The sequence below is a fragment of the Orbicella franksi genome, chromosome 7 (assembly GCF_964199315.1).
Source record: "Orbicella franksi chromosome 7, jaOrbFran1.1, whole genome shotgun sequence".
Taxonomy (NCBI): domain Eukaryota; kingdom Metazoa; phylum Cnidaria; class Anthozoa; order Scleractinia; family Merulinidae; genus Orbicella; species Orbicella franksi.
In genome coordinates this window covers 27,340,186-27,483,923 of record NC_138151.1, presented here as the reverse complement: position 1 = coordinate 27,483,923, position 143,738 = coordinate 27,340,186, and the positions used below count along the sequence as shown (strand labels likewise).

General features: G+C 38.7%; 9 protein-coding genes, 1 long non-coding RNA gene and 2 pseudogenes across 12 annotated transcripts in view; 10 read left to right on the top strand and 2 right to left on the bottom strand.

Annotated features, from left to right (window-relative positions):
* Positions 1–1,461, top strand: part of LOC145492709 (uncharacterized) — a 5,961-nt gene extending 4,500 nt beyond the window's left edge. Inside the window, exons 6-7 of the mRNA XM_081472110.1 lie at positions 536–707; positions 1,328–1,461. Coding sequence (XP_081328236.1) covers positions 536–707; positions 1,328–1,461 — 306 coding nt within the window. The remainder of the gene's footprint in view (positions 1–535; positions 708–1,327) is intronic.
* A 22,285-nt stretch (positions 1,462–23,746) lies between these two features.
* On the top strand, positions 23,747–28,485 carry LOC145492879 (uncharacterized; annotated as a pseudogene).
* Positions 28,486–35,646: 7,161 nt separating this feature from the next.
* On the top strand, positions 35,647–43,034 carry LOC145492043 (uncharacterized). The gene is made up of 7 exons (XM_081471354.1): positions 35,647–36,485; positions 36,696–36,790; positions 37,372–37,531; positions 39,316–39,379; positions 39,674–39,927; positions 41,546–41,717; positions 42,752–43,034. Exons 1-7 carry the CDS (start codon positions 35,910–35,912, stop codon positions 42,907–42,909), a joined length of 1,479 nt encoding a protein of 492 aa, XP_081327480.1. The 5' UTR covers positions 35,647–35,909; the 3' UTR covers positions 42,910–43,034.
* Positions 43,035–62,195: 19,161 nt separating this feature from the next.
* On the top strand, positions 62,196–67,110 carry LOC145493881 (uncharacterized). The gene is made up of 7 exons (XM_081473360.1): positions 62,196–62,817; positions 63,271–63,365; positions 63,922–64,081; positions 64,834–64,897; positions 65,610–65,866; positions 66,478–66,649; positions 66,780–67,110. The coding sequence occupies exons 1-7, from the start codon at positions 62,245–62,247 to the stop codon at positions 66,917–66,919; spliced, it is 1,461 nt and encodes a 486-aa protein (XP_081329486.1). The 5' UTR covers positions 62,196–62,244; the 3' UTR covers positions 66,920–67,110.
* Positions 64,739–89,084, top strand: LOC145493888 (uncharacterized). The gene is made up of 2 exons (XM_081473368.1): positions 64,739–64,753; positions 87,686–89,084. Exon 2 carries the CDS (start codon positions 88,312–88,314, stop codon positions 88,798–88,800), a length of 489 nt encoding a protein of 162 aa, XP_081329494.1. The 5' UTR covers positions 64,739–64,753; positions 87,686–88,311; the 3' UTR covers positions 88,801–89,084.
* LOC145493890 (uncharacterized) lies at positions 81,787–86,096 on the top strand. Its single transcript, XR_014050197.1, has 2 exons — positions 81,787–82,544; positions 86,065–86,096. It is a non-coding gene; the product is annotated as an uncharacterized LOC145493890 (long non-coding RNA).
* On the top strand, positions 83,458–94,965 carry LOC145493880 (uncharacterized). Its single transcript, XM_081473359.1, has 7 exons — positions 83,458–84,626; positions 85,447–85,541; positions 89,969–90,128; positions 92,934–92,997; positions 93,258–93,514; positions 93,895–94,063; positions 94,576–94,965. The coding sequence occupies exons 1-7, from the start codon at positions 84,018–84,020 to the stop codon at positions 94,737–94,739; spliced, it is 1,518 nt and encodes a 505-aa protein (XP_081329485.1). The 5' UTR covers positions 83,458–84,017; the 3' UTR covers positions 94,740–94,965.
* Positions 94,966–99,797: 4,832 nt separating this feature from the next.
* LOC145492137 (uncharacterized) lies at positions 99,798–115,195 on the top strand. 3 transcript variants are annotated; one of them, XM_081471470.1, is made up of 9 exons: positions 99,798–99,900; positions 99,982–100,035; positions 108,792–109,350; positions 110,532–110,626; positions 111,109–111,268; positions 111,862–111,925; positions 112,218–112,474; positions 113,254–113,425; positions 113,559–115,195. In XM_081471470.1, exons 3-9 carry the CDS (start codon positions 108,796–108,798, stop codon positions 113,696–113,698), a joined length of 1,443 nt encoding a protein of 480 aa, XP_081327596.1. In that variant the 5' UTR covers positions 99,798–99,900; positions 99,982–100,035; positions 108,792–108,795; the 3' UTR covers positions 113,699–115,195. The 3 variants fall into 3 exon arrangements, with proteins under 3 accessions (XP_081327596.1, XP_081327598.1, XP_081327597.1); XM_081471472.1 differs by having other exon boundaries at positions 113,254–113,637; XM_081471471.1 differs by lacking the exons at positions 99,798–99,900; positions 99,982–100,035 and having other exon boundaries at positions 104,281–109,350.
* Positions 115,196–120,904: 5,709 nt separating this feature from the next.
* LOC145492168 (uncharacterized) lies at positions 120,905–122,333 on the top strand. The gene has a single exon (XM_081471508.1). The coding sequence runs from the start codon at positions 121,165–121,167 to the stop codon at positions 121,750–121,752; it is 588 nt and encodes a 195-aa protein (XP_081327634.1). The 5' UTR covers positions 120,905–121,164; the 3' UTR covers positions 121,753–122,333.
* A 65-nt stretch (positions 122,334–122,398) lies between these two features.
* On the top strand, positions 122,399–125,993 carry LOC145492169 (uncharacterized; annotated as a pseudogene).
* Positions 125,994–128,176: 2,183 nt separating this feature from the next.
* LOC145492708 (uncharacterized) lies at positions 128,177–133,533 on the bottom strand. The gene is made up of 7 exons (XM_081472109.1): positions 132,614–133,533; positions 131,610–131,704; positions 130,323–130,482; positions 130,087–130,150; positions 129,528–129,781; positions 128,965–129,136; positions 128,177–128,313 (listed from the first exon to the last, which is right to left on the bottom strand). The coding sequence occupies exons 1-7, from the start codon at positions 133,163–133,165 to the stop codon at positions 128,177–128,179; spliced, it is 1,434 nt and encodes a 477-aa protein (XP_081328235.1). The 5' UTR covers positions 133,166–133,533.
* Positions 133,534–139,481: 5,948 nt separating this feature from the next.
* Positions 139,482–143,345, bottom strand: LOC145492222 (uncharacterized). Its single transcript, XM_081471574.1, has 7 exons — positions 142,708–143,345; positions 142,138–142,232; positions 141,631–141,790; positions 141,380–141,443; positions 140,846–141,102; positions 140,273–140,444; positions 139,482–139,631 (listed from the first exon to the last, which is right to left on the bottom strand). The coding sequence occupies exons 1-7, from the start codon at positions 143,311–143,313 to the stop codon at positions 139,495–139,497; spliced, it is 1,491 nt and encodes a 496-aa protein (XP_081327700.1). The 5' UTR covers positions 143,314–143,345; the 3' UTR covers positions 139,482–139,494.
* Positions 143,346–143,738: the final 393 nt, after the last annotated feature.

The following is a 143,738-nucleotide window of genomic DNA, read 5'->3' as shown; positions in this document are numbered from 1 at the left end:
GCGTCTGGAATTTAAAAACCTGATTGTCAACTTATCGCACAGTTTTCTTGGATCATTGCAAATAATTAAGCACACTCGTATTGACAAGTCCGTGGATAATTTTGTAGATCATCACTAGTCGGCCTAACTACCTCGTTTCCAGAGGCTCTAGTCCAAGACTATCTAGCATACCGTAGAATTCCGAAAGTAACGGCCCCTGTTACTTTTGGATTTAGCAGACAAAAGGTGCCGCTACTTTCAGGTAGCCGTTACTTACGGATAGCCCTTACTTTCGGACGGTTAAAAAACGTTTGTACGGTAACAGTCGTTTGAGACGAAGCAGAAACGTAACCCATGAAATTAAAAGTTCCGTTTATGTGTGTGGCTAACTAAGAAAGAAACGAACCTGCAAAAATAATAAATCTTATTACATACAATGCAATACATCACTGCAATATTCAGTGACAGTTCAAAGAGGAACTTAACAACTCTCCAGGAACAGGCAATTTTTATATGCATAGGTGATTTAAATGGCGGTGCTCTTCTTTGCCTTAAGCTAACAGAGCAGAAGCCTCCAAGAAACGTCAACCTGTTTGATGTGTCATCCCCCTTCATTAAGGAATTCATGTACGTATCATTTGGCATCTTAGCCGGATTGCTCCTGATTGGAACCCTTTGGGACATCCTTATTAGAAAGAAGGGAAGGATTAAACAGAATATCGTATCAGGTTAGGATAAACCTTTTAATGTTACATTAAAAAGAAGACTCGCATCCTGTTAATGAGCTTTCGAGTTTAGCTAGCTATGTTCAAATGTTTCGCTACTATATCTTATAGTTGTTAACATCCCTCAGAGAGACGTAATTGAGCAGCCTTTAGAATCTGGATAACTGTCATTTATGGGGCTAGTTAACAAAGTTTATTCGATCCAGATAAAATATTTCGACACCTTTTTTCCTGATGAATCGTGAAGCTTTCTCTTAGACCGTCCGCAGTTTTTTGATGACCAATTAGCTAATTTTATTTAGTCCAAAATTGCTCAAAATAATTGCAGAACGGTAAAATGAACTAGAACTGTAGGCTGCTTGAGAACGGAAAGGAAATAATCAACACAGTAAAAAATTAAACAAAAATGATGCGAAACATGGTTGCGCTGTAGATAAAGGACGGTTACTTCAACATATTCACGAACAAGTTGCTGTGAGCATCCCTGGAGTTCTAACCCACTCGCATGTGAAGAATGTCAAAACCACCACTACCACCACCACCACATTCCACTGTTTACCTCCATAGATAAGGTGTTGGGCGAAGGTTTTAAAGAACTTTATTTTCATCTTATATATTGTCAGGAGCAGCAGTCAACGAAGGAATGACACCAGGCACAATCCGAAACGACCTCGAAGTTGCAAGACGGCTTCTTCGACAAACGCAAGAACAGCTTGACAAACTAGAATTCAAAGTATCAAAATCAAACGACTGGTAGATTTGCTTGATTTTTGAGTTCTGTAGGTTTCGTTGATCAAAATTTTAAAATGTCATAAGACTTACTTGAAAAGATGACTTTTGATCAAGTTAGCTTGCACGGGTTTATTTGTAGCTCAGTTTCGAGAGCATGCGTCGGGTGGGACTCAAGATTTTCACTTTTATACAAGAATCTGCATGTAAATATGTGGAATCTGGCGACAGTAACGAAAATTCGAATTTCCTTTCCTTTTTGGTCTAAAAGATTAATTTTTTGGGTTTGAGTCATGGTCTATCAAATCCGTACGTAAATTAAATTGCGATAGGTTATAAGGTAGACAGAACGTATTAAGGCATAAATTACAAACTTTGTAACTTTCTAAGATGTCGCACATATTCTTGAAAATAGTCCACTAAAAGGGTTTTTTGACGAAATAGTGAACAGAAAACTCAAATTTTTGATCCTGTCGCCGTATTCTCAATATTAACAAACAGACGCTCTTAACTTGGTTGAAATTTCCCGAAACAGCACAAAATACTAATCATCCTATAGTTTACATTCAACTTGAGCTTTTCAGCCAATCAGCAGAAATCGATGTTACCTCTTAGAATGTGAAAAAATTTCAGTAAAGTTGAATATGGCTGGAAATTTTTTTTTTAAATAGGAACGCAAATCACGCGTAATCGAAGGGTCATAATCCATAATAAGCTAAACTTGACAGTTGTCAAAAGCTTTAAGAGAAACTAAGGTTTGGTTGATACAAATTATGCTCATCTTAGATAGCTGACATGTGATCTGATAGCTGTATAAAATTTGTATCGTTTTACATTGATGTTAATAAAAGTTAACCGCTGTCAAAACGTAAAAGCTCTAGCAAAGTGTCTCCAAAAATAACGTTATTCTACAACTAATAATATACATGAAAAAACTACTCGATTCTGATTGGCTGAGAGCAGTGCACTTCAGGTGCAACACCAGTGCAAAAAGTGTAACACTAGTACAAAAAGTGTAACACCAGTGCAAATTACACATCGATATTCTGGATTATGATTGGCTGAAAGACAATAGGAAATTTTCTAAGCCAATGATATCACGTAAAATGATGACGAAAATTTTCTGCGGAAACTGAAAAAAGTTTTCTCGAGTGAGAAAAAATGGCAGCATTAAATCAAGAACGGTTTACTCTGGCCACTGACGATACAATGGAAGAACTACGAAATGGTACAAAAAATATCAAAACCAGCAAAAGTACGTCGTTTTGGTTAAGCGTTTGGAAGACGTGGTGCGAAGGAAAGAGCATAGCTTTGGAAATCAACGAACACGAACCGGCTGAACTGAACAGATTACTGGAGAAATTCTACGCCGAAGTGAAGAACAAAAACGGCCAAGATTATGAGCGAGACAGCCTTAGAGTCAGGATTGCTGCCCTCGACAGACATTTGAAAGATAAACAGTGTCTATTGTCAATCGTAAAAGACCGGGAATTCCACTCGTCGACGCAGGTATTGGAGGGAAAAGCGAAATTACTACGACAGGCCGGTCGAGGTAAGCGCCCCAACAAAGCAAGAAATTTGACGAAAGAAGAAGATGAAGTGCTATGGAAGGAGAGCAAGTTCGGAAGTACTGACAACCCCAGAGGCATTAGTAAACACAATGTGGTGGTTACTTACCCAGCATTTTGGCCTCCGCGGATGGCAAGAACATCACGACATGAAAGTGGATGACTTCCACCTTTGCAAAGACGACAATGGCGTGGAGTTCGTACAGTTCACTGAAGGGCAGACCAAAACCCGACAAGGAGGCTTGCACACAAAGCACCGCGATTTTCAGCCACGAATGTTTGCCGTTGGTGGAGAAAGATGCCCAGTAGTTCGTTTTAAGCAGTTTGTGAGTCGCCGACCTCAAAACCTGAAGACAAATAGGAGGCCAGATAAAAACGTGTGGTTTAAAGTACAACCAGTGGGAAAAAACAAAATAAATGATATGATGAAGAGCATTGTAGCAGATACTATTCTTGAGAGCAGCGACAAAAAGTTCACCAACCACAGTGCACGCAAAACGGTTCTGAGCAAATTGAAGAAAGCGAACGTCGAGCGGTCGGGGATTGTAAAGGTCACAGGACACAAGAACATCCAGTCATTAAACGACTACGACGAGGCAAATGAAGACGAACAGCGACAGCTTTCGTATACCATTTCAGGGAGGAATAACTTCAATCCACAACCGACAGACCAACAAGAGCCGCTTGCGTCTTCAGCTCAATTTCTTCAACCGCCGAGAGCGGGAATGCCATTGCAACCGATTTCGATGCCCAATTCTTCAGCGTTTGGATTAAACCAAAGTTCCACATCGTTCAATCCGACAATGATGAGAGCTCAAGAACAAAGTCTGTTGAACACTTTCAACTATTGCCAGGTTTCATTCAACTTCAAGAGCTGCCATGACGGGACGCAGGGAACTTCTACTTTCAGTACCGCAGAGAAATGATAGGAAATTTTCCTAGCATTCCTTACATACTCTCATTAGGGTTCTTCGTCTTGCGGCCAGGGAAGGCGTCATAATCTGTTTCAGTGACATGTCGATGATATTAAATAAAAAATAAACCAGAAAGGGCCGATGGAATATGAGACAAGCTTTAAAATGAAGTCACGATATAGCCTGCAGTGCAGGCGTCTTATTGGAGCGAGTTAGCGTTACAACCTTGCGACCGCCATGTTAGACCGCCATCCCCCTCCCCTATCTTTCCTCTTGCCTATCATTCACCCCTTTGGTAAAACTTTCTTTCTCTCTCCAGTCTTCCACTGCATGAAAAATTCAAGATGGCGGCTAAACGTTTTACGATGTGAGCGCTCGCTCGAAAAACTCTCGCTTGCTCTGCAGGCTAGTCACGATATTACTAGTGCTTTAAAAGTAAATAGTGCGTTCGAGTCATTCCCGATGCTTTCAAATGATGGCGGACTCCACCGACGCCAAAAATCTGGAACAAAGCAAGGTCATTATATATCGGATCACGTCTAAACACACGTAAAGAAAAACTTGGGCAGGAAAAAAAACGTGAGCGGACGAAACCGGGGGATGCCGATAAATCAAGTAATCCCGCAATGATGAACGAATTACACAACATGAACCTTCCTCTGCTTCCCCCCCTGAACCAAGTTCAGATCTACGAACTAAACTTAAAGACACCAAACTGCCTACGAATGGATGTTGAGCGCGGCGAGCAGACGTAAATGTCTTGTTTACCCAATGAAAGCCATCACAATAAACTCTGAGCTTGCATCGTGAGCGTTTGATTAATCAATATAACACAGATCTTAAGGAATAAAAACCCAGATGATCTGGAATACTTGTCTGAGTATGTCGTTGGCAGCGGGAGCCACGTGCAGTATTATCATGCTCAGCAATTGAAGTTATTGTGTAGAAAATATCGCACAATTACACAGCCGAGGGCAAAAAAAAAAACAAACGCGAGGAGAAACTTAGTACATGGAGCTAAGATAGATTGTCAGTTCTTTAGTAGACCATGCACGGCTACCAATGGCTTGGCCAATGGTTTGGCCAATGGCTCCTACACGCAACGAATCGTAAAAGTCCGTAAGTAACGACCTCCGAAAGAAGTGAGCTCACTCCTCATCCCCTGAAAATAGAGGAACTATAAGGTTCAAAATTATAATTATTTTTCCAATCACTAACCTGAATAACGTACGATAAACTGATGACGATTCAACTAGGTAATGTATAGCTTATTCCAGGAGGCGTCATGAAGCGCTCTGGTAAAACAACCCCCGCAAAGTTTTCATCAAGTAACAAGAAGGTACTAACAGGACCTTGTCTTCAAATTAAAATCACTAAAATTGACAACTTTGCATCATTCTTAACAGGAACGCATAAAAAGAACGTTTAATCATATTGAAATTAAAAACTCGACCAGAGCAGTTAAATATTTATAAAGCAGACTAACGTAGCAGTGCATCACAGTAAAAATACTTTAAGGTATCTTACATGACGGTCTACATATAAAGTGCCCACCCATGTGCCAGCAACATAAATTTGAACTGGATTGAAGAATTTCTAAACGATTTATATGCACTCAGTATTTTTTGCGAATTACACCCACAGCCTTAGAGGAATACAGCCCTGTTCTTATAGAATTTAAAACAAAGAAAAAAAACACCAGAAAGAGATAATTACAGTAGAAGTCATTTGCGTCCCCCCATGGGGTGAGAGATTCTCGCCCATATCAACTTGCTTTTCTCTCGTAAGTTCTCGCGCGCATAGAGATGCTTCACACTCGCGTTTTAGGTGCAGGGATCCCAACCAATGCTTACATAACTTTTGAAAGAAGCTACTTTAGCCTTCCTCCAAATCTACACATGTATATTTCAGTTGTAACAGTCTGTCTATTTGGACAGTTCTTAGGTTGAATATTCTCGCCCATGTTAACTTTCTTTTCTCTCGTAACTTTTTGCGCGTTTAGAGATGTCCCACACTCGCGTTTTAGGTACAGGGATCCCAACCAATGCTTACCTAACTTTTTAAAGATGCTACTTTTAGCTCTTTCCCAAATCTACCCACGCGTATTTCACTTGTGGAAGTCTATGGATTTGCAGAGTGCTTGGGTGAGAGATATTAACTTTCTTTTCTCTCGTAAGTTCTCGCCCGCTTAGAGATGCGCCACACTCGCGTTTTAGGTGCAGGGATCCCAACTAATGCTCATCTAACTTTTTAAAGATGCTACTTTTAGCCCTCCCTCAAATCTACACACGTGGACACCGCGGATATACGTTTTTTGGGGCGCGATACAGTATTTTGCTGGTTAGCGGTACACCCTAACAAAACTACAAAATGAAAGTGAAGTGTGATCATCGCAGTAAATTTTCCAATTTAAGCAACTGGAAAGAAGAAGCCTAAAAAAAAAAAAATCAGGGCTTCAACGGGATTCGAACCCGTGACCTCCGCGATACCGGTGCGATGCTCTACCAACTGAGCTATGAAGCTACACATTGGGAGCGAGGTCAATTAATTGAGTTCATATCTTCTCGTGAGTGAAATGATGTGAAGTATATATGAAATAATTCATATTTGAACTGCGGTAGTAGATGAAAGTGAAGTGTGATCATCGCAGTAAATTTTCCAATTTAAGCAACTGGAAAGAAGAAGCCTGAAAAAAAAAAAAAAAAACAGGGCTTCAACGGGATTCGAACCCGTGACCTCCGCGATACCGGTGCGATGCTCTACCAATCCCGTTGAAGCCCTGATTTTTTTTTTTTTTTCAGGCTTCTTCTATTTAACTTTTTAAAGATGCTACTTTTAGCCCTCCCCCAAATCTACACACGTGTATTTCACTTCCGGAAGTCTCCCGTTTTAGGTGTGGGGATCCCAACCAATGCTCACCTAACTTTTTAGAGATGCTACTTTTAGCCCTCCCTCAAAATACACACGTGTATTTCACTTGTGGAAGTCTATCGATTTGGACAGTGCTTGGGTTTGAGATTCTCACCCATATAAACTTTCTTTTCTCTAGTAAGTTTTTGTGCGTTTAGAGATGCGCCCCACTCGCAGTTTTGCTTTCGGAATCTCAAACTATGCTTACTGGACTTTTTAAAGATGCTAGATTTAGCCGTTTTTCAAATCTACACACGTGTATTTTACTTGTGGTAGTCTGTCGCTTTGGACAATGCTTGGGTTGGAGACTCTTGCTCATTTAGTTTTTTTTTTTCTCGCGCGTTTTCGCGCCTTTAGAGACGCAACACTTTCGCGGTTTTCCTGTCGGCATCTTTAACTATCCTTACTAAACTTTTTAAGATGCTTGATTTGTCCCTTTTCTGAAATCTACACGCGTGCATTTCAGTTGTGGAAGTCTATCGATTTGGACAGTGTTTTGGTTGGAGATTTTCGCCCATATCAGTTTTTTTTTCTCTCGTAAGTTCTCGCGCGGTTAGAGATGCGTCACACTCGCGTTTTAGGTGCGGGCATCTTAACCAATGCTTACCTAACGTTTTCGCCCCGGGCGAAAATCTCCAACCAAAACACTGTGCAAATCCATAGACTTCCACAAGTGAAATGCACGCGTGTAGATTTCAGAAAGGGACAAATCAAGCATCTTAAAAAGTTTAGTAAGGATAGTTAAAGATGCCGACAGGAAAACCGCGAAAGTGTTGCGTCTCTAAAGGCGCGAAAACGCGCGAGAAAAAAAAAAACTAAATGAGCAAGAGTCTCCAACCATATGGCATATGAGTTTTTTTTTCTCTCGTAAGTTCTCGCGCGGTTAGAGATGCGCCACACTCGCGTTTTAGGTGTGGAAATCCCAACCAATGCTTACCTAACGTTTTAAAGATGCTACTTTTACGCCTCCCCCAAATCTACACACGTGTAGTTCACTTGTGAAAGTCTATTGATTTGGACAGTGCTTGGGTAAGAGATTCTCACCTATATCAACTTTCTTTTCGCTATTAAGTTCTCGCGCGTTGAGAGATGCGCCACACTCGCGGTTTTGGTGTCGGGATCTTCAACTATAATTATTGGACTTTTTAAAGATAATAGATTTCGCCCTTTCTCAAATCTACACACGTGCATTTTACTTCTGGCAGTCTGTCGCTTTGGACAATGCCTGGGTTAAAGATTCTCGCCCACTTATATCTTTTCTTTACTCGCGTGTTTTCTCGAATTAGTTTAGAGTCCCTGGGACTCAGAAATATCGTCCAAGTTTCTGGAAAACCACCCAAAGTTGGTCAAAATCACGCCTCGCGTAGCCTGGTCTCGGCGACTTTCTAGTCACTAAGTGACTATATTTCGGCTAGACTTCTCATAACCAAGCGGTTAAAATTTTTTACTTTGTTAATTTTACTAAAAATCAAAGTCTTCTCAAATTAGTTTAGAGTCCCTGGGACTCGGAAATATCGTCCAAGTTCCTAGAAATCGACTTAGAGCTGGTCAAAATCACGTTGAGCGTAGCCCAGTCTCGGCGACTTTCTAGTCACCAAGTAGCTATATTTCGGCCACACTGCTCATAACCAAGCGTTCAAAAATTTAATATTCCTCTGTCCATTTCACTAAAAACCAAAGTCTTCTCGAATTAGTTTGGAATCCCTGGGACTCGGAAATATCGCCCACGTTTCTGGACATCGGCCTAAAGTTGGTAAAAATCACGCTGCGCATAGCCCAGTCTCACCGAGTTTCTAGTCACTAAGTGATTTAAGGAGCGGATATATTTCGGCCAGATTGCTCATAACCAAGCGTTTAATTTAAAGATTTTTCTTCTCTCCCTTTTACTGAAAACCAAAGTCTTTTCGAATTAGTTTATAGTCCCTAGGACTCGGAAATATCGCCCAAGTTCCTGGAAATCGACCCAAATTAGGTTAAAATCACGCTTCGCGTAGCCCGGTCTCGGCGACATTCTAGTCACTAAGTGGCTATATTTCGGCCAAACTTCTCATAACCAAGCGTTCAAAACTTTTTCCTTTATCCATTTCACTAAAAATCAAAGTCTTCTCGAATTAGTTTAGAGTCCCTGGGACTCGGAAAAATTGCCCAAGTTCCTGAAAATCGACCCAAAGTTGGTCAAAATCAGGCTGCGCGTAGCCCTGTCTCGGCGACTTTAAGCACTGTCCAAATCGATAGACTTCCACAAGTGAAATACACGTGTGTAGATTTGGGGGAGGGATAAAAGTAGCATCTTTATAAAGTTAGGCAAGCATTGGTTGGGATCCCCGCACCTAAAACGCGAGTGTGGCGCATCTCTAAACGCGCGAGAACTTACGAGAGAAAAGAAAGTTGATTTGGGCGAGAATCTCCAACCTAAGCACTGTCCAAAACGATAGACTACCAATAATGAAATAAGTTTGTGTACATTTGAAGGAGGGCCAAACCTAGCATTTTTAAAGAACCCCGTAAGCATAGTTTGGGATCCCCACACCAAAAACGCGAGCTTGCCGCATTCCTAAACGCGCGGAAACACGCGAGTGAAAAAAAGGTATAAATGGGCGAAAACCTTTAACCCAGGCATTGTCCAAAAAGACATTCTTCCACAAGCAAAATACACGTGTGTAGATTTCAGAAAGGGCCGAATCTAGCATCTTTAAAACGTCCAGTAAACACAGTTTAAGATCCCGATACCGAAACCGCGAGTGTGGTGCATCTCTAAACGCGCGAGAACTTACTAGAATGTTGATATAAGCGAGAATCTCTTACCAAAGTACTCTCCGAATCAATAGACTTCCACAACAGAAACACACATGTGTAGATTTGGGAGACAGCTAAAAGTAGATTCTTTAAAAAGTTGGGTAAGCATTGGCTGGGATCCCCGCACCTAAAACGCGAGTGTGGCACATCTCTAAACGCGCGAGAACTTACGACAGAATAAAAAGTTGATATGGGCGAGAATCTGTAACCTAAACACTGTCCAAATCGATAGACTTCCATAAGTGAAATACACGTGTGTAGATTTGAGAAAGGGCCAAATCTAGCATCTTTAAAAATTCCAGTAAGGATAGTTTAAGTTGCCGAAACCTAAATGCGTGAGTGTGGCGCATCTCTAAACGTGCGAAAACACGCGAGAGAAAAAATATGAATGGGCGAGAATCTCCAACCCAAGCATTGTCCAAAGCGACAGACTACCACACGTAAAATACACGAGTGTAGATTTGAGAAAGGGCCAAATCTGGCATCTTTAAAAAGTGCATTAAGCATAGAGGGTCCACAATAGGGTTCTCAGATCCCGCTTTCCCGTCCATTTTTTCCTGTTAATCCCGCCATCCCGCCCTTTTTTGCCTAGAAATTCCGATCCCGCCACTTTTCAAAGACGTTTCTGTGTAAACTATTAATTTGTTACTTCAATAATTAATTTGATTATTAACACAGAAACTTTTTAAAAATACACATCGCCTAAACGGTCACGAAAGAATTCAATGGCTAATAGATAAGTAAGCACAAATGATTATAATGTAAACGGTTTACTGTTTTGTTTTCTTTTGTTGACGTAGCAGTGAAAGAAAAAGATTGTTCACTCTCATATTCAAGAGCTTGCCGGGCCCGTAAATAAACTGAACAATCTCTTTCAAAGCTTTCAGCGTCTTCACTTTCCTTGAAATCTGGCCTCAGAACTTTTTTTTCCGAATGAAGGCATTCCTTTTCATAATATATGGTTACGCAATTCGTAACGTTCAGTAAATCACTATCGCCGCCATTTGGTGTAGCCATCTTGGCCAAAACAATTCAAGCACTCTGGAAAACGTCGAAAGACCAGAAAAACTAGAAAGGATCGGGGGCGCTGATCAATAACAATTTATGAGATCACGTAAGAATTGAAATCCCGTATCCCGCGTTGTTCCGCTTGCAAATCCCGCATTCTTACCCTATAAAAACACGAAATCCCGCTCCCGCTCGTAATTGCAATTCCACCTTCCCGCCCCCGTTTTCAGCTCAAATCCCAAATATCGCGGCGACAAAAAGCCAAATCCCGCATCCCGCCAGACCCTCAGCATAGTTTAAGATCCCAACACCAAAAGCGCGAGTGGGGCGCATCTCGAAACACGCGAGAACTTACTAGAAAAAAGAAAGTTGATATGGGCGAGAATCTCTCACCCAAGCACTGTCCAAATCGATAGACTTCCACAAGTGAAATACACGTGTGTAGATTTGGGGCAGGGCTAAAAGTAGCATCTTTAAAAAGTTTCGTAAGAATTGATTGGGATCCCCGCACCTAAAACGCGAGTGTGGCACATCTCTAAACGCGCGAGAACTTAGAATAGAAAAAAATTGGTATGGGCGAGAATCTCCAGCCACAACAGTGTCCAAATTGATAGACTTCCACAAGTGAAATACACGTGTCTAGATTTGAGAAAGGGCCAAATCTAGCATCTTTAAAAATTCAAATAAGGATAGTTTAAGTTGCCGACACCTAAACGCGTGAGTGTGGCGCATCTCTAAACGCACGAATACATGCCAAAAGTATATATATAAATGGGTGACAATCTCCAACCCAACCATTGTCCAAAGCGACTACCACAAGTGAAATACGCGTGTTAAGATTTGAAAAACGGTTAAATATAGCATCTTTAAAAATTCCAGTAAGCATACTTTGAGATCCCGACACCAAAACTGCGAGTGTGGTGCTTCTCTAACCGTGCGAGAACTTACTAGAGCAAAGAAAAACTAATAGGGGCGAGAATCTCCCACCCAAGCACTGTCCAAATCGATAGACTTTAACAAGTGCAATACACGTCTGTAGATTTGGGGGAGGGCTTAAAGTAACTCTTCAAAAATTCAGGTACGCATTGGTTGGGATTCCCGCACCTAAAACGCGAGTGTGGCGCATCTCTAAACGCGCGAGAACTTACAAGAGAAAAGAAAGTTGATATGAGTGGGAATTTCCAACCCAAACACTGTCCAAATCGATAGACTTAAACAAGTGAAATACACGTGTGTAGATTTGGGGGAGGGCTAAAAGTAGCATCTTTAAAAAGTTTGATAAGCATTGGTTGAGATCCCCGCACCTAAAACGCGAGTGTGGCGCATCTCTAAACGCGCGAGAACGTACGAGAAATAGAAAAGTTGATATGGGCAAGAATGTCCAACCCAAACACTGTGCAAATCGATAGTTTTCCGCAAGTGAAATACACATGTCTAGATTTTGGGGAGGGCTAAAAGAAGCATCTTTAAAATGTTAGGTAAGCATTGGTTGGGATCCCCGCACCTAAAACGCGAGTGTGGCGCATCTCTAAGCGCGCGAGAACTTACGGGAGAAAAGAAAGTTGATATGGGCAAGAATGTTCAACCCAAACACTGTGCAAATCGATAGTTTTCCACAAGTGAAATACACGTGTGTAGATTTGGGGGAGGGCTAAAAGCAGAATCTTTAAATAGTTAGGTAAGAATTGGTTGGGATCCCCGCACCTAAAACGCGAGTGTGGCGCATCTCTAAATGCACGAGAACTTACGAATGAAAAGAAATTTCTTGCAATTTCAGCTTTTTGAAAAACTCACTCGTGGAAATTAATTCCAAATTGAACTCGAAACCGTATGATTACCTACACTAATTAGAGCGTTTTTTTCGCCTTCATGCTATACCTCGTTATTGGCCGATTTACTTGTAAATGCCCCATTTTAATACCTTCACCTGTTTGGTTGGTGCTTTTTCATTTTTTTCTTTTCGTCTATTTATTATCTTTTTAAACTCTATTTAACAGTTGATTTTATGGAGTACCATGTGGAGTACGATGAAGTACCGTTCAAACACATTGCAGGGTAAAACATAAATGGCGAAATAAATAAATGTGCCACTGAGAAATGCTAAAACAGTTTTCTCAAACTCATCGATAATTCATCAGGTTCAAACAAAGGAAATCATGACCGTGACGGTGTTTGGATATCTGATGTAAATATAAATTTGCTCAAGGCAAAGACAAAAGACTTCTGTTGGCTAATTATTCATCGGAAATACAATGATCAGCATGCAGAAAAGTATGCAAGGAAAACAAGTTAAGAGAATTCCACTTCAAATTCATTCACAGAGCTGTCACAAAGAAGGAACTGCTCCGATTGAACATCAAACCAGACTCAGACTCCGCCATAGATCACACCTGAGTGCCAGTTTACAAAATCCTTTACACAAGAAGTATTACAATGGCTTCATGTAAATAATAGTTCTAATTTCATTCTAAATGCTGAAGATGTTCTCTTTGGCTTTTTCTCTGTATCAAACATACTAACAAAGAAATTGAATTATACTCTTTTCTTCTTGCGCTATCATATTTATAAATGTAAGCTCCAAAATAGCTCGCCACCACTACAGATCATTGACTTTATCAACAAAATAAAATACAAGTATAAAATCGAAACAACGCAAAGTTCCTCATCTTCTCCTTATTTCTCTTCCTCTATGCAGATTGTAAATAGCAATAAGGAAATGCTGTAAATTAAAACAATTAGAATACATGTTTAGATTTGTCAAAAAAAAATGTAACAAGTGCTAGTGTTATTGTATAACAGTAACTACTTGTTATCGTTGGTATCTTTGTATTAATATAAGTTACTTGCATGTAAAGTATTAGCATTCGCTGTAATTACTCACGCTTATGTTAGTAAGACAGTTTTAATGAAAGCTATGTTTGTAAAGTTTTTTTTGTGTGTGTGCAAAAGCAATATTAATAAATATGTGAAAAAATTATATCTGATCTTAATTAGCATAGATTTTTACGATTTTAATTCTCCGTTTTCTCCTTAGTTTTAGTTTCGATAGAGAAGATAGATCGAACACTCACGACAGTGTTTGACCACATTTCCAAACACCTTGAATTTCGTAAAAAATTCTCCACTACGCGTAGCATTTTCAACTCTCTTCTCGGTGTTTGGAAATGTGGTCAAACACTGTCTTGAGTGTCTTGAGCGTGTACTATTGAGTTATGGATGCACGCGGGAGGTCGCTAAGCACGAAAGAAGCGTAAGAGTCGCACGAAGCGATAGCCGAGTGCGACTCTAGCTTCTTGAGTGCTTAGCAAACCTCCCAAAAGCATCCATAACTCAATAGTACACGCTATGACGTTTACCATTTGTTTTATAACATAACATTGAGACATTGAACAACAGAAGTCCTTTTATTGAGCTACATCACAAAAAAATGTTCGTGTAGTCTTACACGACAAGAAAAAACAAGCGCGCGAAAATTCATTCATGACAACCGACTGCACACCAGTAACTCGATAAAGTTTCATCTTCACACAACTGTGAAGACAGTTTCGCATTTCTGGCAGAAGAACGTCGGCCATTACTTTGGAAACAATGTCTGTCAAAAGATTTGCTTTCTAAACATTAGCACACACGTCAGCAGCGTACAACCATGGGCAAATAGTAGACGCTAAATTAACCAATCAGAGCGCGCGCTTTGCTTTAGTTATGTTATAAATATTCCATCAAGTTTTTCAACCAAAACGAATGGGAGCGTACTATGTTGGCTCTAAAAAAACCAGCTAAAGCGAATAATAAACCGCGTGAGATTCTAGTAGTTCAAAAGTGTCATTCATTGCAATTAAGATTTTTACTTCAGCATTATCGTAGCAGTGATAATATTTGCTTGTGTATTTTATTGCAGTACTCCATTTAACAAATGGTAAACGCCATAGCGTGTACTATTGAGTTACGGATGCACGCGGGAGGCTGCTAAGCACGAAAGAAGCGTAAGAGTCGCACGAAGCGATAGCCGAGTGCGACTCTAGCTTCTTGAGTGCTTAGCAAACCTCCCAAGTGCATCCATAACTCAATAGTACACGCTATGGCGTTTACCATTTGTTTTATAACATAACATTGAGACATTGGAACAACAGAAGTCCTTTTATTGAGCTACATCACAAAAAAATGTTCGTGTAGTCTTACATGACAAGAAAAAACAAGCGCGCGAAAATTCATTCATGACAACCGACTGCACACCAGTAACTCGATAAAGTTTCATCTTCAGACAACTGTGAAGACAGTTTCGCATTTCTGGCAGAAGAACGTCGGCCATTACTTTGGAAACAATGTCTGTCAAAAGATTTGCTTTCTAAACATTAGCACACACGTCAGCAGCGTACACCCATGGGCAAATAGTAGACGCTAAATTAACCAATCAGAGCGCGCGTTTTGCTTTAGTTATGTTATAATTAACCTTAAGTATTGCCCTGCTAATTATAATTGTTATCCTGTTGTAAAATGCATGATTTTGATGGTTCCATAAAAAATCCCCATATAGAGCTACCCAACGGAAATTAAAAAGGACGACTGAACTTTTTATTGACAGTTCTGATTCGCTTTTTATGGGTCATGCCAATGGCGGATATCCATGGCCAGTACGTAATTGCAGACATTTGGACAGGGTAATTTCGAGCGTCCCTTTTACTGGGAAATATCGTTGTGATTAGCGTTAAAAGTCGGGCTTAGGATTCAGGAGACAAGTGGAGGTGTAGAACATAGGGACCATTTCTAAAATTATAACTGCTGACCAAACGTCAGTTTCGAACCGAAAGGGACGAAAGAAAAGCTGCAAAATAAGACTATTTTCTCTACGTTTGACAGAGTTTTCTGTAGCTGAGGTGTCCTTTTATGTTTCATTTTCACTGGCTTGCTGTGCTAAGTAAACGTCATCACATTTTACGTAAATATGTTATCGATAATTTGGCAATGTTATATCATTCTCTGACTATTCTTCCATCTCAAGTCTAATTTTTCGGTGCATTCCTATGAATAAAAGAGACGAAAATACAAAAAAGAAAAACAAACATTTACTGAAGCATTATTCCTTTGTTTATAACTTGATTATTATTCAAACCCGCATTTTGTTTTAGTTTGTTTTATTTAATTCTATCAACATAACTTTTAGTCATTTGAAACTATTCCTCTTGCATTGTTTTACTTAAAACAAGCGTTTTTCGTTTTTCTGAGATATTGCCTCTGTCTTTTCGTTTTTGTTGCCCTAATGGACGAAAGTAATTTCAGGTAATGAAATCGCCAGTCTTCTTTATTCGCAGAGTATGCCTTGCCTAAAGTTTAGTTTAATGCACTTTCAGTTTCATTATTTTTGCGAATTTTAGATGAAAAATTAATGAACCGCACGCTATGTTGTCCCGATAACACTTTGATTATATATGTCTGCTGTTATCAACATTTACTAAAATCATCAAAAGTCCTTGCGTAAATTCAAGAAATTGTTAAACAATGTCGTCTTAATTGCTATCAGTCATTCAGTTCCCTTCTGATTGAACCATATTCAGCAACTGGAATATTGAAATATAAATATAACCGAAATATAATCGTATAACTTCTGTCAAAATTCATCAGTAGTTAACAACCTCAGTAGCGCTGTTAATGAGTGTATTTGATAAAACAGTTTTATGGACTGTATTCGACAACGAAGTCAGTAACAGGACGTTTTTCACGGTAAGGAAAATTATAAACTTATCAGTCTAACGTATCCTCTCCAGAATGAAAATTATGCGCTTTTGCCCCCTATAGCTTTAAATGTTGAAATATGCTTCATGCTTATCAAACCCAGCTGCTTTTGTTTTAATTGTCAGTGGACGATGCTCTTAGCTGTAAAGGCCATATCTTAGAACGAGTTTGAGATTAGGTGGTCGAACGTTGTAGCCCGCAGAACACTTTGCAAACAAGCCTTTCTCATTCCGCATCGGAGCGTGTATATAGCTACAAGCGAAAACTCTATACCTGCGGGTCCATAAATGGACTCGCAAGTATATCGTTGAGAGAGCATGGATCATTTTCAAAAAACGAGGGACCTAAGAGCCTCTGAGTTATATCTCATACAATCATGATTGTCCTGATTGACCACGCGCAACAGCGGCCAGCAAGCTTGGAAAAAATTAGTTAGGAAACTCATATGCTATGCAAAAGATTTTCGTGAGAAGTAGCACTTCCTAACATACGGTGGCTTACGCCCGCAGTGCGAACGACAGCCAAAATCGCGCTGTCCGGCTTCCCGAAACAACACGACAATCGTCTTTTTCTTCGCAGCTAACAAAAAGTAAACACAATACTAAACCTGCTCTGGCCTCTTCGTCCGGTTAACTCGAAAATTCTGGGTTTAATTAAATGAGGAAAAACACATTTTGTTGAAAATGACACAAAATATATCATGAACTTGGCGATAGTTATCGAAGAGCCCAAATTAAAAGTTTGGAGACACAAAACTTTATGCTTTTTGACACTCATCTCAAGTCAAATTCTTCCTTATAGAGAGAATTATGTGCTTTTCGAGCTTTGTTGAGCGACATTGCAGAATGAGTACCTTTTTCCAAACTTAAAATGCAGAGGGTTTTTCGGACTTTATTAGTTTTTTTTTTTTTTTTTTTCGTTTATACCTGTTTGTTTTGCATCTTCCTGGGAGGGTGATGCTTAACACATCTTTAAGTGCTACAATCAATCTTGAGCCATTGCAGGAAAGCAATGCATCCGAAGCATTTTCTGTAATACGAAAATTAAGGATCTCCCGAGTGTAATTTAATTCTATCTTTGCGATCTCAAGGCCAAACCCATTTAGCCTTTGCATGGAGTTTTCTTGTAAATTGGCGAAGGCGGCGGGTATTTACGTGTTTGATCTACATGGTTATTTAGTTGCGATTGCTACGTTGAATGCGAAATGATACGTTCAAGCGGAGGTTGTCTGCCAAGGAAAGATTAACTTGCTACGATGTTCGACTTCGTTCCGCGCTCGACGTCAGTAGAGCTAGACATTTGATTTAGCTGTGGTAATGGCAGCTGAAGTAATAGACCAGCGAAATAACTGGCAGCTGATCTCAACAATATCACTGCACGACGACCAGAGAAGAACCTGGTCACATTGAACACTGGTCGAAGCTGGTTCTTTAAAGTGCCATCGCCTACACAGATCTACACATGCATTTTCATGCCAATTATTATGTCATGTTATGGGCAGCCGCAGTAGTGAGACAAACATAAAGTTGGCAGATGTTTATTATAGCCGCGACACCCGTTAAGAGTGAATGTCGGTAAAAATCGAAGAAAATTCAAAGCATGTGGCCAAAAGGACCAAAACAACCGATAGTGTCTCAAGTCTCTTGAGAATTTGAAAAAAAAAGAAGACTTCGAACACAGCCTTCCAGAGTTACGCTTTCATTTTTGCAGGATCTTGTGGACCTTTTTCATTAACGTCAAAGAAACTTGCACAAAAGTTTAACATCCGCACATTTGAAATATACACCATTCTTGCCGGAGATGACATCAAATACAATTTCTATTCTGTAAAGAAATGCTTTTTGGAGTATTTTTATTCCTACAGCAAATTAATGAAGAGTCCTCTCATTTAAACACAACGACTTTGAACGTTATCCGCTGAAAATATAGTAGGACATCATTCGAATCAACCGATTTAAGGACCCATTAACCGATTCATGCGCGTGCTCGCGCGCGTTGCTAAGGAGGTGAAATTTCACTTAAGGTGGCTGAACACAGTTTTCGCGCGCGCTTTTGCTGATGCAATTCAGCGCGCGCTCAAGAATTGCAAAAAAAGCAAACATGCCGTCAATAGAGAGATCATTTTATTTACTCAACACCCGCAGTATCTGTGCTATTTTTCTCTATAATTGAACGCAGTGTATTGATGGCTTTATTCTTCTATTACAAAGATATGTTAGAAAAAGTAACGATGCAAAGAACGCAGCAATTCTCAGCTTTTTCTTTCCTACCGAAAGAACCCAGTTAAATGCAGCGCATGCGTAGTAAGTCAAAAAATTGCGATTGAATGAAAAATTGCACTCTCGGAAATACGCCTATTTCTCGAGAACCACTCATTAGAATTTCACGAAATTTGGCACGAAAACACTTTAGGAAATAAGTAACTGGAGTATTGAAAATAATTGAACTTTAACAAAGGAAATTCTAGATATTCCAGTGAACCTTCAACAAGGGATAATTAAAGATCTCTCTGTTAAATTATTAGCAAATTGGTGTTAACTTGTGAGAATCGTTACAAGTTTGTTGCGTGCAAATTATAAAGAAAATCTAATTACTAGATTTTCTGCAAATAAACAAAACCGATTTCAAAGGTCTGTTTATATTTATTCATGTTGCCATGGCAATGGCACATATGTCAGCATAATCATCAAAAAACCAAAATTTGTGTTGTTAACTTGCTTGCTGCCATTTTTGACGACCGAGGGATTAAGGGTTTTAGAGAAAAAGGTGAATGAAACACAGGTATCAAAAACTGTGTTCAGCCACCTTAAGGTTACTTACGTCAGCCTGAGCGCGGAAAATAATAACAACTCAAAAGCTTGCAAATTCGCTTACATTTTAGATGTTTTTCTTTGTGTTTGACAAAATGCAAAGTAAAAAAAAAGTACAAGCAAAGACAAAATAAGAGAAAGACAGAAAAACAAGATGTACCTAATACGTTTTCCCTCTTAGAAAGGAAATTCTCTTTGTTATCAGCGTCACTATGTTTTGTTTTCGTCTCGTAATCATAGAATACGAGTATTTGATACTTAAGATGGCTCCCTATAGTTTTACGATTGCCCGCGCGCACAGGACGAAAGTTCAAGTAATCTGCGCGCGCTCAAAGGAAAACTTCAGTATATTTCGATTTTTATGACGTCAACATGAGCACAAAAAGCAAAACTGACAGTGAATTTTCTCGCGTTTCCTTCGGTGAATTTTTTCAGTAAAATCTGGCTCAGTTGTAACCAGATACAATTCCTATAAAATACCATATTTTTGTTAAAATCTGTCAGAGCTAATCTAATATATTTAGAAGAATGACAAATTACAGAATATTGGCAAAACCGTCTGAACAACCTTGACTTTGACTTGAAGTTTCCTTTTCTAACTCGCGCTCTATAGAGAGTGTGTTCATAAATACTCTAGTGAGCCACCTTAATGGACGTAACGCATAAAGAATCGTTAATACTAACTCTGCCGAAAAAGCAATATATTAACTCACTCGTGCTGATAATTAGCAACATTCATCGACTGGCATCCGAAATGACTGCAATCGATAAAAGCTTAGTTAGTGATCAGGAATATACAAAAGCGGTAAAGAAGATCAGAAGGACAGAAAGCAAGGCAATGAAACTTTTTAATATAACATTAAGCACAACAACAAGCCTGCAAGCCTGATGTCTTAGATCATTTCATTTATATATCAGCCGCTATTCATCGGAAATAAATAGGTTTCTTTTGCCGATAATGATTACTGATTAAAATGCAGAAGTATAATATGTTAATGCATCTTTCAAGAGTTGTTATGACGCTGCCAAATTGGTTTTACCACACCTCATACTCACAGTTTAATTTTAGGTGTTCATAAAACACAAGTACGAACCAGTGACTGCTGTCAGCTCCAACAATTAAGGTATGGATATTTTAAGTTCACAATTTTAATTCTTATTCGACTCATTCTATAACGTATTTCATATTTTAATTCGTTTGAAACAAGAGAGTACCATAGTCAAGTTCTCTGTGAGATAGACAATTTAGGTACCTCGGTTTCGTCAGCTCCAAGTTATCAGTAGATCAAATTTGACTGCATAAAACTTAAGTTACTTCTTATTAGCATGCGACGATTTAACGACTCTGAGTATTAACTTGCGAAAAAATATACTTTTAATGGAGTTGAAAGAGTTTTGCATTATTATCTTCTAATAATAGCCACCTTAATCTAGGTATATCTGGTGAGTTTAGCCATTTTGTCCCTAGAAAAAAAAAATAAAACAGTTTTGGAAAACGGAAACATTAAATCGTAAGCCATGCTTAGAAAATGTTTAGCTACAGAGGGGCTGAGTAAAGCTGGTACTCTTTCTTCCAATGATTTTTGTTGTTACTTTATTCGCCTGACATCAGAGCCTGTAATATCTGTTTGTTTGAAAATCCCATGGTGATCGGCTTATCAATTTCTTACGAAGAAGATGTAATTTGATAGCGCTTACGGGGAATTTCATACCGGTTTAACATTCTTTTTTTGCAATTGCGGCATTTCATGAACGGACTGTGCCGTAACGAACAAGCTATTTCTATCTAGCTTTTGTTTGACGTATCATAGCGTGAAAGCATAGTTAATAGAACTATAGCCAGTCATCTGGCGCTGTAAACAGGTGTTACTCGGATATTTTCCATTTGTATTAAGTTTCTGCAATTGATGCGGGTTCCCACTTTCCGCTATGTCATTAGCACATTAAGTGTCATTCTTGTCATTATTTAGACCTGAATGTTTGGTCCATCGCTGGACCACAGAGCTGAAATAAAACAAAGTCATCAGAGTCGTCAATAGATCTATCTCAATGTGAAAATCTCCCGTCGATTCACATTAAAAATTTGATAGGTTGGAACTCCATGAGAGCAGAAACGTCAATGAAATTGAACATGTATCAGCGATTAAACGAGTATGAATTTTCGTCATTCTTTGAAAATCCCGTTTTTGTTTTATCCTTTACACCTTTATTTGAAAGAGCATAATTCAAGCAATTATCACAATAAATAAATAAATAAATATACATTTATATAGCGCCATTTTCCACTAATTGTCCATGGCGCTTTACAATACTTTAAAATTAAAATCCTAATTCTTTAAAAACCTAAAATCCTAAATCCTAAAAGTTAAAATCCTAAGAATTAAATACGCTATATAATACAATTAGGCTACAAATAAAATGTAAAAACTACAAATCAAATGCACGCTTAAAAAGATAAGTCTTAAGATTAGCCTTAAAAACTGCCTCTGATGATGAAAGTCTGATCTGGAGGGGTAGTTTATTCCAGAGCCTTGGTGCCGCCACGGAAAAAGCCCTTTCACCATACGTTTTAAGATTTGCTCTAGGCTCATCAAGCAACCTGTTGTTTGAAGATCGTAGTGTCCGACCAGAAATGTTAAATCGCAGTAGGTCTCTAATGTAATCAGGGGCCAGTCCATTCAGAGCTTTGTAAGTTAACAACAATATTTTGAAAATAATCCTAAAATGAACTGGCAACCAATGTAAGCTCCTTAGTATTGGTGTGATGTGTTCCTGCCTTCTAGTCAAGGTAACAAGGCGAGCTGCTGAGTTCTGTACAAGCTGAAGTCTATTAATCAGATACTTTGGGAGACCGTACAGTAGGGCGTTACAATAGTCCAAACGCGATGTTATGTAAGCGTGAACAATGGTCTCAGTAGTACTCTGGGATAGGTATCGCCTAATTTTAGCTATACTACGAATGCGGAAAAATGCGCTCTTGCAGGTTATTTTAACGTGTTCTTTGAAATCCAAACATTGATCGAATGCAACTCCTAAATTCCTGGCCTGTTTACTAGACTTGATTACTTCATCACCAACTCGTATATAGTCGAGGGGTGGTCGTGGACGATATTTAGAACTAATAACCAAAAGTTCAGTCTTATCCCGATTTAACTTAAGTTTGTTGCGCAGCATCCAGTCCCCAATGTCCTTAACACATAATTCTACTGCCATCTTTGAGCTTGATAGATGATTAGGGCAATTGGACGTAAACGACAAGTACAACTGTGTGTCATCTGCATAGAGATGAAACGGTATGCTATGCTTTCTGGCTATGTCACCCAGCGGACTTGTATAAAGGGAATACAACAAGGGTCCCAGTACAGAACCCTGTGGTACCCCGTAGGGTAAATTCTTCTTTGACGATTCAATTCCATTGACAGAAACAAACTGTTCGCGTGAGTGAAGATACGAATGAAACCAATTAAGAGCAGTGTTCCTAATACCAAAGCGATTCTGTAGTCTAGATAACAAAATCGAATGATCGACAGTATCAAACGCAGCCGATAAATCGAGCAATAGTAATATAACCGATCTGTTATTGTCAATAGCCTTCAAAATATCATTTTGAACTCTCACAAGCGCAGTCTCTGTACTGTGATGAGATTTATATGCCGACTGAAATTCTTCTAATAAGCCTTCATTATCATTAAGGTGGTCCATTAATTGTGCTGCAACTGCTTTCTCCGTAACTTTGGATAGAAAATATAAATTCGAGACAGGACGAAAGTTCGAAAATAGTTCATGATCAGCTCCACTCTTTTTCAACAACGGCTTCAACATGGCAACCTTGAATCTATCAGGTACTTGGCCACTTGTAAGAGACAAGTTAACTATACGAGTGATCATTGGAAGCAGATAATGACGGCACCCTTTGAACACTGAGGATGGAATTGGATCAAGTGTACAGGACTTTGAACACAGGTGATTCACAAAACCAGATACGACCTCCTCAGTGACCAGTTTAAATTCACTTAGCAGCTGACCAGCTAGACAGCTTTCAGACTCAGCATTGCATGAAGTAACTTGACCGTCATTCAGAGTTCCATCAACTTTGTCAAGATCATTGCGGATTTTAACAATTTTGTCACTAAAATATTCAACGAATGATTCGGACAGAGAACAGTTATTAGGCCCAGATGGATAACGCTGGACTGGATTGGAGTGCAGAAGCTTCTCTATTGTCTTAAAAAGAAGTCCAGAGTTCCCTGAGTTTTCCTGGATCACTGATGAATAAAATGTGTGCTTCGCGGAGGCAATCATGGCATTAACAACACTGTTCTGAAACACATACCGTTCTCTATCTGCAGGTAATCTTGTACATCGCCAGGGCAATATCAACGACAGGTGTATGGTTACCAAGGTAACATAACTAAGATACTATTTTTGTTGCTGAATGATTCTTTTCGCAAGTACGTTAATTCCACCAATTAGGATGCTACAATATTCTTTAACATTAGGTAGGTATATCTCAACGATTTCTGGTCCGAGGCAGGACAGCTGCACATAAAAATACGTACCCTAACATTATAGTTTTTATTTCGACTCTTCCTGAAACGAACTAAATATTCGCTGTTAATTAAAACCTTAAACATGTTTTGTCCTTTAGAATGATGATGGGTAAATGGTTTACAGTGTCGTCGGTTGTTCTCATTACACTTGCTGCTGTTCAGTCCCAAGTTATTTTGGCGAATGATGACTCATCCACATCTGGCGATGGAGAAGAAGGCGAGGAGGAAAAAAAGTACCGCTATTTAAATTTGTTTACTGCCTGGCTCGAGAGACCTCCATACGCAACATTACCTCCCAATGGATCATTAGACAACAGTGTCCATTGAATGATTCGAGAGGCACTCTTTCGGTACATATCTTATGACTGCGGCAGTGCTATCCATAAAATATACATCCCAAAAACAAATCGTGCTGACAGCGAATTTGGCATGATCGAGATGCTGAGGCAAAACAAAGTCCATCTTGCTATTCCTGTATTCGAGCCGATAAACCGACGGTACATTGAATTCCCCTTTCTAAAACTCGTTGATTACCCTGGGACTGATTTTATCACAACAGAGGACGAGACGAAAGGGCTCAACATTGTTTTGAACGCCGTTCTGAAATCTTGGCCACTGCTCGCAGTTACTCTGATCCTCACCGCGATTGCTGGAGTCATTATGTGGGCACTGGTAAGGTTTGTTTGAAATACTTCATTGCGCCAAGAAGATGCATTATATGTTTTGATATTTGCAAGTGGTGCTTAGGTAGGATTGCACGTTCCCTTCCAAAGTAGCCGTCAGACTCTATTTCGTTGCATGTAAAACATGACTAAACGTCTGTGTGGAAAGTCTGTGCTGTCCAGGAGGACTGTTATTCTAGTTGGGAAAGAAGAACAAGATTTTACGCCTGCAACATTGTATGCGACCCTTTTTTTATTACTATTATTTTTGTTGGGGGGGGGGGGGTATACACAGTGCAGTTTAGCCATCACGGGTAATATTGCGCGCAATGTTACACCGTGTGTCCGGTCTTTAACCAATCCACCACGCTTCCACCTGTGTTACCACCCTTTATCAGTGGTCAGTGTTAAAACTTCATCTGTGCAAGAACACATGACAGTAAATTGCTTTAATTGACACAAACAGGACACGTATTGGAATAGTGAAGAGTTTCCTCGTTCATTTATCAGAGGCTCTTGGGATGGATTCTGGTGGTCCTTCATTTCTATGACAACAGTAGGGTAGGAAAACCTTTTGCTCACCGTATTGCTATCTTTTAATGAAGTCAGCATTATCTTAGTAACTGTACGTCATAGATCAGCTCATTGAGGGGTGGTTTCTTAACATCATTGAGATGGTTAAACTTAAAGGCTTGGGATCCGCCACTTTAAAAGATGGACCATTACAAACTATGAACAACAGTACTTTTAATCTTTTGATTGACACAGAATTTGGTTGCTTGAGTTCTTTGGTCGGTCCTGTATTCGTTCAAATCCTGCCACTTCGAGCGCTGTGTAGCATATCATCATTGAATCAATCAAGCCGAGTGGCTGGACATCCAGCGACCTATTCACTGCTTATAGCTCAGTTTACACAGCGTTCATTTCGACAAAAGCTCTCTGCTTTATTTTATTCCCCGCTAAGTATAGGGAAAATAGACCTAGATCATTAACTATTACTAACAAAATAAATGTCTGCACTTGTACAAGTAATTTTAAAATACTATTTGTGCTTTCGTCATGGTTTCGCTAACTTGTACTGTATAAATTATTCACTGATTGCTTACTGATGCATCAGGTATGGCGACAAATCTCCAAAGTCTGTCGTAGCTCGAGTTTTTTCCATCATCTGGATCCTGTTAGGCCTCATTATCATGGCGATTTTTACAGCGAACATTACCTCCGCTCTGACCGCTCTCTCTTTGCAACTGGAACCAAGTAGCCTCGTTGGTTTAAAGGTGGGTCTATCCAATTGTGCCAACTTGCAATTTGATTTCAGTTTTGTCCTTTTTTTGTGTGTACAGAAATGTAGCTCGAGAGCCAATTGTGCACGAACTATCGGCCAGATTTCGAACATCTCAGATCTCTATTGTTTAAATTAAGGAAATGTTGGCCTTGGACGTTTGTACCTCATGAATGCTTTCAATTATGACCCGGTACATTGGCCGTTTTCACACTAGAGACGGATAATCCGTCTATTTATATCCTTTCGATTATCCCGATCTACATAGACGGATAATCGGACGGATAAAAATAGACGGATTATCCGTCTAAAATGAGCACCGTTCCGTTTTCACACTAAGACGAATTATCTGTAATGAACGGATAACCCGTCGTAGACGGATTATCCGTCTCTAGTGTGAAAACGGGCCATTCAAGAATGGAATTGTGTTCACAAGGAATAGCGAGTTCTGATCATCAAGGTAGAGAAAAATCAATTGTACTTTAACCACGTTAAATATCGCTCACAAAATGTTGGTTTTATGTGTGAATGGAATAACTTTGACCAGGATGCTAGAGGGCGAACGTTTGTGTGTGTCTTCTTGTTCTGCTTTTTGTAGGCGATTTATGTAATCTATTAACAATTTTAATCGTTTAAAATGACAATGTTGTAAGTATCCTATATATGTCTGCATTAAACTTATTGCATTTTTTAGTATTTATTCTCATAGAAATATTCCTGTGGGAATTCCCATTAGGTTGCAGTGTTAGGCAATGGAACAGAGTACCAACATGCACTTGAAGAAGATGCTAGTCCCACAGGTTAAGTATGAGTACAAGGACTTGCAAAAGAAGATAAAAAAAATAGGATCAAAAATAGAAGTTCTTATACACTCTTTTTTGTTATTGTTTTTCTATAGGAATATATTTTATAGAATGTCAAGGCTCAGATTTGCAAAATTTTTAGAATAATTATTTTAAGAAAAAACCTGAGACTGAAATTTTGAAAAGAAAAAAAAAAAACTTTGTGTGTTGATAGGAACCCATGAACATGGTGTTGAAAATTTGCAAATGCAATACTATACGGTTATATGTTTTTAACTATGCCGTAAAAAATATTTTTTTCCCTAACAGCAAAACTACCCAAAATAAAACAAAAAACAGCACTAGCCGTAAGTTCGACTCTAATATAACTATTCTCCAAGAAGATATGTGTGTCATCGATAAGGCTTTATTGCGTGCAGTCTGGCTCCAAAATTACGCCAAAGTCAATAAAACGGACCGGAAATATCATACGCTATAATCTAAGAATATGCTCAAGAATATCTTCAGCCTCAAATCGTCAGAAAATAAGAATATTCGGCCTGGACCGGAAAAACAATCTTCTTATTTTAAAAAGAGTATATGTAGCACCCCGGTGTTTGTTTTGTAAATGTCAGTCGAAGGAGCCAACATATTTCTCTTTTTTTGAATTTCAGACACATTTCAGCTCGGTGTTTTAAACACTGTCCATATATCTTCCTCTTTATTTAGTGTACCACAGAATCGACGACATGATTCAGGCTGTCAAATCAAAACAGGTCGATGGGATGTTATTGGATCATTATGCAGCTTCCTATTACCAGTCAAGAAACCAACTGCAATCGCTTCACACAGTCAAAAAGTTAGAGCTTCAAAGAGACGTTGGAATTCTCTTTAACAGAAATAGAGAGGATCTTGCAGAGTGTTTATTGAATTGTCACCGTGCAAGTATTTGGAGTTCGGTTCAAACCATAACTGCTACGTATAAGGTAACGTTTCAAGTTATAAAATTGAACATTAATTAAGGTCTTAGGTGACCTATAATATGGTTCTCCTTCTCAGATTTCCCCTGATTTACACAACGCAATCGCACAGTGCAGTTAACCTGCACTGCAACGAACCATATATCGATCTTTACTAGAACTGGAAAAAACCAACAGCTCTCTAAGAGGACATGTGTTTACTGGATAGTGAATAACCACAATGGTGCAAACAGAAGAGTTGCGGAATTTTATAGTCCTATGCGAAGTATTGCTTATAAAATTTGAGTGCCCTTTGCAGTAATTGATAGCGAGTCAGTAAGCAAAATTATTATATGGCTTGTGTTTGTAGCCGATATAACGCGCTCTCTGATTGACTAATTCTAGGGCATTACTCTTCCGTAATGCCCCCGGGCCAATTACCGACCTGCAAAAACAAAGCAAATAGCCATATAATAAACAACTTATTTTAACCTTGAGCGTTCGTTCGTTAAGACCTGACTCAGTTAATAAGTACTAAGTATTGATGACTTTCCTAAATCTCCTTTCAAAGCGATATTTATCTCTAGGCGGCTCTGTTATTTATGCGGTGGTTTTCTTGTTTTCCTTTTCTCCTTTAGCTTACTAAGCTGAAGCCTTCCAAAAACGTCAACCTGTTTGACGAGTCCTCTCCCTTTATAAAAACGTTCTTGTACATTTCGCTTGGGGTATTGGCTGGATTGCTGCTGATTGGAACATTATCGAACATCCTATTTAGACAGAAGAGAAGGGCCCAACGAACGAAAGTATTAGGTGAGCATCATAATTATAATGTGGTGTGCAGCTCAAATCAAGGGAAAATGACTTCCGTTCTCTCCCTACTCACATGTGCGACTGAGAGTCCAGTCTAATAAAAAACAACTTTTTTCAATCTTTCTCGTTAGGAGTTGCGGCAGTTAATGAAGGAATGACATTAGATACAATCAATGACGACATTAAAGTGGCAAGACAGCTCCTTCGACAAACCCAAGAACAGTTCGACAAACTGGAACTCCAAGTTTCAAGATTAAAATACCATCAATAATTTATGGTAGTGAGATGTAAGAATTCAAACTTGGTGACTTGAAAGTTTCATTTTATCATTTCGATGCTTCAATTGTTTGTCGTCTTCCAAATGTTACCACTTTACTGTTTAATGGATTGTAAATGTGTGATCTTTCGGAACTAACCGTTTTCAACAGCAAACGGTTTCTTAGTATACACCTTATTCCAAAATGGCCGCAATTTTAGTATTCTTTTGTTTACTTGCAAATTAGCCCTTGTTGCCTCATTTAAGGGAAAATATTCTTTTGAATTTCGAGTTTAACAACGAGGTAACAAGGGCTAATTTGCAAGTAAACAAAAGAATTCTAAAATGGCGGCCATTTTGGAATAAGGTGTATTTGTTACAAAAGGCTGTTTAGATTTAGCTACAAGCAAAGGCTTAACTTTTTGTAATTATAACCCCGTTCCTGCAGAGCTTCGTTTTCATTTAAGATCTTTTCAGTAAGTTCTGAGACTTAGCAGAACGTTTTCTGTGCTTCATGTCGTTGTAAGAACAGGGTTTTACCGTAAAGTATTGTCGCAAGTTGCTAGAATTACTGGTGCACAGCATTTCTCAGAAACAGAAACAAAACATTTTCAAAGCACAATTTTTTTCGAATAATAACCTTCCCCAACACTTAGCACCATCCCTCCGAAAAAGCATTCTACCAATAAATACATGCTTCAGTAGCATGCTTAATTCTTTTTAGGAAGTCTCTTGCCCAGGGTTAACCTGGAGACTTCCTCTTAAAACACATTTTATCTTATCGTTCCCTTTTGTAAATAAGTAAGTGCCGTTAATAGGTATGTATTTATTGCATTATCGGATTTATAGAAGTGTTCACCTACTTTTTGTCTAGAAAACCCACACAAATCAGCCTTTCCTTCCATTAATTTGGGATAAGCCCTGTTTAAAACCATTGATAGATAATAACCGCCAGAGTGTTTAAATGTCTGATCTTACTTAGTCTAGATTTTTAATTTCTCCGTTTTCTTCTTCCAGCTTAGTCTTAAATGAAAAGATATATCAAACAATCCCTTGTGCTAATTTTTATTTATTTCTAAATGTTTCTCTAACTTGAATAGGAAATCTCGTAGATTAATTCGGCAAGTAGTTCAGTGTGTTGCTCCTGTGCCATAACCACATCAATTCTGATAATTATTACAACTGTAGTTCAGCGGTGCCACCGCATAGCTCTGGCTTCTGTAGCATATTGCGAATGACTTAGAGCATTGGTATTATCTAGACTTGGATGGGGTGCTAGCAAGTCATAGGTTACACTTAGGTATTTTAAAAAGGTTGCCTAAACACTTGCTGCTGGGTGGCGAAAGTCATTGTGAGTGTAAATTGTGTTGCCACCCACCCACCCCTTAAGACAAAAAAACGACCGGCCACACCTACCATTAAGTTTCCTTTGCACTAGCCTCGGGAATGCCCACTTGGGGTCTGCCGCCTTAGAATTTTGTCGGTTGTTCCGCTGGGGTTTCATATAGATAAGTATTATTAACACAAGGTAAGACAAATCCTTCTGCTACAAAATGTTTAAACTCGCTAGTAAGTATTTAAACAATCAGTGTATGTCTGGACTACAGTTTAAAAAGAAAATAATCGAAATAAAAAAAGCTGCTTTTGAAGGTTGCCTTTCAAATTCTTTCAAAATTTGTTGCGACATATTTTACTTTCCAAAGATTTGGAGGATGTTAATAGTCGCAAATCCGGTCGATGACTGCTTCTTTCACAACTCGCCTCCGCTGTACAAAAAAATAATTTCTTTCAGTATATGTAACCAGAGCATGCTGTCGACGAGCTAGCTTAGTTTCTAAGCACTGGCGCAGCCCTGACTCAGACCACATATGCTGAAATTTGCTACCCAATATGATAACCGAAAGATGTTTATATTCATAATTGTAAGTTTTGTCTTTCTTGCTACATCATCTGTTATCAGATTTGCTCAATCGAGACATGACTTGACGTAGTAAAATGGAACGACTGCATCTCAAACTAAAAGTTCGAACCTCATCAAAGCCCATGCTTGCGTACAGACGTTTACTCTTTTGTTTATGACAGTGAGACCGGGAATATGTTAGTTTGTTTATTTATTTATTTATTTTTATTTATTTATTTATTTATATTTTTTTTGTTCATCAACTTTGTTTTCAAGGAAATAGTAGTCGTCTGCAGGCAGGTTATAGGGACCTTACTACGGTGGCTTTGAAGGGCCATCGAAATTACCTATTCTTTTTTGCTATTTGACAGTTATAAGAGTCTATCGACAATTATAACTGTCTATCATATAGTTATAACTGTCGGTAAATATAACTGTCGAAAAGGATATTACTGTCGATCGCTAGTTATAAGTGTCGATGGACAGTTATAGGTGGCGATCGACAGTTACATGTGTCGATGGACAGTTATAAGTGTCGATCGACAGTTATAAGTGTCGATCGACAGTTATCCTTTTCAACAGTTATAAGTGTCGATCGACAGTTATCCTTTTCAACAGTTATAAGTGTCGATCGACAGTTATTAAGTGTCGAAACAAAAAATAAAGAGATACTTTCGATGACCCTTCTAAGCCACCGTACCTTACGCATATACGACGGCGACGGCAAGGGCGACGCCTAGTAAAAAAAATGTGTTTCTATTTTACTTTGGAATTTCGTATTTATTTGGAACTATCCAGTGTGTCTGACGGTATTAAAACTTGCCCTTGTTGAATATGCCACGAATGCGTTCAGTTCCAAATAGATATACGAAAAATTAGCCGTTGTGGTCCACGTTCTCCAGACAACGCAGAATTTGGTCATTTCACGTTGTTGTTTGGCAGAGGATGGCAAAGAAATGTGCCAAGAATTATAACGCACGTTCACAGATATTGTTCTGCTCATTAAATCTTTTGTTTGGTGACGTTCTCGTTGCCGTTGCCGTCGTGTTTTGCGTAAGATCCCTTATATTAAGTACCTTAAGCAAACCACGACGGCAACGGCAACGAGAACGTCACCAAACAAGAGATTTAATGAGCAAAACAAAGGCGGTGCACGTGCGTTATAAACCTTTGTACATTTCAGGCGTCCCCTTCAAAACAACAACGTGAAATGACAAATTTCTGCCTATTTTGGAGAAGGTGAACGACGGAGGCTAGTTTTTCGTATTTTATTTGAAATTCAACGCTGGCATTATATATCAAGCTTGAGCAAGTTCTGAGACGATAGGCGGACTGAACACTGATATCTAGATAATTGCGAAATTCAAAGGTAGATTGTAAATCCCTGTTTTACTATGCGTCATCCTTAGCGGCGTCGCCATCGTCACTGCTTTAGGTTCCTAGTAACAGAGCTAGAACGACAAAAATGTGGCCTTTGTACTATTGTGCAGTCTGGGTAGCATCCCTACTTTCGACTTAGCGTCAATGCCCGTCTTGCAAAAGGGTCAGCCTGGGATCGACATCAAGCTAGAACATTTCATAAAATCAAGAGAAAATGAATTTTCTCTTGATAAAATCTTTTTGTGCTGCCTACGGTGTAATAAAATGCAGTGTTTGCTACCCAGTAACGACGTTCAAGAACGGAGGAAACATAAAGGTCAGAACTTTTTTTCTTTTTACTAAATAGCATCTGGAGTGGTTTCTGAAGGACATCATTCCCCACTACCTGTAATGTGATAGCCAAAGGAATTTAGATTAGGCATACAAATCTGTTCTTTGAGAGGATTCAGCCCAAATTTTTCACAACCCCGTTTCCTGGCCTATGTTTTGTCCAACATTTGTTTGTGATTCCCACTCCAACGGACTCAATTTTCTCGGTAAAAAAAGAAAATCCCAGACTCCTATGTAAGATCCGAAATCCACAAAAGAAAGAAAATATTATGGAGCTCTCTTGTAAAATATTAATTTATTGCATTAAATGGTGTTCCAATAGGAGCTAGTTTAGCTTGCAGGTGGCTTCTTGTGATAAACAAAACTTGATTTTGTGACTTTCACACCGATAATCGCGTTACACCGATGCGCACTTAAGGTGAATGAATGATCGGGGGTCATTCGAAAACAGAAGAATTTCCATTTCCGTTCTACGTGTTGATTCTCATACCGACCCAGAGGGCACGAAACGTTTGAAGTAAGTTCCAAAAGAAAGTCATTTAAGCTTTACAAGTGTCCACAATTCAACTTAGGAATCTAACTCAATGCCAGCCAAGATGCACGCGTATTGTGACCAGGCTAGCACATTTTATGAGTGACCGAGCGTCGCTTAACTTGTGTTCGGTAAGTGGGAAAACAAATACTCCATTTCCTGTCATTCATTTGAAAAATTTACAGAGTTATATTCGGAGTCGGCATAAGGTCTGGTACGTAAAATTAATTAAGTCTCGCGTATTATACAGCAGCTTTTCTTTGGAAGGAAAGTGTTTTATGTTTTATTTATTTGTGACCTGTTTTATAAACAGCAATAATGATTTGTGAAGTATCACAAATCCTCCGGATGAATATGCATCCCTATCAAAGACTCACTTATTATTCCCTTTTAGAGTAGTTAGGAAGTGAAAAAAGAAAAAAAAAAAAAAAAAGGTCAGACCTGGTAACACTCGTTTTAAATTGATAATATTATTCATGTCAATATAAGGAGCTAAGACTTTCACCAGTGTATTTGGCAGGTGTTTAGTCAGCTTTTGTGTTATCTCTATCTCACCGCATTCGGCCTTTACACAAGTAATTCAAGGCGCAAAATTGAAGTAGCTGTCAAAACGAACATGAACGAGAGCTGTATGGATACTTTGCATGGCTGCTAGATTAACGAATTTTGCTACGATTAAAATAGACATCTGACAAAGCCGCCTCTCCACTTTATAATGCTTATGTGCATCTTTAAACAACTAGTTAGTCATGTGTGATGTGAATGTTACTTAACAAAATGTAAATAACCTCAAGCAATTAATATGGTAATAAGTTTCCTCAAAAGACTAATTTGTTTCGACCATTTTTTAACAGAAGGAGGCATTTTTACTCATTCAGTACTTTTGGGTTTAAATATCCTCAATAATCAGAGTAATAGGTTAACAAAATAAGGTTTGCTTTGTTAACTCATTAGAATTTCTGTATCGACCCATGGGCATGCAACATGATCAGAAATTGCCGTGTTTGTCGCTTAATCTGCTGTAAACTACATAATTTTCTTAAAAATTGAATTTTGCACTGTCTACGAACAGCAAAGTCGAGTTTCAAAATTTATCATAATTTCTCTATGATTTTTCCGCGAGGTAATGCGAACTTGTTTTCGTCTGTCTTCGTTTTCAAATTTTACGTTAGGCTTTCACGCCTAGCCTTATACTGAAAAAAATAATGAATAAAAACTCAATATGATTTTTGCACTGGCACGCGGGAGAAAATATAGTGGTGAACAAGAAAGACAATAAAGTATTTAGGTCTCGGAACTATCGGTCTGATAGTGGCCCCTTGGAAATTAAATGATGAAGAAATAATACTAGATAACTTAATTCTCAAGAACCCTAAAGAAAGGAAACTGGTCGTTAAGCGACTTTACAACCCCAAAATTTTCAAAGAACAATGAGGAAGGATGCACATTTGCCAGTTTCAAATAACAGTTCAATCCGCTTTATTCTGCTAAAGCATGAAATTTAATACCGTGTTGAGAAATGATTGGAAATCGTTATTTAAAGGAAATTTGGTCAGAATTCAGCTAAAACAATTAGATAATTTAATCTCGAGCTTAGTACGAAAAAACTCAAAACGCGCTGACGGTCATCCGAGATATTTTGAAAGTGGTCAAAGTCCACGTCATACTGTCGTCTTAAGATGGAAAAGAAAAAGGTGGGAATTTTGTAAACAGTATGGAGTAAACAATGCATTTTATTTTTTTCTCAAGCATCTGAGCGGGCCGGAATCCTAAATCCTCGAATTTGACTGGCTAATAATAACCATGTGACCGGTCCAGCTTTTTACGATACGGCCCACGAGTTAGCGGTAATCGTCAATCTTTTGCCTTTTTTACACATCCATCGACGATTAGTCAACGCAAGTTTATCTCTGTTCACTTTAAAATGGCAAGGAAAGTCACTGTAAATAAATTCAATTGAGTGTTTTGAAGTTGTGAGAGTTTGCTTGGTTGCTTGTAGCTTGGCGCTGTAATGGCGCGTAATCCTGTGTTTCTCTCGCCGTAAAATTTGAGTCAATTTCAGTCTAGTTTACCTCTCTGATCGTTGCCGTATTCAGAAGAATTTCTGTGGAATACACTTAACAAATTTCCTCGCTTTCTATTATTCAATTTACGGTAGTCTGATTTCAAGTGATTTTAAAAGCAACGACTGACAGGAATTGTTTTTGTGGTAAAACTTCAAACTTCCGACGAAATTTCAAACCGCAAAATCAATTTTGAAGAACATAACTGTTGAAATAAATGTAACTAACATAAAGTAGTTCGAAAAAAATCTGTTCTTTAATACATCTTTGTCTACTATCTGAGTTACTCGCTCGTTGACTAGATTTTGTACAAATCGTAGACGGTGCGCAAGCCGATTCAATGACAAGAGCCGCGTAAACAAACCCATTTGTAATCGGGAAAACCAATTTACTGCAGGGAAAATATAAACATGTTATTTGCCGGCCTAGGGTCGGTCCGTATAGTGAAAAACTGTGACCTCGGGCTTGAAAATGCTGCCTTCGGCCTACGGGCAGCATTTTCAAGATCTCGGTCACAGTTTTTCACCATACGGACCTCCCAACCAGCAAATAACATATATGTATATATTAATAAAGCTGTTCCATACGTGGATATGTTGTTTATTAAAGCTAAACTGCTATGTTGTCCAATCAGCATTTTCTGTTAAGAAAAGTAAAGTGGTCTGCCATTTATGAAGATTGATGCTGAGATCTAGTCAGTAATAAATAATATGGTTCTTTATTTATCATAACCCCTTGGACGGACAAGGGGCCATGAGAGGGATGACGTGGACGCTACCATCGAGAGGTACTGTTTCAGAATTTTGATAACAGCATATAGCTGTTATGTCCATAATATTCGCTTTGATTTTACAATATTTTCTATTTACAACTGAGGCTAAAAAAGTTAAAAGTAAAAAACACACCGAACGTTTTCGACAGTAGGTCATCTTCAGGGTACGTAGGGGTAAGTCTCAGGGTAAGTCCTCACTTACCCTGAAGATGACCTCAGGTGTCCAAAATGTTCGGTGTGTTTTTCACTTTTAACTTTGTTAGCCTTGTAAATAGAAATTATACACCTGTTAGTTTTGCATTTTCTTGAGAAGTTGATACTTAAGACATCCTACATGTCTTCGTGCATTTCATGTCTCTTACTACATGTATGGACAGCCATGGTAGTATGTCAAATCTCCAGCCGTGAGATGTCATCAGTTGATATCTTTTTCCCTTTTCTTCTTCCATATATAGGGCGACAATGAGCTCTTGGGTAAAAATTCTTTCAGTGATTGTCATTTGTCTTTGTGTTATTCACCTGCGAGCTACTTCAGCGATTGGAAACGAGTCCACCCCTGACAATGAAGACGGAGTCGACGAGGACAAGCTACACATGCCAGAGAAAGATCTGATAATAGGCTGGATTGAGAAGCCTCCATACACAACATCACCCACCAATGAATCGATAGACGACGAAGTCCATGGTATGCTCAGAGACGTACTCTTGCGGTACATAACAATGGAATGCGATGAACATGCAGACGAACCAACAAAGTACCATATAAAAACATTTCGAGCTGATAGTGAATTTCACATGATTGAGCTTCTGAGGCAAAACAAAATCCACGTCGCTGCTCCTATATTCGAGTCCAGAAACCGACGGTACAACGAATTTTCCTTTTTCAAAATCACTGATTATCCTGGGAGCGGGTTCATCACTAGTGAAGATGAAGCCAACAAGCTCAGCCTTGTCTTGGACGCTGTGTTGAAGTCTTGGTCATTGTTTGCGGTGACTCTGATACTCACGGCCATTGCTGGAATCATTATGTGGGCGCTGGTATGCTTAACTTTGTGTAACTAGATTAATATAGGTAATTGTAAGAATGCAAGCTCATCTAAAGATTTACTCTGGAAGTGATATTTGAAAAGTCTCTCCAAATTACACGAACTCTTACTCGAGTATAACTAGTATAAAATCAAACGTAATCATAGCAAATCGCCTGGCCACTCGATCGTTTTTGTTTTTGTTTTTCTTATGAACTGACAGGATACCTACTGGAACAGTGAAGAGTTCCCACGTTCATTCATCAAAGGATCTTGGGATGGATTCTGGTGGTCCTTTATTTCTATGACCACAGTGGGGTAAGAACATATTGACCGATAACAAAGCGTCCGTCATTAGCAACTATGTTATAGATTAACCTCAGGTTGACGACAGTAATTCGGGGCACTTGAAAACTTAATTAACAACGTTGAATTCACTAATGCAAATTCTCGCGGCAACTCTCGGATAAATGACGTGTAAAAAAGTAAAATAAGATTATTTGCTTTCGACTTTTATTATTCATTATTATTTTTATATTTTACTACGAGTTTCAATGTTTCAACTTTATATATCGTTAGTTATATATTTTTTAGCTTTTAGAGGTTTTTAATCAACGCTGTAATAATTTTGGTTTAATTTAATTTTTTGATTGCCATCATTTTTATCTCAGGACCTCCCTGAAAACCACACTAGTGAGTGGAGCCTCCTGTATAAAGATTATTATTATTATTATTATTATTATTATTATTATTATTCATTCGGTGACGATATGTCCATTGTACTTTTCTTGCCTGTACTTTTAAAATTCTATAACTGACACTTTTACTGGCAGTGCTTATTACACTAACCAATTCGTATAAAACTATCATAAATTAATAGCAATTTCTTTCTACATGAGGTATGGTGACAAAGCTCCAAAGTCGGTCGTGGCTCGAATTTTCTCAGTCATCTGGATCCTGTTGGGCCTCATTATCACGGCGATCTTCATGGCGAACATCACCTCTGCACTTACAGCTGCTTCCTTGCAACTGGAACCAACTGACCTTGTCGGTGTCAAGGTCTGTCCAAATATCTCTTGTTGCTGTTGTTGCTGTGATATCCTAATTTAGGGAGCTTAAGCAAACCACGATGACGACGGCAACAAGAACGCCACCAGACAAGAGGTTTAATGAGCAGAACAATAGGTGTGCACGTGCGTTATAAGTCTTTGAACATTTCTTTGCTGTTCTCAGCAAATCAAAACGTAAAATAACTAAGTTCTGCGCAAACTGAGGAACACGAACGACGGCGGCTAAGTTTTTGTATTCATTTGGAATAAACTCTGTCATTGCAGATTCAACCTGGGCATGATTTTAGAGCCATTGGCGTACTAAACATACCTAGATAGTTGCGAGCTTCGCTGGTAAAAAATAAATTCATTTTTACTAGGCGTCGTCCTCGCCGTCGCCGTTGTCGTTGATTAAGTTCCCTGTTATCCAATTCAAGCGTGCTGAAGAACAAAGAATGATGTATATATCGATTTCAGTTTTCTAGTCTTCTGCGTAGGCAAAAGCGCTTAGAAATGGTCTCGTATCACTTGGATCACTTGGACTTCCTAATTTCCTATTGTTCAAGAGGTGTGCAAGATATATATGACACGTGTTATTGAACTAGCGTATGGTTATGGTACGGTATTGGAGAAATATTGGTCGAGATATCGACTGTTTTGCAGATTGCTGCAAAACCTGCTGCTGCTACTACTGCTGCTGTTGCTTCTTCCTTTTCATTCATGTATGTTTTCCACTTTCCAATATGGTCCTTTCAGGTTCCATCATCGGCCACTGTTTGGGAATCCGGACCCGAAAGGTTGAAGAAATCGAAATGTTCTTTTCGACATCCAAAACAAAACTATAGGGTTTGATTATTCGGAAAGGAACTTCAAGTGAGCGAAATGCTAGTTCCTGATCGAAAACGTGGCCTTCTGATGTCAGTATTTCGTCAGCTAGACACAATATCACGACATACTAAAAGACCGTGAAAGAAATCTGTTTAACTTTCCATTGTTAACTCCGTTAACTTCGAGTAGGGGTAGCTGAGGGCGCATATGAATTCCTTTACAGGGTAGGTGATGCAAGTGGTCCTTTGGAAATAATAAGAAATTACCTCTTTCCCAATCACCAGAGAGTTTTTTTGTACCTATTGTGTTTTCGTCCTTTTCATATTCTAGGGGGTAGGAGAAAGTTTTGTTTTTTGACCGTAGACAAAAATGGCGTCGTGTGTCGTGATTTTCTTCTAGATGGTAAAGGTCTGTGCTTAGAGCCAAAAAAAAACCTTTAAAGATTTCGAAATGCTAAGGAATGAACATCAAGAAGACCCATTCGATGGTTAAGAGGGCGATAATGACTTAGAAGCAATAATATCGATCGGCCTTTGAGTTGCATGAAGGTCTGAATCAAAGGTCTTCCTGAATACATGTAAACCAAAACTGCGCTACGGAACGCAGTAGGCAAATTAAAAATGGACTTTCTCGTCTAGGGTATCGAGACATCGCTAGTTCAGACAAATGTGCGTATTAAATTAGCATTCCCTTCTGGAGAATTGTTTTGGTGTTATTTATACAAACAGCTGATTTTTGATATTTGCGTTCTCAACAGAGGGATAGCGCAAATATACTATTGTAGAACGCTTATATCCGAGTCACTATTTTTCATGAACACGTCGATCTTTATGTCGTTCACCTGTTTACAATTAAGTGAAGCTTGCTGACTTCACACTCTCCATTCGGAACCGCTCGTTGAAAGAGCATTGAAAATTTGCATTTATATACATCAAATAACCGATATGTTTTCATAATTCACGTTAGGTTGCAGTGCTGGCCAATAGTACAGAATACCAGCATGCAATTGAGGAAGATGCTAAACCAACAGGTTGGTAAAAACTGATGCAAAGGGCAAATATTTGAATCTGGTGTGGTTCAGAGGGGAATGGTACAGTTACAGTCATCGCGCATTATCTGATTCAGGTTTTTTTACCAGAAGGCAAAGGTTTTGTACATGAAAAATTAAATGTAACATTACAATAAACTAGGCGTCCATTACACATCAGATGCCCGTTTAATTAAGAATTCTCATTACGATCACAAATTTCAGATTGACGCTCTCGGTCCTATTCTCAATAGCTGGGTTTAAAGCTAACGTCAACTTTTTTCTTCCAATGTTTAGAGTATTCCAGAATTGACGACGTCATTCAAGCTGTGAAATCAAAGGAAGTAGATGGAATGTTACTGGACTGCTTCACAGCTTCCTATTATCAGTCAAGAGGCAAATTAAAATCACTTATCACCGTTAAGAAGCTAGAACTTCAAAGGGACACTGGAGTTCTATTTTCCCAAGATGCAGAGGAACTGGCAGAGTGCTTAAATTTTCATCGTTCAAACATTTTGAAGTCAGTTCAAACTTTTACCGCTACATATAAGGTATTTTTCATTACTATAAAACGTTTGAATATGAGCACTTGTCTGTCATTCTCCCCTGACTTAAATGGCACAATTCGAATTCTAAATGACGGAACAGTAGACTGATCCCTAAAGCGATATAAAATCTAACGAGGCGAAGACTTAAGATCTTTACCTTTACCGTTTTTGAGTTAGTAAAGCTGGCGAGGCACCACACTAACTGTATACAGTTAAAATAGTTAAATAACAAACAGGGAGAGGAAAAAATTGCTGGAAAATAGTACAGGAAAAGCGAAGCATGAAATTAATTCCTAAAAGCAGTCACTTTCTTTCGGAACATCGCCAGCGATGGCCGGATGTACTTACATTAGCTAGGAGACAGTTCCAGTCCCTCAAAGATCTTGAGTAAAGGAAATATTTAACAACGTTATAGCTAAACGGCGTCTGGAATTTAAAAACCTCATTGTCAAATGATGGCACGGTTTTCTTGGATCATTGCAAATAATTAAGCACACTCATATTGACAAGTCCGTGGATAATTTTATACAGTCATTACTAGTCCGCTTAACTACCTTCTCGTTTTTTCAAAATTTCTAGTCCAAGACTATCTAACATACCGTAGAATTCCGAAAGTAACGGACCCCGTTACTTTCGGATTTAGCAGGTAAAAGGGGCCGCTATTTTCGCTTAGCCGTTACTTATGGGTAGCCGTCACTTTCGGACGGTAAAAAAACGTTTGTACGGTAACAGTCGTTTCAGACGAAGCGGACGAGTAACATGAAATAAAAGTTCCATTTATGTGTGTTGCTAACTACCCGCATAAACAAAGCAGACTGTATAAACAAAAAAGGCCCCAATGTTGGTACTGTAGGGCGAAACTATTACATCGCATTATATCGCGATGCAACTGATTACACTACAGTATATCATTTGACTCTGCTGCAAGAGAAATGCAGCTCATAAATCATAGTTTCAACAAAAATTCAGTTAAGTTTGGAATAAAATAACGAATAACTCTTCAAGTTGTTCGATTATGCAATCAGGCTGCTCCATCCGCATTGTGCTTGAGATCAGACTTTCTCTTTTGGTGACTTCGTCAAAAGGTCGTTACTTTCGGGGGGAACCGTTACTTTCAGGGTTCAATAGGAAGGTAAAAAAGTTAACGTTACTTTCGGGGAGTAGTTATTTTTCGGAATTCCACTATTCCTTATACTAGGCGTTTGGCGTCAAAGGCTTGTACAGACACGTACGGAAGCTCTTTGTACTGTTTATAACTTACATGTAGGTCCCAGGTTGACGATGCGTACTCGAGTTTTTGGGTCTTACTGTTATTTTTTACAAAGTCATCTTACGTTTCGGCACAAAACCTTAAGTTCCACCGAACAGTGATAAAGGCATGATACCTCAAAGTTTAATCAAACTTCATGTTGTATTGTATAACTTAACTTTAAAACAATTGTGAAAGAAACCTTCAAAAATAATAAATTTTATTACATACAATAGAATGTTGAACTTTACATCACTGCAATATTCAGTGACAGTTCAAAGAGGAACGTAATAACCCTCCGTGAACAGGCAATATTAAATCAGGGTGATATATATAGGTGATGTAAATGGCGGTGTTCTTTTTTGCCTTAAGCTAACAGAGCAGAAGCCTCCAAGAAACGTCAACCTGTTTGACGAGTCATCCCCCTTCATTAAGGAATTCATGTACGTATCATTTGGCATCTTAGCTGGATTGTTCCTGATTGGGACCCTTTGGGACATCCTTATTAGAAAGAAGGGAAGGATTAAACAGTATATTGTATCAGGTAAGGATAAACCTTTTAATGTTACATTAAAAAGAAGACTCACATCCTGTTAATGAGCTTTCGAGTTTAGCTATATTCAAATGTTTCGCTAGTATATCTTATTTTTGTTAACATCCCTCAGACAGACTTAATTAAGCAGCCTTTACAATCTGGCTATTTGTCATTTCTGGGGTTAGCTAACAAAGTTCATTCGACCCAGATAATGTATTTCGACGCCTTTTTTCCTGATGAATCGCGAAGCTTTCTCTTACACCGTCCGCCGTATTTTGATGACCAATTAGTTAATTTTACTTAGTCCAAAATTGCTCAAAATAATTGTAGAACAGTAAAATAAACTAGAGCTGTAGGCTGCTTGAGAACGGAAAGGAAATAATCAATACAGTAAACAATTAAACAAAAAATGATGTGAAACATGGTTGCGCTGTAGATAAAGCACGGTTAAAAGTGAAGAGTGATCATCGCAGTAAATTTTCCAATTTAAGCAATTGGAAAGAAGAAGCCTGAAAAAATCAGGGCTTCAACGGGATTCGAACCCGTGACCCCCGCGATACCGGTGCGATGCTCTACCAACTGAGCTATGAAGCCACACATTGGGAGCGAGGTACCGGTATCGCAGAGGTCACGGGTTCGAATCCCGTTGAAGCCCTGATTTTTTCAGGCTTCTTCTTTCCAATTGCTTAAATTGGAAAATTTACTGCGATGATCATTCTCAACTTTCATCTACAACCGCAGTTCATATATGAATTATTTCATATAAACTTCACATCAAAGCACGGTTACTTCAACATATTCACGAACAAGCTGCTGTAAGCACCCCTGGGGTTCTAACCCACTTGCATGTAAAAAATGTGAAAACGAAATCAATGGAGGTGCCACCCCACCACAACCCCCAACGCCAACGCCCACTCACCCACCCACCCCCCCTTCTAACCCCCCCCCCCCCCACCACCACCACCACATTTCACTGTTTACCTGCATGGATAAAGTGTTGGGTGAGGTTTTAAAAACTTTCCTTTTATCTTGTATATTGTCAGGAGCAGCCTTTAACGAGGGAATGACACCAGACACAATCCGGAACGACCTCGAAGTTGCAAGACGGCTTCTTCGACAAACGCAAGAACAGTTTGACAAACTGGAATTCAAAATATCAAAATCAAAACATCATTTTCAGACTGGTAGATTCGTTAATTAGATTTTTGAGTTCTGTTGCTTTCGTTGATCAAAGTTTTAAAATGTCAGAAGACTTACTTGGAAAATTGACTTTTGATCAAGCTAGCTTGCATGGGTCTATCTGTAGCTCAGTGTCGAAAGCGTGCGTCGGGTAGGACTCAAGATTTTCACTTTTATACAAGCATCTGCATGTGAATATGTAGAATCTAGTGACAGTAACGAAAATTCGAATTTTCTTTCCTTTTTGGTCTAAAAGATTAATTTTTGGGGTTTGAGTCATGGTCTATCAAATCCGTACATAAATTAAATTGCGATAGGTTATAAGGTAGACAGAACGTTTTAAGGCATAAATTACAAACTGTGTAACTTTCTAAGATGTCGCACATATTCTTGAAAATAGTCCAATAAAAGGGTTTTTTGACGAAATATTGAACAGAAAACTCAAATTTTTGATCCTGTCGCCGTATTCTCAATGTTAACAAACAGACGCTCTTAACTTAGTTGAAATTTCCCGAAACAGCACAAAATACTAATCATCCTATAGTTTACATTCAACTTGAGCTTTTCAGCCAATCAGCAGAAATCGATGTTACCTCTTAGAATGTGAAAAAATTCAGCAATACCCACCAACCGAAATCGCTGTAAAATGAGCCTAAAAGGCCAGGCCAGGGATTAAAGGTGGTCAACCGTTTCAAACGAAAGTTGAATATGGCTGGAACAATTTTTTTTTTAACCAGGAACGCAAATCACGCGTAATCGAAGGGTCATAATCCATAATAAGCTAAACTTGACAGTTGTCAAAAAGCTTTAAGAGAAACTAAGGTATGGTTGATACAAATCATGCTCATCTTAGATAGCTGACATGTGATATGATAGCTGTATAAAATTTGTGTGGTTTTACATTGACGCTAATAAAAGTTAACCGCTGTCAAAACGTAAAAGCTCTAGCAAAGTGTCTCCAAAACTAACGTTATTCTACAACTAATAGTATACATGAAAAAATTACTCGATTCTGATTGGCTGAGAGCAGTGCACTTCAGGTGCAACACCAGTGCAAAAAGTGTAACACCAGTGCAAATTACACATCGATATTCTGGATTATGATTGGCTGAAAGACAATAGGAAATTTTCTAAGCCAATGATATCACGTAAAATGATGACGAAAATTTTCTGCGGAAACTTTGAAAAAAGCTTTCTCGAGTGAGAAAAAATGGCAGCATTAAATCAAGAAAGGTTTACTCTGGCCACTGACGATACAATGGAAGAACTACGAAATGGTGCAAAAAATATCAAAACCAGCAAAAGTACGTCGTTTTGGTGGAAGTGTGTGGAAGACGTGGTGCAAAGGAAAGAGCGTAGCTTTGGAAATTGACGAACACGAACCGGCTGAATTGAACATATTACTGGAGAAATTCTACGCCGAAGTGAAGGACAACAACGGCCAAGATTATGAGCCAGAGAGCCTTAGAGTCATGATTGCTGCCTTCGACAGACATTTGAAAGATAAACAGTATCCATTGTCAATCGTAAAAGACCAGGAATTCCACTCGTCGAAGCAGGTCTTGGAGGAAAAAGCGAAATTACTACGACAGGCCGGTTGAGGTAAGCGCCCCAATAAAGCAAGAAATTTGACGAAAGAAGAAGAAGAAGTGCTATGGAAGGAGAGCAAGTTCGGAAGTGCAATCCCAGAGGCATTAGTAAACACAATGTGGTGGTTACTCACCCAGCATTTTGGCCTCCGCGGCCGGCAAGAACATCACGACATGAAAGTGGATGACTTCCACCTTTGCAAAGACGACAATGGCGTGGAGTTCGTACAGTTCACTGAAGGGCAGACCAAAACCCGACAAGGAGGCTTGCACACAAAGCACCGCGATTTTCAGTCACGAATGTTTGCCGTTGGTGGAGAAAGATGCCCAGTAGTTCGTTTTAAGCAGTTTGTGAGTCGCCGACCTCAAAACCCGAAGACAAACAGGAGGCCAGATAAAAACGTGTGGTTTAAAGTACAACCAGTGGGAAAAAACAAAATAAATGATATGATTAAGAGCATTGTAGCAGACACTATTCTTGAGAGTAGCGACAAAAAGTTCACCAACCACAGCGCTCGCAAAACGGTTCTGAGCAAATTGAAGAAAGCGAACGTCGAGCGGTCGGGGATTGTAAAGGTCACAGGACACAAGAACATCCCGTCATTAAACGACTACGACGAGGCAAATGAAGACGAACGGCGACAGCTTTCGTATGCCATTTCAGGGAGGAATAACTTCAATCCACAACCGACAGACCAACAAGAGCCGCTTGCGTCTTCAGCTCAATTTCTTCAACCGCCGAGAGCGGGAATGCCATTGCAACCGATTTCGATGCCCAATTCTTCAGCGTTTGGATTAAACCAAAGTTCCACATCGCTCAATCCGACAATGATGAGAGCTCAAGAACAAAATCTGTTGAACACTTTCAACTACTGCCAGGTTTCATTCAACTTCAAGAGCTGCCATGACGGGACGCAGGGAACTTCTACTTTCAGTACCGCAGAGAAATGGTAGGAAATTTTCCTAGCATTCCTTACATACTCTCATTAGGGTTCTTCGTCTTGCGGCCAGGGAAGGCGTCATAATCTGTTTCAGTGACATGTCGATGATATTAAATAAAAAATAAACCAGAAAGGGCCGATGGAATATGAGACAAGCTTTAAAATGAAGTCACGATATAGCCTGCAGTGCAGGCGTCTTATTGGGGCGAGTTAGCGTTACAACCTTGCGACCGCCATGTTAGACTGCCATCCCCCTCCCCTATCCTTCCTCTTGCCTATCATTCACCCCTTTGGTAAAACTTTCTTTCTCTCTCCAGTCTTCCACTGCATGAAAAATTCAAGATGGCGGCTAAACGTTTTACGATGTGAGCGCTCGCTCGAAAAACTCTCGCCTGCTCTGCAGGCTAGTCACGATATTACCAGTGCTTTAAAAGTAAATAGTGCGTTCGAGTCATTCCCGATGCTTTCAAATGATGGCGGACTCCACCGACGCCAAAAATCTGGAACAAAGCAAGGTCATTATATATCGGATCACGTCTAAACACACGTAAAGAAAAACTTGGGCAGGAAAAAAAACGTGAGCGGACGAAACCGGGGGATGCCGATAAATCAAGTAATCCCGCAATGATGAACGAATTACACAACATGAACCTTCCTCTGCTTCTCCCCCTGAACCAAGTTCAGATCTACGAACTAAACTTAAAGACACCACACTGCCTACGAATGGATGTTGAGCGCTGCGAGCAGACGTAAATGTCTTGTTTACCCGATGAAAGCCATCACAATTAACTCTGAGCTTGCATCGTGAGCGTTTGATTAATCAATATAACACAGATCTTAAGGAATAAAAACCCAGATGATCTGGAATACTTGTCTGAGTATGTCGTTGGCAGCGGGAGCCACGTGCAGTATTATCATGCTCAGCAATTGAAGTTATTGTGTAGAAAATATCGCACAATTACACAGCCGAGGGCAAAAAAAAAAACAAACGCGAGGAGAAACTTAGTACATGGAGCTAAGATAGATTGTCAGTTCTTTAGTAGACCATGCACGGCTACCAATGGCTTGGCCAATGGTTTGGCCAATGGCTCCTACACGCAACGAATCGTAAAAGTCCGTAAGTAACGACCTCCGAAAGAAGTGAGCTCACCCCTCATCCCCTGAAAATAGAGGAACTATAAGGTTCAAAAGTATAATTATTTTTCCAATCACTAACCTGAATAACGTACGATAAACTGATGACGATTCAACTAGGTAATGTATAGCTTATTCCAGGAGGCGTCATGAAGCGCTCTGGTAAAACAACCCCCGCAAAGTTTTCATCAAGTAACAAGAAGGTACTAACAGGACCTTGTCTTCAAATTAAAATCACTAAAATTGACAACTTTGCATCATTCTTAACAGGAACGCATAAAAAGAACGTTTAATCATATTGAAATTAAAAACTCGACCAGAGCAGTTAAATATTTATAAAACAGACTAACGTAGCAGTGCATCACAGTAAAAATACTTTAAGGTATCTTACATGACGGTCTACATATAAAGTGCCCACCCATGTGCCAGCAACATAAATTTGAACTGGATTGAAGAATTTCTAAACGATTTATATGCACTCAGTATTTTTTGCGAATTACACCCACAGCCTTAGAGGAATACAGCCCTGTTCTTATAGAATTTAAAACAAAGAAAAAAAACACCAGAAAGAGATAATTACAGTAGAAGTCATTTGCGTCCCCCCATGGGGTGAGAGATTCTCGCCCATATCAACTTGCTTTTCTCTCGTAAGTTCTCGCGCGCATAGAGATGCTTCACACTCGCGTTTTAGGTGCAGGGATCCCAACCAATGCTTACATAACTTTTGAAAGAAGCTACTTTAGCCTTCCTCCAAATCTACACATGTATATTTCAGTTGTAAGAGTCTGTCTATTTGGACAGTTCTTAGGTTGAATATTCTCGCCCATGTTAACTTTCTTTTCTCTCGTAACTTCTTGCGCGTTTAGAGATGCCCCACACTCGCGTTTTAGGTACAGGGATCCCAACCAATGCTTACCTAACTTTTTAAAGATGCTACTTTTAGCTCTTTCCCAAATCTACCCACGCGTATTTCACTTGTGGAAGTCTATGGATTTGCAGAGTGCTTGGGTGAGAGATATTAACTTTCTTTTCTCTCGTAAGTTCTCGCCCGCTTAGAGATGCGCCACACTCGCGTTTTAGGTGCAGGGATCCCAACTAATGCTCATCTAACTTTTTAAAGATGCTACTTTTAACCCTCCCTCAAATCTACACACGTAGACACCGCGGATATACGTTTTTTGGGGCGCGATACAGTATTTTGCTGGTTAGCGGTACACCCTAACAAAACTACAAAATGAAAGTGAAGTGTGATCATCGCAGTAAATTTTCCAATTTAAACAACTGGAAACAAGAAGCCTAAAAAAAAAAAATCAGGGCTTCAACGGGATTCGAACCCGTGACCTCCGCGATACCGGTGCGATGCTCTACCAACTGAGCTATGAAGCTACACATTGGGAGCGAGGTCAATTAATTGAGTTCATATCTTCCCGTGAGTGAAATGATGTGAAGTATATATGAAATAATTCATATTTGAACTGCGGTAGTAGATGAAAGTGAAGAATGATCATCGCAGTAAATTTTCCAATTTAAGCAACTGGAAAGAAGAAGCCTGAAAAAAAAAAAAAAAACAGGGCTTCAACGGGATTCGAACCCGTGACCTCCGCGATACCGGTGCGATGCTCTACTAATCCCGTTGAAGCCCTGATTTTTTTTTTTTTTTTTTTCAGGCTTCTTCTATTTAACTTTTTAAAGATGCTACTTTTAGCCCTCCCCCAAATCTACACACGTGTATTTCACTTCCGGAAGTCTCCCGTTTTAGGTGTGGGGATCCCAACCAATGCTCACCTAACTTTTTAGAGATGCTACTTTTAGCCCTCCCTCAAAATACACACGTGTATTTCACTTGTGGAAGTCTATCGATTTGGACAGTGCTTGGGTTTGAGATTCTCACCCATATAAACTTTCTTTTCTCTAGTAAGTTTTTGTGCGTTTAGAGATGCGCCCCACTCGCAGTTTTGCTTTCGGAATCTCAAACTATGCTTACTGGACTTTTTAAAGATGCTAGATTTAGCCGTTTTTCAAATCTACACACGTGTATTTTACTTGTGGTAGTCTGTCGCTTTGGACAATGCTTGGGTTGGAGACTCTTGCTCATTTAGTTTTTTTTTTTCTCGCGCGTTTTCGCGCCTTTAGAGACGCAACACTTTCGCGGTTTTCCTGTCGGCATCTTTAACTATCCTTACTAAACTTTTTAAGATGCTTGATTTGTCCCTTTCTGAAATCTACACGCGTGCATTTCACTTGTGGAAGTCTATGGATTTGCACAGTGTTTTGGTTGGAGATTTTCGCCCATATGAGTTTTTTTTTCTCTCGTAAGTTCTCGCGCGGTTAGAGATGCGCCACACTCGCGTTTTAGGTGTGGAAATCCCAACCAATGCTTACCTAACGTTTTAAAGATGCTACTTTTACGCCTCCCCCAAATCTACACACGTGTAGTTCACTTGTGAAAGTCTATTGATTTGGACAGTGCTTGGGTAAGAGATTCTCGCCTATATCAACTTTCTTTTCGCTATTAAGTTCTCGCGCGTTGAGAGATGCGCCACACTCGCGGTTTTGGTGTCGGGATCTTCAACTATAATTATTGGACTTTTTAAAGATAATAGATTTCGCCCTTTCTCAAATCTACACACGTGCATTTTACTTCTGGCAGTCTGTCGCTTTGGACAATGCCTGGGTTAAAGATTCTCGCCCACTTATATCTTTTCTTTACTCGCGTGTTTTCTCGAATTAGTTTAGAGTCCCTGGGACTCAGAAATATCGTCCAAGTTTCTGAAAAACCACCCAAAGTTGGTCAAAATCACGCCTCGCGTAGCCTGGTCTCGGCGACTTTCTAGTCACTAAGTGACTATATTTCGGCTAGACTTCTCATAACCAAGCGGTTAAAATTTTTTACTTTGTTAATTTTACTAAAAATCAAAGTCTTCTCAAATTAGTTTAGAGTCCCTGGGACTCGGAAATATCGTCCAAGTTCCTAGAAATCGACTTAGAGCTGGTCAAAATCACGTTGAGCATAGCCCAGTCTCGGCGACTTTCTAGTCACCAAGTAGCTATATTTCGGCCACACTGCTCATAACCAAGCGTTCAAAAATTTAATATTCCTCTGTCCATTTCACTAAAAACCAAAGTCTTCTCGAATTAGTTTGGAATCCCTGGGACTCGGAAATATCGCCCACGTTTCTGGACATCGGCCTAAAGTTGGTAAAAATCACGCTGCGCATAGCCCAGTCTCACCGAGTTTCTAGTCACTAAGTGATTTAAGGAGCGGATATATTTCGGCCAGATTGCTCATAACCAAGCGTTTAATTTAAAGATTTTTCTTCTCTCCCTTTTACTGAAAACCAAAGTCTTTTCGAATTAGTTTATAGTCCCTAGGACTCGGAAATATCGCCCAAGTTCCTGGAAATCGACCCAAATTAGGTTAAAATCACGCTTCGCGTAGCCCGGTCTCGGCGACATTCTAGTCACTAAGTGGCTATATTTCGGCCAAACTTCTCATAACCAAGCGTTCAAAACTTTTTCCTTTATCCATTTCACTAAAAATCAAAGTCTTCTCGAATTAGTTTAGAGTCCCTGGGACTCGGAAAAATTGCCCAAGTTCCTGAAAATCGACCCAAAGTTGGTCAAAATCAGGCTGCGCGTAGCCCTGTCTCGGCGACTTTAAGCACTGTCCAAATCGATAGACTTCCACAAGTGAAATACACGTGTGTAGATTTGGGGGAGGGGTAAAAGTAGCATCTTTATAAAGTTAGGCAAGCATTGGTTGGGATCCCCGCACCTAAAACGCGAGTGTGGCGCATCTCTAAACGCGCGAGAACTTACGAGAGAAAAGAAAGTTGATTTGAGCGAGAATCTCCAACCTAAGCACTGTCCAAAACGATAGACTACCAATAATGAAATAAGTTTGTGTACATTTGAAGGAGGGCCAAACCTAGCATTTTTAAAGAACCCCGTAAGCATAGTTTGGGATCCCCACACCAAAAACGCGAGCTTGCCGCATTCCTAAACGCGCGGAAACACGCGAGTGAAAAAAAGGTATAAATGGGCGAAAACCTTTAACCCAGGCATTGTCCAAAAAGACATTCTTCCACAAGCAAAATACACGTGTGTAGATTTCAGAAAGGGCCGAATCTAGCATCTTTAAAACGTCCAGTAAACACAGTTTAAGATCCCAATACCGAAACCGCGAGTGTGGTGCATCTCTAAACGCGCGAGAACTTACTAGAATGTTGATATAAGCGAGAATCTCTTACCAAAGTACTCTCCGAATCAATAGACTTCCACAACAGAAACACACATGTGTAGATTTGGGAGACAGCTAAAAGTAGATTCTTTAAAAAGTTGGGTAAGCATTGGCTGGGATCCCCGCACCTAAAACGCGAGTGTGGCACATCTCTAAACGCGCGAGAACTTACGACAGAATAAAAAGTTGATATGGGCGAGAATCTGTAACCTAAACACTGTCCAAATCGATAGACTTCCATAAGTGAAATACACGTGTGTAGATTTGAGAAAGGGCCAAATCTAGCATCTTTAAAAATTCCAGTAAGGATAGTTTAAGTTGCCGAAACCTAAATGCGTGAGTGTGGCGCATCTCTAAACGTGCGAAAACACGCGAGAGAAAAAATATGAATGGGCGAGAATCTCCAACCCAAGCATTGTCCAAAGCGACAGACTACCACACGTGAAATACACGAGTGTAGATTTGAGAAAGGGCCAAATCTGGCATCTTTAAAAAGTGCATTAAGCATAGAGGGTCCACAATAGGGTTCTCAGATCCCGCTTTCCCGTCCATTTTTTCCTGTTAATCCCGCCATCCCGCCCTTTTTTGCCTAGAAATCCCGATCCCGCCACTTTTCAAAGACGTTTCTGTGTAAACTATTAATTTGTTACTTCAATAATTAATTTGATTATTAACACAGAAACGTTTTAAAAATACACATCGCCTAAACGGTCACGAAAGAATTCAATGGCTAATAGATAAGTAAGCACAAATGATTATAATGTAAACGGTTTACTGTTTTGTTTTCTTTTGTTGACGTAGCAGTGAAAGAAAAAGATTGTTCACTCTCATATTCAAGAGCTTGCCGGGCCCGTAAATAAACTGAACAATCTCTTTCAAAGCTTTCAGCGTCTTCACTTTCCTTGAAATCTGGCCTCAGAACTTTTTTTTCCGAATGAAGGCATTCCTTTTCATAATATATGGTTACGCAATTCGTAACGTTCAGTAAATCACTATCGCCGCCATTTGGTGTAGCCATCTTGGCCAAAACAATTCAAGCACTCTGGAAAACGTCGAAAGACCAGAAAAACTAGAAAGGATCGGGGGCGCTGATCAATAACAATTTATGAGATCACGTAAGAATTGAAATCCCGTATCCCGCGTTGTTCCGCTTGCAAATCCCGCATTCTTACCCTATAAAAACACGAAATCCCGCTCCCGCTCGTAATTGCAATTCCCGCTTCCCGCCCCCGTTTTCAGCTCAAATCCCAAATATCGCGGCGACAAAAAGCCAAATCCCACATCCCGCCAGACCCTCAGCATAGTTTAAGATCCCAACACCAAAAGCGCGAGTGGGGCGCATCTCGAAACACGCGAGAACTTACTAGAAAAAAGAAAGTTGATATGGGCGAGAATCTCTCACCCAAGCACTGTCCAAATCGATAGACTTCCACAAGTGAAATACACGTGTGTAGATTTGGGGCAGGGCTAAAAGTAGCATCTTTAAAAAGTTTCGTAAGAATTGATTGGGATCCCCGCACCTAAAACGCGAGTGTGGCGCATCTCTAAACGCGCGAGAACTTAGAATAGAAAAAAATTGGTATGGGCGAGAATCTCCAGCCACAACAGTGTCCAAATTGATAGACTTCCACAAGTGAAATACACGTGTCTAGATTTGAGAAAGGGCCAAATCTAGCATCTTTAAAAACTCAAATAAGGATAGTTTAAGTTGCCGACACCTAAACGCGTGAGTGTGGCGCATCTCTAAACGCACGAATACATGCCAAAAATATATATATAAATGGGTGACAATCTCCAACCCAACCATTGTCCAAAGCGACTACCACAAGTGAAATACGCGTGTTAAGATTTGAAAAACGGTTAAATATAGCGTCTTTAAAAATTCCAGTAAGCATACTTTGAGATCCTGACACCAAAACTGCGAGTGTGGTGCTTCTCTAACCGTGCGAGAACTTACTAGAGCAAAGAAAAACTAATAGGGGCGAGAATCTCCCACCCAAGCACTGTCCAAATCGATAGACTTTAACAAGTGCAATACACGTCTGTAGATTTGGGGGAGGGCTTAAAGTAACTCTTCAAAAATTCAGGTACGCATTGGTTGGGATTCCCGCACCTAAAACGCGAGTGTGGCGCATCTCTAAACGCGCGAGAACTTACAAGAGAAAAGAAAGTTGATATGAGTGGGAATTTCCAACCCAAACACTGTCCAAATCGATAGACTTTAACAAGTGAAATACACGTGTGTAGATTTGGGGGAGGGCTAAAAGTAGCATCTTTAAAAAGTTTGATAAGCATTGGTTGAGATCCCCGCACCTAAAACGCGAGTGTGGCGCATCTCTAAACGCGCGAGAACGTACGAGAAATAGAAAAGTTGATATGGGCAAGAATGTCCAACCCAAACACTGTGCAAATCGATAGTTTTCCGCAAGTGAAATACACATGTCTAGATTTTGGGGAGGGCTAAAAGAAGCATCTTTAAAATGTTAGGTAAGCATTGGTTGGGATCCCCGCACCTAAAACGCGAGTGTGGCGCATCTCTAAGCGCGCGAGAACTTACGGGAGAAAAGAAAGTTGATATGGGCAAGAATGTTCAACCCAAACACTGTGCAAATCGATAGTTTTCCACAAGTGAAATACACGTGTGTAGATTTGGGGGAGGGCTAAAAGCAGAATCTTTAAATAGTTAGGTAAGAATTGGTTGGGATCCCCGCACCTAAAACGCGAGTGTGGCGCATCTCTAAATGCACGAGAACTTACGAATGAAAAGAAATTTCTTGCAATTTCAGCTTTTTGAAAAACTCACTCGTGGAAATTAATTCCAAATTGAACTCGAAACCGTATGATTACCTACACTAATTAGAGCGTTTTTTTCCCCTTCATGCTATACCTCGTTATTGGCCGATTTACTTGTAAATGCCCCATTTTAATACCTTCACCTGTTTGGTTGGTGCTTTTTCATTTTTTTCTTTTCGTCTATTTATTATCTTTTTAAACTCTATTTAACAGTTGATTTTATGGAGTACCATGTGGAGTACGATGAAGTACCGTTCAAACACATTGCAGGGTACATGTAAAACATAAATGGCGAAATAAATAAATGTGCCACTGAGAAATGCTAAAACAGTTTTCTCAAACTCATCGATAATTCATCAGGTTCAAACAAAGGAAATCATGACCGTGACGGTGTTTGGATATCTGATGTAAATATAAATTTGCTCAAGGCAAAGACAAAAGACTTCTGTTGGCTAATTATTCATCGGAAATACAATGATCAGCATGCAGAAAAGTATGCAAGGAAAACAAGTTAAGAGAATTCCACTTCAAATTCATTCACAGAGCTGTCACAAAGAAGGAACTGCTCCGATTGAACATCAAACCAGACTCAGACTCCGCCATAGATCACACCTGAGTGCCAGTTTACAAAATCCTTTACACAAGAAGTATTACAATGGCTTCATGTAAATAATAGTTCTAATTTCATTCTAAATGCTGAAGATGTTCTCTTTGGCTTTTTCTCTGTATCAAACATACTAACAAAGAAATTGAATTATACTCTTTTCTTCTTGCGCTATCATATTTATAAATGTAAGCTCCAAAATAGCTCGCCACCACTACAGATCATTGACTTTATCAACAAAATAAAATACAAGTATAAAATCGAAACAACGCAAAGTTCCTCATCTTCTCCTTATTTCTCTTCCTCTATGCAGATTGTAAATAGCAATAAGGAAATGCTGTAAATTAAAACAATTAGAATACATGTTTAGATTTGTCAAAAAAAAATGTAACAAGTGCTAGTGTTATTGTATAACAGTAACTACTTGTTATCGTTGGTATCTTTGTATTAATATAAGTTACTTGCATGTAAAGTATTAGCATTCGCTGTAATTACTCACGCTTATGTTAGTAAGACAGTTTTAATGAAAGCTATGTTTGTAAAGTTTTTTTGTGTGTGTGCAAAAGCAATATTAATAAATATGTGAAAAAATTATATCTGATCTTAATTAGCATAGATTTTTACGATTTTAATTCTCCGTTTTCTCCTTAGTTTTAGTTTCGATAGAGAAGATAGATCGAACACTCACGACAGTGTTTGACCACATTTCCAAACACCTCGAATTTCGTAAAAAATTCTCCACTACGCGTAGCATTTTCAACTCTCTTCTCGGTGTTTGGAAATGTGGTCAAACACTGTCTTGAGTGTCTTGAGCGTGTACTATTGAGTTATGGATGCACGCGGGAGGTCGCTAAGCACGAAAGAAGCGTAAGAGTCGCACGAAGCGATAGCCGAGTGCGACTCTAGCTTCTTGAGTGCTTAGCAAACCTCCCAAGTGCATCCATAACTCAATAGTACACGCTATGACGTTTACCATTTGTTTTATAACATAAAATTGAGACATTGAACAACAGAAGTCCTTTTATTGAGCTACATCACAAAAAAATGTTCGTGTAGTCTTACACGACAAGAAAAAACAAGCGCGCGAAAATTCATTCATGACAACCGACTGCACACCAGTAACTCGATAAAGTTTCATCTTCACACAACTGTGAAGACTGTTTCGCATTTCTGGCAGAAGAACGTCGGCCATTACTTTGGAAACAATGTCTGTCAAAAGATTTGCTTTGTAAACATTAGCACACACGTCAGCAGCGTACAACCATGGGCAAATAGTAGACGCTAAATTAACCAATCAGAGCGCGCGCTTTGCTTTAGTTATGTTATAAATATTCCATCAAGTTTTTCAACCAAAACGAATGGGAGCGTACTATGTTGGCTCTAAAAAAACCAGCTAAAGCGAATAATAAACCGCGTGAGATTCTAGTAGTTCAAAAGTGTCATTCATTGCAATTAAGATTTCTACTTCAGCGTTATCGTAGCAGTGATAATATTTGCTTGTGTATTTTATTGCAGTACTCCATTTAACAAATGGTAAACGCCATAGCGTGTACTATTGAGTTACGGATGCACGCGGGAGGTTGCTAAGCACGAAAGAAGCGTAAGAGTCGCACGAAGCGATAGCCGAGTGCGACTCTAGCTTCTTGAGTGCTTAGCAAACCTCCCAAGTGCATCCATAACTCAATAGTACACGCTATGGCGTTTACCATTTGTTTTATAACATAACATTGAGACATTGGAACAACAGAAGTCCTTTTATTGAGCTACATCACAAAAAAATGTTCGTGTAGTCTTACATGACAAGAAAAAACAAGCGCGCGAAAATTCATTCATGACAACCGACTGCACACCAGTAACTCGATAAAGTTTCATCTTCACACAACTGTGAAGACAGTTTCGCATTTCTGGCAGAAGAACGTCGGCCATTACTTTGGAAACAATGTCTGTCAAAAGATTTGCTTTGTAAACATTAGCATACACGTCAGCAGCGTACACCCATGGGCAAATAGTAGACGCTAAATTAACCAATCAGAGCGCGCGTTTTGCTTTAGTTATGTTATAATTAATCTTAAGTATTGCCCTGCTAATTATAATTGTTATCCTGTTGTAAAATGCATGATTTTGATGGTTCCATAAAAAATCCCCATATAGAGCTACCCAACGGAAATTAAAAAGGACGACTGAACTTTTTATTGACAGTTCTGATTCGCTTTTTATGGGCCATGCCAATGGCGGATATCCATGGCCAGTACGTAATTGCAGACATTTGGACAGGGTAATTTCGAGCGTCCCTTTTACTGGGAAATATCGTTGTGATTAGCGTTAAAAGTCGGGCTTAGGATTCAGGAGACAAGTGGAGGTGTAGAACATAGGGACCATTTCTAAAATTATAACTGCTGACCAAACGTCAGTTTCGAACCGAAAGGGACGAAAGAAAAGCTGCAAAATAAGACTATTTTCACTACGTTTGACAGAGTTTTCTGTAGCTGAGGTGTCCTTTTATGTTTCATTTTCACTGGCTTGCTGTGCTAAGTAAACGTCATCACATTTTACGTGAATATGTTATCGATAATTTGGCAATGTTATATCATTCTCTGACTATTCTTCCATCTCAAGTCTAATTTTTCGGTGCATTCCTATGAATAAAAGAGACGAAAATACAAAAAAGAAAAACAAACATTTACTGAAGCATTATTCCTTTGTTTATAACTTGATTATTATTCAAACCCGCATTTTGTTTTAGTTTGTTTTATTTAATTCTATCAACATAACTTTTAGTCATTTGAAACTATTCCTCTTGCATTGTTTTACTTAAAACAAGCGTTTTTCGTTTTTCTGAGATATTGCCTCTGTCTTTTCGTTTTTGTTGCCCTAATGGACGAAAGTAATTTCAGGTAATGAAATCGCCAGTCTTCTTTATTCGCAGAGTATGCCTTGCCTAAAGTTTAGTTTAATGCACTTTCAGTTTCATTATTTTTGCGAATTTTAGATGAAAAATTAATGAACCGCACGCTATGTTGTCCCGATAACACTTTGATTATATATGTCTGCTGTTATCAACATTTACTAAAATCATCAAAAGTCCTTGCGTAAATTCAAGAAATTGTTAAACAATGTCGTCTTAATTGCTATCAGTCATTCAGTTCCCTTCTGATTGAACCATATTCAGCAACTGGAATATTGAAATATAAATATAACCGAAATATAATCGTATAACTTCTGTCAAAATTCATCAGTAGTTAACAACCTCAGTAGCGCTGTTAATGAGTGTATTTGATAAAACAGTTTTATGGACTGTATTCGACAACGAAGTCAGTAACAGGACGTTTTTCACGGTAAGGAAAATTATAAACTTATCAGTCTAACGTATCCTCTCCAGAATGAAAATTATGCGCTTTTGCCCCCTATAGCTTTAAATGTTGAAATATGCTTCATGCTTATCAAACCCAGCTGCTTTTGTTTTAATTGTCAGTGGACGATGCTCTTAGCTGTAAAGGCCATATCTTAGAACGAGTTTGAGATTAGGTGGTCGAACGTTGTAGCCCGTTGTAGCCTTTGTTGAGCGACATTGCAGAATGAGTACCTTTTTCCAAACTTAAAATGCAGAGGGTTTTTCGGACTTTATTAGTTTTTTTTTTTTTTTCGTTTATACCTGTTTGTTTTGCATCTTCCTGGGAGGGTGATGCTTAACACATCTTAAAGTGCTACAATCAATCTTGAGCCATTGCGGGAAAGCAATGCATCCGAAGCATTTTCTGTAATACAAAAATTAAGGATCTCCCGAGTGTAATTTAATTCTATCTTTGCGATCTCAAGGCCAAACCCATTTAGTCTTTGCATGGAGTTTTCTTGTAAATTGGCGAAGGCGGCGGGTATTTACGTGTTTGATCTACATGGTTATTTAGTTGCGATTGCTACGTTGAATGCGAAATGATACGTTCAAGCGGAGGTTGGCTTGCCAAGGAAAGATTAACTTGCTACGATGTTCGACTTCGTTCCGCGCTCGACGTCAGTAGAGCTAGACATTTGATTTAGCTGTGGTAATGGCAGCTGAAGTAATAGACCAGCGAAATAACTGGCAGCTGATCTCAACAATATCACTGCACGACGACCAGAGAAGAACCTGGTCACATTGAACACTGGTCGAAGCTGGTTCTTTAAAGTGCCATCGCCTACACAGATCTACACATGCATTTTCATGCCAATTATTATGTCATGTTATGGGCAGCCGCAGTAGTGAGACAAACATAAAGTTGGCAGATGTTTATTATAGCCGCGACACCCGTTAAGAGTGAATGTCGGTAAAAATCGAAGAAAATTCAAAGCATGTGGCCAAAAGGACCAAAACAACCGATAGTGTCTCAAGTCTCTTGAGAATTTGAAAAAAAAGGAGACTTCGAACACAGCCTTCCAGAGTTACGCTTTCATTTTTGCAGGATCTTGTGGACCTTTTTCATTAACGTCAAAGAAACTTGCACAAAAGTTTAACATCCGCACATTTGAAATATACACCATTCTTGCCGGAGATGACATCAAATACAATTTCTATTCTATAAAGAAATGCTTTTTGGAGTATTTTTATTCCTACAGCAAATTAATGAAGAGTCCTCTCATTTAAACACAACGACTTTGAACGTTATCCGCTGAAAATATAGTAGGACATCATTCGAATCAACCGATTTAAGGACCCATTAACCGATTCATGCGCGTGCTCGCGCGCGTTGCTAAGGAGGTGAAATTTCACTTAAGGTGGCTGAACACAGTTTTCGCGCGCGCTTTTGCTGATGCAATTCAGCGCGCGCTCAAGAATTGCAAAAAAAGCAAACATGCCGTCAATAGAGAGATCATTTTATTTACTCAACACCCGCAGTATCTGTGCTATTTTTCTCTATAATTGAACGCAGTGTATTGATGGCTTTATTCTTCTATTACAAAGATATGTTAGAAAAAGTAACGATGCAAAGAACGCAGCAATTCTCAGCTTTTTTTTTTCTTACCGAAAGAACCCAGTTAAATGCAGCGCATGCGTAGTAAGTCAAAAAATTGCGATTGAATGAAAAATTGCACTCTCGGAAATACGCCTATTTCTCGAGAACCACTCATTAGAATTTCACGAAATTTGGCACGAAAACACTTAAGGAAATAAGTAACTGGAGTATTGAAAATAATTGAACTTTAACAAAGGAAATTCTAGATATTCCAGTGAACCTTCAACAAGGGATAATTAAAGATCTCTCTGTTAAATTATTAGCAAATTGGTGTTAACTTGTGAGAATCGTTACAAGTTTGTTGCATGCAAATTATAAAGAAAATCTAATTACTAGATTTTCTGCAAATAAACAAAACCGATTTCAAAGGTCTGTTTATATTTATTCATGTTGCCATGGCAATGGCACATATGTCAGCATAATCATCAAAAAACCAAAATTTGTGTTGTTAACTTGCTTGCTGCCATTTTTGACGACCGAGGGATTAAGGGTTTTAGAGAAAAAGGTGAATGAAACACAGGTATCAAAAACTGTGTTCAGCCACCTTAAGGTTACTTACGTCAGCCTGAGCGCGGAAAATAATAACAACTCAAAAGCTTGCAAATTCGCTTACATTTTAGATGTTTTTCTTTGTGTTTCACAAAATGCAAAGTAAAAAAAAAGTACAAGCAAAAACAAAATAAGAGAAAGACAGAAAAACAAGATGTACCTAATACGTTTTCCCTCTTAGAAAGGAAATTCTCTTTGTTATCAGCGTCACTATGTTTTGTTTTCGTCTCGTAATCATAGAATACGAGTATTTGATACTTAAGATGGCTCCCTATAGTTTTACGATTGCCCGCGCGCACAGGACGAAAGTTCAAGTAATCTGCGCGCGCTCAAAGGAAAACTTCAGTATATTTCGATTTTTATGACGTCAACATGAGCACAAAAAGCAAAACTGACAGTGAATTTTCTCGCGTTTCCTTCGGTGAATTTTTTCAGTAAAATCTGGCTCAGTTGTAACCAGATACAATTCCTATAAAATACCATATTTTTGTTAAAATCTGTCAGAGCTAATCTAATATATTTAGAAGAATGACAAATTACAGAATATTGGCAAAACCGTCTGAACAACCTTGACTTTGACTTGAAGTTTCCTTTTCTAACTCGCGCTCTATAGAGAGTGTGTTCATAAATACCCTAGTGAGCCACCTTAATGGACGTAATGCATAAAGAATCGTTAATACTAACTCTGCCGAAAAAGCAATATATTAACTCACTCGTGCTGATAATTAGCAACATTCATCGACTGGCATCCGAAATGACTGCAATCGATAAAAGCTTAGTTAGTGATCAGGAATATACAAAAGCGGTAAAGAAGATCAGAAGGACAGAAAGCAAGGCAATGAAACTTTTTAATATAACATTAAGCACAACAACAAGCCTGCAAGCCTGATGTCTTAGATCATTTCATTTATATATCAGCCGCTATTCATCGGAAATAAATAGGTTTCTTTTGCCGATAATGATTACTGATTAAAATGCAGAAGTATAATATGTTAATGCATCTTTCAAGAGTTGTTATGACGCTGCCAAATTGGTTTTACCACACCTCATACTCACATTTTAATTTTAGGTGTTCATAAAACACAAGTACGAACCAGTGACTGCTGTCAGCTCCAACAATTAAGGTATGGATATTTTAAGTTCACAATTTTAATTCTTATTCGACTCATTCTATAACGTATTTCATATTTTAATTCGTTTGAAACAAGACAGTACCATAGTCAAGTTCTCTGTGAGATAGACAATTTAGGTACCTCGGTTTCGTCAGCTCCAAGTTATCAGTAGATCAAATTTGACTGCATAAAACTTAAGTTACTTCTTATTAGCATGCGACGATTTAACGACTCTGAGTATTAACTTGCGAAAAAATATACTTTTAATGGAGTTGAAAGAGTTTTGCATTATTATCTTCTAATAATAGCCACCTTAATCTAGGTATATCTGGTGAGTTTAGCCATTTTGTCCCTAGAAAAAAAAAATAAAACAGTTTTGGAAAACGGAAACATTAAATCGTAAGCCATGCTTAGAAAATGTTTAGCTACAGAGGGGCTGAGTAAAGCTGGTACTCTTTCTTCCAATGATTTTTGTTGTTACTTTATTCGCCTGACATCAGAGCCTGTAATATCTGTTTGTTTGAAAATCCCATGGTGATCGGCTTATCAATTTCTTACGAAGAAGATGTAATTTGATAGCGCTTACGGGGAATTTCATACCGGTTTAACATTCTTTTTTTGCAATTGCGGCATTTCATGAACGGACTGTGCCGTAACGAACAAGCTATTTCTATCTAGCTTTTGTTTGACGTATCATAGCGTGAAAACATAGTTAATAGAACTATAGCCAGTCATCTGGCGCTGTAAACAGGTGTTACTCGGATATTTTCCATTTGTATTAAGTTTCTGCAATTGATGCGGGTTCCCACTTTCCGCTATGTTATTAGCACATTAAGTGTCATTCTTGTCATTATTTAGACCTGAATGTTTGGTCCATCGCTGGACCACAGAGCTGAAATAAAACAAAGTCATCAGAGTCGTCAATAGATCTATCTCAATGTGAAAATATCCCGTCGATTCACATTAAAAATTTGATAGGTTGGAACTCCATGAGAGCAGAAAACGTCAATGAAATTGAACATGTATCAGCGATTAAACGAGTATGAATTTTCGTCATTCTTTGAAAATCCCGTTTTTGTTTTATCCTTTACACCTTTATTTGAAAGAGCATAATTCAAGCAATTATCACAATGAATATCAACGACAGGTGTATGGTTACCAAGGTAACATAACTAAGATACTATTTTTGTTACTGAATGATTCTTTTCGCAACGTTAATTCCACCAATTAGGATGCTACAATATTCTTTAACATTAGGTAGGTATATCTCAACGATTTCTGGTCCGAGGCAGGACAGCTGCACATAAAAATACGTACCCTAACATTATAGTTTTTATTTCGACTCTTCCTGAAACGAACTAAATATTCGCTGTTAATTAAAACCTTAAACATGTTTTGTCCTTTAGAATGATGATGGGTAAATGGTTTACGGTGTCGTCGGTTGTTCTCATTACACTTGCTGCTGTTCAGTTCCAAGTTATTTTAGCGAATGATGACTCATCCACATCTGGCGATGGAGAAGAAGGCGAGGAGGAAAAAAAGTACCGCTATTTAAATTTGTTTACTGCCTGGCTCGAGAGACCTCCATACGCAACATTACCTCCCAATGGATCATTAGACAACAGTGTCCATGGAATGATTCGAGAGGCACTCTTTCGGTACATATCTTATGACTGCGGCAGTGCTATCCATAAAATATACATCCCAAAAACAAATCGTGCTGACAGCGAATTTGGCATGATCGAGATGCTGAGGCAAAACAAAGTCCATCTTGCTATTCCTGTATTCGAGCCGATAAACCGACGGTACATTGAATTCCCCTTTCTAAAACTCGTTGATTACCCTGGGACTGATTTTATCACAACAGAGGACGAGACGAAAGGGCTCAACATTGTTTTGAACGCCGTTCTGAAATCTTGGCCACTGCTCGCAGTTACTCTAATCCTCACCGCGATTGCTGGAGTCATTATGTGGGCGCTGGTAAGTTTTGTTTGAAATACTTCATTGCGCCAAGAAGATGCATTATATGTTTTGATATTTGCAAGTGGTGCTTAGGTAGGATTGCACGTTCCCTTCCAAAGTAGCCGTCAGACTCTATTTCGTTGCATGTAAAACATGACTAAACGTCTGTGGGGAAAGTCTGTGCTGTCCAGGAGGACTGTTATTCTAGTTGCGAAAGAAGAACAAGATTTTACGCCTGCAACATTGTATGCGACCCTTTTTTTATTAGTATTATTTTTGTTGGGGGGGGGGTATACACAGTGCAGTTTAGCCATCACGGGTAATATTGCGCGCAATGTTACACCGTGTGTCCGGTCTTTAACCAATCCACCACGCTTCCACCTGTGTTACCACCCTTTATCAGTGGTCAGTGTTAAAACTTCATCTGTGCAAGAACACATGACAGTAAATTGCTTTAATTGACACAAACAGGACACGTATTGGAATAGTGAAGAGTTTCCTCGTTCATTTATCAGAGGCTCTTGGGATGGATTCTGGTGGTCCTTCATTTCTATGACCACAGTAGGGTAGGAAAACCTTTTGCTCACCGTATTGCTATCTTTTAATGAAGTCAGCATTATCTTAGTAACTGTACGTCATAGATCAGCTCATTGAGGGGTGGTTTCTTAACATCATTGAGATGGTTAAACTTAAAGACTTGGGATCCGCCACTTTAAAAGATGGACCATTACAAACTATGAACAACAGTACTTTTAATCTTTTGATTGACACAGAATTTGGTTGCTTGAGTTCTTTGGTCGGTCCTGTATTCGTTCAAATCCTGCCACTTCGAGCGCTGTGCAGCATATCATCATTGAATCAATCAAGCCGAGTGGCTGGACATCCAGCGACCTATTCACTGCTTATAGCTCAGTTTACACAGCGTTCATTTCGACAAAAGCTCTCTGCTTTATTTTATTCCCCGTTAAGTATAGGGAAAATAGACCTAGATCATTAACTATTACTAACAAAATAAATGTCTGCACTTGTACAAGTAATTTTAAAATACTATTTGTGCTTTCGTCATGGTTTCGCTAACTTGTACTGTATAAATTATTCACTGATTGCTTACTGATGCATTAGGTATGGCGACAAATCTCCAAAGTCTGTCGTAGCTCGAGTTTTTTCCATCATCTGGATCCTGTTAGGCCTCATTATCATGGCGATTTTTACAGCGAACATTACCTCCGCTCTGACCGCTCTCTCTTTGCAACTGGAACCAAGTAGCCTCGTTGGTTTAAAGGTGGGTCTATCCAATTGTGCCAACTTGCAATTTGATTTCAGTTTTGTCCTTTTTCTGTGTGTACAGAAATGTAGCTCGAGAGCCAATTGTGCACGAACTATCGGCCAGATTTCGAACATCTCAGATCTCTGTTATTTAGATTAAGGAAATGTTGGCCTTGGACGTTTGTACCTCATGAATGCTTTCAATTATGACCCGGTACATTGGCCGTTTTCACACTAGAGACGGATAATCCGTCTAGACGGATTATCCGTCTATTTATATCCTTTCGATTATCCCGATCTACATAGACGGATAATCGGACGGATAAAAATAGACGGATTATCCGTCTAAAATGAGCACCGTTCCGTTTTCACACTAAGACGAATTATCTGTAATGAACGGATAACCCGTCGTAGACGGATTATCCGTCTCTAGTGTGAAAACGGGCCATTCAAGAATGGAATTGTGTTCACAAGGAATAGCGAGCTCTGATCATCAAGGTAGAGAAAAATAAATTGTACTTTAACCACGTTAAATATCGCTCACAAAATGTTGGTTTTATGTGTGAATGGAATAACTTTGACCAGGATGCTAGAGGGCGAACGTTTGTGTGTCTTCTTGTTCTGCTTTTTGTAGGCGATTTATGTACTCTATTAACAATTTTAATCGTTTAAAATGACAATGTTGTAAGTATCCTATGTCTGCATTAAACTTATTGCATTTTTTAGTATTTATTCTCATAGAAATATTCCTGTGGGAATTCCCATTAGGTTGCAGTGTTAGGCAATGGAACAGAGTACCAACATGCACTTGAAGAAGATGCTAGTCCCACAGGTTAATTATGAGTACAAGGACTTGCAAAAGAAGATAAAAAAAATAGGATCAAAAATAGAAGTTCTTATACACTCTTTTTTGTTGTTGTTTTTCTATAGGAATATATTTTATAGAATGTCAAGGCTCAGATTTGCAACATTTTTAGAATAATTATTTTAAGAAAAAACCTGAGGCTGAAATTTTGAAAAGAAAAAAAAAAAAACTTTGTGTGTTGATAGGAACCCATGAACATGGTGTTGAAAATTTGCAAATGCAATACTATACGGTTATATGTTTTTAACTATGCCGTAAAAAATATTTTTTTCCCTAACAGCAAAACTACCCAAAATAAAACAAAAAACAGCACTAGCCGTAAGTTCGACTCTAATATAAATATTCTCCAAGAAGATATGTGTGTCATCGATAAGGCTTTATTGCTTGCAGTCTGGCTCCAAAATTACGCCAAAGTCAATAAAACGGACCGGAAATATCATACGCTATAATCTAAGAATATGCTCAAGAATATCTTCAGCCTCAAATCGTCAGAAAATAAGAATATTCGGCCTGGACCGGAAAAACAATCTTCTTATTTTAAAAAGAGTATATGTAGCACCCCGGTGTTTGTTTTGTAAATGTCAGTCGAAGGAGCCAACATATTTCTCTTTTTTTGAATTTCAGACACATTTCAGCTCGGTGTTTTAAACATTGTCCATATATCTTCCTCTTTATTTAGTGTACCACAGAATCGACGACATGATTCAGGCTGTCAAATCAAAACAGGTCGATGGGATGTTATTGGATCATTATGCAGCTTCCTATTACCAGTCAAGAAACCAACTGCAATCGCTTCACACAGTCAAAAAGTTGGAGCTTCAAAGAGACGTTGGAATTCTCTTTAACAGAAATAGAAAGGATCTTGCAGAGTGTTTATTGAATTATCACCGTGCAAGTATTTGGAGTTCGGTTCAAACCATAACTGCTACGTATAAGGTAACGTTTCAAGTTATAAAATTGAACATTAATTAAGGTCTTAGGTGACCTATAATATGGTTCTCCTTCTCAGATTTCCCCTGATTTACACAACGCAATCGCACAGTGCAGTTAACCTGCACTGCAACGAACCATATATCGATCTTTACTAGAACTGGAAAAAACCAACAGCTCTCTAAGAGGACATGTGTTTACTGGATAGTGAATAACCACAATGATGCAAACAGAAGAGTTGCGGAATTTTATAGTCCTATGCGAAGTATTGCTTATAAAATTTGAGTGCCCTTTGCAGTAATTGATAGCGAGTCAGTAAGCAAAATTATTATATGGCTTGTGTTTGTAGCCGATATAACGCGCTCTCTGATTGACTAATTCTAGGGCATTACTCTTCCGTAATGCCCCCGGGCCAATTACCTACCTGCAAAAACAAAGCAAATAGCCATATAATAAACAACTTATTTTAACCTTGAGCGTTCGTTCGTTAAGACCTGACTCAGTTAATAAGTACTAAGTATTGATGACTTTCCTAAATCTCCTTTCAAAGCGATATTTATCTCTAGGCGGCTCTGTTATTTATGCGGTGGTTTTCTTGTTTTCCTTTTTTCCTTTAGCTTACTAAGCTGAAGCCTTCCAAAAACGTCAACCTGTTTGACGAGTCCTCTCCCTTCATAAAAACGTTCTTGTACATTTCGCTTGGGGTATTGGCTGGATTGCTGCTGATTGGAACATTATCGAACATCCTTTTTAGACAGAAGAGAAGGGCCCAACGAACGAAAGTATTAGGTGAGCATCATAATTATAATGTGGTGTGCAGCTCAAATCAAGGGAAAATGACTTCCGTTCTCTCCCTACTCACATGTGCGACTGAGAGTCCAGTCTAATAAAAACAACTTTTTTCAATCTTTCTCGTCAGGAGTTGCGGCAGTTAATGAAGGAATGACATCAGATACAATCAATGACGACATTAAAGTGGCAAGACAGCTCCTTCGACAAACCCAAGAACAGTTCGACAAACTGGAACTCCAAGTTTCAAGATTAAAATACCATCAATAATTTATGGTAGTGAGATGTAAGAATTCAAACTTGGTGACTTGAAAGTTTCATTTTATCATTTCGATGCTTCAATTGTTTGTCGTCTTCCAAATGTTACCACTTTACTGTTTAATGGATTGTAAATGTGTGATCTTTCGGAACTAACCGTTTTCAACAGCAAACGGTTTCTTAGTATACACCTTATTCCAAAATGGCCGCAATTTTAGTATTCTTTTGTTTACTTGCAAATTAGCCCTTGTTGCCTCATTTAAGGGGAAATATTCTTTTGAATTTCGAGTTTAACAACGAGGTAACAAGGGCTAATTTGCAAGTAAACAAAAGAATTCTAAAATGGCGGCCATTTTGGAATAAGGTGTATTTGTTACAAAAGGCTGATTAGATTTAGCTACAAGCAAAGGCTTAACTTTTTGTAATTATAACCCCGTTCCTGCAGAGCTTCGTTTTCATTTAAGATCTTTTCAGTAAGTTCTGAGACTTAGCAGAACGTTTTCTGTGCTTCATGTCGTTGTAAGAACAGGGTTTTACCGTAAAGTATTGTCGCAAGTTGCTAGAATTACTGGTGCACAGCATTTCTCAGAAACAGAAACAAAACATTTTCAAAGCACAATTTTTTTCGAATAATAACCTTCCCCAACACTTAGCACCATCCCTCCGAAAAAGCATTCTACCAATAAATACATGCTTCAGTAGCATGCTTAATTCTTTTTAGGAAGTTTCTTGCCCAGGGTTAACCTGGAGACCTCCTCTTAAAACACATTTTATCTTATCGTTCCCTTTTGTAAATAAGTAAGTGCCGTTAATAGGTATGTATTTATGCATGTATTTATTGCATTATCGGATTTATAGAAGTGTTCACCTACTTTTTGTCTAGAAAACCCACACAAATCAGCCTTTCCTTCCATTAATTTGGGATAAGCCCTGTTTAAAACCATTGATAGATAATAACCGCCAGAGTGTTTAAATGTCTGATCTTACTTAGTCTAGATTTTTAATTTCTCCGTTTTCTTCTTCCAGCTTAGTCTTAAATGAAAAGATATATCAAACAATCCCTTGTGCTAATTTTTATTTATTTCTAAATGTTTCTCTAACTTGAATAGGAAATCTCGTAGATTAATTCGGCAAGTAGTTCAGTGTGTTGCTCCTGTGCCATAACCACATCAATTCTGATAATTATTACAACTGTAGTTCAGCGGTGCCACCGCATAGCTCTGGCTTCTGTAGCATATTGCGAATGACTTAGAGCATTGGTATTATCTAGACTTGGATGGGGTGCTAGCAAGTCATAGGTTACACTTAGGTATTTTAAAAAGGTTGCCTAAACACTTGCTGCTGGGTGGCGAAAGTCATTGTGAGTGTAAATTGTGTTGCCACCCACCTACCCCTTAAGACAAAAAAACGACCGGCCACACCTACCACTAAGTTTCCTTTGCACTAGCCTCGGGAATGCCCACTTGGGGTCTGCCGCCTTAGAATTTTGTCGGTTGTTCCGCTGGGGTTTCATATAGATAAGTATTATTAACACAAGGTAAGACAAATCCTTCTGCTACAAAATGTTTAAACTCGCTAGTAAGTATTTAAACAATCAGTGTATGTCTGGACTACAGTTTAAAAAGAAAATAATCAAAATAAAAAAAGCTGCTTTTGAAGGTTGCCTTTCAAATTCTTTCAAAATTTGTTGCGACATATTTTACTTTCCAAAGATTTGGAGGATGTTAATAGTCGCAAATCCGGTCGATGACTGCTTCTTTCACAACTCGCCTCCGCTGTACAAAAAAATAATTTCTTTCAGTATATGTAACCAGAGCATGCTGTCGACGAGCTAGCTTAGTTTCTAAGCACTGGCGCAGCCCTGACTCAGACCACATATGCTGAAATTTGCTACCCAATATGATAACCGAAAGATGTTTATATTCATAATTGTAAGTTTTGTCTTTCTTGCTACATCATCTGTTATCAGATTTGCTCAATCGAGACATGACTTGACGTAGTAAAATGGAACGACTGCATCTCAAACTAAAAGTTCGAACCTCATCAAAGCCCATGCTTGCGTACAGACGTTTACTCTTTTGTTTATGACAGTGAGACCGGGAATATGTTAGTTTGTTTATTTATTTATTTATTTTTATTTATTTATTTATTTATATTTTTTTTGTTCATCAACTTTGTTTTCAAGGAAATAGTAGTCGTCTGCAGGCAGGTTATAGGGACCTTACTACGGTGGCTTTGAAGGGCCATCGAAATTACCTATTCTTTTTTGCTATTTGACAGTTATAAGAGTCTATCGACAATTATAACTGTCTATCATATAGTTATAACTGTCGGTAAATATAACTGTCGAAAAGGATATGACTGTCGATCGCTAGTTATAAGTGTCGATGGACAGTTATAGGTGGCGATCGACAGTTACATGTGTCGATGGACAGTTATAAGTGTCGATCGACAGTTATCCTTTTCAACAGTTATAAGTGTCGATCGACAGTTATTAAGTGTCGAAACAAAAAATTAAGAGATACTTTCGATGACCCTTCTAAGCCACCGTACCTTACGCATATACGACGGCGACGGCAAGGGCGACGCCTAGTAAAAAAAATGTGTTTCTATTTTACTTTGGAATTTCGTATTTATTTGGAACTATCCAGTGTGTCTGACGGTATTAAAACTTGCCCTTGTTGAATATGCCACGAATGCGTTCAGTTCCAAATAGATATACGAAAAATTAGCCGTTGTGGTCCACGTTCTCCAGACAACGCAGAATTTGGTCATTTCACGTTGTTGTTTGGCAGAGGACGGCAAAGAAATGTGCCAAGAATTATAACGCACGTTCACAGATATTGTTCTGCTCATTAAATCTTTTGTTTGGTGACGTTCTCGTTGCCGTTGCCGTCGTGTTTTGCGTAAGATCCCTTATATTAAGTACCTTAAGCAAACCACGACGGCAACGGCAACGAGAACGTCACCAAACAAGAGATTTAATGAGCAAAACAAAGGCGGTGCACGTGCGTTATAAACCTTTGTACATTTCAGGCGTCCCCTTCAAAACAACAACGTGAAATGACAAATTTCTGCCTATTTTGGAGAAGGTGAACGACGGAGGCTAGTTTTTCGTATTTTATTTGAAATTCAACGCTGGCATTATATATCAAGCTTGAGCAAGTTCTGAGACGATAGGCGGACTGAACACTGATATCTAGATAATTGCGAAATTCAAAGGTAGATTGTAAATCCCTGTTTTACTATGCGTCATCCTTAGCGGCGTCGCCATCGTCACTGCTTTAGGTTCCTAGTAACAGAGCTAGAACGACAAAAATGTGGCCTTTGTACTATTGTGCAGTCTAGGTAGCATCCCTACTTTCGCCCTAGCGTCAATGCCCGTCTTGCAAAAGGGTCAGCCTGGGATCGACATCAAGCTAGAACATTTCATAAAATCAAGAGAAAATGAATTTTCTCTTGATAAAATCTTTTTGTGCTGCCTACGGTGTAATAAAATGCAGTGTTTGCTACCCAGTAACGACGTTCAAGAACGGAGGAAACATAAAGGTCAGAACTTTTTTTCTTTTTACTAAATAGCATCTGGAGTGGTTTCTGAAGGACATCATTCCCCACTACCTGTAATGTGATAGCCAAAGGAATTTAGATTAGGCATACAAATCTGTTCTTTGAGAGGATTCAGCCCAAATTTTTCACAACCCCGTTTCCTAGCCTATGTTTTGTCCAACATTTGTTTGTGATTCCCACTCCAACGGACTCAATTTTCTCGGTAAAAAAAGAAAATCCCAGACTCCTATGTAAGATCCGAAATCCACAAAAGAAAGAAAATATTATGGAGCTCTCTTGTAAAATATTAATTTATTGCATTAAATGGTGTTCCAATAGGAGCTAGTTTAGCTTGCAGGTGGCTTCTTGTGATAAACAAAACTTGATTTTGTGACTTTCACACCGATAATCGCGTTACACCGATGCGCGCTTAAGGTGAATGAATGATCGGGGGTCATTCGAAAACAGAAGAATTTCCATTTCCGTTCTACGTGTTGATTCTCATACCGACCCAGAGGGCACGAAACGTTTGAAGTAAGTTCCAAAAGAAAGTCATTTAAGCTTTACAAGTGTCCACAATTCAACTTAGGAATCTAACTCAATGCCAGCCAAGATGCACGCGTATTGTGACCAGGCTAGCACATTTTATGAGTGACCGAGCGTCGCTTAACTTGTGTTCGGTAAGTGGGAAAACAAATACTCCATTTTCTGTCATTCATTTGAAAAATTTACAGAGTTATATTCGGAGTCGGCATAAGGTCTGGTACGTAAAATTAATTAAGTCTCGCGTATTATACAGCAGCTTTTCTTTGGAAGGAAAGTGTTTTATGTTTTATTTATTTGTGACCTGTTTTATAAACAGCAATAATGATTTGTGAAGTATCACAAATCCTCCGGATGAATATGCATCCCTATCAAAGACTCACTTATTATTCCCTTTTAGAGTAGTTAGGAAGTGAAAAAAGAAAAAAAAAAAAAAAAAGGTCAGACCTGGTAACACTCGTTTTAAATTGATAATATTATTCATGTCAATATAAGGAGCTAAGACTTTCACCAGTGTATTTGGCAGGTGTTTAGTCAGCTTTTGTGTTATCTCTATCTCACCGCATTCGGCCTTTACACAACTAATTCAAGGCGCAAAATTGAAGTAGCTGTCAAAACGAACATGAACGAGAGCTGTATGGATACTTTGCATGGCTGCTAGATTAACGAATTTTGCTACGATTAAAATAGACATCTGACAAAGCCGCCTCTCCATTTTATAATGCTTATGTGCATCTTTAAACAACTAGTTAGTCATGTGTGATGTGAATGTTACTTAACAAAATGTAAATAACCTCAAGCAATTAATATGGTAATAAGTTTCCTCAAAAGACTAATTTGTTTCGACCATTTTTTAACAGAAGGAGGCATTTTTACTCATTCAGTACTTTTGGGTTTAAATATCCTCAATAATCAGAGTAATAGGTTAACAAAATAAGGTTTGCTTTGTTAACTCAAAGTTGGTCAAAATCACGCCTCGCGTAGCCTGGTCTCGGCGACTTTCTAGTCACTAAGTGACTATATTTCGGCTAGACTTCTCATAACCAAGCGGTTAAAATTTTTTACTTTGTTAATTCTACTAAAAAAAAAAAAGTCTTCTCAAATTAGTTTAGAGTCCCTGGGACTCGGAAATATCGCCCAAGTTCCTAGAAATCGACTTAGAGCTGGTCAAAATCACGTTGAGCGTAGCCCAGTCTCGGCGACTTTCTAGTCACTAAGTAGCTATATTTCGGCCACACTGCTCATAACCAAGCGTTCAAAAATTGAATTTTCCTCTGTCCATTTCACTAAAAACCAAAGTCTTCTCGAATTAGTTTGGAGTCCCTGGGACTCGGAAATATCGCCCACGTTTCTGGACATCGGCCTAAAGTTGGTAAAAATCACGCTGCGTGTAGCCCAGTCTCATCGAGTTTCTAGTCACTAAGTGATTTAAGGAGCGGATATATTTCGGCCAGACTACTCATAACCAAGCGTTTAATTTAAAGATTTTTCTTGTCCCTTTTACTGAAAACCAAAGTCTTTTCGGATTAGCTTATAGTCCATAGGACTCAGAAATATCGCCCAAGTTCCTGGAAATCGACCCAAATTAGGTCAAAATCACACTTCGCGTAGCCCGGTCTCGGCGACTTTCTAGTCACTAAGTGGCTATATTTCGGCCAGACTTCTCATAACCAAGCGTTCAAAACTTTTTCCTTTATCCATTTCACTAAAAATCAAAGTCTTCTCGAATTAGTTTAGAGTCCCTGGGACTCGGAAAAATTGCCCAAGTTCCTGAAAATCGACCCAAAGTTGGTCAAAATCAGGCTGCGCGTAGCCCTGTCTCGGCGACTTTAAGCACTGTCCAAATCGATAGACTTCCACAAGTGAAATACACGTGTGTAGATTTGGGGGAGGGGTAAAAGTAGCATCTTTAAAAAGTTAGGCAAGCATTGGTTGGGATCCCCGCACCTAAAACGCGAGTGTGGCGCATCTCTAAACGCGCGAGAACTTACGAGAGAAAAGAAAGTTGATTTGGGCGAGAATTTCCAACCTAAGCACTGTCCAAAACGATAGACTACCAATAATGAAATAAGTTTGTGTACATTTGAAGGAGGGCCAAACCTAACATTTTTAAAGAACCCCGTAAGCATAGTTTGGGGTCCCCACACCAAAAACGCGAGCTTGTCGCATTCCTAAACGCGCGGAAACACGCGAGTGAAAAAAAGATATAAATGGGCGAAAACCTTTAACCCAGGCATTGTCCAAAAAGACATTCTTCCACAAGCAAAATAAACGTGTGTAGATTTCAGAAAGGGCCAAATCTAGCATCTTTAAAACGTCCAGTAAACACAGTTTAAGATCCCGAAACCGCGAGTGTGGCGCATCTCTAAACACGCGAGAGCTTACTAGAATGTTGATATAAGCGAGAATCTCTTACCAAAGTACTCTCCGAATCAATAGACTTCCACAACAGAAACACACGTGTGTAGATTTGGGAGACGGCTAAAAGTAGATTCTTTATAAAGTTAGGTAAGCATTGGCTGGGATCCCCGCACCTAAAACGCGAGTGTGGCGCATCTCTAAACGCGCGAGAACTTACGAGAGAATAAAAAGTTGATATGGGCGAGAATCTGCAACCTAAACACTGTCCAAATCGATAGACTTCCACAAGTGAAATACACGTGTGTAGATTTGAGAAAGGGCCAAATCTAGCATCTTTAAAAACTCCAGTAAGGATAGTTTAAGCTGCCGACACCTAAATGCCTGAGTGTGGCGCATCTCTAAACGCGCAAAAAAACACTCGAGAGAAAAAAATATAAATGGGCGAGAATGTCCAACCCAAGCATTGTTCAAAGCGACAGACTACCACAAGTGAAATACATGGGTGTAGATTTGAGAAAGGGCCAAATCTAGCATCTTTAAAAAGTCCAGTAACCATAGTTTAAGATCCCGACACCAAACCGCGAGTGGGGCGCATCTCTAAACACGCGAGAGCTTACTAGAGAAAAGAAAGTTGATATGGGCGAGAATCTTTCACCCAAGCACTGTCCAAATCGATAGACTTCCACAAGTGAAATACACGTGTGTAGATTTGAGGGGAGGGGGGGACTTAAAGTAGCATATTTAAAAAGTTAGGTAAGAATTGGTTGGGATCCCCGCACCTAAAACGCGAGTGTGGCGCATCTTCAAACGCGCGAGAACTTACGAGAGAAAACAAAGAATACAGGGGCAGGAATCTCCCACCCAACCCATGTCCAAATCGATAGACTTCCACAAGTGAAATACACGTGTGTAGATTTGGGGAAGGGCTAAAAGTAGCACCTTTAAAATGTCAGCTAAACATTGGTCGGAATCCTCGCACCTAAAACGCGAGTGTGGCGCATCTCTAAACGTGCGAGAACTCACGAGAGAAAAAAAATTGATATGGGCGAGAATCTCCAACCACAGCAGTGTCCAAATCAATAGACTTCCACAAGTGAAATACACGTGTGTAGATTTGAGAAAGGGCCAAATCAAGCATCTTCAAAAAGTTCAATAGCAGAATTTGAGATGCCGACACCGAAATCGCGAGTGGCGCGCATCTCTAAACGCACGAATGCATGCGAGAGAAAACAATTATAAATGGGCGAGAATCTCCAACCCAAGTATTGTCCAAAGCGACAGACTACCACAAGTAAAATACACGTGTGTAGATATGAAAAACGGCTAAATCTAGCATCTTTAAGTCCAGTAAGCATAGTTTGACATCCCGACACCAAAACTGCGAGTGTGGCGCTTCTCTACACGTGCGAGAACTTACTAGAGAAAAGAACGTTGATAGGGGCGAGAATCTCCCACCCAAGTACCGTCCAAATCGATAGACTTTAAAAAGTGCAATACACGTGTGTAGATTTGGGGGAGGGCTTAAAGTAACTCTTCAAAAAGGCAGGTAAGCATTGGTTGGGATTTCCGCACCTAAAACGCGACTGTAGCGCATCTCTAAACGCGCGAGGACTTACGAGAGAAGAAAAAGTTAATATGGGTAAGAATCTCCCACCCAAGCACTGTCCAAATCACTAGACTTCCACAAGTGAAATACACGTGTGCAGATTTGAGGAAGGGCTAAAAGTAGCGTCTTTAAAAAGTTAGGTGAGCATTGGTTGGGCTCCCTGCACTTGAAACGCGAGTGTGGCGCATCTCGAAACGCGCGAGAACTTACGAGAGAAAAGAAAGTTGATATATGCGAGAATCTCTCACCCAAGCACTGTCCAAATCGACAGACTTTTACAAGTGAAATACACGTGTGTAACTTTGGGGGAGGGCTAAAAGTAGCATGTATAAAAAGTTAGGTAACCATTGGTTGGGATCCCCGCACCTAAAACGCGAGTGTGGCGCATCCTTAAACGCGCGAGAACTTACGAGAGAAAAGGAAGTTGATAGTGGCGAGAATCTCTCACCCAAGCACTGTCCAAATCGATGGACTTCCACAAGTAAAATACACGTGTGTAGATTTGGGGGTGGGCTAAAAGCAGCATCTTTAAAAGTTAGGTAAGCATTGGCTCGGATCCCCGCACCTAAAACGCGGCTGTGGCGCTTCTCTAAACGCGCGAAAACTTACGAGAGAAAAGAAAGTTGATATGGGCAAGAATGTCCAAACCAAACACTGTGCAAATCGATTGTTTTCCACAAGTAAAATACAGGTGTCTAGATTTTGGGGAGGGCTAAGAGTAGCATCTTTAAAATGTTAGGTAAGCATTGGTTGGGATCCCTGCACCTAAAACGCGAGTGTGGCGCATCTCCAAACGCGCGCGAAAACTTACGAGAAAATAGAAAGTTGATAGTGGCGAGAATCTCTCACCCAAGCACTGTCCAAATCGATAGACTTCCACAAGTGAAATACACGTGAGTAGATTTGGGGGTGGGCTAAAAGCAGCATCTTTAAAAGTTAGGTAAGAATTGGCTGGGATCCCTGCACCTAAAACGTCAGTGTTGCGCATCCCTAAACGCGCGAGAACTTACGAGAGAAAAGAAAGTTGATATGGGCGAGAATGTTCAACCCAAACACTGTGAAAATCAATAGTTTTCCACAAGTGAAATACACGTGTGTAGATTTGGTGGACTGCTATAAGTAGAATCTTTAGAAAGTTAGGTAAGAATTGGTTGGGATCCCCACACCTAAAACGCGAGTGTGGCGCGTCTCTAAACGCGCGAGAACTAACGAGTGAAAGGAAAGTTGATATGGGCGAGAATCTCTCACCCCGTGAGGGAACGCAAATGACTTCTACTGTAGATATCTCTTCCTGGTGTTTTTGTTTGTTTGTTTGTTTTTGTTTTTGTTTTTGTTTTTTTTTTTAATTTTATGTGAACAGGGCTGTATTCCTCTAAGGCTGTGGGTGTAATTCGTAAAAACACTGAGCTCTTATAAATCGTTTAGAAATTCTTCAGTCTAGTTGAAATTTATGTTGCTGGCACATGGGTGGGCACTTTATATGTAGACCGTGATGTACGATTATCATACCTTAAACTATTTTTACTGTTTATGATGCACTGCTACATTAGTCTGCTTTATAAATATTTAACTGCTCTGGTCGAGTTTTTAATTTCAATGTGATTAAACGTTCTTTTTATGCGTTCCTGTTAATAATGATGCAAAGTTGTCAATTTTAGTAATTTCAATTTGAAGAAAAGGTCCTGTTAGTACCTTCTTGTTACTTGATGGAAATTTAGCGGGGTTTGTTTTACCCGGCAGGGCGCTTCATGACGCCTCCTGGAATAAGCTATACCTTCCCTAGTTGAATCGTCATCAGTTTATCGTATGTTATTCAGGTTATTGACTGGAAGAATAATTATACTTTTGAACCTTAGTTCCTCTATTTTCAGGGTATGGAGGGTGGGCTCACTTCTTGCGGAGGTCGTTACTTACGGACTTTTACGATTCGTTGCGTGTACGAGCCATTGGCCAAGCCATTGGCCAAGCCATTGGTAGCCGTACATGGTCTACTAAAGCACTGACAATCTATCTTAACTCCATGTACTAAGTTTCTTCTCGCGCTTTCTTTTTTTTCTTTTTTTTTTGCCCTCGGCTGTGTAATTGTGCGATATTTTCTACACAATAACTTCAATTGCCGAGCATGATAATACTGCACGTGGCTCCCACTGCCAACAACATACTCAGACAAGTATTCCAGATCATCTGGGTTTTTATTCCTTAAGATCTGTGTTAGATTGATTAATCAAACGCTCCTTTACGCCCGGACAAGCATCTCGATGCAAGCTCAGAGTTTATTGTGATGACTTTCATTGGGTAAACAAGACATTTACGTCTGCTCGCCGCGCTCAACATCCATTCGTAGGCACTTTGGTATCTTTAAGTTCAGTTCGTAGATCTGAACTTGGTTCAGGGGGAAAAGCAGAGGAAGGTTCATGTTGTGTAATTCGTTCATCATTGCGGGATTATTTGATTTATTGTCATTTCTCGGTTTTGCCCGCTCACGTTTTTTTCCTGCCCAAGTCTTTCTTCACGTGTGTTTAGACGTGATTCGATATATAATGACCTTGTTTTGTTCCAGATTATTGGCGTCGGTGGAATCCGCCATCATTTGAAAGCATCGGGAATGACTCGAACGCACTATTTACTTTTAAAGCACTATTAATATCGTGACTTCATTTTAAAGCTTGTTTCATATTCCATCGGCCCTTTCTGGTTTATTTTTTATTTAATATCATCGTCATGTCACTGGAACAGATTATGACGCCTTCCCTGGCCGCAAGACGAAGAACCCTAGTGAGAGTATATAAGGAATGCTAGGAAAATTTCCTACCATTTGTCTGCGGTACTTACAGTAGAAGTCCCGTGCGTCCCGTCATGGTTAACGCTTCTGAGGCATATAACACAGTTCAAGTTCATCTTCCCATATTTGAGCCTTCATCCAATCGAAGACTAATCGACAAAACAGCGAGTTTTACTTCGTTAAAATCCGTGATTATCCTGGAATCGATTTCATCGCTCCTGAGGGTAAAACTGAATGGCATGGATGTTTCTCTTGGACGCAGTTATCAGTATGAAAAGTGATCTCATTACTGCCTCAGATGCGAGACTACAGCAGAATGAACGAATTTTAAACGGGGTGGTTAACCCATATTTTAAGGTTATTCCTCAGAATTGCATTGCGCATCCCTAATGCGCGCAATTTTCGCGTCAGTAGGGCGAACGCGTGGCTTTTTCTAAACGGCTTGGCTTGAATTGCGAGAGACAAATCATCGTTTTTTCTCGGAAACGAGTACCGGGACCTAACGATTTTTTTTTTAGTTAGTTTGAATGCAGTGATCACCTTCTTTCTACACAATGAATATAGACCAATTTTATTGCAGAGTAACAAATTATCACTGAAAATGAGAGCAAAGCTGGCATTTGTAAAAGATAATATATGCCCTTAAGGACACTGTGCTTGGAACATATTGAATCTCTGTAGACTAAATATGGGTGCCTTTATCATGAAACGTACATCAAATTGCTCCTTAACATTGATGCAATACATCCATTGTTGTATTTCTCGCTAAACTTTCCCGCTATTTTTTCTGCTCTCACAAACCGTAAAGTGAGAGTTTCAAATATAAAAGTTTCTAAAAGCAGATAATTTAAGGAATTATGCGGTTTATTGAAGGTCTTCCTGTTCCTAAACGAATACCGGGACCCCCCTTTTTATTTCAAAATTTATGTTCTCTTGATATAAACAGCCAAGGGGCAAAATTTGAGTGAAAATCTATTGTAAGTTCTTTTTCGGGGGAATGACCTTAAAATTGGTGGTCATTCATTATTTCCATACTATTATCTAAGCAATTCCTTCTACTTAATTCTTAATTTTTTTCGCAGTAACAGACTTCGGAAAAATGATTAACGGTATTATCGATAATGCAGTCGTATTGGGATACGTGTTAGAACTTTATGGTCCTGGTCACCTTATTTTGATTATTTTAGTTTAGTTGGTATTTATATCGACCTCCCATATATTCCAAAACGGAGAATGCTATACACCGAACGAGAAAAACTTTTTGAAAGGCTAAAATCTAATAAAAATAATACTTATTCATGACTGAGAAGGCCAAGTCTAAAAAGTTTTTTTTTTTAAGTTCCACATATGCTGGCGTCAGCTATTTGGGCTCCTCAAAGTTAATAGATGGAAATGGTTAAGAGGTACGGTAAAAATCGAAGTTGCAAACAAACAGGCTAAGATTAATGTTGGAAGTTCCTTGGTCCTGCACATCTTTTGTTTTATACTCATTGACTATGCATGAATTACATAATCGCAATGCTTTTATTGGTTAGTTGTGTGAGCAGACATAACCACCTTTTGTATTTTGACAGGTTTTGTGTAGGGTCAATTCCCAAAAGAGCCAACAAAAACATACAACAAAGAACTTCGCCTGGTTTCATAACCATTTCCCCCCACTAATATCAGTTTCTTGTTGACGAAACGTGCGACATATTAGAACTATTTCTCAATTTCCTGACTGTTGGAATGGAGCAGACGTTACCTCGGATTCCGCTAAATTGTCCTCAAACGTGAACAGTGAACTCTACTATATTCTGACTCTATACATCGCTGGTGGCCTTACAGTGTTGCTGGGCTGCCGGTGGCTGTTGTCTTCTTTTATGTTTCACTTTCACTTGCCGTTGGCTCATAAATGTCATCATATTTTATGTGGATATGTTATCTCGATAATTTAGTGATGTTATAACAATCTTCCAAATCTTTTTTTTTTTTTTTTTTTTTTTTCACATTGCTATGAAAGTTAAGGACGAAAGAAAGTAAAAAAGATGATTTACTGAGGCATTATTTATTTGCTTTACAGCATCCAGCTCGAAACAGTATGAGGTGATAGTTGATTATTATTTAAATCCGCTTTTTTTCTTTTACTTTTTTCAACATGTACCGCGGTAATTTGCAACTTTTCCCGTTGCTTTCTTAATTAAAACAACCGTTGTGTTTGTTTTGTCAAACATTGCCTCTAACTTATCAGTATTGTTTCCCTCGGAGCGTAACGTAGTTTTAGGTAATGAAATAGTCACCTTTTTTTTTCATTTTCAAAGTATGCCTTACTTAAAGCTTATTTCAATCCACATTCAGTTTTGCTATTGCCCGAATCTTATTAGTACCATTATATAACACCATGCAAATTAGTAGAGCGCGTGTAATGTTGCTATGATACCGATATACAAGTCAGCAAGCACCCCCGTAAATGCGACAATCGTAGAAATTTAATCAGTCATTTAGTTCCCTTCTGATTAAATCATATTTAGTGCAGCCACGAAAAATAATTGAAACATATATAATATATACATGTAATTGAAATATGATTATAATTTCTTCAAAAACCATTAATAATTAACAATTGCAAGACTCAGTGTCACCATTTATTTACAACATGAATATTTGATAACGCGATCTTTCGAACTGTATTCGACAACGAAAGGCTGTGAAAGGTTGTTGGGGTAAGGAAAAGTTTTAACTTTTCAGTCTCATGTATTTTCTACATTTTGAAAAGTAAGCGTTTTGCCCCCTATAACGTTTAATGTTAAAAAATTTTTTTATACCTATCACACAATCATGTACCCGGCTTTTTTTGATTAATTTGTATGGAAGATGCACTTAGTTTTAGAGGTCTCTTTTTGTATTTCAGAACGTGTTAGCCCTCAAAATACTGTCCAACAACCCTGTCTCACTCCACTCTTGAGTGTATACATAACTACAAGCAAAAGCTCGTAAGATGCTGTCAGATATATGACCCTCAATAAACAGAGATTATTATTAAGGAAATACATCATTTGCAAGGAATAAGCAGTCCAAGTCATAAGAGCCTCCTGAGCTATACCTCATATAGTTTTGCCGATTGACTTGATACGACAAAGGCTGATATGCTTGAAAAACCTCTTGGAGACTCGATCCCGGCTATGCAATGGTCTGATCTTAATATTGGCTTAGGTACAGTAGCAGTGGAGCTCCGGCGGCCCGAATGGCCGTTATGCGGAACACCATACTAATAGGAACCTGTAAATATAGATCACTTCATGGAAAATGCACGCGCACGAGTTTTCTGATATCAAAACAACGAATGCGTAAATACGTACCATACGCGCGCACTTTCCGCGCTGTAATTTGTTTATTTTAAACTTACTGAGATTTTTACCTTGAACGCTCTCATAAAATTGCTTTATCATTCAGCAGAACAATAAGCTTAGTCAAGTTTTGTTTTTATTTATTAAGTACAAGCACTTCATGACCTCCATGCAGCGCTTCTTTGAAATCCTAAATATTTCTCGTACAGAATGTTTACCTCTTCATCGGTCAATGCTTCAGCTGCGCGCCTTTTGTTTTGTTTTTTACTTCCTTTGCCTTCTTTTTTCTAAATTGCTTTCCTTGAGCTTCCAGACATTTCCTTGCTTAGTCAAACTCTTTGTCGTTGATAACGCTTACGGGATATTTGCCTTCTTTCAAAACATGGTTAACATTTAAAGAAAACCCTCGAAGGCTTGATGGTTCGTAACCCTCGCCATCTGTTCGTTTGACGTTTAACATAAATCCTCACACATCTGGTTTGATTTCTTCAACTTTTCTTCCTTCAGTTCGAGGAACTCGCTAAGCAAGCTTAAACGTCTTGCTGAAATTACCTTAACAAAACACGGGCGAATTTTTCGACAATTTTGTGAACGATCTTCGTCTCATTCTAATGGACTGTGAATATACAGACCCCGATGACATTTGATCGATTCGATCATTAATGGAGTACACGCAAATAAACTCCAAGAGAGCCAAAGCCATCGAAATAATGCAACAATACGAGATGTCCCAGAGGCAAGTAGGCATTGCTCGAGATGTGCAGCCTCCAATCGTAGCGCTGTATCCGACAACGCTAAAAGACAATCCGAAGAAACCCGAGTCACAGAAAGGGAAGTACTGTCCCAGGTGTGCCAAATACCCTCAGCACGGCTGGAATCAAGGAAATGTCCCACTCTGCAAGGGATCCACATGCTCTTACTTTGGGAACCCAACCAGGTTGACACCAAGTCAGACGATGATTCAGAAACTGAGGTCCTACAGATCCCAATGACTTAACCTACCGATACTGTGCCAGATGATAAGTGGGCCATAAGATGCAGAGTGGAAAACAAACAATTAAATTAAGTTCAAAATTGACACAGGTGTCCATTGCAACACAATTACCCTCCCTGACTACCCTGAAAGATGTAACACAAGAGTGAGCTCGAAAGATTAACGAAACTACTGGAACACGACAGCAACCTATCCAGAGTCAAGTGAATAGTGTTTTTCAGTCGATGATGTTATGAGTTTGGTCCGTTGAACGTGATTGGTCAGTTTAGCCATGATGGTATTGACTGAAAGACTCGTGTAAAGTTTGTCATCAGTCATTGGTCGGTTTCGATTGGTCTATTGTTAGTCAAATTGGTCGGTCTTTGGTCCGTCTATTGTTAGTCAAATTAAGTCGGTCTTTTAGAAGTCGGTTTCGTTTCCGTCGCGGATAAGTCGTTTGTAAGGCGCCGGTAGTTGTTGACATCTGTTAAGAGGCGTTTGTTCTTGCTTAGTGTACCAGCTTTCCGGAGTCAGTCGCTGAAAATAATTTGTACTGTAGGTTAAGCACTGAGCAGAGTCCCAGTCAATGTTGTGGTTTGTCAGTTGATTGTTGGCATCACCATTTCTCGTGGCTCGTTTGTGTTCAGTCAGTCTCGTGTTAAGGTCTCTGCCAGTCTCACCAATGTAGGAAGCCTGGCAACTGCTCCCTGTCTGTTGTTGGGTTCGTCTCTGTCTTTAACGTTAGTTAGTAAGTATCGTAACGTAGTTGTAGGTTTGTGGGCTATACGGATGTTGTAGGGCTGTAGGATCCGTGAGATGGTCTCAGAAGTGCCCTTAATGTAAGGTATAGTCACTGTAGTAACAGTAATAATGGTAATAGGACTGAGTGGAGTCCAATTCGGTCTGTACGTAATCATACGAGTGATTAACAAAATCGGACGACCGCGAAGCGGAAGTCCGATTTGTTAATCACGAGTATGATTACAGACTGAATTGGACGACACGATGTTCTGTTACCAATTAATTAAAACTATGACAAAATTTGAGAAACAAACCATCGATTGAGCGCTGAACGATTAAACGTCGTTATGAATGCTGAAAAACACAGCAGTTTACTCAACAAGGTGCAAGGCAACAGCGCGCAAAAAGACGCGTGCTGTCCAATTACAAGCATGACGCGTGCACTGTCGTCCAATTAATGCTCAAATCGGGCTGCTGATAGGCAATGACGTTCGAGAATGTTGTTATAGTTTTGATTACTATTATTATTATTATTATCGACTTGAGGGCATTAGACACCTGTTTAGTTCCGCGTTATTGATTCTAAGACATTATTTTATTGACTCTAGAACATTTAGAATTTGCTTTAGCCGGGTTTCGTTTCGTTTCTTTTGTTTCATATGAGAGGAGAGATGTAATGTACGCGGCCGATACCGGCCAGCGGTATACGCTTGTATCGCATGCCTTGCAAGGCAGCAGACAGTAAAAAAGATGGCTTCTCTTTGTTAAAGATTTTTATTGGATTTAAGGCTCAAGTCAGGTTAATTCATTTTAAACAGCAACTCCGCTTTTAGGCTTGGCTAAATCTATTTAATGTATGGTTATGATATCTTCGTCTTAAGAAACGTATTCGAAAGTAGTTTCGTGTTGTGATATGTTAACTTTCTCTCCATGTCATTTGAAATCGTCAAATGTCAGACAAATTTCCTCTTTATGGACAGAATTCTGCGGGGTTTTTTTTTTTCTTTTTTTTACCGAGGGGTTTTCCGACTTCAAATAATCTTTTCTGTTTATACCTGTTTGTTTTTCATTTTCCTGGGAAGAGTATATTTAGTGTCATCATGTGATCGCCTGTGCATGCATTTGATATCAATTGTTATGTCTTGTTCTGGGCAGCCCCAGTAGTATGCCATATCTCCAGTTGCCAGATGTTTGGGAAGTGTTTTCGCTCCCACACCCTTTAATATCCGTATATGTATATTCACGAACCTCCTTTTTTTTCTATCTACAGAACGATAATGAACACTTGGATTATAGTGCTCCCGGGTATTGTCATTGGCTTTGGTGCTTCTCAGCTGAAAACTATTTCAGCGACTGGAAACGAGTCCACACCTGGCAATGACTCAAACGAGCAGGACGAGCAACACTCATTCTACTGGGCATCTGTAGATCTAACAATAGCCTGGATTGAAAAGCCTCCATACACGACATCACCTACCAATGAATCACTAGACAACGAGGTCCATGGTATGATCAGAGACGTACTCTTGCCGTACATAAGAATATACTGCGATTATTTCTACGACGTGAAAACCTTTCGAGCTGACAGTGAATTCCACATGATTGAGCTTCTGAGGCAAAACAAAGTCCACCTTGCTGGTCCTATATTTGAATCCACAAACCGACGGTACAGCGAATTTTCGTTTTTTAAAATCACTGATTACCCTGGAAGCGAGTTCATCACTAGTGAAGATGAAACCAACAAGCTCAGCCTTGTCTTGAACGCAGTGTTGAAGTCTTGGTCATTGTTTGCGGTGACTCTGATACTCACAGCCATTGCTGGAGTCATTATGTGGGCGCTGGTAAGCTTAACTTTGTGTACCTAGGTTAGTATAGGTAATCGTATAGATGCAAGCGCACTTAAAGATCTACACTACAGGTGATATTTCAAATTTCTTCCTTCCCTTGAAAGAGTTTTTAAAAGTTACATGTTGGGTAAATTATTAAGAGTGCGTACATGAGAAAACCATGCGGAACCAGGCTGGAGATGATACAGCTCAAATTACCGATTTCGCTCAAACTTGGAACAAAGGTTGGGTTTAGTGAGTGAATGATTATGATGAAAAAACCATCAAGTAGGTCAAAATACTTTATTCTCTTAGGGTGACTCCCTACAAAAACGGCCATTTGACACTGATTTATTTATGCATATTTAGAGAGCTGTCTTTGGGTTAGTATTTCTAACACAAGAAAGCCCAGGTGAAAATGAAATCCACGGGATCATGTTTTACAATTACCAGTATCAAAGCACATATATTCATTTAAACAAGGCAGTTTGATTTCTCTGCTGTGGCTCCATCTTGAGTAAACGGCATATTTCGTAGTGTTGTGAATAGTCTTAAATTGATGGCAAATATATGTAAGAAGCAACAGCAAATACACATTATGCTAACATCGATAGTAAGAGCTATCACTAAAGTTATCAAAAAAGTCATAAAATGTTTGAAGAGTTCAATTGCTGGCGTACTGTTTACATAGGACTTTGCAATTTATGGCCATTTTATAAACATCCAATAAAGCACTAAAGCCGTTTTTCTGTTTCAAGACCTCGGTCACAGCTGTTCACTATACGGACCTCCCAGCCGGCAAATAACATATATATATATATTCTTGAACTGACAGGACACCTACTGGAACAGTGAAGAGTTCCCACGTTCATTCATCAAAGGATCTTGGGATGGATTCTGGTGGTCCTTTATTTCCATGACTACAGTAGGGTAAGAACGTTTTAACCGATCTCAGTACGCGTCATTGACAACTTAGTTATAGACTAGATTAACATCAATAGATTAGAATTAGCATTATGATTCTCATTTTAATTTTTCATTGCTGAATAGTTTTATAAAAACTTTTGCAACGCGCATGTGATCATATCCACGCATTAATATGCGCTATAAAAGTGTCATTATTATTATTATTATTATTATTATTATTATTATTGCACAGTAAATGGTTTGAACCCAGGAGTATCAGTAGTTCGTATAGTGTGATCGTCCGGGTGAGTGTAGTTCTGAAAAGAACTGTTGTTGGTGACTGACGTTTCGACAACCTGTGATTGGTCAGTATAGCCATGATGGTATTGGCTGAAAGACTCGTGTATAGTTTGTCATCAGTCATTGGTGGGTTTCGATCCGTCTATTGTTAGTCAAGTAGCTCGGTTTTGGTCCGTGTATTGTTAAGTCGGTCTGTTAGAAGTCCGTTTGTCGGTTTCGTTTCTGTCGTGGATAAGTCGTTTGTAAGGCGCCGGTAGTTGTTGACATCTGTTAAGAGGCGTTTGTTCTAGGTTAGTGTACCAGCTTTCCAGAGTCAGTCGTTGAAAATAGTTTGTACTGTAGGTTAAGCACTGAGCAGAGTCCCAGTCAATGTTGTGGTTTGTCAGTTGATGATGTACAGCAATGTGATTGTTGGCATCACCATTTCTCGTGGCTCGTTTGTGTTCAGTCAGTCTCGTGTTAAGGTTTCTGCCAGTCTCACCAATGTAGGAAGCCTGGCAGTCGGAGCATTTGATCTTGTAAACTGCTCCCTGTCTGTCGTTAGGTTCGTCTCTGTCTTTCACGTTGGTCAGTAAGTGTCGTAACGTAGTTGTAGGTTTGTGCGCTACACGAATGTTGTAGGGCTGTAAGATCCGCGAGATGGTCTCAGAAGTGCTCTTAATGTAAGGTATAGTCACTGTAGTAACAGGTGTAGGGTTCCTCTTCGTAGCGTCAGCTTCAGTAGGTCGGTAAATGTTTCGTCTAATAAAGTCAGCGTTGTAGTTGTTTTTGTGAAAAACACGTTCAAGGTATCTGTTTTCGTCACGTAAGCTGTCCGGTGTGTCACAAACTAGTTGCGCTCGTCTCGTCAAAGTCTTTATAGTCGTGGCTTTGTGTGAAGTCGGGTTGTAGGATGATTCGTCAAGTAATCTGTCGGTATGCGTCGGTTTTCTGTACACTGTCGTTCGTAGTTCGTTGTTGTCGCGGCTTACCAAACAGTCTAGAAAAGGAAGTTTTCCATTTTCTTCGATCTCTTTAGTAAACTGGATGTCGGCGTTCTGTTCGTTTAGGTGGTCGTGAAAATCGTCAATTTCGTCTTTGTGAACGGCGGTAAAGGTGTCGTCAACGTAGCGTAACCAAAGCGGTATCGTTTGTCGGCAAGTTGCAAGGGCGCGTTCCTCCACGTGTTGCATCACAATTTCTGCGACAACAACAGAAACAGGCGACCCCATTGCTGTTCCATGCAACTGTTTGTAGTGTTTACCGTTGTACTGAAAGTAAGTCGATGTAAGGCAAAGGTTCAGTAAGTCCATGATGTCTTCTGTAGGTAACGGTAGTTTAACAGTAGATTGTTGTATAGCGGTCTCGGTACACTGTAATGCCAATTGAAGTGGAATACTGGTGAACAGTGATTTCACATCAAAAGACACAAGTTTGTAGTCGTCAGGTATCTGTACTGTCTTAATAGCGTCAATAAAGTTCTCCGTAGATTGTAGTTTGCGTCTTGATTTGTCAGTAAGGGGTTGCAGTATGGTCGTCAAGTACTTAGATAGTTGATACGTAGGGGACCCACAGAATGACACTATAGGTCGCATCGGTATACCAGGTTTGTGCAGTTTCGGTAGTCCGTAAAGTTTCGGTGGTTGAGGTACTGAGCACCTCAGTCGATAGTAGCGTTGAGTGTCAATAGCGTCAGTCTTTTTAAGCGTAAGTATTTTGCTGTTAAGTTTACGTTGAAGTGCTGGCGTCGGGTCGCGTTTAAGTTCTTCGTAAGTTTGTTTGTCGTTAACAAGTGCGTCCATTTTGTCAAAGTAGTCAGTCTTGTCCATAACAACAGTGACACGTCCTTTGTCGGCTGGTAGTATGACAATGTTGTTGTCGTTTTTCAGTCGTTTCAGCGCTTGCTGTTCGTCTTTTGTCAAGTTATTGTCAGGTATAGAGGCTGATTGTACCGTGGAAGCAATTCTGCTTCTGATGTTATCCTTGGCAGATTCTGATAAGTCTCGCTGACGAGACAGAACCGCCTCAACACTAGATACAATAGACTCGGTCGGTATCCGTTTAGGCGTCACTGAGTGTTTTAGTCCGTAGGACAGTACGTGAGTCTCGGTTTTGTCTAAGGGATTTTCACGACCACCTAAACGAACAGAACGCCGACATCCAGTTTACTAAAGAGATCGAAGAAAATGGAAAACTTCCTTTTCTAGACTGTTTGGTAAGCCGCGACAACAACGAACTACGAACGACAGTGTACAGAAAACCGACGCATACCGACAGATTACTTGACGAATCATCCTACAACCCGACTTCACACAAAGCCACGACTATAAAGACTTTGACGAGACGAGCGCAACTAGTTTGTGACACACCGGACAGCTTACGTGACGAAAACAGATACCTTGAACGTGTTTTTCACAAAAACAACTACAACGCTGACTTTATTAGACGAAACATTTACCGACCTACTGAAGCTGACGCTACGAAGAGGAACCCTACACCTGTTACTACAGTGACTATGCCTTACATTAAGGGCACTTCTGAGACCATCTCGCGGATCTTACAGCCCTACAACATTCGTGTAGCGCACAAACCTACAACTACGTTACGACACTTACTGACCAACGTGAAAGACAGAGACGAACCTAACGACAGACAGGGAGCAGTTTACAAGATCAAATGCTCCGACTGCCAGGCTTCCTACATTGGTGAGACTGGCAGAAACCTTAACACGAGACTGACTGAACACAAACGAGCCACGAGAAATGGTGATGTCAACAATCACATTGCTGTACATCATCAACTGACAAACCACAACATTGACTGGGACTCTGCTCAGTGCTTAACCTACAGTACAAACTATTTTCAACGACTGACTCTGGAAAGCTGGTACACTAACCTAGAACAAACGCCTCTTAACAGATGTCAACAACTACCGGCGCCTTACAAACGACTTATCCACGACAGAAACGAAACCGACAAACGGACTTCTAACAGACCGACTTAACAATACACGGACCAAAACCGAGCTACTTGACTAACAATAGACGGATCGAAACCCACCAATGACTGATGACAAACTATACACGAGTCTTTCAGCCAATACCATCATGGCTATACTGACCAATCACGTTCAACGGACCAGACTTATAAGATCATCGACTGACAAACACTATTTACTTGACTCTGAAGATGACTTCCGCTCAGGTTGTCGAAACGTCAGTCACCAACAACAGTTCTTTTCAGAACTACACTCACCCGGACGATCACACTATACGAACTATTATTATTATTATCATTTGAAGTAAAAACTAATGGTAAAAGCGGGCGACGTTTCAACTGAGCTTCGGTCATTATCAAGCTTAAAAGTGATGATAAAAAATTTTCACATAAGTATAAATATAAATGAAAGAAGTAAAAGTATGTAAAACCTTTACCTTAACCAAAAAAAAACAAAGAGTAAAACTATTTAAGGTAAGAAAGGAGACTTATTAGTCTTCTTTCTTAGCTCAAAAAGCTTTACTCTTTTTTTTGGTTCGCGCCTTAATCCTTTATTATTCTTGTTATATCTCACTTTGTCAGTATCTGTTGCATATTTTCATTTTATTTCTCACTGTACAACTCACGATGGATGATGTCTCATCCGAAACATGTATTTTCTACATTAAATAAAATTCCAAAACATCGTGTGGTTCATCAAAGCCATATTATTATTATTATTATTATTATTATTATTATTATTATTATTATTATTATTATTATTATTATATTTAATGTCTTGCCGCTTTTAACTTATGGTGCCGAGTTTAATCCGTGAGCCTAGGGAAGTCATAAGTCTTCTGGATTACTTGATGGATAGAGTTCTCCTAAGTATGTGAGCAGTTCCAAGGAGGACGGTCTTCTGTAGCTCTTGTCAAGCCCAAATTCCATTCTTATATCATCACTGAAGCCTTTGACAATTTTAAGTAGGCCTTTCTGGTCTTCATCAGACTTGGCTTATTATTATTATTATTATTATTATTATTATTATTATTATTATTATTATTTGCACTTTCATTATTCATTTCCTGTAAATTTGTAAAATCTTTCAGCTGGTAGTTTTATAACAATGCTTCTTCCGCTAGCCGATTCATTTAAAACTACCTTAAATTAATAGCGGTTTCTTTCTACATGAGTTATGGCGACAAAGCTCCAAAGTCGATCATGGCTCGAATTTTCTCAATCATCTGGATCCTGTTAGGCCTCGTTTTCATGGCGATCTTTATGGCAAACATCACCTCTGCACTCACAACTCTTTCTTTGCAACTGGAACCAACTGACCTTGTTGATGTGAAGGTTTGACCAAATATCTGTTGTTCTTATATACTTTTATTAATTTCAACATGTTGAAGGACTAAGAAATATATATTTTTCTACTTTTCCATTCAGGTAGGCTCGATTACCAGCCGCTGTTCGGGAAAAGAGCCCGCGCTCCTCTCTCGAACTCACGGCTGGACTCGTGGACTTGGCATTGTTAATTTCAACCAATAAGAAATCTGCCTGCCTGAATCGAGAAGGCTGCATAAATTAGCTTTCTCGCAGTAGCAAAGGAGTTGTTCGATATGAGGTGCGATCACATTAGTGGATATTTAACCAAATACCGTCAACTGATGAAATCTTGCCTGATCTAAACCATAGTAGCATATACAACACGAAAAATAGTCAACAGACTTATACGTTAGAATCTATATTTGAATCATCTGGTACCAGAATATGAGATAACGAACAAAGTAAACAAAGGGAGGATCCGGGATAAACGCAAACATCGATTTCAAGAAACAAAACACCCAGTCAAATTGATGTGTACCTTAGTCTTCTTGAAGAGAAGCAACACCAGTCTCTGGCGAAGCCAGACAAAATTAAATTTTTAAATGAGCCAAAGCAAACCGAACAAGCAAAACATAAACATGGTGTCAACACCATTTACACCAACGTATGTGTGACCTTTGACATGACAGTTGCTACAGTATAGTCAAACAGCTCTGCTCTACTTTAAAAAAAAAAAAAAAAAAAAACTCTTCTATAGAACACAGCATGTAAAGCCCTTCCGCAACAATAATGTGAAAAAACGCCACAAATTTTACGAGCCGTAGGCGTCATGTGTGCCTGCCTATGATTGTCATCAGATGACATTTCCGGCCACCTGAAGCGCCGCAAGAATTACATTATGAAGATACGTCACAGACATGCTTTGCCGCTCACGCGTCCACCCGTCTCTTCTCGGGGAGGAACGTAGACCGGACTCGAGAAAGCGGCGGAAATCGAGCCTACCATTCAGGCAAAATCATTAGAAAAATTAAATGGTCTCGCATCACTCGGATGCTTGCATCTTCTTATTTCCTATTTTTTTTTTAAAAAGAAAAATGATGTTTATTATATAGCGTAAATTAAGCTGCAATATATGGGTTATCGACCAAACGTGAGGTCAAGATGGCTGGATATTGGCCAAGTTCTTTTTTGCGTGTTTATGGAACGAGGCAAAGTCGAAGTCCATAAACACGCATAAAAACCCATCTTGACCGAAACGAGCTTGACCAATTAAAGATTTATCATCAGTATTGCGTTTGGGGAGATATGTCCTGCGGGACACAGCGAGTAGTCCCGAGCAGGCGAGATAGCTCCATCTTGCCAAGCTTACCGAGCTAGCCATGTGTGAGAGTGTATTTGATCTTACTCCTTTTTGCCTCTTTGCACGTACGTTACTTTGTTTGTACCCTTTGATTAAAGTAACTAAACAAGCCCTCAGTGTGCTCAAGAGACTATAGTACCAAGCACGAGACGTAGTCGAGCATTTCTCCCTACTTCTTGAGTGCGCTCTACCTCTTCCTAAGTGCTTTACAACAGAACAGAACAAAGCACGGTAAGAGATTATCTAGACCATAGTCTCTTGCCGTGTTTTGTTCTGTTCTGTTGTAAAGCACTTAGGAAGAGGCAGAGTGCACTCAAGAAGTAGGGATAAATGCTTGACTACGTCTCGTGTTTGCTAGTACACTTCTTTGGTGCTCTAGCTGCTTCCTGCAAGCTTTACAACAGAACAGAGCGCAGTCGAGGCTTCTTTAGTTGTTCAATACAGTTTGGGCAAGGTTTTGTTTTGCAAGAAAGGTGCTATTTAGCTGATGTTAACGGTGCTGCACGCCTTGGGAAAATTTCGAGTGAAATATTTACGACTTAGCAGGTCAAGGCAAGACGTTCTGCTAAAAAGTGTGGTACCTCCCACATTCCATTTCTAATGTTCTACATGACCTGTCGCGGATTAAAGCATCCCGCATATTGAATCCCATGAAGCCATAATATCACTCACTCATCCTCATCGGACCCATGAGGACTCTTGAGGCTGGAAGCCATAATATACCATTATCAAAATATAATAAAACTTTCCATCGCTTTTACTATATATTGTTAGAACAAATGAAATATCATTATGTAGACAAAAATAAGTACTTAGATTTTCAACGAAGCTGGCTCTTTCTATGTCAAAGGTGGACTGTGGTCTTCGTCTGAAGAGTCAAATATGCGTTTTATTCGTTTATAAGTTTGTCGTTTATGTGCTTCTGTTGAAGACGAGGACGAGTTGATATTGATGGTGAAATTTCCTCCGTATAAAACACAGCACCCTTGAATAGCCCTGCTGCTGTCGGCATTGGGCTTTGTTGTTTCGGCAAGAGAGTCTGTTTCAGTTTGAACCATTGAAGTCAAGTCTCTCAGTATTCTTGACATACTTTTCTGTTGTTCTTGTGAAACAGGACTGTAGTTGTTAATACTCTGCACATTTTTGTGTCCTGATAACTGTATTATATGACTAGGAGGAATATACTTATCATTGTTCATTTTATTACCGCTGCTTTTCTTTCCTTTTCATTCATGCATGTTGTCTATTTTCCACAAGTATTCTCTTTTTAGGTTCGATTATCAGCCACTCTTCAGGAAAAGACACCCCTTTCTCTCTCCCTCCTTGGCTTGCAATTGAAAAACGAGACGGGACTCAAGGGGTGGCATAAATCGAGCCTACGTTTTCTCCGCATTCAAATAATGCCTTAATTGAATTTTGTAATTATGCGTTTCGCTGTGAAATAACCCATTTACGTTGATAATTTACGTTAGGTTGCAGTGCTAGCCAATAGCACAGAATACCAGCATGCAATTGATGAAGATGCCAAACCAACAGGTTGGTACAATTTGATGTCCAATTTTCAGGCTGATGTGGTTCAGATGGGAATGGTACCGTTATAGTCAATGCCACCCAAGGTTTTGAACAAGACAAACAAAATGTCAAAGTAGACTAAAGTGAGCGTACATTGTGTAGACAACCAGATGGCTAATTAAGAATTCTCATTAAGATCACAACTCTTCCAATTTCAGATTGATATTCTTACTCCTATTTCTACAAGCTTTGCAAATCTTCATCTTTTCTTTTCCTGTACTTAGCGTATCCAGGTTTTGACGACGTCATTCAAGCTGTGAAATCAAAGGAAGTAGATGGAATGTTACTGGACCGCTTCACAGCTTCCTATTATCAGTCAAGAGGCAAATTAAAATCACTTATCACCCTCAAGAAGTTGGAACTTCAAAGGGACGTTGGAGTTCTGATTTCCAAAGATAGAGAGTATCTGGCAGAGTGCTTAATAAATTTTCATCGGTCAGACATTTTGAGGTCTGCTCAAACTTTTACCGATACATATAAGGTAACGTTCTTCAGATTTAAAACAAGGTTTGCGATATTAAGTGAACACTTACTTGTCTGTCACTTTACCGTAATTTACACTGATTTGCCCGGCACATTGGCTTTCATTGAATGGCTTACATGTAATGAGAGGAAATCGAACGGCACGAAGATTTGCGATCTGAGGGAACCAAGTTACAACTAGGCTTCAGAATTTATTCAAAATACAGCCTGCCTTTTTTATTTAACCTGTAAAAAATTTTGAACGAGACCAAAAATCGTAAATTTCATTAAATACAACAGAATGTTAAACTTTATCTCTCTACAATATTCAGTGGCTCTTCGTAAATAAGGGTGGTATGTGTAAGTGCTGTAAATGGCGGTGTTCTTTCTGGTCTTAAGCTAACAGAGCAGAAGCCTCCAAGAAACGTCAACCTGTTTGACGAGTCATCCCAATTCATTAAGCACTTCATGCACGTATCGCTTGGCGTATTGGCTGGATTGCTCCTGATTGGAACCCTGTGGGACAGCCTTTTTAGAAAGAGAAGGATTAACGAAAACACCGTAGTAGGTGAGGATAAATAGTTTATAGTTACATTAAAAAGGAGATTCCAATCCCCATTAATTCTTTACCTATTAATTACGGATCCTTTTCAATCTGGCTTTGACTCCCCACAAACGTTTATTCATGACGGATTAAATAGACTAGTTAAAACATTGGATAATATTAATGCCTCTTTATTGATGAATCGTGAAGTTTTCTTTAAGACCGTGTGCCCTTGTTCTTTTTTTTTTTTTTTTTTGATGACCACAAATCGGATACCTTTAATGCAAAATTGCCCCAAAATAATTGGAGCACTAAAATGAACTAAAGCTGAGAGGCTGCATGAGAACGAATAAAAATCCATTTAATACAACCAATACATTAAACCAAAGAAATTAGGCACTGGTTAGATAACTGTTACTTTAATATTCACGAAAAAGAATCAGCTGCTGAAAATATCCCTGAGGGACTTCTAGTCCTTGGTAACATGAGTGCTGGGGAAAGTCTTAAAATAACTTTCTTTTCATCTGTCTTGTCAGGACCTGCAGTCATTGGAGGAATTACGTATACAGTAGACGCAATCCAAAATGATCTCGAAGTAACAAGACGGGTTCTTCGACAAACCCAAGAACTGATTGACAAACTGGAATTCACAGTTTCAAGATTAAAACATCATCAATTAATGCTAGAAACCAAATTTTGACAATACCCGCGGTTCAGGCGAATGACCCTCAAAAATGCACTCGCCCGGTGTAATTCTCAGTCGCCCAGAAGGAAACCCTTTTCCCACCCCTGCATCTTAAGAGGCCGTTTCTATATCTGATCTGTTTGGTAGGGACGCCTTCCTTTTCGTCTGTTCACCTCGTTATTTTCTTTTTTTGTTAACTCTGTTCAATAACTGATTTTGGTCCACCTCTATTTCAACCGATGAAGTACCATTCAGCAATACTGCATGCTAAAACCAAATGAATAAGCAAATAATTGTCCCAACGACAAAGGGCCACACAGTTCTCTACCGTTTCAACCATAACGGATGTAGAATAATATTATGTTGGCTCGAAATAGTCGCATGCGATTCTAGTCAGTCGATATAAAGGTAATTCTTTGCAGTTATGCATTTCATGTACCCATGAGTACTAGCATTCAGATTCGCAATGAAAAATTAAAAAAAAAAAAACAAGAAATAATACGTTGTATTCGTTTGTCTGTCTTCATGTTCTTCGATCGGGCTTCGCAAGTTTCGGCGCCAATTTTAAATTTCCACATATTGGATTTGGACTGATCTGTTCTTCAAGGGCTCGTGTTAAGTCGCAGCTGAGAGAAAATTCCCACTGATAAAACTAACGTGAGGGCGGTTTTCCAACAATTAAAGATACACGATATTCGTTATTTCATCGACTGGTTGATTAAAAACTTCCTGGTCTTCATCGTATCAAGAGAAAATCAGGGAAAGGGGAGAGTCATCCCTGCGATGATCGTATTGCAACTTTTAAGAAATAGAATATACAATCTTCACTTGAAAACATCCTCAATTAAGAGATCAAACATAGTAAGAACATATAGCAAGCTTCTTTGTTTTCTCGAAGAGTCAATTAAGCTGCTGTTAGCGCTACTTACATGGCTAGCAGGGCAACTGAACGTAAAACGCTCCACTTTTTTTTTTCCACCAGTCAATGTAGACTGATCTCGAGAATGCCTTGTGATAGCAACATATAGCAGAAGAAGTGTGAGTCCTTCATACTTCAAATACGCCTACGGGTTCAATCTTTGACTCGATGTGATCCCTCATGTGTAAGTGGTTGTTTTGCTTAACGGAATCAGGGGCGTTATCGTCGTTTCTCTTATACTATTTTGACTACTTCCAAATTTCAGTCCCTTTTTACGAGGACAGGTGGTAGCACAATTACTGGTCCCTTAGTTTTTTTGCCTTAGCTTTTAACCAAATTAAAAAAGCTTTCGCGACATTTTCCGACCCATATTTATTGGAGAAGTAAACTGCAAATTATCCTAGTCAACTTACCTTTAGAAGACGTTACTCAAATAATATGGAACAGAGTTATTGAGATGCACTTTCACTCCCTCAAAACTGTTTTAGTTTATCATGGTATCTCTTCTCTTTTGTCAGCATAAGCTATCTGGAAAGTATGTGTTGATTTGCCGTTCTAAGCCGTTAAATTCTATTCACCTTTTAATTTCTAAAGTGTAAAAACCAAATAGCCGCCCCCTCAATCTGGCGGTGACCGAGATGGATTGTTTGTTTGTTTGTTTGTTTGTTTTTTTCCAACTGATCCTCTTTCAAAGAGTGGTGTCATTGATTGATTGATTGATTTTTTTAATTTGAATTTGCAGTTTTGTAGTAATTTAAGATAATCCTTTTCAATCAAGCTTTTCAGTGAAACTCTTTTCGGAGGCCTTACACTTATCCTAAAAATTGTTATTGCCTTAAGTTCTTTACAACAGTCTCGTTTAAAAAAATACAACAGGAAGTGGCAATCGCTCAAACAAAGATCTCACTGTTTTGTTTTCATCCTTCGAAATACCTTTTGGCAAAAAAGTAAGGTTTATTATTTGAAATACACCTGTAGTGGATTTAACATAAATTACTTTATTTATACCACTGACAATTTGCATTTTCCAGACACGCGTTACATACTGACTGAATTGAGACACTGAACTATTGTGATAGGTACATGATGATGCGTTTGGAGAACAGCTAGTCAAGAAGCTACAGCTGCATTCGGCTACGCCTCGAACAACGGCTTACGCTTCTCTCGTACTCTCTAAACTTCCCGCGTGCATCCATAACTCGAAATACAAGTTACGTAAGCAAGCCATCTTTTTTTGTTGTTTAACAGCATCCAATTCGGAACAGCATGAGGTAATTATTGATTATTATTCAAATCCACTTGCCACTTTTATCTCTATCAACACAACTTTCAATTCTTAGCGTTTCCCTTTGCTTTTTTTTTTTTGTTATTATAACAAGCGTTATGCTCCTTTTTCAAATATCGCCTCTGACTTTCCGATTTTGTTTACCTATAGGAGGTAACGTAAATTTCAGGTAATGAGATCGCCACTCTTTTTCATCTTTAAAGTGCCACTAACCCCCAAAATTTTTTTCCTTCAATAAAATCTACTAGTTTCCCTGATTACTTCAGCGACAACATTATCTCGATTGATAAAATCCCTGCGTTTCTACAGGCGTTTAAACATGTAATTTCTATGTTCACGACCGCGCAAAGTGGGATCTGGGTCGGGCTACTAGTGGCGTCACTTCGGCAACTAGGTTAAAACACTCAAGAGACTTTTGACTGAGCTTCGAGGGCAGTCAAAACATTTTCGGGTTATTTGTGATTCATATTTTATCAAAACTGGACGAGAACTTTAAGTGAAAGAACTGTATCATCTAGCATTACCATTCGGAGTCTAGCTACGATTCGCACGGCTGCGAAGTATATATTTTTTTCCATTTCGAAGTGCGGGTTGCCAGTCGAGATCACCGCGTTGTATAATTATATTTAGGCCGGGATGGACAATTTGCCGGTCCATTTGGGCTATAAAGGTACAAACAATGACTGAAGAATTAGCTTACAGCTCTTAAAGAGTTATAAAGATGTCAATGAACACGAAGAGTTGGTAATTTGACTTTACGGAACGTGCAAATTTCGGAGTGACAAAACACTTTTACATTCAAATATTAATTTGCCCCGAAATACAAGTTAAAATGCGATGCAGTTGTACTCCACTCCTGCCTACTTCTCCAGATCAATGATTGAAAATAGTTTCAACATAAGAGATAGGCAGAGATGTCGGCAAACAATATTCGAAGGTGAGGTAACTTATTCGCTTCGTTACTGTCGACCGACCGTAGTATATGCATATTCAATTACCGTGTACGAACACAAGCTACGCAAATTTGCATATTCCGTTCTAGTGAAATCATGGAAAATCCTTCGACAAGATCTTGAAAAGAGGTTCAGTATACTTTCAGTTAAATGAACACATTTCTACTTCACTGTTATTTTGAATGAAATGTCCATTTTACGCACGCTAATAACCTGGGAGTCCTCGACTTATTAGTTTGCGTTTCGGTTGACTGACAAGCGCATTCTTCTTTCAGCACAACAATCTCCGTCGGTAGCTATAGGGTCGAATCTTAATCGTTTTATTTCACTTTCCTCATATATTTATAAATGCTTGATCCATTCTAAGTTTGTAATTTAGATGTATTTCGTTCCTCAAAGACGAAACTCAAAGAGCAAAACAATTTTGTATTCGGCATGGCCATTGAGAAACACGGCCAGATTACAGGCGACCTCCGGCGTGCGTGTGTTTTTATTAAAATCCACAAATACATAGCTAGTTCACCAATTCGAAGCCTCAACAATCTTCTTCGCGTCGTTGTAGAACGTAGGTTTAGTTTACTATTCGTTTAGACAAGTCTCTATTTCAAAACGCGATGCGTTTAATTTACGGTGTAATTTCGTCACCTATAGTTTCGTCTGGGACTCGCGTCGGAGGATCGTTTACGCTCGAAATAGTCAGATGGCTTCCAGCTTATCCCAAATTCGTGTCTTATGCAGTACCTTGACAATTTCAAGCTTCCCACTAGAGAAAGAGAAGAATATAGAGGCCATGAAAATCTCTAGGTTTTTATAGTAGCGGCGAACCCGAGATCGAAGAAATCCTCAATGGCTACCCGGCTTTAGCTTCGCACAGATCAGCCCACTTCTTTGGTCTTTTTCTCGTTTCTGGTAGAGTTTCATCGAGATAGAGGTATTGAATGAAGAGGAATACTCTATTCTACGCATCCTGTATTGCTACAGCCTCCAACAACATATCTTCCTTGCATTCTGCAACGATTTTGACACACACTATCGCATGTTCGCATACATTCTTCTCAGAAACAAAATATTGTTATTCCCGAAGTGACGTCAAAAGCCAACTCGTCCCATTCTCCGCTATTCCTCGGTCGTGAACATGGAAAAGGGCAAATTCACAAACTCTGAAAATTCATAGAAAATTAACGAAAATAGCCACAACGATAATTTTTTCGCAGTGGTGATCAGGAGAAAAAGGAAATTTATATCAGCGAAAAAAAATTTGGGGGGTTAGTGGCACTTTAAAGTATGACTTTGCTTACCGCTTATCTTAATCCATATTTAAATTTACTATTTCGCCTATTATTAACAGTTTCATTTTAATACAATAAAAAATTAATAAAGGGCAAGCTGTTTTGCTCCGATAACAGGTACACTTAAATTTCCATGTATTTTTGTTTTCGTGAGAATTTTCAAGCATTTGTGATGGCTAATAATTTTGCCAGTTCTTTCTTAACTTGGCAAATACATCAACATTTTTTCTTAAAGCTTCGCTTCTGACAATTTTTTTAGGGATTTGCTACATTTTAACCACTGAGTTGACGTTTTACCTTCCTTACTAGCCCATCAAAATAATGGTCCAAAAGATCATTAGTGCTTTCCTTGTGGCAAAATTAACGCCTAATCAGCCAAATTCTTGCTATAAAGTAAAAATAAAGGAAAGCTAGGCAATGGATCTCTTTAATAAAACAATTGCCCATTTTTGTCAAGGTACCGGTGATAAAGTATGGATTGCTTTGTGCTGACGTGTGCTGCGCCGAGAAAATTATGAAAATTTTGTGATTCTCTTTCAAAAAATGTTAATTAATACGTACCCGACGTTCAAACAAGGGGAATAAATGACAGGTGAAAAGTGATGATATCTAGAGAGTGTCGCTTTCTTTCGCTTTTACGACGATTATATATAACCCGCATTTAATCGGATATGAATGTGTTTCATTTGCCGATGATGAACAGCCTGCGACTAGAATCTACAATACAGAAGTACAGTAATTTTGTTCAAGTTTCTTTTACGAATTATTATGCTACTTAATTAGTTTTATAATACCTCCATTTTAATTCTAGGTCTTGATAAGATGCAAGCACCAACCAAGGCGTTTTAAGTCAGCTGCCAAGAGGGTATGGATATATGTAGTTCATAATTTTGTAATTCAAGTAAGAAAGTTTGAAACGAGAGAGTACCACATTCGAGTCCTCTCTTTGAGACATAATTTAACTACCCTAAAGTCGTCAACTCTTATCTATCAGTAGACAAACTTTGACTGCACAAATGTGTGTATTTTTTATTTCCTACTTATTACCATGCGACGATTTTCACGACTTTGAATGTTTATTTGAGAAAAACAAGCATTTGATAGAGTGAAAATATTTTTGTTTTATCTTCAAGCTCTGATCTCTTTTATTAGCGTATATCTAGTCCTTTTAGCTATGTTTGTCTAAGAAAAAAATTCTGGTAACCGAAGTTATTATATAACAAGTTACGATTAGAAAGTGTCTAGATACAAGGGAGCCGAGCAAATACGCTACGCCCTCTCCTAATCATTGCTTTATTACTTTTTTATTACTCTTATCTGCCTGAGGTCAGAGCTTGTTACTCCATTTCGTTTTCAAAATTTGATGGAGACTGTTTTACCAATTTCTTACGAACAAGTTGCAACTTTCGGGCCTTACGAAAACATTTTGTACTGAGTAAATATTTTTCCTAATCTGGGGCATTTCATGTCGCTTTTGTTTGGACATGTCTTAAAAACAAGTCAAACGAGATCTAGAGTCAGTCACCTGAAGCTGTAAACAGGTGTTATTCAGTTATTTTGCATTTATATGAATTTTCTCCAATCGCTGCAGGCAAAATAGCGCTTAGTCCATGTAATCCATTATCGCTTGACTATATTCACTTCGAAACTAAATTGACAGTACCCTGAAATCGAATAAGTAATTCTTGAGGGAATATTTTCAACACAAAAATTAGCGAAATTAATAAATGACGTGTCGACTTCGTCGGATGTGATTGTCAAGTAAATGTATGGGTCAGTTTTTGCGTTATAAGTAGATCGACAATTATGCGCATAAGGTTTGCAAAATACGTTAAGTGACAAGAAAACAAGAAAAAGTGACAATCAAGAAACTAAATTCATTAAATAAACATTTTGCTAAAAAATACCCTGAAAAAAAAATTTATTATGAATCATGGGATTATGAATTAAAAGCCTTTTTGAAATACTTTTTTAATAAAGATAGGGAAAACTGTGAACGATCCTGGAGCTTATCTCGAGGGCCATTCCTAGGATAGGTTATGCAACTTGAGGCATGAGTATTTGGTCCATCATAAGATCGCAGAACTGTATTTAACACAAATTCAACAGAATCAACAACTGATATCTGTCTCAAATTTGAAAAATCTCTCATCCCCTCACATAAAATATTTGATAGGTTAGAACTCCATGACAGCAGAAAAACGTCGATAAGATTGCATCTTTATTAGCGATTGAAGGAGTTTCACTGAAATTTCGTAATTCTTTGGAAGTCCCGTTTCTGTTTTATCCTTTACACATTTATTTGAAAAAGCTTAATTCAAGCAATCATCACAATCCACATAACGACAGGTGCACGGTTACCAAGGTAACGGAACTAAGGTATTATTTTTGTTAACTTTATACCATTTGAATAAAAAACCGACTGAAAGCCTTTTAATTAATTCCATTTCCGTGGCATATTTCCCAACGTGAGACATTTTTGCGAAACCTAGCGACTAAAATGTGACGGCTAGTGGTATGGAATAAGATCCTTATCATTCAAGGAAATTCATTATATTACTGTAATCAGTTTGTTGAATATATATCAGACCATCAAGAAAGAGTTAACCTTTGCGTGTTAACTAACTGATTCAAACGACAGTATTTTACCGGGCAGTTCCAGTAGCAGTAAGAAGGTATTTTTTAGAAAAACTTTCCAAAGTGATAGTTTTATGACATGTTTTGGTTTTGGAAACAGGCGCAATAATTACGACATTGTAACTCATTGATAAGTGAAGATTACATCGGTCGTTTACATTTTAGGAAGTGGTCAAATAATATTTGCCTTTAACAAGGAGGCCCACTGTGGGTTTACAATTTATGAATACGAAATTCAAATGCACCCGTCAGAGTATAAACTTCGAATGTGAGTTTATCATCGAAAACTGAATCGAAAAATTTAACAAACAGCAATAGGAAAATATGCCAAATTTCCGGCCTCTATTCAGAGTCATTTACCTCTTCAATTACAGGTCGAAAGCCACAAATGCGTAGCGCAGAGCCTTTGCTTTTACCCTCATTAATTTCAGGTATTTTCTCAGGACGGAGCTTTTAATTTATCTTTTCGTCTTTTAGCTTTAGCCCCCAATCTAGTGCGCTTAAGGTTTTCTTTACCCTGACGGGGGGAAGTGGGGGAGATGGAGGTGTGCTAGCTATGTCTTTTGCCCTTGATAATATTTGATATAATTTTATGCTAGTCTGTACCAAGCAGGGTCTGAACCTGTCCAAAACACGACTGCCGTTCGTAAACATTCAAAGAGGTTATCTATAGTCGACATCGCTTCTTTTCTCAAAAAAAGATACATTTAGCAACTGAAAAATGATTTTAAGGAACTGCTGGCCTAGCTGTTTATAGAATTCGCGTGTTCTCCCCATGGGAGCAACCAGACATATTAGGATGGCCAATATTGGCCCCTTAGGAGGTCTCAAAACCGGTTTCAATAAGCGAGATAAATTTTGTAAGAGTCATACGGCAAAAACAGGTGTTTTTTGGAGTGTGCATTTAGTGTTGTCGAGATTTGCGACAAGAAGTCCAGGATTGGAAATGCAAACATTCTATTTTTCAGGTAAATATGCCAACCAAGAATTGCTTGGGTCCTCGTTTCGTGATCTTTGAACTGTTTGTTATTTTACATCTCTGGAGATAGCGAGATAGCAATTATGTTTTCTCTGCTACCAAAGACGATCAACTCCATGATAATTTGCGCAAGTGTTCATATTCCAATCTCCCTCTATTCTATGTACATGGGTTATCTACCAAGCGTGAGGTCAAGATGGCTGGATATATTCTCTCTGTGAACGCCGAACGTCATCTATTGTCGAGCTAGGTGCTTCAAAATGTCAAAGTAAAACGTCTTTCTGTTTAGACGTATTCGGGGAATTTTATATAGAGTTCTTGACTCAGACAAAATATGCCGACGGCATGCTATTCAGTCATTGCTTTTTAGATTCATCGATTAAAGCTGCGAGAAGATGACAAGGAATAGCACGCTTTTTAAACAATTATTTTTATGTTTGGCACGGTTCTCTTAATTACTGATGTTTCAATAATTCTTTATTATTGCTTGCTCCGCGGGCAAGAAATGTCTAGAAGGAGAGAGTGGATCTAAGATACCGCTAATTAGGTTTATTTGTCGAAAGTATTAAACTAAAAGGAATCTCCAAAAAGTGAAGCTGGAGCCAGTGGTTATTTAAACTAGTAGCAACCGTAGATTAAAGAGCGCATTCGAGTATTAGCATTGTAAAAGAAAGGGACGTTGGGGGAAAAGCCATCTTTCACAAATAGACGACAACGTCTTCTTCTTTTTAAAGCTTCTTCTTTATTAGGTGAGGAGTTGCGCGCGCAGCCCACGCATAGCAGCACTACGCTTGCGCACGAGAAGCATTACCATAATTTTCTTCGACCGAATACCAGTGTCGAAATCTTTTTCATTTCACATTTTCTTTATGATTCCAAGAGAGTCTGGCCAAAATTAAACAACAAGAGCAATATAAAAATTACAAGAATGGTCTTAACAGAGTTGAATTAAAATATACGTTGCAGCAATGTTTAGAAACACTCAAATAAAGATTGTTATGCAATCGTTATCAAATAACAACTCAGGTTTACTTATGGAAGAAGAAAGGCGGCCCAACTGGTTATGCCTTTTCCATATTTTAATATTTAAGTAATCAGTAGTTTCCATAACAAAAATTAATTCACATAGGCTTTAACGTACGCGTTACAAAGTTCTTTTGAATAAAACCGACTTCTAAACGGTTTTTCGCTAGTAGCACCTTTTTTTCTTTTGGAATGTTACTAAGAGATATTTAGTATAAGCTAAAATTGTACATCTGTAATCTTCACTAAAGTAGGAGGTCTGCTGTGTTTTTACATCGAAGAAAATATAACTCTATATTAAGAACAGAACATACCATCAATAACAGTAAATTATTCCAGAAAAATGGTCAGCTAAAGTACATTTTAGCTTTTCCCTTGGTCAATACATTGAGCCTAAATAAAGATGACCATTCCAGTTAAAATAACAACAGCTACGAAATTTCATGAAAACGTTCTCTTTGAGATAACTTTATTCTAAGCACATGCCAAGTAAATGTTCACCGAGTTTTTCCATCAAGAGTTTCTAACAACAGTTTTTTCCAAAAATATACAATATTTGTTCTTTAACGGTATATTGATTAAAATAGCAATGTATGATTAGGTTTTGCATTTTACCACTGCTTTCACTGCTACGCAACCTTCGAAATCAAAATGTTCCTTGCAACCATAGTCAATATATAGAGGGGAATGGTTATGAAACCCGACAAAGTTCTTTGTTGTATGTTTTTGTTTTCTTTTTGGCCTTGACCGTGCACAAAACATAATAGTTGTTTACTCTGTACTGAGGAACTAACCAATAGGAACGTATTGGTTGTGTAATTCATGCATAGTGTATGAGCGCAAAACAAAAGATTATGCACGGTCGCGGACCTTCCAACATAAATCTTGGCATCTTTGTTTGCTCCTTTGATGTTTGCGGGCTTAACTATGTTGCAACAGTCTTCCGTCAATAAAACAGCGCTACCTTATGTGGAATACTGGTAAATGCCTTCACACTCTCGGCGAAAAAATCGGGAACAGCGAAGATCGCTTTGAAAACGTGACCATCGAACTATTATCACAGGAAGGAACCCAAACATTCAACACTCCGAACGACAAAGCAAGTTAGTGATTTATTGTTGGTTCATGAAGTCATTTTTCAGTTGCAGTCGGCAGGCACAAAGCTGAATTCTTATGACCTTTAAAGCAAGCACGTTATAAGCCTACTGTGTGAGCACGATTGTGATCGGAAAATAGATGTATGCAAATAGAAGATAAGTATCGGCACGGAGGAGGTCCACCAACATGGCGTTTCCATATAGGGCTCTCTAAATTTTTGACGAATATCTAAAGTTTGGGAGAACGCAGAGATATATTGCCTGGAGAAGTCTCGAATAACACTGCAGTTTCTTGACTTTATCCACCGCACAGTTTTCGATTTTTTTTTTTTTTTTTTTTCTGCGTAGCAGTAAAAACGACCTATTGGAGAAACAAGCAGATGCCTCAACTGCGGGAAAGAAGAACATGTCAGAAATGCCAAGCATTGCAACAAAGGCCCTAACGTTTCAAACCATGACCATCAAATCGACTTTGACAACGCTTGAGAGTGCCTGCCCGTAAAAATCAGACAAATTCTTAATTCCGCGGCAAGCGTCGAAAATTCGATTTCGCACATATTCTTATGGTAGATAGGCTAGGGCATGACAAAAACTACGGGATAGTTTTTTTGAAAAAATATCCTTTTATTTCAAAGAAATATGCAAATTACCAAATTCCGTTAAAATCGTCATTTCACGCACCATTTTATTAGACAAGTTTGAGAGCCTCGCATGCAAAACCACATCATTCTTCCGTCTTTAAAACACTCAAATATTTTTGTGCAATGTTTAAATGTGTACTGGGTTGATTTTAGGGAATGTTGCGTTGTCTTTTTGGGTGCACAATAATTAAATTTTGAAGACATGTCATTAATTTTCACCCTGTGCGAAACCTTCAAATGAACCAAGCTTCTGGTGGTTGAGTTGCAGAAGGATGGTCTACAGATTCCTGTAAAAATTTCTTTGGGCAAATGATTGTGAGCGACGCGAGAGCTTTTCAAAGTACGTCAAAAATGCAAGTATTTGACCATCCGTCGTCAAATTTCAATTTACGGGTTAGACGTATATTTTAGCATGCGCCACATGACTTGACCTATGTTAAGCTGAAATAGACACAGAGCTGATAATTTTGAAATTTTCTAACCTTATTTGCTGTGAAAGGCAGGTCCAAAGCCGATTTGACGTGTTTCTAGTCGACCTCTCACCATTCGTCGCACATAAAGCAGATGTTTGTTTTTGTTTACACAAGGTTATCGTCCGATGTACATCGCCTACTGTCAACCTATTATTGGTCGAATACTATGAATCTGTGACCATCTTTCTGCGCATATGAACATCACTGCATCTAAGTCTAAAACGGCTGAGTCATTTGTAGATAGTTGCTTGCTTTGCGCTGCGCCAAAATATTGCGTTTGATCGATTGCTGACCATTGCTGATAAGCGTGTCGGCGCAGCACAATCTTACAGCGGTTATTGTTAGTCACGCAATGCTGTCACGGCATATGCTGCACATTTTGATCCATTTTGTATAGAGTACTCTCAGGATAAGTGAAGCAATTTAATCATTGTTCATCTGTTTTGTCATATATATAATGATATATGTGTATATTTATATAATCGTATTCTATAGTGTACGTGGACTCGGTCCAAATCACGTTTGTTGTACGTTCTGATGTTTCAGACAACAGTTGATAAAGCTAGTGCCTGTACTCACTAGAATTTTAAGAAAATCGCCATAAAAAAATTATAGATTAATGAAGCAAGAACTAGCTGAAATAAAAATAGGAAATCACAACGTGTCTAATTCGTGAGAAAAACAGACTAAATTTAATTAGTAATTACGTGACTAAATAGCCCTAGCCATGCCATTTTATTTGGCGTATTTTGTTTGCTTAGTGGCGAGGCATTGGTATGTAAGAGAAAATAGAGGACTGTTGTCAATACAGTCCAAAATGATCGTCAGTAAAATATTGTAAATAAAACACCTATTGACCGGTTACCTCCGCGGCCATCATTTGGTCATTCCGATAAGGGTCTCATTATTGTCTTTACCCCTATTAAGCGGCCACCCAAAATTTAAGAACTTTGTTTTGGAAAGGGCGATGGCAGATAAGAGTCTGAAGTTGAAGGTGCATGACGAGTGATAATTCAAACATACGTCTATCATGATTGTATTGAATAGACTCCATGTTCACCAAGAAATTTATAGCCCGATAGTGAAAAATTAAATATTCAAGGTACACCAACCTCTATTTAAGCGGCTAGCCCCATTAAGCGGTCACCACCCATTTCCCCGAGGGTAGCTCACTGTATTACATGTAAACCAAAAATAATTGCATAGCGCGAAAAGACCTAGGTATGAGTTTAGCGTTACAGTATTACGCAGGGGCATGTAGGTAGCAGTGGTCGAGTAAAAGATAACAACAGGGGCAATGGTAAATTATTCATTCTTTTCATTTCTTAATTTAATCTCTTCCTGCTCAACACGATTGTGTGCTCCCAGTGATTCCAAGCCTTACAGAGCCTTACGTATTAGGATAGAAATTGTCCCACCCCTACCCCCAAAAATGGGATGACAGATTTGCGTGACGAAAAAGGAACCGCTGCAAGCAAGGATTCAAGCCATCAATCCATGATGATCAAACGTAATATTTTGGTGTAGTGCAAAGCAAGCAACTATCTACGAATGACTTAGCCGTTTTTGACTTAGATGCAGTGGTGATCATATGTGTCGAATGAGGGTCACAGATTCATGGTATTCGACCGTTAAATAAGTTGACAGTTGGCGATGTGCATCGGACGTTATGTAAACAAAAGCAAACTTCTGCTCTATGTACGACGAATGGTAAGAGAAACACATCAAATCGGCTTTGGACCTGCCTTTTACAGCAAACGAGATTAGAACATTTCGAAATTATCAGCTCTGTGTCTATTTCAGCTTAACATAGGTCAAGTTATGTGGCGCATGCTAAAATATACGTTTAACCCGTAAATTGAAATTTGAAGACGGATGGTCAAATATTTGCATTTTTGACGTACTTTGAAAAGCTCTCGCGTCGCTCACAATCATTTGCCCAAAGAAATTTTTACAGGAATCTGTAGACCATCCTTCTGCAATTCAACCACCAGAAGCTTGGTTCATTTGAAGGTTTCGCACAGGGTGAAAATTAATGACATGTCTTCAAAATTTAATTATTGTGCACCCAAAAAGACAACGCAACATTCCCTAAAATCAACCCAGTACACATTTAAACATTGCACAAAAATATTTGAGTGTTTTAAAGACGGAAGAATGATGTGGTTTTGCATGCGAGGCTCTCAAACTTGTTTAATAAAATGGTGCGTGAAATGACGATTTTAACGGATTTGGTAATTTGCATATTTCTTTGAAATAAAAGGATATTTTTTCAAAAAAACTATCCCGTAGTTTTTGTCATGCCCTAGCCTATTTACCATAAAAATATGAGCGAAATCGAATTTTCGACCCTTGCCGAGTTATTTTCCATTTTTATGGACAGGGACTCTTAAGTTATTGACAAATACCATTATCGTGTGCGAAAAACGTTCGAGTCATGGCACACTGCCATGACTATAATGAGGCAGACAATAATTCTAGACCATTACCAAGACAGTGTGCCATTCCTTTAATTAGTCTCTTTTCATTATTCAAATTCCCGTTCGTTGTCACACTTTAATTATGCATTTTCATTCTTTATTTTCCATACTTTTTGCTGTTTATATTCATTCATTCATGTCTTTTTTGATCATTCGTCCAAGGCTCTAGGTAGGCAGTCGAAAGCTTATTCATCTACCCTAAATTTGCAACCAGTTTTAATATGTTTTACCCTGGTTGCTCGTCTAATTATTCGCTGTGAAACAGAAACTTACACTTGTTTTCTTCTTTAGAACGATGATAGCTAAGTGGTTTACAGTGGCTTCGGTTATTGTCATTGCACTTGGTACTACTCAGTTTCGAGCTATTTTAGCGAATGGTAACTCGTCCACATCTGGCGACGAAAAAGAAGTCAAGGAAAACAAAAATTTGTTTCTGGCCTGGATCGAGAGGCCTCCATACACAACATCACCTTCCGATGAATCATTAGACAACGACGTCCATGGATTGATTCGAGACGCGCTCTATCAGTCTGTGTTTTATGACTGCAGTTATGCTAGCGGGTGGAAATACATCCCAAAAACAAATCGCGTTGACAGCGAATTTCGAATGATTGAGCTGCTGTCGCAAAACAGGGTTCATCTCGCTGCTCCAGTATTCGAGCCCATAAACCGACGGTACATTGAATTCCCCTTTGTAAAACTCGTCGATTACCCTGGGACCGATTTTATCACAACTGAGGACGAGACGAAAGGGATAAACGTTGTCTTGGACGCGGTTCTGAAATCTTGGCCACTGTTTGTAGTTACTCTCATTCTCACCGCCATTGCTGGAGTCATTATGTGGGCGCTGGTAAGTTTTGTTTGAAATGCTTCATGACGCTTAGAAGATGCACATGCGTACTTTTATATTTATATGCGATGATTAGGTAGGTTGTACGTTCCCTTTCAAAGTAGCTGTCTATTTCCTTACATGTCAGACACATGGTTTGTGCGGAAAGGTCTGTATGGTCCACAAGGACGGTAATTTTAGTTACCATTGAGATTTCATGCTGATGCTAGTATTTCGCAGTTTAGTAACTGAATAAATAATGATGCTCTCTAATACGGGCACCGAGGGGACATACCAAGTATCAGTATATTGAATGGGAGTCCTTATTGAAGAGATGTTCTTATCATTTTCAAAGGTTTCTGAAGACTTTAGTAAGTTCATTTTGTGCTTTGAAGTACCCAAATCCAAATTGTATGTATTTCTGGAGAAAACTTTGATAAGGAATAGAGGAAGATTGCAGGTTTGCCGAGAAGGTTGGAGAGGTGACTCCAAAGATGCAATTTTACAATTGTTCTCACTCACTCTCTAATGTTTACTGGCTGGCTCGCTTGGTTAATCTGTGACTATCCTTTCCCTTTGAGTGACAATGACGATCGACTGAGGAGCTTTTCAGGAATAAAGTGCAGCAAATGGGACATGAGCAACTAAGAATCCTAACTTGCAGGATCGAGGGTGGTCACTTTAAAAGCGTGGAGTAGGACTAGTAACTACCACGAAATAACTTCAGTTACCGATGAATATTAGACTTTAACCCATGATTTCCGGACTAAAGGTTCAGAACCTTTTAAAAGGCTTGGACACAACAAGGGATAAAATTTCGTGCAATATTTCGTGCAACATTTTTCACACGTGCATCCACCCCTGTAATTCTTGCGCGTAATATTGAGGAAGTAGGACGGGATTCAAAGCTTGCAATTTTGCAGGCAACATTGCACGCCAGAATTGCAGGGCAGACACACAAAACAATTCAGCCTTTAAGAAAAAACGTGCGCGCAGTGTTACGCCGTGAGTCCGGTCTTTAACCAATCGATCAACCTTCCACTTGGGTCATCACCTTTAACAGGTGGTCAGTACTTCAATTTTTTCTGTGCATGAACACACGACAGTAAATTAAATTGCCTTAGTTGTCAACAGATAAGCACTCAAAGAATCATTTGAAGATGCCACTATTGATTTGTATCTTTAATTTTTGGAATACATAGGACACGCACTGGAATAGTGAAGAGTTTCCTCGTTCATTTATCAGAGGTTCTTGGGATGGATTCTGGTGGTCCTTCATTTCTATGACCACAGTAGGGTAGGACAACCTTTTGTTCACCGTACTGTTATCATTAAATCAAGTCACCTTAGAAACGTTCTATGACGAAGGTGTTATTACCTCAAGTTTATAGACCAGTTCATTAAGGGTGTGTTTCTGTAAACATTATTGAGAACATTTGTGCCCAGGCATCAGTTCTATGGTCGGTCCTGTATTCGTTAAAAATCCTGCCGCGTCTGGCATTGCGCAGCATATCATCATTGAATCATGTTGCTGAACACTCATCGACTATGGCCGGGTTTATGAAACTGTCGTTTCGAGAAAAGTAAGCTTCCTTTCATTCCTTTCTAAAAGTATGAAGCAAGTCGTAGATCATTTACTACCATCAACGAATTTCTAAGTCTGCAGTTGGTTTTAAAGACAGACCTAGCTCTGTACACGTATAGTACTGTTGATGCTGTTGTGCTTTTGTGTTCCTCCATCTTGTACTACAAATTATTAACGGATTTCGTATGCATCAGGTATGGCGACAAATGCCCAAAGTCTGTCATAGCTCGACTTTTTTCCATTATCTGGATCCTGTTAGGCCTTGTCATCATGGCGATGTTTACGGCGAACATCACCTCTGCTCTGACCGCTCTCTCCTTGCAACTGGAACCAAGTAGCCTCGTTGGTGTAAAGGTGGGTCTGATTTTATCCCAACTCGCCGTTTTTGTTCAATTATACCTTTCTCTGTGTGTCCGAAAACGTAGCTTGAGAGTCGGTTGTGTGCGACAAATCGGCCAGATATCGATCATCCCGGATCCCCGAAGTTTAGATTACAATGCAAGGAGAAAATCATTGCGTGATATGCTGGCTTTCGTCATGTTTCTATACGGGTATCTTCGATATACCTATTCCCTTCCATCTGACCCTATCAATTATGATCTTCTACATTCAAAAATGACCTTGAGTTCAATGGAGCTGTAGCGAGCTCTGTTTCCTGTTTAACTTGAACCGGTTAAAGATCGCTCACAAAATGCTGATTTTGCGTAAAATGGAATAACTTTGACTACTTTCGCTCGTGTCTTCTTGTTGTGCTTGTTGCTGGCTCTTTTATACTTTAAACAAGTTATTCTTCCCTTTGTTCCTTGTCTCGTTCCTCTTAATAGCACGACTGTATCTTTTTTTCCTCTTAATCTTCTCCTTCTTCTTCCTATGTTTTTTTCTTAATTTCATTTTCGTTAATATCGTAAGCCTGAGTAGCCTAATAATCCTGTTGGAATCCCCATTAGGTTGCAGTGTTGGGAAATGGAACAGAATACCAGCATGCTCTTGAAGAAGATGCTGAACCCACAGGTTAAGTATGAGTACAAGCAATTGTAATTAACAATTAAACAAGCCTCGACTGTGCTCTGTTGTTTAAAAGGGTTACCCCTTCCGCAGGAAGCGATACGTTAGAGCGCTAATGAAGGCTAGGGGTAAAACGAGAAGCAGTCGAGTGTTTCTCTATAAAGGATGTTATAATCCGGTGGCTGTATTATAAGTGTCAGTAGCAAGCATATACATTGTAGGTACCGCTTTTTTCAGACATCAGAGAGATTTCAGGTGTGTGTTTCAACACTCTCTAGCCATGTTTCCCTTTATTTAGTATTCCAGAGAATTGATGACATGATTCAGGCTGTCAAATCAAAACAGGTCGATGGGATGTTACTGGATCGCTATGCAGCTTCCTATTACCAGTCAAGAAACCAATTGCAATCGCTGTACACCGTCAAAACGTTAGAGCTTCAAAGAGACATTGGAATTCTCTTCAACAAAAATAGAAAGGAGCTTGCAGAGTGTTTATTAAATTTTCACCGTGCAAGTATTTGGAGTTCGGTTCAAACCATAACTGCCACGTACAAGGTAACGATTCAAGTTGTAAAATTGAACTTAGGTCTTAGGTGGCATTTTATAAAGCTTTCCTCTGTTTTCCCCTGATTTGCAATCGCATGATGCAATTGATTGCGCTAACGCCTCATCCTTAGAACGACTGACTTACAAACTGTGGGATTCAAACTCAAGCCACGCCTTAGAACCACGGTAGAAATATGTATTTAGTAAACAAGTTGCACTCTACACTTAAGGTGGCTTACTACAGTTTTTCCGAGACTCAGTAAAGCGCGCTACGGTTTTCGGCTATTTTTGAAATAGGCAAAATTTCATATTTTCTTAGTTTGCGAAAAAATCTGCCTTACAGGTTTTTATTTTACTTTGCATGAATGTGTAATCAAAGCCAATTTCTATTTCCTGAAATTTTTAGGTGGGGTCATACGGGCAGATTTTGAGGAAAACGTTACCTAACCTACTAGTGCCCAATCTCTCCTTAGGTACTCGGTCGTTCATTTTGGCCATTTGTTGACGTTTAAATTGTTCACGTTTCATAAAGAATGGTAGAAGACTTAAGCAAACAGTAAGTAGAGAACGTAAAAACATCTTGGAACATTTTTCAAAAGAGTTAGGAGTTGGTCTGTTATAATCCATCAAAACTGTAGTAAGCCACGTTTATCTCTGCATTAATCGATAGCGGTTCCATAAGCAGCAGTATCCACGAAGTTTCTTAGTCTCCTTTCATTACGATATTGATATCTAGGTAGTTCTGTGATTTATATGCTGTGGTTTTCTGGTTTTCTTTTGCCTTTAAGCTTACTCAGCAGATGCCTGCCAGGAAAGTCAATCTGTTTGACGAGTCGTCTCCTTTCGTAAAGAGGTTCATGTACATTTCGCTCGGAGTATTAGCTGGATTGCTCCTCGTTGGAACATTGTGGAACATCCTTTTCAGAAAGAGAGGAAGGGCCAAACAACCTAATACTTTGGGTGAGCATCTTACTTACATTGTGACGTGCAATTCAAATCACCGGAAAATGACTTCCCTTCTCTCCCTTCCCAAATGTGCGGCCGAGGCCGATTCAAGTCTTTAAGAAACAACTTTTTCAATCTTACTCGTTAGATGCGGCAGCAGTCAGTGAAGGAATGATACCAGATACAATCCATGACGATATTGAAGCTGCAAGAAGGCTTCTTCGAAAAACGCAAGAACAGTTTGACAAACTGGAATTCCAAGTGTCAAGATTAAAATACCATCACTAAATTATGGTAGTGAGTTGTAAGAGTTCAAACTTGGTGACGTGAAAGTTTCATTCGGTTGTTGGAGGGCTTGTTTTTCTTTTAATATCTCTTCAGTATATGTTCATAGACTTGACATGTCCGCCTAGGGACAGCAGAACGTGTTTGTGTTTCATATCGCTATTTTATTGAGCATTTCTTATAATATAAATAGACTCACCCCAAAACATTTAAAGCAATTTTCTTTCTATGAAATCCCCTTCCCCGCAATAAGCATTGCCCTCTCAAAAAGCCTTTTAAGCCATTGCATGATTAACGTATGCAGGTATTATTATCGGAAAATACCGATCGAATTTCCCCTTAGAAACCTCTCCTTGCTTTGATTTGGGAAAAACCGTTCTCAAAATCATCAATAACTCGTCAAGTTGTAAACAAAGGATTCATAACCATGAGAGAGTTTAACTAGATTTTTATTTTCTCTGTTTTCGTCTCAGAGTTTTCAATGAGAAGATATATTAAGCAATCCAGACAATGTTTCCCACATTTCCAAACACTTCGAAGTTCGTCGAAGATAAGGCGCGCCGTGTCTTCTATTGGGAGCTTAAGAAACCACGACGGCAATTCCGAGGACAACGTCGATTAAAATATGATTTTATATTTTACCTACGAATCTCGCGGTACCCTAAAGTCATTTACTTCGTTTACCACTGTCAAAGCTAACACGAAAGTGAATCTAGGGCACATCGATAAATTCGAAATGAAAATTTAAAAAAATTAGCCGTCGTGGTTCATGCACATTAACCCTTTTGTTTAGCGATGTTGCCGTTCGTCGTTTTCTTACGCTCCCTGTTGATGTGATAAGTCGTGGTCTCTGTTGCTTGATATAATTTTGATATAATCCACCCGATGATTTCTCCACCCCGTGTGGCTCTCTCCCCTTCCCCTTACCCCTTCTTCCCTTTCTAGGGTTAAAGTTCTTAGGGAACTCACTGGTTATTTCCTAGTACCTTAATTACAGTAGAGTTTACATTTTACTTTCTACCTTTTTCATGATATATTATTGGTCAGTAGTTCGATATCTTTAAACTAAAAACGTTGGAATGAAAGTTTCCTGACGGGAAATTGCAACTGCGTAAATAACCATTTTAACAGAGTTGTAATCATTTAACAAAACCAGCAAAAAAAGGGCAGGAAGTTTGTAAATTTTTGTATGGAAATAAGTCTTCGTAAAGATACAAATGTATGGTCATTCGGGTTGATTCAACTTTTTCCTCTACTGTAGTAAAAAAAAAATTAGAATTAATAAATAACGAACAACCGCTTTGCCGTCCTCATGAGGGCATTGTCAAGTTCAAAATGTCAGTCGCGATGATATTTGTAAATAAGATTATAAATAAATCTTGACAAATGGGATAAAGTATTTATGAGTGGAATTAAAATCAGGAGCACATTGTTCTATGTGAAACGTTTTGCACGAAGAGAGTTAGATTGAGTGCTAAGAACAGGTTTAAGTTCTTTAATAAACAATTACATCTCTTGAATGAGACCGTCCAGTTTGCTTTGAAAGTGGTGTTTGACAACATAGTGTATACCGTATACGGCCGAAACGATGGCAAATGGTAAGTTTTTGAAAGACTTTTACAAATTTTTACATTTATTCATACTTTCCAAAATGTCCCTTTAAGCTACCTTGAGTAATACTTAAGCAGTAATTAGCATGGCCTGCCAACATTTTAAATTACAACCATAGTGGCTAATTCCGTCTATGAATCATGGCCGTTATTCATCATCTTGAACTGTATATTGGTTTTGACGAATACAACTACCATGATTCCCTGCAGGCACGGCTAAGGAAATGACCATTACTTAAGACAGTATTCTGCACAGTGAAGAGTTTCCACCTTCATTCACCAAAGGATCTTGGGATGGATTCCGGTGGTCCTTTATTTCCATGACTACAGTGGGGTAAGGATTTTTTAACAAAGGGTTCGTTAATGGCAATTGGACGCACAAGTGCAAATTCTTGCGACTGACAATTTTCGGGAAAAAAACGATGAACGAATTGAATGAAACAAGGCGAAGCAACGTCTAAAACTGATATTAGAGTGTTTACTTTTAACTTTCATTATTCACTCGGTGCCATTACCACCATTTTTGTTTCCTGTTAACTTATAAAATCTTTAACCTGATACTTTTACAACATCACTTATTCCCCTGACTAGATAATGTATAACTACCATAAATTGATAGCGGTTTCTGCTCAAAAGTTGATCGTGGTTTGAATTTTTTCTATCATCTGGGTCCTTTTGGGTCTCATTATCATGGCGATATTTATGGAGAGCATCACCTCTGCACTTACAACTCTTTCTTTGCAGTTGGAACCAACTGACTTTGTTGGTATGAAGGTTTCTCCAAATATCTGTTGTTTTTGTTTGCTATTATTAATCTAAACACGTTGAAAGAATCCTTTATATGAGGATTAGGTTCTTCCTTGCTGGCACCCTATTTGCATGTAGATATTTATATATTTTTTATGCAACTAAAGTTGTTATAAAATAATTTATCTATTTTTCTACTTTTCTCTTGGCTCAAAAATAGCCTCGTAAAACAAAATGCTTGCAGCTCCTTACATCCTATTTTTCAAAAGGTGCTCATTCTGTAAGGTATATTACAGTGCAATATATATGTATAGTGTGTGAGAATTTCTTTTTTTGACAAGTATAATCATTCCAGTTTGTACTTGCATTACTTTATTTGACTTTTTCAATTATAATTTGCTATTTCCAAGAAGATGTTGTATTTGGCGCTCTTTCTCGTCTTTGTTTTTGTGATCATTTTTGAGGTAAAAGCTTGGCCATGACAATACAGTACTGTACGGGTCCGCAAATGATCCCGGACCGCAAATGATCCCCAAATTGAACCGCAAATGATCCCGGACCGGAAATGATCCCCATATTGGACCGCAAATGATTCCGATCAAAAAATAAGGAATGGCATGGATTTATATCAGAGGAAGGTGAGAACATATACAAAAATTATGAACTAAAAAACATGTCTTATCATTTTACAAAAAAATATTCCACAGCTGCTGTTTTGTTCTTCGAACGGTTCAGATCGTTTTCACTGTCACGCAATAAAAAAAAAATAGTAAATCGAAAATCAACCAATGGAAAAAGCTAAGAAATTGTGATGTACGCTATAGAAGATAACTAAATAAGACACTTTTCCAAGTTTTAGGCCTGTGCGTTTCCCCAAACTTCAGAAATTCGTCGTAAATGTTTCCCAGAAATTTACAGAGCCCAGTAAGAAAACGCCATGTTGGTATACATCCGTGGTACACCAATGTGGCGGCCGGAATATAGTGTAAACATCTGGAACTTACTTTGGCTTTCCAGACGACTGATTATCAGTACTAAACAAACAAGCATTTACATAAGCACTTTTCCTAATGCTCTAACTTCTAAAAAGGCTCAAAATCATGAGATAAGTATATAGTTTTTAACAAACTCGATCGTAACCTTGTGTCACGCAACCTACATAACGCTAATTGTAAACAGATATAAATATACCGTCTCTTATGCCTGATGAGGATAAAAACACGTCACGTGAAGACGATCTATTGAATCAGAAGTCTTGGAAAAACACATACTTGTAAACATTCTCGAAATCTCGGTGGCGATAGTATCAAACATCTATCAAACAGCTAACTTGCGCAAGCCTTGGCGTTGCTTGGTAATGAAGCTGAACTTCATAACTACAGCTTGGAATTTTGGCTTCTTAGAATACTCAAGTAGTCATTTCCGAGGAATTAAAGCCAAAATACGACCAAGGAAAAATTACAAAATAAATTTGTTCAAATTTCCAGTGCTACACACTAGGTGTTTTACAGAGTTATGAAGCGTTGTAGAGGGTCTACTCAGGTGACAGCGTCTTCCTTAATAGTCGCTTCATGGTTAGATTTTAGTTTAAAACTTTAGACGAACGGCGTTAACGGCTGATAAAATATGATTTAACTATAACACCGAAATATCAATGTTTAACACAGGAGGATATGTAGCGTATGTTGCACGGATCATAATTTTACTCAGAATTGCAAAGAGATGCAAGCCAAGTCGTGTTTTGATGATTGACTGGTGATATTCATAGCATCGTAGTTAGCAACAAAAGTTAGCCGAAAGTATGAAAACAAAAGAAAGTTGTAAGCCATTATCATTATAAGATGGCTTTAATAAAAACATCGGTATTCACATACGCCAATTCCCTATCCACACCATCCCACTATCCATGCCATTCGTTATTTTTTAGTCGGGATCATTTGCGGTCCCTATCGGGGATCATTTCTTGTCCGGGATCATTTACGGTCCAATTTGGGGATCATTTGCGGTTCTGGGATCATTTGCGGACCCGTACAGTACTAGTCATTTCATGGATTTCTTTATAGTAACTTTTCGATATAACGCGCTCCGAAATAGAGTGCTTTATCAGAGTAAAGATGCACGGTAAGCTAGTCCCAGGTCAGAATTCCCCCCGTGGTTTCTGAACCAACCGAAAGTGAAGTTTCCCGTTTTCAAATGGCTAAAACGCCATGAAATTTTTTTATTTCCTTATCACGATCTCGTGTAGATTCCATAAAACAAATAAAAAATATATATCTGTTATATAAACTTTAATTCTTATTTGTTTCCGAAGTAACTGACTCCGTAGAAATATTGATTAACAGTGTTATTGACAGCAATTGAGTAGATGAAAAATCATAGATGTTCATTTCCAACCAGTATTACTGACAATGCGTTTAAAGTGTGATGCGTATTAGTCCTTTATCGTCAAGAGGGTATCTAAATAATATTCAAAGTGGTCAGATCACCCTATTTTGATGATTTCAGGTTTGGTTAGTATTTATATTGACCACCGAAATGATCAAAAACGGGAAACTACAAAATATTACTCAACGAAAAAAAAATAAAAAACAAAAAAAAAAACTGACAACTTATGAACGATTTACAATGAATATCCTTCGATTCGTTTCCGCCGTTTATACTTAAATTATCCCAATGTAGCCTGCGAGAACATTTACCTCAAAAATAACTAGATCTGACACATTCCTTGTCAAAAAAACGGTCTTTTTTTCAAGTTCCACATGCGCTGGCGCCAGCTATTTACTCTTTTTTTTTTTTACGCCTTTACTGTGAGCGCTACATATTTGAATTACTTCATAATTTTGTGATGTTTGGAATGGACAAGAGATTACCTCGGATTCTGCCAACTTAACCTCAGACGTGAACATTAAACTCCACAACACACTGACTCTATACTTCACTGGTGCTTTTACCCTGTGGCTGATGTTTCCTTTAATGTTTAATTTCACTTTCATTGACTTGCTATTTGTAAATAAATGTTATCTCCATAATTTACAGCAATATCATATCAATCTCTAATCTTTCAATAAGTTATCTTAAATCTAATTTTTGTGTATTCCCATGAAAATTATAGACGGATAAACAAAAACAAAAAGTTTTTACTGAGGCAATATTATTTGTTTACCAACGTTCATTTCGGAACAGTATGAGGTGCTAAAGTTGATTGTTATTTAAATCCGGTTGTCTCTTTTCTTTTCACCAGCACAACGTTTTTAATTTGTAATTCGTTGCTTTGCTTCTTTAATTAAAACAAGCGTTGTGCTTCTTTTTCAAATATCGCCTCTGACATGTCGCTTTTGTTTCCCTACAGGACTTAACGTTATAGTTTTAAGTGATGAAATCGCCACTTTTTTTCATTTCCACATTATGCCTCACTTAAATTCACTTTGATTATCTCTGCGAATGTTAACAGTACCATAACATGGTACAATGCAACAATGTTTCCATAATAACGATATGTATGTCAGCTAGCTGGCAGCATTTACCACAGTATTCCCGTGGAGCAAATAAATTGTGATACAAAAATCGTCTAAACTTCTTTTAGTCATTTTTAAATTCCCTTCTGATTGAACCATATTCAGGCACTGAAAAATAATTGAAATATAAATATAATTGAAATATGATTATAACTTCTGCCAAAAGTCATTAATAATTAACAGCCTCGGTATGACCGCTCATTTATTTCATGCATATTTTATAATGCAGGCTTCTGGACAATATTCGACAACGAAGAGAAGTGAGAGATTGTAAAAAGTTTTTCACGGTAAGGAAAATATATAAACTTATCTGTCTACGTATTCTCTACAATCTAAAAAGGAAGCGTCACTGCCCTCATAACTTTAATTAAATGTTGAAGATTGCTTTTATCATACCCGGCTGCTTTTGTTTAATTTGTAGTAGACGATGCACTAAGCTTCAAAGGCCATGTTTCAGAATGGGTTTGAAATAAGGAATTATAACGTTTTAGCGCGCAGAACTCTTTGCAAACAACCCTGTGTCACTCCACACGGCAGCGTGAAAATAGCTTCAAGAAACAGCTCGTAAGATGCTGTTAAACAACAGTACTAGTCAATAAACTTTCATATCATTGAGGGAGCAGCGATCATTTTCAAGGAATAAATAGCCTGCCATAAGGGTCCCCAAGCTTTATCCTACGTAACTCTCTTGGCTTGCTTTTGCTGGTTGATTAAATGCAATAGCGACCAGAAAGCTTGCAAAAAACCTAGGGGGAGACTCCTTCGCTATGCTTACCTGAAGATTGGCGTCATTTATTGCTCGTTAGTAGGAACACTTAGGACATGGATAGGATTCACGAAATAATGCCCCGTGTTTGCCTTTTAATATTTTATAATGTGTCGTGGAGATGATATCTTCATCTTAAGAAAAGTATACGAAAATAATAGAACGGGTCGTCCGTAACTGTCCACGCGACAAAAAAATTTCAGTTCCTTTTTGGATTAATCAGTTATTTTAGCAAACTAGGAGGAATTCCAAGCATATACCCTTGCATGCATAAGTTGCCTTTTCAAGCCTTCTGCATGTTATTAAAAGCTTTATCACTGTTGAATGGATATTACAGCGAAATCCCAAATGCAATGTATGGCCAGCCTGAAGGAAAGTGCAAGGATCGGCAAATAATGTTGGATGGACATCACCTTACATCATATGATTTCAAATAAGCCGAATAGCATGGGACTAAACTTTTTCACAAAATAATGCTCCATAAGTTGTCGTCAAAATGTGCTCTTGTAGCAAAAAGCTAAATCTACCATGTTATTCCTCCTATTCAAGTCATCGCACTATCAATGCCATTCTTCTATTTTTAACGGGATCATTTGCGGTCATAGATTGGAATCAAATGCGGTCCGGGATCATTTGCGATCCTCCATGAAATCATTTTCGTTCCACTAGCTATCATTTCAATTCCGTGAGCGAGGTTCGATTTGGAGAGCGCGGCACTTTGTTAACCATTTCTCATCACCGACTGATCAATGTCTTTCTCATCTTTATACTAAGCTTGAAATAAGCAGTCATTTTCCGTTTTCTCACAAACTTTTCTATTTCAGAGCCACGATGGCAAAATGGCTGCAAATGCTTTCAACTGCTGTCATCGGTGTTTGTGTGTTTTACTTCCAGACAACCACTGCAAAAGATAATTCGTCCACAACTACTAATAAAGACTTGCAAAGCGAGGGTGAAAATAAAAACCAAACGGTAACATTTCTGACAGTGGCCTGGATTTTTGACCCTCCATACATAATACCAGTAAATGGATCTTCAATCCAAGATGAGGGTATGATACGAGATGCACTATTGCGTTACATAACAGTAGAGTGTGGTTATTTTTGGGAACCTTACATCTCATACAAAGTGATAAGCTTGCAGGCTTACAGTGAATTTGGCATGATAGAACTGCTGAGGACAAACACAGCGGATGTGGCTTCTCCTATATTCGAGACCCCAGGCAGTCGACGATATAGTGAATTTCCCTTTTTCAAAATTGGTGATTATCCCGGAACAGATTTCTTTACAACTGAAGATCAAACGAATCCGATTAGAGGGGTCTTGGACGCGATATTCACGTCTTGGCCATTGCTTGCACTTACTCTGATAACTATGGCCATTGCTGGTGTCATTATGTGGGCTCTGGTGAGTTTGTGAACAGAAATCTATAACCAGTATCCCTTGCGTGTTTAAGTGTAGGCCTGTTAATAGAGAGATTAAGCATGACGTTACGTCAAAGGGCAAACGGCAAAAATGAAACTTTTGCCGTCTGTCTTCAGCTGTCTGTACAGTAGAGTGAAAATAGTTGTATTTGCGGTGAATAGTAGAAGCCTTTTTTTCTATTTTTTCGTGATTTATTTAAGGATTACAAGAAAAAAAAATCAGAGGTAATCTTTGCCGTTTGCCGTCTGCCGTAAACGTCATGCTTAAGCTCTCTAATAGTGACTAATTCCTTCAATGAGACACGCCCGCGCGGAATCATGGTAGTTGTATTCATCAAACACATATCCAGTCCAAGATGACGAATACAGCTACCATGATTCCCTGCAGAGCAGGCGTTTGTCATAGAGGGGAATTGACCATTCCTTCTTGAGCAGAACGATGCTGGTAGTATAATCATGGTAACGTCCATTTGACGATCTAGGTCGCCATACAACTTGTGTTCAATCTCAATTTCCAGTTACCCGTCTACTCCCTCTAGGTGAAATGCTCAATATTCCATTGCAAACAGTGGACTAACTTGTTTTGAAGTGAAGTGAAAGACTTTATTTAATGAGGGTGACCCGTGACAGTAACAGGTCCTTTATATCTGCAACCACAGTAGGGTAAAAGAACGACTTTAACAGTAATGTGGGGGTGGAAGGGTGAGGCAGGTTGTCTTCACGATGATTTCAAACTTGAAAACTTTGAAACGTATTGTAACGTTACGCATGGTGTCGACCTTACTGTAGATTTGGAAGTGTTTAGTCAATGGTTGGTCGGCAAAGTGTTAGTATCATCATAGATTTATTTTTCTGTGGTAGCAATAAGTTAGAGAATTTTTTTTAGGTTAGTTATTCGTTTCACTTTTTCTTTTGTCATGGTTTCCAATTTAAGCGTTCTTACAGTGCTTTTATTATAGAGAATCAATTACGGCAATTATTTTTCAATTTTACAGTCGAAACATGAGCTTTAGATGACGGTGCCAGGATGGGTATTTTTAGGAAATTATGATGCCATTTTTACGACATAACGTCCTGCTTCTGCACCCTCGGCCACCAATAAAACAACAAAACTCTAACAAAACTCTAAAATACTTGAGAAGAGGAAGAATCTTCTCCGGCCACTTCAACCCTGGTACTACAAGCTTCAAAGTAGCAATAAACAAAAAAAAGCGGGGTGTCGCTTTCCAACGGCTACCGAAAAGAGGGTTTAAAATATTTGGATTATCTTTTCCACCCCTCCTCTACAGCTCGATGAGCAACTTTGCACACTTAAGTGTAGTATTTATTGTTGAAAATCATGGTTCTCTCTGTGCTCGCACAGTTGTTATTTTATAGCAATGCTAATCTCATATTACTATGGCTCAATGCGGCGGGCATATACTATTATTTGCGATTTATAAAAATGATTTGTTTTGTCTTTTTGCATCAGGTATGGTGACAAAGCTCCAAAGTCTGTTGCAGCCCGAGTTTTCTCCGTCATATGGATCCTCATGGGTATCATCAACATAGCGTTAATTACGGCAAATATCACCTCCACATTGACAGCTCTCTCCCTGCATATGGAACCAAGCAGCCTTGTTAATTTGAAGGTTGGTCAACTGATTACGCAAATTTTGCACTGAGACATTTTGTGCGAGGAATACAATAACTAGCGGGAAGAAGAGATGGAGGCGCCAGCACCTGGATCAACGTTAACACTAACAATAATGCAAAAACAGTCCGATAAGCCCACGTGATAATATCCCCCATGGATTGTTCTGTAGTTTAGATCATTAAAAAAGCTTTCGTGACCATAGAGACTCATTTTCTGTGCGGTATTGTAGACTTGAATGTCCCTAAACGTTTTATGACGCTAAGACCCTTCCGAATATAAGCCCGACCATTTTCAAAGCGCGGAATCTGCCTTTGTTAGCAAGCCCATTCCAACGCATGACCAGCCGTAACTACTGTGAACAAAAAACCTTCCTAGAACAAAACTAGCCCAGAAAATTTGCTGGAATTTGAAGAGGAAAAAAACGTTTTCGCTATTTAAAGACTACTCTCTTCCTTCTGTCAGCGATGGTCAGTCATCCCTCTACTTAAAAGATGTAAGGACAAGAACTGAGTTAAAAAAAAGAATCAACTTTTAATTTTGAAATCTATATTAGGTTGCGGTGCTAGGCAATAGAACAGAATACCAGCATGCACTTCAGGAAGGTGCTCAGCCGAAAGGTTGGTGCAGAATAATAATATTTCACTGAAGACATGCTTCAGCTGTTACTCTCGTTGTCGTTGTTTGGTTTGTTTGTTTGTTTGTTTGTTTGTCTGTTTGTTTTTTTCTCTTGCTAGGGCGAGAAGGTGAAGTTTCCACAGATTTTGAACAGTTTGTTATTACAAGCTGAAATTTATACAGTACAGTGCAGTACATGAATGAGCGAGACAAGACCTTTTTTGTACACCTATTCGTATGGATAACGGGGTCTTCGAGACGTTTTTAATCGATTGACAATGATTTCTTAGTTATAACAAAAATAGGAGTAAACTGCAAAGCAAATTCACCGAGTACAGGAATAGATTTGGGCTCGCCAACGATTCTGATCAAGCAAATGCTGGTAAAACTCAATGTTCCATTTCATTCAGTAAGAGTTATGCCCTCTCTCTACCTATTTAGTGTACAACACAATTGATGACGTCGTTCAAGCAGTGAAAACAAAAGAAGTAGATGGAATGTTCTTAGACCGATACAGAGCTTCCCATTACCAGTCAAGAGGCAAATTAAAATCGCTCATCACCGTCAAGAAGCTCGAATACCGAAAAGACATTGGAGTTCTCTTTTCCAAGAACAATCAAAGACTTGCAACTTGCTTAAACTTTCATCGTTCAAACATTTGGAGATTGGTTCAAACTCTTACGGCTACTTTTAAGGTAATGTTAACGTTTATTAGTTTTGGAATTATTTACACAAATATCCTTATCTATGGGCTGCACACTACCATAATACTGTGTTTATAGCCATTTTCTCGACATATCGTCTCCTCGCGACAGTAGGAGCATAAGATTGGCGGCACAGACATATATAGATAAATCTTAGATCTACACTTGTAGACCTAGACTTAGACCTGGACCTAGACCTAGACCTAGACCTAGACCTGGACCTAGACTTAGACCTAGACTTAGACCTAGACCTGGACCTAGACTTAGACCTAGACCTAGACCTGGACCTAGACCTGGACATTGAAGAGAACAGAGCCGTGGGCCTGGCCTGGACCTGGACCTAGACCAGAACATAGACCTTAACGTACCCGTGCAGGAGTGGGCAAGGGCAAAGACGTAGGAAAAGACTTACAAAACATAATGTAAAGGCGTAGGGATGCACAGGGTTTTTCGACCTATTACATTACTGCTTTTTCTTCGTTTTCTTTTTCCTTTTAGCTAACCCAACAGAAGCCTGCCGGAAATGTCGGTCTTTTTTTGTAATTCCTCGCCCTTTATCAATTATCTCGTCTACCCATCGCTCGGGATATTGCTTGGCTTGCTGTTTGTCGGAACGGTGTGGGATATCTTGATCCGGAAGAAGGATAAAGTCCAACAAGATGTGGTATTAGGTAAATGTCTTATATCTAGCGGCAGTATAATCAAGGTGTCGCAGTAGGCGAACCGGACCCTGTTTAGTTTCGACTTTCGTCTGATTAGCTACTCATAAAATCAATTTGCAGCTTTTTCGAGATAAACAATAATCCAGCAATATATCAAGTTAACTCTACAACGATATTTCGAAGCACTAGTTGTTTATTGCTTTTCTTGTATCAAATGAAATCACGGATTATAAATCCTTGACGTAATATTTATATCAAATACTTGTGGTCGTATCTCCAACCTTCAGATTTCATCTATAATACAGTCATTAACATGTTATGTATCATTGTAGTTGCAGAGGTGACGAATGATGGAACCGCAGCAAAGCGACAAGCGATTCAAAAAGACCTCGAAGCCGGAAGAAGACTTCTTCTTCAAATGCAGGAACACTTTAACAAACTTGAGGCCAAAGTTTCCGAACTACATGTGTCATTACCATAGACGCGACGCAGCCCAACAAAACGCCCCATACCGCACATTCTCATAAGAAGCCTCCACTCGTCCGAAAATTTCCGACCCCCTATTCAAATCGCAGACTCAAAAATTACTAGTGTAAGTTCTCATTAGTACAAACCACGTGCATCCTACATTAAGTATATGCCATTCCTGAGTTGCATTTTGACTCTGTGTCAAACGAGTGTTCGTGCGAAACCCTTTATATGAAAATGGTCCAGCTACAGGTTCATTTTTATGCAAACCAAACTCATTTTCATATGAAACTGTATTTTGCACAAGAACTCGTTTTGAAACACAAGCACAAGGCAACTCGGAAATGACCTATTCAGATACTCTAGCTCCGTAAACGTCAATAAAACTTGAACTTGCTTTTAATATCGCTAGTGTTTTGCTGTTCAAAACCTGAGAGGAGTAAACATATGGGGCAAATCTAAGAGGAAAATGATCACCAGTTTTAAAGTAGTTTAGTTTTGTCCTAGTAATAATCAGTTATAATCCTGATCACACATTACACACAGATTTTTACCAGAACCAAACAAATGCAGTTTTAATCTAAGAAATAGTCAAAGTTATCACGTTCCATTTGCAAAAGGAACACGCTAGAAAATGGCCAGGCTAGAGAATGGCTTTTTCTACAGAAATTGTATATAGACGATTTTAATTGTGTATTTTATGGATTACATTTTAGTATAGTCTTATTATTTGAATTCATTTGTAAAGTCTTGTCTACTTTAGCCCTGGAGCTGTGATTTTAGTCCCTCAAAAACTATCTATTCAGTTCTATTTATCCCTAACTTTAGTGACTTATCGGTTATTATGTTATTAATATGCGAGAAAGTTTCGTACAGGAGTAGGTGTTGTTTTGTGTGAAAGAAAATGGAATGATCTGATAGCTTTTAGCTGGAAAATATACAAAATGGAGCGATTTTATAATTGCTCTAGCGTTCTTGTTTCTTCCTTTTATTATATGACGGAGAAAAACATTTCATTGTGATTGGCTGAGAGCGGCTAAAATTGATTTTTGTCTGTCAAATGTTAAACAGGAAACAACAATTATTTCTCCATTTCACATATTCCATTCTTTATATTTATGTGTTCTCACTAACCTAACATTGAGTGCTCAAGTGTTCTATGTCTCGGAAAAATCGATAAGGCAGTTAACACAGCCAATGGAATCCTAACGAAAGATAACTTCTACCTCAAGGACTCTTACCTCCCTCAACTCGACCGGTGGAAACACCAACCGAAGGCCTTGAATCTTCGCCAGTATAGAGGCTGAGGGGAAGGAGGACCAGGACTGTCCTCCCAATTTAAGCATTATTATTGAAACCCAAACTTCTCAAGCCCACGCCGTCGAGAAACTTGTAGAACTCGAGGAACTCTGCTGTAGTAGCATTACTGCCACAGAGGGGCAAAACGATTAAAAGAACTCAAACCATCTGGCATGTAAAGAATGAAGCCCGATCTAAAAGATCCAAAAATAATGTCAACGAAGGCAAGATGTGTCAAGGAAGAAAAACAGAGAAACAGGAAGGATCTGAAAGCGACTCCTGAGAGAGTACTTGAGTGGATAGCAATGTAGAGGAATAGCGGATTAGCCAACTTTGTCCGATGATGATCAGATGTTGGCCCAAAATCGTTGACCCAGTTCAGCCGGGCACACCCTCACTTGAGGACACAGCTCCAGGACGACCACAGAACGGCCCTTAAAAGACCTTCAGAAAGACGGCCCACAGCCTTCTGAAAGAAGATCCACCAGAGAGTGCCTTATTATGCCTTTAATCCCTTTCAAGGACCATTGCCAGCCCTGAGAGTGCAGTCCGAAGCAGAGCTGTTAATTTGTGATATTTTCACTTTGTGTTAGGATGGACTTTATGCGGGGAAGTTAAATTTACTTTTGTGAAAATATTTAATCCACCCTTTTGCATACCTATTTGTTATATTTTTTCTATTTTCGAGTAGCCTGTGCCATCTTGCAAAGAGAGAAAAGGATTTAAGGATACTGTGAGACAGCGGCCTTGTGTCCCAGTGCTAACGTCAGATACAGACTACGAGTTGTATGTAGGTCTCTTTCTGAACTACGAAATTACAGAGCCTTCAAAAAGCTCTTCCTGAGTTCCTATCTCGAGATCTTTGTTGCTATACTGAAGAGCTTCGGTTTAAGTAGAATTGCACTAAATTGCTACAAAAATGGAAATTGATAAGAAGCTCATTCTGACAAAAAAGAAGATGCCATGATAAACTGGAACTGTTTTCAGGGAATTCAAAGCAAATACAGAACGCGAAAGTTAGACGAACACACTAGCCTAAAAATTATATTTCAATTTTGATACTTTGAATTCCAGTTTGTCAAACTGTTCTTGCGTTTGTCGAAGAAGCCGTCGTGCCACTTCGAGGTCGTTTTGGATTGTATCTGTTGTCATCCCTTCATTGACTGCTGTTCCTGACAAGACAAATCAAATGAAGCTCTTTAAAGACACTTTACTAAGGATTAGAACTCCCCGTGGGATGCTTTCAGAAGCTGATATCTTTCGTGAATATTTAAAAGTAACAGTTGTTTATCCAGTGACTAATTTCCTTGGTTTCATTATTGGTTGTATTGATGGATTTTTATCCTTTTCCATACAGCCTTAACAATCTAGTTCATTTTAGTACTTCAACTACTTGGTGCCATTTTGGAGTGAAGGAATCCGATTTCTGGTCATCAAAAAATGGGGGACGGTTTAACAGAAAGCTTCACGATTCATTACGACAGAAACACTCATTTCAAATGTTCTAACAAGTCTTTTTAATCGGGGATGAATAAACGTTTTATTTGGGAGCTCAGAGCGCAAATTTTGCAAAGAATAAAAAGCTAATGATTCTTGTCCTTTCTGGGATAAAAGTCTCAAAATTTAAAATATCCTGGATCGAATAAACTTCGTTAGCTCCACAAACCAAAAGTAGACCAGATTGTAAAGAATGCAAAATATTAATTGAGATCTCTTGGGCATGTAACCCTAATGATGAGACTTTTGGACAGAGCTAACATCCAAAACGCATTAACAGGATTGGAATCTCCTTTTTAAATCAACTATAAAATGTTTATGCTCACCTAACACAGGATTTTGGTTAACTATTCTCTTCCTTCTAATATGAGTGTCCCACAGGGTTCCAATCAGGAGCAATCCGGTCAATACGCCGAGCGATGCATACATGATCCTCTTAATAAAGGGGGATGACTTGTCAAACAAGTTGGCATTTCGTGCAGGCCTCTGCTCTGTAAGCTTAGGGCAAAAAATAACACCGCCATAGGATTTACATCACAGCCCGATTTAAAACTGATTGTTCAGAGAATATTAACGAACTGCCACTTAATATTGCACTGAGATAAAGTTCAATATTCTGTTGTATTTAATGAAATTTATGATTTTGGGTTTCGTTCATAATTGTTTCAAGGCTAAATCAAAAAGGCAGGCCAGTACACCTTGTATTTTGAATAAACGCTGAAGCCTGCCTGCACCTTGGTTCCAGTACATCGCAAGTCTTCGATTTCGTTTCAATGTATGTAACCTTTTGATTGTAAGTCAATGTCCCGAGGTGATGTAAGCCAGGGGAAAATATAATGACAGACAAGTGCCCCTTGCAAACCTTGTTTCAAAAGGAAACGAACCTTACCTTATATGTATCAGTAAAGGTTTGGGCCGACTTCAAAATGTTTGAGCGATAGAAATTTAAGCACTGTGCCAGAAACTCTCTATCTTGGGAGAACAGAACTCCAACGTCCCTTTGAAGTTCTAACTTCTTGACGGTGAGAAGTGATTTCAGTTTGCCTCTTGACTGATAATAGGAAGCTGTGAAGCGGTCCAGTAACATTCCATCTACTTCCTTTGATTTCACAGCTTGAATGACGTTGTTAATTTGTGGATACACTAAATATAGAAAGAGAAAAGATGAAGGTTGTTAAAGGTTTTTTAAAAGAGGAGTCAGATCAACATCAAATTCAAAGATTTGCGATCTCTATGGGAATTCTTTATTAGCCATTTGGTTGTCTAATGTACGCTTACCTCAGTCTACTTTCACATTTATCTTTTTATGCTCTGGCAAAAATCAAATCAAAATCTTTGCCTTTTTGTAAGCACTGAATCAGATAATGGGACATGACTCTAAAGGTACCATCCCCACCCCCCGCCCCTTCTGAACAACACCAGGCTCGACATTTCCACTTTGCACCAACCTGTTGGATTAGCATCTTCCTGAAGAGCATGCTGGTATTCCGTGCTATTGGCCAGCACTGCAACCTAACGTGAATCATCAAAGTAAATGGGTTATTGACGCATTTGTAACGAGTTTTCATTTCGGCATTATTTTGATGCTGAGAAAACGTAGGCTCGATTTCTAACCCCCTGGAGTCCAGCAGTTTAGTTTAAATTGATAATATCATATAAGAACAATAGATACAGTTCGACAAACCTTCACACCGACAATGTTAGTAGGTTCCAGTTGCAAGGAAAGAGCTGTAAGTGCAGAGGTGATGTTTGCCATAAAGATCGCCATGATAATGAGGCCCAACAGGATCCAGATGATAGAGAAAATTCGAGCCACGATCGACTTTGGAGTTTTGTCGCCATACCTCATGCAGAAAGAAAACGTTATTAAGGACGTTCGCGTTTCTAGTTAATAGATGTTTTTAAATTTCACTGCTGTCAGATAATGAGCTACTTGTATCAGAAATGCAAAAAATTGGGGGCTACCGACGTTGTTTCAGAGATAAAGCGTGTGGAAAACTACCCTGATTTTGAAAAATTGGCACACGTAATTCAGCATGGTCTACAGGGGTTTATAGTTAAAAATATCGCAGGTGAGTTAACGGAGGCCAACGATCTTGGTCATATTTTGTAGAAGTGTGTCTGTTGCGTAAATAATTCCAAATGCTACCAACGTTTTCATAAAACGTAACCCTTCAAGAGGCATTTGAAACCGTCGCACAGATAAACAAAGAGCTTAAAAGAACGGAATTCGATGGTGCATTTTGCAAAAAAAATTCAAACTTCTAGTGGATAGATTTTCTTCATTTTTTCGCTAAACGTAGAAAATCGGTAGAGAAAATGATTCATCTAAAGAAAAATAGGGGTCGCCCCACGTCCAAGATCGTTAAATCCAGGAAAAGCTATAGCAACGGCCATCTGCCCTGTCATTATCATTTTATTACTTAGCGCGCGCACTCATGCATGGCGTGGCGTGTGAATTTGCGTGCGCAGTAAGTGTGCGCGGAAACAATTTACGCGAACGTCCTTAATTTACGATTATATGAATAGCCCTTTTCACGGTTACCTTTGCTCATTTGCATTACTATAAAATCTAGCATGTATGTGAGGCAATTTCGGGCTATTTTTGTAGTTTCAGCCCGAAATTGCCTCACATCCACGTTGGGATGAGAAAAATTAACCGTGAAAAGGGCTATTGGCCAGTGAAATAAGCGTTAATTATGAAAGTATCAGCTGAAACACAAATTTACAGGAAACAAAAATGGAGTAAGCGGCGCCTAATGACTGATATTACCCTTTTAGACGTCGTTTTTGTACTGTCGTCCTTTTTCGCACAGTTTTTATCTGAGAATTGTCGAGATAATTTGCACTTGTGCGTCCAACTTTCATAATCCTGTTTGTAAGCAAAGTGTCCTGAATTATTGTAAACCTGGTCGATACTGAAGTTGCCAATGATGCGTACCGACAGTGAAATCGGTTAAAAAGTTCTTACCCCACTGTAGTCATAGAAATGAAGGACCACCAGAATCCATCCCAAGATCCTTTGATGAATGAACGTGGAAACTCTTCAATATTCCAATAAGTGTCCTATTAGTTGAAGAAAACAAACAAAAAATGAACGAGTAACGAGGTCGTTTTCCCTCGATAACATTTGATGTTGGATTAAGTCATAACTACGATAAATTTTGCCGAGTGTGTGTAAAATTTACATAAATACATCCTCTTCTCTCGTTAGCTGTTGCGCGGTAGCTGAAATCTAGCGACATGCTAAAAAGTGATACGGGACTGTTATGTCAACGAGAAAATTTCTTCCCTGTGATTAGCTGAGAGCAGTCAAATTGATGGTTAAATACTACAGTGCAGATTAGCGCTCGCGCGATCGTAATTTTCTCAAGCACATAGTAAGCGAGGAATAGTATGAAAACTCAAGCAATTAACAATTCGGCCTTCCACGAGATATTTACATTTTTTTCCAAATTGCAACTCGCCTAAGAGCTCGTGCAATTTTGGGGGGAATTATTATTTATAACTTCTACTGCAAATCCTTTAAATGCACTTGTACTGTTAGGATTACCATATATTCGAATAGTAACGCCGCCCCCCCTCCCCCCCCCCCCCCCATACTTTCGGATTTAGCAGCCAAACAAGACCGCTACTTTACTCTCAAATGGTTTAAAAGACGTCTGTACGGTTATTCACAGTCCTTTTAGACAAGGCGGACGCGTATAAATGAAATTAAAAATTCCGTTTATTTATGTTCCTAACTAACAAGAAAAATTCAGTTTAGTTCAAAATAAAATCACATTAACTTTTCAAGTTGTTTCGTCCTGCAGCCAGGCTGTTCCATCGCTTCCATTACGCTTGAGATCAGAGGGTTTCTTCCTTCTTCGAAGGGCCGCTACTTTCGGGTGGGCCATTGGTTTCGGGGAAGGAGGGGCTTTTCTTTCGGAATTCTACCGTACCTATACTAATCTAAGTAAACAAAGTTACGCATACCAGCGCCCACATAATGACTCCAGCAATGGCTGTGAGTATCAGTGTCACCGCAAACAATGACCAAGACTCCAGCACTGCGTCCAAGACAAGGCTGAGCTTGTTGGCTTCATTTTCACTGGTGATGTATTCGCTCCCAGGATAATCAGTGATTTTGAAAAAGGAAAATTCTCTGTACCGTCGGTTTGTGGGTTCGAATATAGGAGCAGCGACGTGGACTTTGTTTTGCCTTAGGAGCTCAAGCATGTGAAATTCACTGTCAGCTCGAAATGTTTTAAACTGGTAGCGAACGCCTTTCAAGGTTCCGCATTCTAACAATATGTGCGGATATAGCACGTTCCTGATCAGAACATGACCCTCGTCGTCTTGTGATCCATTGGCAGCTGATGGCGTGTATGGAGGCTTTGCAATCCAGGCTATTGTCAGATCTTTCTTTACCCAGTGCCCCTCGTCCTCCTCATCTCTATCTTGATTGCCAGTCATTGAGGTATTTCGTATCTGAATAGCACCAAGGCCAACGAAAAACGCTGAGAGCACTATAATCCAAGAGCTCATTATCGTTCTATAGATGGTAGAAAAAAGAGGTTCGTGACTAAACAGTTACAGGTATTAACGGATGTGGAGGCGAAAACAGTATTGCGACATCTGGTAACTGGAGATATCGCATACTACTGCAGCTAGCGTTGCCTATAATTTGACATAATAATCGGCATCACATGCATGTAAAGACGATCCGAGGATGACACTATGATTTCTTAAGCATTACCATCACAGGAAAATGAAAACAAACAGGTATAAATGGAAAACAGTAAAAATTCCAGTGTCACTCAAAAAAGCACAAAAAGCGTAGAATTGTCAATTTTGGCAGCATTTGCCTCGAATTGCACGTCAAAAAGCGATTGCTGTGGCAATTTCAAAATGGCATAGAGAGACAGTTAACACTTCACAACACAATATTTTTTTCGTATACGTTTCTTAAGTCCACGATGTCATAGCAATACGTTATTAAATATTAAAAGGCAAACACGGAGCCTCATATACGAAATCCTTCCTGTTTCCTAAGTGCACTACTCAACCAGCATAGGATCGAGCATAGGATTGAGTCTCCTAAGATTTACCAAACTTATTGGCCGCCATTGCCTATAATCAATTAGCAAATGCAAGCCAAGAGAATTATGTGAAATATAGCTTGGGGCGCTTATGAATTAGGCCGCTTATTCCTTGAAAATGATCTCTGTTCCCTCAGTGATGTTCAGTTTACTGAGGGTTATCTGACAGCATCTTGTAAACTTTTGCTTGTAGTTATGTACGCGATCTAGAGCGGAGTGAGACGGGGGTGATTCCAAAGTGTTTTGCGGGCTAAAGCGATAGAACTCCTTATCTCAAACCAATTCTGAAACATGGCATTTATAGGTACATCGTCCACCCCTTTATAAGGGTCAATCATAACACTTCCTTTTCAAATTGCAGAGGATTTACAAGACGGATAGGTTTACAGGTATATAATTTCCTTACCGTGAAAAACTTCTTACAACCTCTTATTATTGCCTCTCGTTGTCGAATACTGTCCAAAAGCCTGCATTATCAAATATTCATGTTATAAATGAATGGTGATACTAGACTGGTTAATTATTAATAGCTTTTGGAAGAAGTTACAATTATATATCAGTTATATTTATATCTCAAATATATTTCAGTGGGTACATATGGTTTAATCGGAAGGGAACCAAATCACTGATAGAAATTTATACGACTTTTTGTATCGCACTATTTTTGCTTCACTGGAGTACATGTATTTTTGATGATTTTGGTAAATGTTGAAAACAACTTACAGATGCATCGTTATCATGGCAATATTGCGTGCTCTCTGCTAATTGGAATTGCAACACTGAAAGCTTATTTGATTTGATTTTAGTCTTATTATTTCTCAGAATGTTAACAATTCTTAACATTCTGAGAAATAATAAGACTAAAATCAAATCAAATAAGCTTTCAGTGTTGCATAGTTTGGAAGTGCAAAAGAATGGCGATTCAATTTCCTGAGATTAAGTTACGTCTTAAAGGTAAACTGAAACGATAATTCGAGTCAGAGGCGATATTTGTAAAAAGGAGCACAACGCTTCTTTTAATTACAAAAGCGAAATTACAAATTTAAACAAGCTTTGTTGATAGAAATAAGAGAAAACAAAAACAATTTGAATAATAATCAACCATCCTCTCACACTGTTACGAGCTGGACGCTTTTTATCAAATAAATACCTCAGTAAATCGTTTGCATTGTATAGTGTTTTTCCGTCTTTAATTTTCATAGGAGTATTACAAAAATTAGACTTTAAAGAACTTGGAAGATTAAAGATTGATATGACATTGTTAACATATCGAGATAACATATTCACATAACTGATGTGATGATATTTACTTACCAAGAGCAAAAGAAAGTAAAAGTGAAACATAAAAGGGCAGATCAGCCACCAAGTGAGGCAGCACAGCAACACCGTAAGGTTTTCAGTGAGATATGGAATCAGTCTGTTGAAGAGTTCACTGATCATGTTTGAGGTCAACTTGGCGGAATCCGGCCACTAGTCCGTGCCAAAAGTCATGAAATTATGAAAAAAAAAATCAAAATAGTAATAGCTGACGTCAGCGCTTGTAGAATTGGACAAAGGAATGTGTTAGCCTAAGTTGGTCATCTTGGAGGTAAATATTCTCCTCAACTGCATTGAGGTTATTTTTAAAACTATAGAGGCGAAAATGAATCGAACGGCATTCATTGTCAATATTTAAATTAGTTGTTAGACTATTAATTTTTTTTCCCTTTCTTTTTTTTTTTCATTTTCTCTCTCGGTACGTAATATTTGGTGATTTCTCCGTTTTTGAAGATTTCGGAGGTCGGCATATATACCAGCCGAACCTGAAATCATTAAAATAGGGTGTTGTGGCAACTTTGAATAATACTGTAAGTAGCAATTAATTAAAATAATAATTTAAAAAAAAACTTTGAATAATACTGATATATCCTCTTGACGATAAAGGATCAACACGAATCACACTTCAAATATGTTGCCAATAATAACGGTAATATTTTTTTTCCGGTGTGAGTTAACTGTGGAAACAAATCAGAATTTTAAAGAATTGCTTGAATAACAGTGCGCCAGCGATAAATCACCACTACTTGTTTTAAATACGGCGGCTGGGTCGCGTTCATCGCTGGTTTTCAAAGCTTGAACATAATACAGGTGTTATAGCAGCATGAGAGCATCTCTCAGCAAGGTTCAAAAGTATCTTGTCGTCGTTAATCTGATCGATGTGAACGTATTTTTTACACAAAACACATTGTATTTCCCGCTTTGTCACGACATTACGACACCATTCAGCTGCTGTTGTAAAGCTCAGCTCAGTTACTATCCTGCAATCGCAATAGTAGAACTTTGGTTTCCAGATTGTTGAAATGCTCTTTCATTTGTAGAAGAAGTGTTCTTGTTGCTTCCAGATCGTTACTAATGGCATCTCGTTTTGTTTTCTCCAGGTTCTCCGGTTCTCCTCCCTCCAGAAAAACACTTCAAATTCCAATTCAACCAGGATAGACGACCCGCATGAAAACCAGCTAAGGCTAAAATGGCTTCCTCTCTTAATATTCTAATTTTACATTTATTGTAATTTTTATTTTTATTTTCAAAAAAGCGATTAGCAGGGCACAGCGAAATAAACTTAGATAGCCCTGAGCTTCCTCTAAAAGATAATACCATTTTTGTTGGATTTGACGACATATGACGTTAAATGACGTCATTTGACCTGCCATCTTGGATCCGCCATCTTGGATTTCACCAGTTTTTTTAAAAAAAGTCAAAAAATAATGGAGATTGACACAAAATCAAGCTAGAATGTGATTTCTACAACTTGATGAAGAAAACTGGAAAAAATACAGTATAATGTCAAAAAAGTCGAGTTTTGGCCAAAACTACTTGAAATTTGATGGTTGTCATGGCAACTTCAAAAGCGATAGACACACAAATGGCATGTCAAAATTTCCGCAGAGGATGAATGAACAGGTACGGAAAGTTTCAGCCCCTTCGAGTAACTTGGTTTTTCAAAAATTTGAAAACATCTTATGGGGGGAGGCATCCCCACCCCCCACCCCCCTCTACGTCCGAGGGTTTAAGGCGAGGGTTGACAGGCCGTATTTATGCTGGGTATTATGGCTTTAACGCAAATATCTCGTTCACGTTTCAAGCAGTCAAAAATCTCTCTGTTCATCCCACATATCTACGTTTTGGGCTGTTTTGTAAATTTTTTGGTAATTTTTGGGTATATTTGGGGGTAAGTAAGTAAGTAAGTAAGTAACCTTTATTTAAACACGATAAGTAATTAAGCTTGCAGCTTGTGGGGTAAATATTTTTTCTCAAAGGATTGGTAAAATTTTTGGAAATAGGGAATTTTGAAGATTTGATGTTGTTTTAAAATTAGAATTAAAAGTTACAGATTGGTAGACGTACACCAGTGGTGTTCCAAATTTGTTTCCTTTTAATCCCTCGTAAAACTTTCTAAAATTTCATCTAAATTCATGTTAACCCCGCCCCCCTTTAACAAACAAAAATGCTTCAAGGTGAGGATACATGTCATTATCTGTTCTTTTACCCAATTCCTCTTGTTACTGCTTGTTAAGGGTCTAACAACGGACTAAGCAATTTTCTGTAGACGTTCGATCTCTTCAGAATACGCGCTTTCAAGTGAAGAATAACTATATGTTATATATTTCTTAAACGTTGCAAGACGATCATCTCAGGGATCGTTTTGAAATATCCATTCGCTCCCCCCTCCTTGATTATCTCTGATACAATACTTGCCTCGAGAACAGAAAGTTTAAAACCAGTCAGTTGGTGGATTAACAATACTTTGAATCGCAATACTAGGAAAAAAAAAAAACAGCCCCGTGGATAGTTAGTTGCTGCGAACAAACAGGAGAGGTAAGGTTAAAATATTTTAAAATTTAAACTTGGCTCCGAAACCAAAGTAAATCCAGTCTTCCTTCTTGACCTCCGTTGGTTAGCACTATATGGGGATTTTATATTAAACCATCATAATCACGCAGTTTGCAAGTATAACAAAGTAAGTAGTTGATAAATGCTGTACTGTAACTGTGGTGTAAGTACTGTAAAGTAAGGAATGTAACGCAATTGTATGTAGGATGTTTCGTGTAACTATTACTGATGTAGGGAATGTAAGCATTGTATTGTAAATATTTTGCATTGTAAGTAGTTTTTTTGGTCTGTTAGTGTGGAGATAAATTAAATTTAAAAAAAGATCAAATTTTCAACTCCAAGGACAAAACTTTAGATTAAAGCGAAAACCTAATAAGATACTCAAGTTATCATTGTTATAAAAATGCTGAAGTAAAAATCCTATTTATTTATTTATTCATTTATTAAGTTGCTAATGCTAGCGCTCATCAGTGCGTAAATACTTAAATGAATGACAATTTTCGGACTACTAGAGTCTCATGCGACTATTTGCCTAAGCTGGTTTTGGTTATTTTGTTAAGAGCCCATAATACTTTCTCATTCGTTTTGGTTGAAAAACTTAAGAACTGTTTGAGCATTTGTCACTGCGACAATTATTTATTTATTCATTTATGTTTTCCATGCAATGTGTTTGAATGGTGCTTTGTCGATGTGAATGAAATCACTGTAGAAACTCCACAGAATCAACTGTTTTACAGAGTTTAAGATATAAAAAATAGACGAAAAAGAAAAAGCTACAACCAAACATGTTAAGGTATCAAAATGGTTCCTTTAATTACATTGGCCAGTAACGAGATCTAGGATAAAGAGCAAACTCGTTATACTTATTCGTAGATCATAGCTATTTTGGAGACACTAGGTTGAGACTATTAAGTAAGCTTTAAAATCAGCTAACTGTTATTAGCATTAATGTAAAGCCGTAGCAATTTTACACTGCCACCAGATTACAATTGTCTTATATAGAGTTTAAGATGAGCATAATCGGTATCACCCATACTTTAACTTTAATGTTTTGTCAACTGTTAAGCCTAGCTTGTTATCGATTGTGATTCCCAGGATTACGTTTGGTTTGCGTTCCCGATAAGAATTTTGTTCCAGCCATCTTCAGCTTTCGATCGAAACGGTTGACCACTGTTAAGCCCTGACGTGGCCTTTTAGACCCACCGATTTCGGTTGGTTGGTATGCCTGAGGTTTTTGTTTTTCACATTTTAGGCGGTAACATCGATTTCTGTTGCCTGACAGAATGGCTCAAGTTGGATATTGTTGAGCCCTTTGAAACGAGAATGATTAGTAATGTGTGTCTGTATTTCAAACAAATTAAGAACGTCTGTTTCTAAATATCGAGAATAAGGCAACCGGATCGAAAATTCGAATTTTCTATTATGTCATCAAAAAGATCGTTTTAGTGAACTATGTTCAAATTTATCTGACACCTTAGAAATTTACACTGTTTGTAATTTATGCTTGGATCGTTTCTCGTCATCTTGAAGTAAAAAATGTTTTGTCTACTTTTGAGTCCTTTGAAAATTACTTCTATCGCAATTTAATTTATCTACGGATTTGATAGGCCAAAACTCAAACCCAAACAGTTGTTCTTAACAAAAAAAAATTCCTTTCCTGTGGCCGGATTCTCCATACTTACAGACACATGCTCGTAAACTTGATAGTACTAAAGTTGTAAACTCCGTTGTCCCGAGTATGGAACACAGAGAAACCTATCTGACTCTAAAACGAGATTCACACGTATTACCATCTGTACATCTGAGGGATTCTCTGAACACTAAGCCACTGAGAGAACCCAGGCAAGCTAGGTTATTTAGAAGTTGACCTTTTCAATACGTCTTATGCATGCTGAAACTACCAGCTTAAAAATTATATTTCAATTTTGATACTTTGAATTCCAGTTTGTCAAACTGTTCTTGTGTTTGTCGAAGGAGCCGTCGTGCCACTTCGAGGTCGTTTTGGATTGTATCTGTGGCCATTCCTTCATTGACTGCTGCTCCTGACAAGACAAATCAAATGAAATGCTTTAAAGAGTTTACCGGCCCAGGATTGGAACTCCCGCAGGGATGCTTTCAGCAGCTGATTCTCTTTCGTGGATATTTAAAACTAACAGTTGTTATCCAGTTACTAATTTCCTTGGTTCAATTATTGGTTGAATTGATGGATTTTTATCCTTTCCCATGCAGCCTTAAAAATCTAGTTCATTTTAATACTCCAACTAATTGGGGCCATTTTGGATTAAAGGAATCCGATATGTGGCCATACAAAAAATGGGCGACGGTTTAAGAGAAGGCTTCACGATTTATCAATACAGAAGCATTCATTTTAAATGTTTTACAGTAACTAGTCTTTTTAATCGGCGATAAGCAAAGGTTTTATTTGGGAGCTCAGAGCGCAAATTTTGCAAAGAAAACAAAGCTAATGATTTTTGTCCTTTCAGCGATAAAAGTCTCGAAACATTTTATCTGGATCGAAAAACTTTCGTTAACCCCACAAACCAAAAGTAAACCAGACTGTAAAGGACGAATAATATTAATTGAGATCTCTTGGGCATTGTAACCTTAATTACAAATAATTGTGAGAATTGTATAACAGGATTGTAATCTCCTTTTAATTAACCCATAAAATGTTTATCCTCACCTAATACTTTCTTTTGGTTAATCCCTCTCTTCCTTCGAATAAAGATGTCCCACAGGGTTCCAATCAGGAGCAATCCAGCTAATACGCCAAGCGATACGTACAAGAACTGCTTAATAAAGGGGGATGACGCGTCAAACAGATTGACATTTCCTGCAGGCTTCTGCTCTGTTAGCTTAAGTCAGAAAAAAACACCGCTATTCGCATCACTTATACATATGACCCTGATTTAAAATTGACAGAGTTCATGGAAGATAAACGAACTGCCACTGAATATGGCAGTGAGATAAAGTTCAACATTCCGTTGTATGAAATTTATGATTTTTGGCCCTGTTCATGATAGTTTCAAGGCTAAATCAAAAAGGGAGGTTGTGCGGTACAACTTGTATTTTGAGTAAACTCCGAAGACTATTTGTAGCTTGGTTCGAGTAAATCCAAGTCTTCACGCCTTTAGATTTCGTTTCATTACATGTAAGCAATTGGATGTCAGGCAATATCCCGGGCAAATGCAGAGCAGGAGAGAATGACAGACAAGAGTTCACTTACAAACCTTGTTTTCTAGTCAATTAACGTTACCTTGTATGTATCGGTAAAGATTTGAGCTGACTTGAAAATGTTTGCTCGATGATAATTTATTAAGCACTCAGCCAGATACCATCTATCTTGGGAAAACAGAACTCCAACGTCCCTTTGAAGTTCTAACTTCTTGACGGTGATAAGTGATTTTAATTTGCCCATTGACTGATAATAGGAAGCTGTGAAGCGGTCCAGTAGCATTCCATCTACTTCCTTTGATTTCACAGCTTGAATGACGTCGTCAATACTGGAATACACTAAATACAGGAAGAGAAAAGAGAAGATTTACCAAGGTTTTCAAAAATAGGAGTAAGAATGTCAGTCTCATACTTAAAGATTTGTGATCTTAATTGGGATTCTTTGTTAGCCTTCTGGTTGTCTTCAGTCTACTATTACTGTGTTTTTTTCTTTTTCTTGTGCAAAACCGTTGCCTTCTTGTAAACACTGACGATCAGTTAATAGGCAATGACTATAACGGTACCATTCTCATCTGAACCACACCCGGCTGAAATATCGACATCAATTTGCACCAACCTGATAGATCAGTATCTTCCTCCAGTGCATGCTGGTATTCCGTACCATTGCCCAGCACTGCAACCTAACATGAAATATCAAAGTTAATGGGTAAATGACTCAGTTGATACCTGTAGTAACACGGGATTAAATTTCGGCATTGATTTTGATACTGAGACAAACGTAAGCTCGATTTCTGCCATCTCTCGAGTCTGATCTTGTTTGAATTGATTACTACATGATTTATAGGAACAACAGATATTTCGACAAACCTTGACACCGACAAGGTCAGTTGGTTCCAGTTGCAAGGAAAGAGCTGTAAGTGCAGAGGTGATGTTCGCCATGAAAATCGCCATGATAATGAGACCCAACAGGATCCAGATGACTGAGAAAATTCGAGCCACGATCGACTTTGGAGCTTTGTCGCCATATCTTTTACAGAAAAAAAAGGCTATTAATTTTTGATAGTATTATATGAATTAGCCAGTGGAATAAGCGTTGTTAAAGAATTATCAGCTGAAACATTTCACAAACTTATCGGAAACAAAAATAGTATAAACGGCTCGTATTAAATAATGAAAGTAGACAGTAAATAATCCAATATGAGCGTTTTAATCGTTTTTGTTGTAATTGTATTTTTCATCTGAGAACTGCCGTGAGAATTTGCACTTGTCCGTCCAACGCTCATAATCTGAGTACTCCAAATTATTGATGTCAGCCTGGTCGATAACTAAGTTTCCAATGAAGAACACTTAAAGATCAGTTTGATAAGTTCTTACCCCACCGTAGTCATGGAAATAAAGGACCACCAGAATCCATCCCAAGATCCTTTGAAGAATGAACGAGGAAACTCCTGACTGTTCCAGTTAGTGTCCTATCATTCACAGGTGAAATAAATAAAAATAAAAATGTCAGAGTGACAAGATTATTTTCTATGATCTCGTTTGATTTTGGATATAGTGATAACTCAAAGAATAATCATTCTGTGTGTATAATCTGTACATAATTAAATATATCGGGTGTTCCATATTATATGACAGAGAAAATTACTTCACTGTCTTTAGCTGAGAGCAATCCAATTTATGGATAGTTTTTAGTTTATCCTACATTGAAAATTATCACTTGCGTGTTCGTAATTTTCTCAGGCGCAATTAAAAAGCAAGTAACAGTATGAAAACTGAAGAAATTAACCATATACAGTACCTGTCGTATTATCGTTATTTGCACTCGGCTGAGAGCTGGCGCAATTTTGAGGGATTTTTTAAATATCACCTCTACTGCAGATCTGTAAATGCACTTGTATTTATACGATGACCTATATTAATCTAGTTACAGAAAGTTAAGCATACCAGCGCCCACATAATGACTCCAGCAATGGCCGTGAGTATCAGAGTCACCGCAAACAATGACCAAGACTCCAGCACTGCGTCCAAGACAAGACTGAGCTTGTTGGCTTCATCTTCACTAGTGATGTATTCGCTCCCTGGATAATCAGTGATTTTGAAAAAGGAAAATTCGTCGTACCGTCGGTTTATGGGTTCGAATATAGGAGAAGCGACGTGGACTTTGTTTTGCCTTAGAAGCTCAATCATGTGAAATTCACTGTCAGCTCGAAATGTTTTCACTTGGTAGTTAATGTCTGCATAAAAACCGCATTCTACTGTTATGAACCGCACGAGGACGTCCCTCAGCATACCATGGGCCTCGTCGTCAAGTGATCCATTGGTGGGTGATGTTGTGTATGGAGGCTTTTCAATCCAGGCTATTATCAGGTCAATAACTGGCCAGTCTTTCTCATCCTTTTTGTTTCCGTCTTCATTGTTAGATATGGACTTGTTTCCAGTCGCTGAAATAGTTCGCAACTGAATAGCACCAATGACAATCACCGAGAGCACTTTGATCCATGTGCTCTTCATCGTTCTATATATGCAAAAAAGATGTTCCTGATAAATCATATACCGATATCAACGGGTGTGGCACTGATGGAAAACAGAATCTCAACATCTGACTACTGAAAATTAGTCATACTGCCCATAACACAATATAAGCAGCATCACTTGAAATGCAAGCATAGACGCTGACACTCAAAGATGTCTTCAGCATTAGTTTCCCAGACAAGTACAAAACGAACAGGTATAAACGGAAAAAAAGAAAAGAAGTTTGTATGTTAAGTTTGTAAAGAAACCCGACTAATTCAATGTCGTTCAAAAAGTGGGAAAAACAACGAAGAATTCTGTAGATAAACATGAAAATTGACTTGAGCCTCATGTAAAAATGCCGTTGCTATGGTAATCTTGAATGACATGTAGAAACAGTCAATACGTCAAAACCTCCAAAACATTCAGCGTCACATGGTAAATCCTGTTATCAAAATTCTGGA

What these genes read in the sequence shown, in the direction of transcription:
- LOC145492043 (XM_081471354.1), top strand. Translation starts at nt 35,910, where the DNA reads ATGAGCTCTTGGGTAAAAATTCTTTCAGTGATTGTCATTTGTCTTTGT. An exon ending in GGAAGATGCTAAACCAACAG is followed by an intron (nt 39,380 to 39,673) that starts GTTGGTAAAAAC and finishes TCCAATGTTTAG; the next exon opens with AGTATTCCAGAATTGACGAC. An exon ending in TAAACAGTATATTGTATCAG is followed by an intron (nt 41,718 to 42,751) that starts GTAAGGATAAAC and finishes GTATATTGTCAG; the next exon opens with GAGCAGCCTTTAACGAGGGA.
- LOC145493881 (XM_081473360.1), top strand. Translation starts at nt 62,245, where the DNA reads ATGATGATGGGTAAATGGTTTACGGTGTCGTCGGTTGTTCTCATTACA. An exon ending in GAGTCATTATGTGGGCGCTG is followed by an intron (nt 62,818 to 63,270) that starts GTAAGTTTTGTT and finishes TGACACAAACAG; the next exon opens with GACACGTATTGGAATAGTGA. An exon ending in CCATAACTGCTACGTATAAG is followed by an intron (nt 65,867 to 66,477) that starts GTAACGTTTCAA and finishes TTTTTCCTTTAG; the next exon opens with CTTACTAAGCTGAAGCCTTC.
- LOC145493880 (XM_081473359.1), top strand. Translation starts at nt 84,018, where the DNA reads ATGTATATTCACGAACCTCCTTTTTTTTCTATCTACAGAACGATAATG. An exon ending in CTGACCTTGTTGATGTGAAG is followed by an intron (nt 90,129 to 92,933) that starts GTTTGACCAAAT and finishes AATTTACGTTAG; the next exon opens with GTTGCAGTGCTAGCCAATAG. An exon ending in CTTTTACCGATACATATAAG is followed by an intron (nt 93,515 to 93,894) that starts GTAACGTTCTTC and finishes TCTGGTCTTAAG; the next exon opens with CTAACAGAGCAGAAGCCTCC.
- LOC145493888 (XM_081473368.1), top strand. Translation starts at nt 88,312, where the DNA reads ATGCCTTACATTAAGGGCACTTCTGAGACCATCTCGCGGATCTTACAG.
- LOC145492137 (XM_081471470.1), top strand. Translation starts at nt 108,796, where the DNA reads ATGATAGCTAAGTGGTTTACAGTGGCTTCGGTTATTGTCATTGCACTT. An exon ending in GTAGCCTCGTTGGTGTAAAG is followed by an intron (nt 111,269 to 111,861) that starts GTGGGTCTGATT and finishes AATCCCCATTAG; the next exon opens with GTTGCAGTGTTGGGAAATGG. An exon ending in CAAACAACCTAATACTTTGG is followed by an intron (nt 113,426 to 113,558) that starts GTGAGCATCTTA and finishes CTTACTCGTTAG; the next exon opens with ATGCGGCAGCAGTCAGTGAA.
- LOC145492168 (XM_081471508.1), top strand. Translation starts at nt 121,165, where the DNA reads ATGGCAAAATGGCTGCAAATGCTTTCAACTGCTGTCATCGGTGTTTGT.
- LOC145492708 (XM_081472109.1), bottom strand. Translation starts at nt 133,165, where the DNA reads ATGAGCTCTTGGATTATAGTGCTCTCAGCGTTTTTCGTTGGCCTTGGT. An exon ending in ATTTCTATGACTACAGTGGG is followed by an intron (nt 130,483 to 131,609) that starts GTAAGAACTTTT and finishes TTTCTGCATGAG; the next exon opens with GTATGGCGACAAAACTCCAA. An exon ending in CTAACATTGTCGGTGTGAAG is followed by an intron (nt 130,151 to 130,322) that starts GTTTGTCGAACT and finishes GATTCACGTTAG; the next exon opens with GTTGCAGTGCTGGCCAATAG.
- LOC145492222 (XM_081471574.1), bottom strand. Translation starts at nt 143,313, where the DNA reads ATGATTTATCAGGAACATCTTTTTTGCATATATAGAACGATGAAGAGC. An exon ending in GGAAGATACTGATCTATCAG is followed by an intron (nt 141,103 to 141,379) that starts GTTGGTGCAAAT and finishes TCCTGTATTTAG; the next exon opens with TGTATTCCAGTATTGACGAC. An exon ending in TAACCAAAAGAAAGTATTAG is followed by an intron (nt 139,632 to 140,272) that starts GTGAGGATAAAC and finishes TTGTCTTGTCAG; the next exon opens with GAGCAGCAGTCAATGAAGGA.